The following is a 144,179-nucleotide window of genomic DNA, read 5'->3' on the forward strand; positions in this document are numbered from 1 at the left end:
GTAACATGGGACACACCAACCCATTTTCTCGAAAAAAAACATATAAGGAGAGCTCTCAGTTATGTCTCATCTACATTGTTGTTATCCCCAGTGATAAACCTGGCATTATCATCCACCATGGAGCTTAGACCTGTAGTAAACTTTCCTGGGACTCAGTTTTTAGGACAACCACATCTTGAGGGCCCCTCGCCAAGTCAACACTGGTGATGTCACATCACCACTCTTTCTTGAGCATGCACAAAATGACATTGGCCCTTATTATTTCATCACTTGTGTTACATAACACTACTTTGAATTGATCACCATATGCGATAAGCACTTCTACACCATAACCTTGTGTGAAATGTCATTATATACTCATCTCGGACCATGGCGACATTTTCCTTCTGCCAATATGTAGCTAAACTGATAAATGATTCAGAGCCAGAAACTCCTTTGACTTGCACAAACCCTGAGAACTAAATTTCCCACTCTTTCACTAATTTACTTTTTTCTTAGCATTTTCACATTTTGATATAAAAGAATTTTCTTTAAAGGGTATCTGGGAATCAAAGTTATTGTGACATATTATCATGTATGGCTATCACATCCATGATTAATACACTGGTGAGTAAATCTAAATATTATGTATCAGACTATACTGACAGATATAGATATTATATAGTTAAATATTTTAAAATTAATACAATATTAGTCACAACCACTTTTTGAATGTTTTAGTTACTTTTTCGCCTTACTTTAGATTCCTGTTCCAGCTACATGTCATAGACCATGGTCCATTTACATAAATCCAGTATATTTCTAGGACAGCACCTGTTGAAGTCATTCTTCAGATATCAAAGAATCCCAGAGATAGGGATTCCTAAAGCGAGCAGTGGAGTTTACAGTGACAAGCGTAGATATCTTTATAGCGTACCAGTTGTTCATCGAACACAGATTAGGAAGCTGCTGAAATAAGTGAGACACCGGGATTCAGAGAGCATCTGAATTTTTCTAAATGCTGTTGAGATATCTATCCAAGTTAAACTGAGCAAACAAGATACTGTAGCTTCTTTTACCCATATAACACATGCATTTAGAGTACCCTCTTGAGAAAAATTGATATCAAGTTGTTAACTGCAGATGTAAGCACTAGAGGGGATGATACAGGAGATGATTGTAACAAGCTCTAAAAATCTGACCAAACGTTAGCCTTATTGAATTTCATGCAAACACATATTTATTTACCCTGGTCACGCATGTATTTCATATTTTATTGCACAAAATCCCAACACCACATTTTTAAAGGGGTTTTCCACTGTATCTTCAGTTTAACAAATATGTTGAGGATGTGGTTTTGTGCTATGTGGGGGCCATCATACTATTTGAATGGATATTTGGGGGGCATCTTACTGTTTGGAGTGCTATGGGAGGTCATTATACTGTGTGGAGGATTGTGTTGGGGCCATTATACTGTCTGGAAGGCTATGTGGAGGCCATTATACTGTTTGGAGGGCTATGTGGAGGACTCCATGCTATTTGGAGTGCTATGGGAGGTCATTATACTGTTTGGAGGGTTGTGCAGAGGCCATTATACTGTGTGAAGCGTTGTTTTGGACCCATTATACTGTCCAAAAGGCTATGTGGGGGGGGGCATTATATTGTTTGGAGTGCTAGTGGAGACCATTATAGTGTGTGGGAACATTAAGGGGCAAATTACTTTGTAAGGGCCGCAAAATTGTAGTATATGATTTTCTGTGACTCTGACAAATATTTTTTTAGGACTTTTTCTATGGGGCTCCATGATTTTTATGTACGCCCCTGTCAGCAGCCATTTTGTAGACAGAAGGGCTGAGCAGTGTATCACTGGACTAACAAGAGCAGAAGGAGAACTTGTAATACTTATGTATGCATAATTTTGTCCCAAACACATCAGCTAAATTGAAATAGCTTGCAAAATCTTTAAAACCTTATTAATCTATGCATTTTAAGGAAAGTAAGTTGCAGGCCACCCTCCATTCAGTGTTATAGGGTAAGGCTCAAATGTCTGAATGGTCAGACCACCCTAGGGTCCCTTCAGCATCTTTCTAAAATTAAACTAATCAGCATTGCACATGTCTGGTCTAAGAAGTTTTAACGCAGAAAGTACTTGGAGGTCCTCAGACAGCCAGACCTTATTGTGTCTGTACGTTCTTAGCCCACCACATTCTGCTTTTTGGCCATGACAGCTGTACAAAAATCAGGTACTGACAAACAAGGGTCAGAGGGGACTCGCTGATGCTTTAGTTATTCTTTCCATGGTAGGTGTTAACAGACTGTACTAATAAGAAGACAAAGAAGAAAGTAATAGAGCCCCTATTAAGTGAACGATAGTCAGAGGTAAAATCACAAAAGGAAGATGAATCAGTGTTTGCTGTTTTAACTAATTCAAAACTATATTATGAGGGCATGTGCTGCACATTTATGGACCCAGTCGTAACACAACACTTATACTTTGTTTCAAGCACAATGACCCTTGGGTTTGATATGAAGGAGAATTACATGAGTTCAGCTTCTTAAATCAATTAGATCTTTGCTTCTTGCTGTGGCAGGAAATAAGCCTTCTTCTGTTTAACATGAACTTGCAAGTTATCAGGCAGGAGAACGAAGAGTTTTATAGACATAATTAGTCAGTCTAAAATGTTATTGTTTGATTTATCCTTTTAGATGATGTTGCCTACCAAGAAAATAAATCATTGGACATTCTATGTATGATTATTTTAAATCCATGATACACTTTTCAAAATTGTAATTCTCAACTTCCGTATTCAATTTTGTTATTAGATATTAAGGACCGTGAATTTTCAAAGGTGATTACTTATTACCTTATAATGGAAATATAATATTTCAAATCATATCATACTCACATAAGGTCCTCGTATTTATTACATAGAGGTGAGCAGATCAGTAAAATTCATATTTGCTTGATCTCTCATTTTTTTTCCTAGGACATTACATTTGCAGAGAATTACAGATCTGAAAATTTAATGTCATTAAGAACATAAATGTAATATGTAAAAATTTTTCAAAAAATCCTTATACTCACCTCACCACTTACCCTTCTGTTCCACATCGACACACATCCGGTCCTTGCAACTACTTCAGATTCACCCTGCTTGTGCTGAAATCCCCAGGCCTCTAACGCTGGGCCATGACTTCCAGCTTAGGCATGGCCCAGGAGGTTTCTGTGCATACACGTGCAAGATCACAGCACAAGCCGTAACGTTATGACACCATGACCTTTTGTCGGTTACGGACTGGGGCTGAAATTCATCCCTGGCATTTGAAATCACACAGGCCCAAGTTGTCCCCATCTCCAAGAACCAGATGGGATATATTACTAATATTACCCTGGATGGAGGAAAGAAAGATTTACTACAAGACCCATATTTCTAATGATAACCGTGACCTGCTGGGGTAAGTGACGGAGTCAGTGACTTGGGGCTCAGTCACAACTCTTAACAGTATGGGTGTCTTGAGAACACCTATTCTGTAAGCAACATAGCAGACAAGGCAGCCGACGTCCAGACAGGCCCTTCTGGCATTTGCCAGAATTGCCAGATGGCCAGTCCGGCCCTGCCTTTTGTGCACTTGTAGTGTGAGCAAAGGTCATCTGAAGATATGACGAGGACCAGATGGGTGTTGCGGAAGGGATGGAGAGGTGAGCGTTAAGGAAAGTATAATAATTTTTTCTTTTAACATTTTAAAGGCTGTCTTTTTCTGGCCTTATTTGATAGCTGCTAGTTGGAAAATTGTTTTGCAACTTATTCTAAACGTGTATGTTAATTATTTTAAGATATATGCTCCTTCTGTGAGTGGAGAAAGAAATTAATTTCCAACTATATCCAACAGTGGACACCGGAGGGAGTCTACCAGCACTCCTGCACAGTAGACCATCGGCATATCTTGTAAGTAATTGGATCATCTACATTTCATGTATATATGGCCTCTTATATTATTTTCTAACTCACTATATAAAGAAACAGCCAAAGTAAACATTGCACATTTAGTCCAATAGAAGACAACAAAAGATGTCTTATTATAAAGGAAAAGAAACTTTGAGTCTCAGCAAATGCAATACACCAGAAACAAAAAGTAGTTTTGTAAAAACAATGTACATCATTAATTTGAATCCATTGGAGAGCAAATGTCTGTGATACAGCACAAATTACCCTGAATATATCAATAGTTTATCATAAAAAAGAGAGGCAGAGCCAAGAAAATGGAGTGTGGGTCAGTGCAGATGTGCTGTCAAACAGTTGTACAGATGGTCCCACTGAGCGGAAAAACTAGGATGTACAGTACCTGTTTCAAAAATTAAAATGCTGCTAATGCGAGATCAGATTTCCTTTGAGATCTAAACAGCACGTAAGGAAATGCAAAGCTGCTAACAAGGAATTTTACAAAAATAACTGTGCAGAAACTAATCACGTTTTGAGATTAATCAGGTTGCTGAAGTAGCTTGTGTTTTTTTTGCCTATGGCATTAAAATATATTAACTTTAAATGGATGATTTTAAATATTATTTGTCTACTTCAGTAAAAACCAGCAGGAAAGCTATTGTAGCACCAATTGCTTATAAATGCAATGCTGGCTATTATAGAAAAGTGTCAGATTGCACTCTGCACGGCAGCTTTCTACTGATAGGCCTGAGTAGTAATCTCATGGATCAAATGGGTCCCTGTTTTGATCACATCCAATCACATTTGGATCTGACCTTCCTATAAATACAGGCTTTACCAAGGTATTAGCCAGAGGTAAGTGGTCACACTAGGCAGTTAGGTCAGGGACCCATTCTTCCTGTGCTTCCTGAGGTCTGATGTCTCCTGCTCTGTCCCTGCATGGTTAAGCTAAGTGGTTCATTTGCTATTCTGTTTGCATTTGATCTGGTTTTGTCTATCTCTGCTTTGTGCGGGTCAGCCAGCTCCGGCTGGGGCTGTGCTGAATCACCGTCCATATGTTACTGCTTGTGCCAGTTTGTTTCGTCCCCTGCTATATTGGTCTCTTTTTGCTTTGCTTTCAGAATATACCAGAGTGCTGATATAGTGGGGGCGAAGTCATGCGACTTCACTGTTTTTTGTGCATCAGACGTGTTGGACTTTTTGCAGGGTTTTTTGCTTGATTGCAGACAGTGTCTTTCCTTTCCTGTCCTGTCTAGTCAGTCCAGGGCCCCATCATTTGCTCAGTCTATTTTCCTGCCTGCGTTTGTGTTTTCATCTTGTCTCACCGACAATATATGTTTGGCGGCTATCTATTCCTTTGGGGTCTGCTCCGGGGCACTTTAGATTTCCCCTTTCTTGCTTTAGGCTTACTTAGCTCTCCAGCAGTGCCGAGGCATCTAGGATCATTGTTCCGCTCCAGGTACGCTCCACGGCTACTGCTTGTTGTGTGGATAGGATCAGGGGTCTGCAAACTGCTTATTTACCAACCTCTCTGGTTTTCTGTGGCTTAGCCTGGGCCTGCTATCCTCATAACAGAATCACCAGCTTTACTGTAGACTCTAGGGTACTCTAAAGAAGGAATGAATTAAAAAAAAGTGTCAGAATTTTTTTTTTATATATTTTTTCCTCTTTTTTTTCTATGGGGCTGTAGGAGGATATTTTTTGACTAAATGGAGACTAAGCAATTGTCTGATCGTGTTGAGCAGCTCATTGCTGAAGTGCGAGGAATTTCTGCCTATCTCGCTCAATCATCTGCTGTTGAACCAAAAATCCCTACTCCTGATGTGTTTTCTGGGGATTGGTCTAAATTTTTGAATTTTAAGAATAATTGTATCCTATTTTTTGCTCTGAAACCTAACTCATCGGGGAGCTCTGTGCAGCAGGTTAAAATTGTCATCTCCCTGCAGCGCGGCGATCCCCAGGATTGGGCCTTTTCTTTGATACCCGGAGATCCTATTCTGGCTAATGTGGACGTGTTTTTTCAAGCCTTGGGGTTGTTGTATGATGAATGTACTGCTATTGATGAAGCTGAGAAAACCATATTGGCATTGAACAAAGGTCAGGATTCTGCAGAGTTATATTGTCAAAAATTCCAAATGTGGGCGGTCCTTACTAAATGGAATGACAATGCCCTAGCAGCTCTCTTTCGGAAGGGTTTGGCAGAAACCGTAAAAGATGTTATGGTGGGATTTCCTGTTCCCTCTGATCTTGATGACTCTATGTCATTGGCCATTCAAATTGATCGGCGTTTACGTGAGCGTAAAACTACATGATAGGCGTTGCTGCCTTTTGAACGAACTTCTGAAACCATGCAATACGATAGGGTTTTGTCTAGGGCGCAACGTCAGGAGTTTAGAAGGCGTAATAAGTTGTGTTTTTTCTGTGGGGACGCCTCTCGTACTATTTCTGTCTGCCCTAAATGAGAAAAGTGTTTTGCTCACACATTTGCGGTGGGCAGTGTACAGCCTAAGTTCCTTTTGGCGATTACCCTGATCTGCTCCTTGTCTACATCTTCCGCTAAGGCTTTTGTTGATTCAGGAGCAGCTTTGAATCTGATGTTTTCCCATGATACCCCCGTGGACTCCTATCCCTTTGAGGGGTATTGATGCTACTCCTTTGGTGGAGAATAAACCCCAGTTTTGGACCCAGGTGATAATGCGGGTCACCCCAGACCACCAAGAAAACTGTACATTTTTGGTGTTGCACAATTTGCATGATACTATTGTTCTGGGTTTTCCTTGGTTGCAAACTCATAATCCTGTTTTGGATTGGAAATCTGCGTCTGTGGTGAGTTGGGGTTGTCAATGTGTTCTTAGTGACACTCCTGTTTTCTCCACCTCTCCCCAGTCTCATGATATTCCTGACTATTTGGCTGATTTTTCTGATGTATTTAGTGAGAGTAAGTCTGTGTCTTTGCCTCCTCATAGGAGTTATGACTGTGCAATTGAGTTAATGCCCGGGTGTAAATTTCCCAAGGGTCAGCTTTTCAACTTATCCGTACCTGAACATGATGCTATGCGATCTTATATCAAGGAGTCATTGGAGAAGAGTCATATTAGACCATCTTCTTCACCTTTAGGTGCTGTTTTTTTTGTGGCCAAGAAAGACGGTTCATTAAGGCCATGTATTGACTATCAATCCCTTAACAAAATCACTGTTAAATATCAGTCCCCGTTACCCCTGATTTCAAATTTATTTTCCAAAGTTAAAAGTGCCTGTTGGTTTACCAAGCTTGACCTTTTCGCATCAAGCACGGGGATGAATGGAAGACGGCGTTTAATACTCCGGAGGGACATTTTGAGTACCTGGTAATGCCTTTTGGGCTCACTAATGCCCCTTCTGTCTTCCAGTCCTTTATGAATGATATTTTCTGGGACTTTGTGGATAAGTTTTTGATCATTTATCTGGATGATATTTTGATCTTTTCCAGTGATTGGGATTCTCATGTGGAACATGTCCGGACTGTGTTCCAGATTTTGAGGGAAAATTCTCTGTATGTTAAGGGATTGAAGTGCCTCTTTGGTGTACAGAGGATTTCATTTTTGGGATTCATTTTGTCCCTGTCTGCTATAGAAATGGAACCCGCCAAGATACAGGCCATTTATGATTGGGTTCAGCCCACTTCTTTGAAGGCTCTCCAGAAGTTTTTGGGTTTTGCTAATTTCTACCGTAAATTTATAAGTAATTTTTCTGGTATTGTTAAACCACTGACTGATTTGACCAAAAAGGGCGCTGATGTGGTGAAATGGTCTCCAGAGGCAGTTTCGGCATTTCAGGAGCTTAAGCGGAGATTCACTTCGGCTCTGGTTCTACGGCAACCTGATGTCTCACTCCCATTTCAGGTGGAGGTAGATGCTTCTGAGATTGCTGCAGGAGCCGTTTTGTCCCAAAGAGATCTGGTGACTTCTAAGAGGAATCCCTGTGCCTTCTTTTCTCGAAAATTCTCCCCATCTGAACGTAACTATGATGTGGTGAATCGGAAATTGTTGGCCATGAAATGGGCATTTTGAAGAGTGGAGACATTGGTTGGAGTGAGCTAGACATCAAGTTGTGGTCCTCACTGACCACAAGAATTTGATTTATCTTGATTCAGCCAAACGCTTGAATCCTAGAGGGGCTAGGTGGGCCTTGTTTTTCACACGTTTTAATTTTGTGGTCTCTTTTCTTCCAGGCACTAAGAATGTTAAGGCGGACGCCCTTTCTAGGAGTTTCTTTGCGGATTCTCTTGATGTGACCGCGCCTACTACCATTCAGAATGAGGGTGTAGTTCTTTCTGCCATCTCACCCGATTTGAGATGTGCCCTGGAGGAATTTCAGGAGGGCAAACCTGAACGTTGCCCTATGGGAAAATTGTATGTCCCTGACCAGTGGAGGAAAAGAGTAATGTCTGAAATTCATTGCTCCACGTTGGCTGGTCATCCAGGTATTTTTGGTACCAGAGTTTTGGTGAGTCCGTCTTTTTGGTGGCCTGCCTTATCTCGTGATGTCAGGAATTTTGTGCAGTCCTGTGGGACTTGTTCTCGGTCCAAGCCCTGTTCTCATTCTAGTGGGTTGTTGATGCCCCTGCCGGTGCCCAGGAGACAATGGACCCATATTTCAATGGATTTTATTTCTGATCTTCCTGTCTCTCAGAGAATGACTGTTATCTGGGTGATCTGTGATAGATTTTCTAAGATGGTCCATCTTGTACCACTCCCAAAGTTGCCATCTTCTTCTGAGTTGGTGTCCTTGTTTTTACAACAGGTGGTTCGGTTGCACGGGATTCCTGAGAACATTGTGTCGGACAGAGGAGTCCAGTTTGTTTCCAGATTTTGGAGAGCTTTTTGTTCCAAACTGGGAATTCAGTTATCTTTCTCCTCTGCATTTCATTCTCAGACCAATGGGCAGACTGAGAGAACAAACCAGACTTTGGAGTCCTATTTGAGATGTTTCATATCTGCTGATCAGGATGACTAGGTCTCATTTTTGTCCTTGGTCGAATTCGCGCTAAGCAATAGGGCTAGTTCTGCCACTTTGATGTCGCCTTTTTTCTGTAACTTTGGGTTTCATCCTCGATTTTCTTCAGGGCAGGTGGAATCTTCATCCTCTCTGGTTTTCTGCGGCTTACCAATATAGCAAAAAACAGGTAGTTTCTAAAACTTAACCTTTATTCCTAAGTTTCTTTTTTTTAAAAAAATGGCTTTCACCATTATTCCAAGTGAACCAATACACCGGTGCAAAAAAAATCAAATAACATCATAAAACAATTTCTCATCCCTATCAAGGATGTTTTTCAAACACATCAGACCCCCTGTATGGGGAAATAATCTATATCAAAATTGTCTAAATTAAACTCAGTCCCACCATTATATACACATCATGTGGAACACACATACAGCCCAATAGACCCTTCAAAGAAAAATTAAAGGAACAGTCTCACCCATTTCTGGTAGTCTTAGTCGTCCACATCATGGAGTCGGGGTCCATCTATTGTCCCTACCAGTCCCTATTTTGGACTTATCCTGGCCCCCAAGACTCCTGCCCTTACAAGGACAGTCCACAGCTAGCCCTGCCAGTAGCCAGCCCTGGACTGACCCTGCCTGCCTCCCGACGCGTTTCCTTAGTGCCTCGATTCATCAGGGGAATGGCACATAGTCTTCCTCCTCTTAAGAGTAACGGGCAGCATGTCCCACCAGGAACAGCATAAATGGCAATGGCGATTTTACCCTCCCCTATTGCCTCTTTATATAATAGATTAGATCTCAAACACCTGCTTAAGCAGCACAGATTCTAATGAGAGGTATATCCCTTTTTCCAAAACCTCCCTAGTGCTCATTCACACACATGGAGCACTGACATGATAATTATTCAAAATCCCCCACAGGTGCATTACTCACAGGCTTGTGTAGCGACGGAGGGCACTTAGTTCCTGCTTCTCACCATATGTGCAGCTCCCCCATCCCATTTCCGTCTATGAGACGCTCTGAAAGCTTCTGGTACAGCCTGTGTTACATTCAGAATATCCCTGAAAATAGGAACCTTCAATTCCCTTTCCTGCTGTGGAACCATAATCACCTCCCCTGTTTGCCGGGGTGCTCACAGCAAGGCTCACATTTCTCTCGTCCTCATATACAGAGCATCATAGCCCTCTTTCAAAGTCTCCCCTCCCCCAATACAGGGAATATATCTCACTTCACCAAAATATCGCGGTATCTCCGTTCGCTCATATATGTATTTCATTTTTATACCGCATTGCGCTTATAGATATAAGTCGCACATTCCATCAGGTCACCTTTACTAATAGGTTGTAGTCTCATTATTCCCACATAACAACCCTTTCACTGCCTGATGTCTTACATAGCACCCAATTCTGTGCCCTGTAAATACACACAGCGTGCAAAATTCCGTGCCCTACAGAGTCACATAGCGTGCAAGATATATTTTTATATATTTTTATAAAGTCAAAAAATGGGGGGGGGAAATGCCCACACTTTTTTTACTTTTTTTCTTTCAAAATCAGCATATCCATCAAAGATTTTACATTTTATATAGCCTTTCATTAGGGGATTTTATCTCCCGATATATTCGGAGACCATCTTTTTATATCATGTCACAAAAAAAATCTTGTGTTTTTTTTAAAGGTACCGTATATACTCGTGTATAAGTCGACCCGTGTATAAGTCGACCCCCCTAATTTTACCTAAAAAAACTGGGAAAAATGTATTGACTCGCGTATAAGTCGAGGGTGCACAGTGAGTGGCCCCAGTTATGATGCACAGTGTGTGGCCCCAGTTATGATGCACAGTGAGTGGCCCCAGTTATGATGCACAGTGAGTGGCCCCAGTTATCTGCACAGTGAGTGGCCCCAGTTATGCTGCACAGTGTGTGGCCCCAGTTATGATGCACAGTGAGTGGCCCCAGCTTTTCTGCACAGTGAGTGGCCCCAGCTTTTCTGCACAGTGAGTGGCCCCAGTTATTTGCACAGTGAGTGGCCCCAGTTATTTGCACAGTGAGTGGTCCCAGTTATTTGCACAGTCAGTGGCCCCAGTTATCTGCACAGTGAGTGGCCCCAGCATTTCTGCACAGTGAGTGGCCCCAGCTTTTCTGCACAGTGTGTGGCCCCATCATGTTGCTGCTGCCGCTGCCTCCCTTACAAAAAAAAAAACCTGTATGCGCACCTCAGTCGCTGCCCCCTGCTCATCAGCGTTGCGCTCTGCAGTGACTGTGCAGGCAGAGAGCGACAGCGCTCTCTGACCTGAATGTCACTGCAGAGGACGCAAGACAGCAGAGCGCAGGGACAGGTGAATATGCCTCCCAACCCCCCACGTTCATACTCACCGGGTCCTGGCGCTTGTCTCTGCAGCTCCCCAGCTTCTTCCATGTTGTCGGCGCTGCTCTCTTCCTGGTTCAGCAGTCACGTGGTACCCGCTCATTAAATATGTGCATATTTAATGAGCGGGTACCGTTTGATAGCTGAAGAAGGAAGAGAGCAGCGCCGACAACATGTAACAAGCAGGGGAGCTGCAGAGAAGGGTGAGTATGATCTGACACCCCCGCTCCCCCTCCCCCGCCGATCCCCCCCGGTATATGACTCGTGTATAAATTGAGAGGGGGACTTTCAGCCCAAAAAAATGGGCTGAAAATCTCGACTTATACACGAGTATATACGGTATTTAACAAATATTCTTTTTTTCTACAGTAGAGCATCCTTAGATAAAACAAGCAAAAGTCAATTGCTCATTTAAACCCTAGGGAGAGACTGTATTAAGATGTAAAATCCATCTTGTTTCCCTTTGCAGGATTAGACGATCCCAGTCTCCCCCCCTTATCGGTTTCCTCACCTTTTCAATGCCAGTAAATTTTATCACTAATTTATTTCCTTCATGACACTCATTTACATGTCTTGCTATAGGAGTATCCCTCTTATGTTCAATATCTCCAAGATGCTCCCCTACTCGACGTCTCAGTTCCCTTTTGGTCTTTCCGATGTATTCCAGACCACATTGACACGTTCCTTTATAAATCACACCCTCCGTTTTGCAGGTTTCCTCTACAGCGGCTTTCAATCAAGTATGATAAACTACCTTTTGTAGCCACTGAAATGTCTTCTGTCCAAAGTGGGCCCCTCTTTCGTGGGCCTCCGTGGCCACCTTGTGGAGGAACATTTCGGGAAGCACCACCTGCCATGTGCTTCCCAGCTCTCGACTTAGCTGAACCTTTTGATATAACAGGCCATTCCGCAGTTGAAGTCTCTCCCACTGTTGAAGGATCTGCAGAGTTCCTGAAGACAGGGCATCTCTCTCTTCTTTATGAGGAAGGTGTTTCAAGGTCACCTACTGTCTTATTTGAGCGAGTTCTCCATCTTCCTGTTGAAGTTGTACCCATTCATCACCGGAGCGCCCCAGGGTACATTCTCGCAGTGCTGTTTGAATGTGTTTTTGCGTAGCCGCCAGGGATTTCTTCAGCCTCCAGTTCTTCATCCCGGTTGGGGCCAGGTCGCTCATGTTTCACCCTGGATAAGGTGTCTGCGTGAATTTTTGCAGATCATTTCCAATAGGCGATCTTATACCGATATTTCGGCATCCGGGCCACCCAACGCTGCTTCAGAGCCACTAGTTTGGCATTCTCCAGGTGGGCTAATGGATTGTTGTCAGTGCGCACCAGAACTTCGGACCCAGGCAGATATTCAGCAAACTTTTTAGTCATGGCCCACACCAACGCCAGCAATTCTAGTTTAAAAGAATTGTAATTGTCCGGGTCTCATTCACAGTCATGGAGAGACCAACTCGCGTAAGTGATCACTTTTCCTCCCTGTATTTGAGACAGAACAGCTCCTAGTCCTTGTAGACTTCCATCTAATATAGGTGCCTCAGTTAGCGCCATCTTTAAGGCTTGAAATGCCTCCTCCTGGCATTCTCCCCCCACAGAATGGTCCTGTTCTTGATACCCAACAGTATTCCTTTCAACAATTCTAATAGGTGATTGACAATGCGAATGAAATCTTTGACAAATCTTCGGTAATGTCTTGTGAGCCCCAATAAAGCCTTAACGTCTTTTACAGTCTTTGGAGAGGGCCAATCCTGTACTGCTGCAATATTTTTACGGGACGGCCTCACTCCTTCTGCGGAGATGACATGTCCTAGATATTCAATTTGAGTGCGGAAAAAATGACACTTTCGAGGCTTCACCTTCAGACCATGTTACTGTAGACGGCTCAATACCTGTTCCAGCCTCTGCAGATGTTCCTCAAACGTGGCTGCATACACAATGATATCGTCCAGATATACAAGAGTGGCTTTGAAGTTTAAATCTCACAGACATCTCTCCATCAATCTTTGGAAGGTCCTGGGGGCATTAGCCAGGCCGAACAGCATCCGGTTGAATTCAAACAACCCCATAGGCAATATGAAGGCTGTCTTTACTCGATATTGCTCAGACAAGGGAACTTGCTAGTATTCACTGGCTAAATCTAATGAGGAGAAGTCTTTTGCATTTCCTAGAGCAGACAATGATTCTTCAATTCTGGGTAGGGGATACGAATCTTGCACGGTACAGGCATTCAACTTCCGATAGTCTACACAGAAACTCAGAGTTCCGTCTTTCTTTCTTCCTCACAAGTACAATGGGGGCTGACCATTGACTTTGACTTTCTCTAATCACTTCACTCTGTAACATTTGGGTCAGCATTCCCTTCACTTCTTGATACATTTGTGGAGGAATCTGTCGGTAGCATTCTCGGATGGGGGTAGCATTCCCGGTAGGGATATCATGAGTAATTGCGGTGGTACACCTGAAATCATCATCATGGAGGGCAAAAATGTCCTGATATCGGCCGAGAAAAGCTTCCACCTGATGCACCTGTTGTGAGGTGAGTTCCGTGAGTTCAGCTCGCATCTGTTCTAAAATTCGATGTCTCTCAGGAGACACCTTTACGGCCACATTCTTACTGCACAAAGTGATCTGCATCCAGACTACCCCTGCGACTGCGATGGGCAACTGGTTAACATGGCCCAACCATCCATTTTGGCCCATACGAGAGGACACAAGGAAACTAAACTTGTGGGACTTCTGGCTATCTTTCCTGACTGTTCAGGCTCTGGGCATCGTCCCCCAGCCACGGAGCTCCCTAGTTTAATGGTTGACGTTGAAGGGGTCGCCCCCGCCGGACACATCCCCGGGCCAGATGTCCAGGTTCTCCATAATTGTAGCAAGTGAGTTGCTCCTCTCTGCAAGTAGATCTAGTTTCCCGCCGAGGCTCCAAACTAGTTCTCTCTTCAGGGGGTGCGGTGGTGCCGGGAACTCCGGTTTCCTCCCACATTCCAAAGACATACTGATAGGGTAATTAGATTGAGCCCCATCGGGGACAGTGATGATTATGAGTGCAAAACTGTAAAGCGCTGCGGAATATGTTAGCACTATATAAAAATAATTAAAATAATTAAAATATTATTAGATTATTATTACTTAACAGGGTAACAGGGTATTACTCCATGCAGGGAGATAGGGAAAACATGAGGTAAAATGCAGGCAATATAGGGAATACAGGGATGTAATAGGGAAAAATCAAATAACAAATAAAGTCATTCTCAATGAAGTCACTTATCAATCAGATGAATTTCTGACAGAAAAGTTCCCAGAGTTAATGATGGCGCCAACTGCCCCACCACAGGCAATGTCTCCTGCGACCTCTGACGAAAGCGGCGATCAATGCGTACTACAAGCACCATAGCAGCCTCCAGAGAGGCGGGAGTCTCATACATTAGCAGAGCTTGTTTAACCCTTCCAGAAACCTCATGCAAAAATTGACTCCTTAGTGCAGGGTCATTCCATTGAGTGTCCACAGCCCAGCGACGAAATTCCGTACAATAATCCTCCGCCAGTCACTCACTCTGGAGTAGAGAGCGTATTTTAGACTCTGCTAACACCAGTCTGTCAGGATCGTCATAGATTAAACCAAGAGCAGAAAAAAAAAGTCTACGGACTCAAATGCAGGTGAATCAGAAGGTAGTGAAAAGGCCCATGCTTGTGGATCACCACTCAGCAAGGAAATTACCAAGCCCACATGCTGAGCCTCATTTCCTGAGGAGAGTGGACGCATGCGAAAATACAAATTGCAGGATTCACGAAATACAACGAACTTACAGCGATCACCAGAAAATCGTTCAGGGAGAGGTAACTTGGGTTCAGCTGCCCTGACTGCTGCCTCAGTTTGCACAGCAGGAACTGACAGGCTTTGTTGCTGTACCGCCCCCTCAGTTCAGTGACCTGTATGGACAGAGCCTCCAGCTGCTTGGTTATGGAGACTATAGCGTCCATGGTAAATAAAATTTGGGCCGACTATAATGTTATGGGAAACCTAGGTAACTATAGGCTAAAACCCCGGGGCCCCTGCGGTGTCCCTCAGACTACGGGAAACCCTGTCTGTCCCTCAACCCAGGGTTTACACTGAAGGTGTGCCTGCCTGGGCCTCCATCCTCTCCTTGTCTCCTGTCCAGCCCTAAGTTGAACCCACCACCCTCCACCCAGTGAGGAGACCAAACACCAGACCCCACAACTAATTATGGACAGGGATAAAGGAAACGCACCACACCGCGTACACACAGGAGAATACAATAATATGCAAGGGCAACCAAAAAATACAACACAGGGAGGCAAAATGGCAACAACGGAATATACTACACCAGAAACAGTATGCTCCTTAGATCACCACTCCAGACCGGTATCGCTAGCACAAGGCAAGAGCTATAGTCGGCGACACCCAAAGTCACACAGGACAATTTAAAGATAGAGGGCGTGGCTAAGCCCTCAGCCAGAATGACAACCTGATTAACCCAATCCAAGCCAGATCAGAAGACCAACCAGCGCCCCTGAGAACAAAGTGGTAGGATGGGGTATTACCGCTGTCTGCCGGACACCCTGGTGCGAACAGTGTCCGACATGACAGCGCCAGTACAATTGAAGCTCTGACCGCCAGGTCAAAGCGACCCCAGCAGCGAGATCATGTCATGTTACCACGCTGCTGACGTCACTCACCGGCGCCCAGAAGGGGGAACACTGGTGGTAAGTGTGCTCCACTGTGGAGCTGAAGAAACCACCGAAGATAGGAGGTGGGAACATAATGTGTGGGGGGATTGCTTTTGTGTGTGGGGATTTGAAGTGGGGATGGGGGGCTTATTTTATGTGTGTGGGGATTTGGAGTGGGGATGGGGGGATTACTTTGTGTGTGGGGGATTTGGAGTGGGGATGGGGGTTATTTAATGTGTGTGTGGGAATTTGGAGTTGGGATGGGGCGTTACTTAATGTGTGTGGAGGGATTTGGAGTGGGGATGGGGGTTATTTAATGTGTGTGGGGAGATTTGGCATAAGGATGGGGGATTTAATTTGTGTAGGGAGATTTGAGGACACAAAATGAAGAGTATGGATGTATGAGGAAACAGTATGGGGGATGGGTGCAGACACAGTATGGTGAGTGGGGGGATGGGTGCAGACAGTATGTGGACACAATATGAGTAGCGATGGGAAAAATGTATGTGGACACAGTATGAAGAGTGAGGGTGATGGGATGTGTGCAGACACAGTATGGGGAGTCAGAGGTATGTGTGAGCAGACACTATAGAGAGTGATGGGGTAAATATATGAGGAGGCAGTATGGTGAACAGGTGGGATGTTAGAGGAGACTGTATGAGGAGGGAGGGGAATAGTGTGAGTTGACATTGTATTTTTATTTAGAGGAATTATAATGACACTTCTATCTTTAAGATCATTGTGTGGAGATTTGCTGCAAAAGACCGGAGAAGATGGAAGTCTGCAGAGACGAGATGTGGATGGGAAAACTCATCATGGAGTCTGGACAAGATGAAGAAAAGAAGGAAACGACTACAGAGATGATGTCATCTATAAGGTAGCTGGATGTAAATATTATTTGTGATACTGACTAATTCTCATGTTTTTATTTGTTAGGAGCATTAAAGGGGTTGTCCAGGTTTGTGCTGGGTCTGCAGTCATTCTAAGTGACTGCAGACTTCTGAATTCTCACAGTGCTCACTGAATGCTGTTAGGATTCTCTCATGCCGGTGATTTACATACATGCAGTCACATGCTGACTAGACATGTGTGGCCTCACTCAATGAAAATGAATCGAGCGAGGCCGGGCACACCTGGTCGGAATGTGGCCAGAAGTATATAAATCACATGCTTGTGCTTACATGACCGTGTACTCTTGCCACCAGTAAGGGAGAATCCTAAAAGTGTGCAGTGCATTCGTTGTGAGAATTCAGAAGCCTGCAATGTCAGGATTCAGCTCTGCAGGTTCCAGTAGTCATCACATGGACACTTCACTCATATGCGATTTTCATACTTATGGTCCTGTGACAATGAGCTTCTCTTCCTGCTTCTCTCAGTTTTTCACTGAACATTGAGAGCATTAGGGAGAGCAGCTCGTCGGTACATGACTAAGTGTGCAAATCGCATGTGTGCTTGGAGGGGGGGTGCCGAACCGAATTCTTGCCCCGGGTGCCAGAGAGCCTAGATACACCTCTGTATGTTATGTGTATGCACGTGTGCTGGATGTTTTGTGGCCCATGCTGACATTAAAAAACAGACATGTCAGCGTGTTTTGCCCACGGACACACGGTCTGTGGAAACACACTGACATGTGCGCAGACCCATTCACTTGAATAGGCAAATAGCACTCCGTTCCTCCCGAGTCTCCCCGCATGGCTAAGTAGCACGGTACAGCCACATATAGGGTATTGCCACCTTCAGTAGAAATTGTGGGACAAATTTTGTTGCCATTTTTACCCACTTCTTGTGTGAAAATGAAAATCTTTGACTAAAACAACATTTTGGTGGTAAAAATGTAGTTATTTTGTCCTCACTGCCCAATGGTATAAAATTCTGTGACACACCCATGGTGTTAATATGATCGCTGCACCCCTAGATGAATTCATTGAGAAGTGTAGTTCGTAAAATGGGGTCACTTATGGGGAGTTCGGCTGTTTTGGCACCTCATGGGCTCTCCCAGTGGGTCATGGCACCTGCAAACCATAACAGTAAAATCTGGCGCTCCTTCCATTCTGAGCTCTGCCATGTGCCCAAACAATGGTTTACCCCCACATTTGGGGTATCAGCGTACATAGGGCAAATTGCACAATAACTTTTGGGGTCCAATTTCTTCTGTCACACTTGGGAAAATAAAATATTGGTGGCAAATAGATCATTTTTGTGGAAAAAATATGATTTTTTATTTTTATGGCTCTACATTATAAGCTGCTGTGAAACACTTGGGAGTTCAAAGTGCTCACCACACATCTAGATAAGTTCCTTAGCGGCTCTAGTTTCCAAAATGGTGTCATTTGTGGGGGTTTCCATGGTTTAGGCACATCAGGGGCTCTCCAAACGAGACATGGCAACCGATCTTAAGTACAGACAATTTTGCTTTGAAAAAGTAAAATGGCACTCCTTCCCTTCCGAGTTCTACCATGCACCCAAACAGTGGTTTACCCCCACAAATGGGGTGTCAGCATACTGAAGACAAATTGGACAACAACTTTTGACGTCCAATGTCTCCTATTACCCTTGGGAAAATAAAAAATTGGGCAAAAACATCATTTTTGTGGAAAAAAAATATGATTTTTTATTTTTATGGCTCTACGTTATAAACTGCTGTGAAGCACATGGGGGTTCAAAGTGCTCACCACACATCTAGATAAGTTCCTTAGGGGGTCTAGTTTCCAAAATGGTGTCACTTGTGGGCGTTTCCACTGTTTAGGCATATTAGGGGCTCTCCAAACGCGATATGGCGTATGATCTCAATTCCAGCCAATTTTGCATTGAAAAGTCAAACGGCGCTCCTTCCCTTCCGAGCTCTGCCATGCGCCCAAACAGTGGTTTACCTGCATATATGGGGTATCAGCGTCCTCAAAAAAAATTGCACAACAACTTTTGCGGTCCAATTTCTCCTGTTACCCTTGGTAAAATAAAAAAAAATTAGATCTGAAGTAATTTTTTTGTGAAAAAAGTTAAATGTTTATTTTTTTAAATATTCCAAAAATTCCTGTGAAGCATGTGAAGGGTTAATAAACTTCTTGAATGTGGATTTGAGCACCTTCAGGGGTGAAGTTTTTAGAATGGTGTCTCTTTTGGGTATTTTCTATCATATAGACCACTCAAAGTGACTTCAAATGTGATGTGGTCCCTAAAAAAAATGGTGCAGTAAAAATGAGAAATCGCTGTTTAACTTTTAACCTTTATAACTTCCTAACAAAAAAATATTTTGGTTCCAAAATTGTGTTGATGTAAAGTAAACATGTGGGAAATGTTACTTATTAAATATTTTGTGTGACATATCTCTGTGATTTAAGGGCATGAAAATTTAAAGTTGGAAAATTGCAAAATTTTCAAAATCTTTGCCAAATTTCTGCTTTTTTCACAAATAAACGCAAGTCATATCAAATAAATTTTACCATTATCATGAAGTATAATATGTCACGAGAAAACAGTGTCAGAATTACCAGGATCCATGGAAGCGTTCCAGAGTTATTACCTTATAAAGGGACAGTGGTCAGAATTGTAAAAATTGGCCTGGTCATGAACATGCAAACCAACCCTGGGGGTAAAGGGGTTAATGAAAGCACCACTGGAGTTAGATGCATATTACAAGTGTTATACACCTCTGCCACTGTTACTCCAGTCAGTGACTCAAGTACATTTCCTTGGTACTGTATTACATATAATTAGCATAAATTTTGATGAATTTACTGGGTGGGCATCATCACCCCCCATCCCACCCCAGCTCCATCCACTTTGGCAAAGCTGGCCTGCTCTTCACTGCCAAAAGACACATAATGTTTTCGCAGTTTCAAGCCACAAAAATTTTTGGTGACATGCAAGGTGTTTTTAACCAGTATCCTGGAGAAAACACCTTGATTCGGGTCCTCTTATATTGGCTTAATGTGTACCTGTATAATGTGTGTTTATATTGTGTATGTGCATATTTTATTTTATATATGTTTGTGTACATCAATGTAACTTGTCAATGTCCATAATAAATCCATGCATGTGTACAATGTGAATATTCATGTCTTTCTACGTATGCTATATAGACATGTAATGTGTACATGCATATACAGTACATGTTTATGTGCTTATTTTATGTATGAATGTGTAATGTTGGCACAGTGTGTGTGTCTATCTTGCTGTTTATACATGTATGTGACTATGGGTATTTTATACATGAGTGTACATGCATGAGGGGGCTACAACGTATTTCCTCCACAGGGTCCCATTGCTGCTTGTGTCCACCCCTGCTCAGGTTATATGACTGACATCACCTGTTGGAAGTGTTGGACGCTGAGTGTGTGGCCAGAGCACCCCCCTGCTTCTTACTGGACTTTGGCATGCACTTTGTGCAGTGTATGAAGCAGCTTGAGGCTGGGGGAAGAAGGTAGGGGACATGGCCACTAACTTTTGCTTGTAACTTGCTTCTGTGGCTGCTTGCCTACAGCCTGTGGTTAGATTAGAGTTCACTGGTGGATACGCTACAATCGGGGCACCAAAGTATGTGTGCGCAACTGCGCATATTACTATCAAGACACTGCTATGTGCTTACGCATGCTACAGCAGTATACATGATGCCGGGTGGTTGACATCTGACTCTGAGTAGGGCAGCAGGGTGAGTTCGATTGGTAAAGACCAGCCCCATCGTTTGCTATCTGGTGTAGATACACCATCCTCAGTGTCTCCTATGTGATGCATATGTCCCACTGTCTGCTATCTGATGTATTAACAGCAGCTTAAAGGTCTCCTATGTGATGTGTATACACCAGCCCCAGCATCCCCTATGTATTTGGTATACAAAGGCATCAGCGTATCCTATGTGAGCTATATTCACCAGCCCTGGTGTCTCCTATGATATGTAAATAGTATAATTAAGTACCGTATATACTCGTGTATAAGCCGACACCTCCAATTTTGTCACAAAAACTGGGAAAACTTATTGACTCGCGTATAAGCCGAGGGTGCACAGTGAGTGGCCCCAGATAATGCTGCTAGTGAGTGGCCCCAGATAATGCTGCACAGTGAGTGGCCCCAGTTATGCTGCACAGTGAGTGGCCCCCAGATAATGCTGCACAGTGTGTGGCCCCAGATAATGCTGCACAGTGTGTGGCCCCAGTTATGCTGCACAGTGAGTGGCCCCAGTTATGCTGCACAGTGAGTGGCCCCAGTTATGCTGCACAGTGAGTGGCCCCCAGATAATGCTGCACAGTGTGTGGCCCCAGATAATGCTGCACAGTGTGTGGCCCCAGATAATGCTGCACAGTGAGTGGCCCCAGTTATGCTGCACAGTGAGTGAACCCCAGATAATGCTGCACAGTGTGTGGCCCCTGATAATGCTGCACAGTGTGTGGCCCCAGATAATGCTGCACAGTGAGTGGCCCCAGTTATGCTGCAGTGAGTGGCCCCAGTTATCTGCACAGTGAGTGGCCCCAGTTATGCTGCACAGTGTGTGGCCCCAGCTTTGCTGCACAGTGAGTGGCCCCAGCTTTGCTGCACGGTGTGTGGCCCCATCATATTGCTGCTGCTGCCGCGCACTCCGTTACCAAAAAAAACAACTGTATACTCAACTCCATTGCTGCCCCCTGCTTATCAGCGTTGCCGAATCTGCAGTGACTTTGCAGGCAGAGGGCACAATCGCGCCCTCTGACCTGAATGTCACTGAAGAGGACGCAAGACAGCAGAGCGCAGGGACAGGTGAATATGCCTCCCCCCTGTTCATACTCAACCGGTCCTGGAGCTTGTCTCTGCAGCACAGCCCCTGCTTGTTCCGTGTTGTCGGCGCTGCTCTTCCTTCCTGCTTCAGCGGTCACGTGGTACCGCTCATTAAATATGCGCATATTTAATGAGCGGCTACACTTGACAGCTAAAGCAGGAAGGAAGAGCAGCGCTGATAACATGGAACAAGCAGGGGGGCTGCAGAGGGTGAGTATGATCTCTGACACCCCCGCTCCCCCTCCCCCGCCGATCCCTCCGGTATATGATTCGTGTATAAGCCAAGAGGGGGACTTTTAGCCCAAAAAAATGGGCTGAAAATCTCGGCTTATACACGAGTATATACGGTATATAGTGTAGATGTCAGGATCCTGTCAGCGCCGGCGTGCAGCCTCCATTGAGCAGGGACTCACCCGCACTGTAGGGTGGCCCAGGGTCATGTACAGCCGGAAAGTACAGATACACGGGACCTGTGGACGCTGAAGTTTAGCAAGCAGTCACAGGACCTACGGTCCTGTGACTGCAAGGGGCGGGGCTTAGCGTCCTGCTTTCAGAGATGGCAGGACACTATACAGAAATACTCAGAGTCAGGCAAAACGGAGGTCATACACAGAGATATCAGTAAAGTACCAGGGATGAGACAGAACGGATAGTCAGGGCCAAGCAGAAGTCAAAACCAAACAGACATAGAAGGTACCAAGCAATATCCAGAGAACAGACCGAGTCATACACAGTGAATCAAGCAAACAGAACACAGCACAAACACACTCAGGGGTCACCACACAATGCCAAGGGCGAAAGTATAACTGACGGGGATGGGAGCGTCCTGAGGCTATAAGAAGCCTCTCCCAGAACCAGGGAGAGGCCACAATCATAGCCCTAGGTGTGCAGGTAAGCCTGCATTGGGATCACAGCCTTTAACCCCAGAAATGCCAGTCATCAGCACTGGTTCCAGACATTAACCCCACATGTGCGAGTCAAACCCGCACTGAGATCATGACAGTACCCCCTCTCAATGGGGGGCCTCTGGACCCCCAGGCTTGCTCGGGTACTTAGCATGGAAAGTTTGCACCAGGCGATCAGCATGCATCAACCGGGCCGGTACCCAGGACCTGTCTTCCGGTCCATAACCCTTCCAATGAACCAGGTACTGTACCAACCTGGAATCTACGATATGACCAACCTCATACTCCAACTGCCCCTCGACCAAAACAGGAGGAGCAGTGGACTCGGAGTCTCCCCGGACAGCTTCAAAAGGTTTCAGTAGAGATCTGTGGAAGACGTTAGGGATCTTGAAAGAGGGTGGAAGGCACAGCCTATACGCCACTGGATTGATTTTTTCCACAATCTTGTATGGGCCAATGAATTTGTGCCCCAACTTGGCTGAAGGAACCTTCAACTTAATGTTTCGCATGGAGAGCCAAACCTTGTCTCCAACCTGAAACGTGGGCCCTGGTGTTCATTTCCTGTCCGCAAAAAACTTATACCTGCCCTGAGACCTAGATATACTCCGCTTAACTTCTGCCCACGTATTCTGTAATCGCTGAACAGAGCCCTCAGCCCGGTGACACCCCGAGTCCAGACGAGAAAACTCACCAAAATGAGGACTGAACCCATAATTGATCAAAAAAGGAGTCATACCCGTGGATTGACTCACCCGACTATTGAAGGCAAATTCAGCCAACGGCAGTGCATCGCACAAGTCATTCTGTCTAGCAGAGGTTAGACACCTGAGGATCTGTTCCATGGACTGGTTAGTGCGCTCTGTCTGACCATTGCTCTCTGGATGGTATGCAGACAAAAAGGACAGAGACATCCCTAATTTTTTGCAGAAAGCACGCCAAAACTTAGCCACAAACTGCACACCACGATCAGACACCACATTCAGGGGTACCCCATACAACCGGATCACATGCTGCACAAACAACCTGGACAACGTCTCAGCTGACGGTAGTGCGGACAGGGGTACAAAATGAGCCTGCTTAGAAAACCTGTCCACCACTACCCATACCACTGTATTACCCTTAGATAGAGGGAGATTGGTAACAAAATCCATGGATAAGTGAGTCCATGGTCTTTCGGGCACTGCCAAGGGCATCAGCTCCCCTGCCGGCCGGCTATGAGAGCTTTTAGAACGAGCGCAGACCCCATAACCAGCAATGAATTTTTTTATGTCCGAACCAAGGGTAGGCCACCAAAAGATCCTAGCCACCACCAGACGCGTGGCTGAAATACCAGGGTGAGCACTCAGCTTGGATTCATGTAACTCCTGCAAGAGTTTCAGGCGAAGTTGCTCTGGGACAAACAACTTCCCCTCCGGCTTGGCCGCCGGGGCCCGCGACTGGGCCCCCTGAATCTCCAGTTCCAATTCAGACGAGACCTCTGCTATCACAACCCCAGGGTGAAGAATGGAGGACGGTGGCTCAAGGGGTGACACCGGCTGAAAACTACATGATAAGGCGTCAGCCTTGACATTCTTAGACCCTGGACGAAATGTAATCGTAAACTGAAAACGGGAAAAAAAGTGACCAACGGGCCTGTCTGGGCGTTAGTCTTTTAGCAGACTCAATGTATGACAAATTTTTGTGATCCGTGATCACCGTAACCGGGTGACTGGCCCCCTCCAAAAAGTGCCTCCATTCTTCAAGTGCCAATTTGACCGCAAGAAGCTCTCTATTGCCTACGTCGTAATTTCTTTCCACAGCAGAGAACTTCTTGGAAAAGAAAGCACATGGCCTGAGGTTGGTTAGAGTGGCAGGCCCTTGGGACAACACCGCCCCCACCCCCACCTCAGAGGCATCCACTTCCACGACGAATGGTTTGGACGGATCTGGTTGTACTAACACGGGAGCAGACATAAAGCTTCTTTTTAGGGTCGCAAAGGCCTCTTTTGCGAGTGAGGATCAGTTTCTCACATCCGCACCTTTACAAGTAAGATCTGAGTGGTTTGACCACCTGTGAAAACCCCCGAATAAATTTGCGGTAATAATTAGCGAACCCCAAGAAGCGCTGAAGACCCTTAAGGTCTCGGGATTGCACCCAATCCGCAATGGCCTGCACCTTCTGGGGTCCATGCAAAAACCCTCACAGGACACAATTAATCCCAAAAAAGACAATTCTTGAACAAAAAACACACATTTCTCCAATTTGGCATACAGATGATTTTCCCTCAGTCTTTGGAGAACGGTTCGTACATGATTCTGATGAGATTGACTGTCGGGAGGGTATATCAGAATATCGTCTAAGTAAATAACAACAAAACGACCAATGAGATCCGAGAATACCACGTTGATGAAATTCTGAAATATGGCTGGGGCATTGGTAAAACCAAACGGCATGACTAAATTTTCAAACAGTCCCTCGGTCGTGAGGAATGCGGTTTTCCATTCATCCCCCTCCCGGACCCTTATCAAATTATATGCCCACCGAAGATCCAGTTTGGAGAACCATTTTGCCCCTGAAAATTGGTTACACAAATCGGGAATCAATGGAAGGGGGTACGTATTTCGTACAGTAATCTTGTTGAGCTTACGAAAATCGAGGCAGGGACGTAAACCACCATCTTTTTTCTTTACAAAAAAACCCCCTGCCGCCACAGGTGAGACTGAGGGACGTATCTGTCCTTTGCGAAGACTCTCAGCAATGTAATCTTTCATGGCCAAGCGCTCAGGGCCAGATAAATTAAACAGACGGGCTTTAGGCAATTTAGCCCCGGGACTAACTCGATAGCGCAGTCAAAGGGTCTATGTGGCAGCAACGTCTCAGCCTCGCTTTCAGAGAACACATCTTTGAATTCTTTCAGGTACTCCGGAATACCTTCCAGCTCGACAGATGACACAGATACAGATTTAACAGGTTCAACCAATAGTGCAGACTTATCACATAACATCGAATCATTAAACCCCCACTGAACAATCTCTCCCATTTTCCAGTTAATGACTGGGTTATGGCGTTGTAACCAGGGCATGCCCAACACCAATCCTGCTGGTAGATTGTCCAGAACCAAGCAACTTAATTTTTCCACATGGGTAGCGCCCACTTTGAGCGAAAACAAGTCAGACATAAAGAGAATTCCCTCTTTAGTGAGGGGGGAGGAGTCAATGGCCACCACTTTGATCGGAACCTTAAATCTAACCGTCCCTATCTTACAGCGTGTGACCAATTGGGAGTCAATGAGATTGATGGATGATAAGCAGTCCACGAAAGCTGTAGAGGGAAATCAACAATCGTCCACTAACAGTTCCACATGAAGCAACACCTTAGAAAACGAGGAAAAGTGTACCTGAGGGTCTGAGTAGTCTCCCTGCTGACTACCCAGACCAAGTCATTTCCCGTCCACCGGGTTGAGGATGGACATTCAGGACACTCCCTTTTCCAATGTCCCATTTTACCACAGTAGAAGCATAACTGCTTTTCTCTCCGGCGTTGTCGCTCCTTTTCCTTCAGGGAGAGAGCCCCTACGTCCATGGGCACAGAAACAGTCTCTTTTCCACTAGGGAACAATGGAGTCTCTGCCTGCATCACCCCCCAGGCCCACAGCCTGCGGTCCATCCGGACAGCCTAGGTCATGGCGTCCTCGAGTGTGTTAGGTGGGGGATGTAATGCCAAGACATCCTGTAACCGCTCGGACAAGCCTCTGCGAAAGAGTCCTCGGAGTGCGGTGTCGTCCCAAGAGACCTCAGCGGCGGAATTCTGTACAAATCCACTCAGCCAAGTGTTTCCCCTGACAGACACTCATCACCATGTCCTCTGCCAATCGCACTCGGTCCGGCTCATCATATATGTGCCCGAGGGCCTCAAAAAACGCATTCACAGACACTCTCTCAGGGGCAGTGGGACGAAGGGAGAAAGCCCAAGCTTGTGGGGACCCTCTTAACAGAGACATAATGACCCCAACCTTCTGACTTTCGTCCCCAGAGGAACGTGGCCTCAAACTAAAGAAGAGTTTGCACCCCTCCATGAAGACTCTGAACTCCTTTTTGTTCCCAGAAAAGAAATCTGGCAGTTTAACAGGTTATTCTGGGGACACCAAAACAACATCACTCGCCCCAGCCCCCAGAGACCCAGCAGCTAAAGCCCCCCGCACTGTCTCAGAAACCTGCTGCTGAGAACGAGCCAGAGCTTGCTGCTCCAGAGATAAACCTGAAACATCTGACTCAGATTTTTCATTTGCTCAGCAAGAGATTGTATGGGATCCATATTTCTCAGCAGAGAAAAAAAAAGCCCAAAAACTTAACGGTCAGTTATAATGTCAGGATCCTGTCAGCGCCGGCGTGCAGCCTCCACTGAGCAGGGACTCACCCGCACTGTAGGGGGGCCCGGAGTCAGGTACAGCCGGAAAGTACAGATGCACAGGACCTTTGGACTTGGAAGTTTAGCAAGCAGTCACAGGACCTACGGTCATGTGACTGCAAGGGGCGGGGCTTAGCGTCCTGCTTTCAGAGATGGCAGGACACTATACAGAAATACTCAGCAGTCAGGCAAAACGGAGGTCATACACAGAGATATCAGTAAAGTACCAGGGATGAGACAGAACGGATAGTCAGGGCCAAGCAGAAGTCAAAACCAAACAGACATAGAAGGTACCAAGCAGAATCCAAAGCAATATCCAGAGAACAGACCGAGTCGTACACAGTGAATCAAGCAACCAGAACATAGCACAAACACACTCAGGGGTCACCACACAATGCCAAGGGCGAAAGTATAACTGACGGGGATGGGAGCGTCCTGAGGCTATAAGAAGCCTCTCCCAGAACCAGGGAGAAGCCACAATCATAGCGTGTGCAGGTAAGCCTGCACTGGGATCACATCCTCAACCCCAGAAATGCCAGTCATCAGCACTGGTTCCAGACATTAACCCCACGTGTGCGAGTCAAACCCGCACTGAGATCATGACAGTAGACCTGTGTATACAGTTTATAGTAAGGCGCTGTGTGTGCATGGTATATAGTATTGAATCAATACATACACAATATACACAGGCATATCTCTACACTATATAGTATATACATAGCTCTGTACTATATACTGTATATACACTGCAGACTACCACTTTTCCTGTCCTTTATACTCACTGTAATGCCGGGGTCACACTAGCGAGAAATACGGACAAGTGCGAGGCGCTAAAAGCACGCATTAGACACGGACCAATGATTCTCTATGGGGTACCTCGCACCAGCCGTATATTTCTCATCCGTATTCTACGGTCCGTGCCAATTGCAGCATGCTGCGATTGTCAGCGTACTACGGCCGTAGTATGCCAATGCAAGTCTATGGGTGCGCAAAAAATACGGATTACACACGGACCAAACGTGTGACCTGTGAGAAATACGCAGGTCTTTTGGCTGGTGACAGGAAATGGGCCAATCCATCATCAGGAAGCCTAGACATGCAAATGAGCTCAAAAAGCGCTCCAGACATCCAGGAAGTACACCTCCACAGAGTACAGCAGCATCATGGCGTCCACTTACCTTAATGTGGAAATGTTAATAGTCCTGGTGCAGGAGCGTCCCGAACTATGGGACCAATGTGATGTCCATTATGCCAACCGGGCAAGAAAGGAGGCGTCATGGAGGCGTATATGTAGGCAGATGTTCCATGACTTTGGTGATCGGCCACGTGAGGAGCAGCAGAAAATTAGTAAGTAGAAGCCAAAAAATGAGTAAAATTACGGCACAACAAAAAATGAATATAGAATCACCACCCCCCTTCCTGTGCTTGTACTTTTTTCCTCATGAGGCCGTTAGATTTTGATGTGACACATGGTTTCACACAGCCATAATTTGGGTTAGGCCACAAGCTCCTCATCCTCCTAGACAAACAAATTATTAAGTGTAGCTACTTGATACATCAACTAAAGAGACCCTGTGTATCTGCCCTGTATGCCCCAATTAGATATGCCACCATGGGTAGAAAGCACACCCCAGAAGGCCCCATGCCTAGACTACTGGTAGCAAATGTGACCTATCAAATATGTGAATTTGACAATATTTCCTGTCACATTGCAGTGGCTGATGTGATGAGACGCTGGCGAAGCATCCGGGACCAATACCGCCGGGAACGCCAGCAGCAGTCCAGGAGTGGGGATGCGGGATACGTAAAAAGAAAATATGTATATTATGACCGCCTCTCCTTCCTCGCCCCAATTCTTGATCTCAGACCATAAGTAGATACCTCACACCACATTACACAGATACTTTACAGGGCCAAAAATAGGTATTTATTTTTGGCTCTGTTCTATTTGTTCACAGAACTCAGTCCAACCTTACGGACAGAGGCACTGGCTCAGAAACCGACCCCATCATTGATCCTGGGTCTGCAGGGGAAGAGGTGGCTGGCCCATCTTCTCCCCCTACTAGGAGCAGGGGTGAGGAATCAAGTCAGGATGTTCCATTGCCTGCGCCCCAAAGCCCACCACCAGGACCATCTGGTGCTGCAGCTGCATCAGCAACAGCAGAGGATCAGGGCAATATCAGCAGCAGCCCAACTGGCCACATCCGGGGCTCCCCTCAGCCTGCTGCCACATCCCGGCGAGGAAGAAGCCGAAGACGGCAAATACCTGCCCCTGATACCCGCACTAATGTGGACACTGGGGTCCTCAATTATTTAGCCAGAGTAAACACTGATGATGGGGAGGAGGCATACTCTCGCAGCCTGGCCAATTATCTCCGTTCCCTTTCCCGTGAGGTCAGGCTCCGTATTAGAGGATGCTTTCAGATCCTGCTTGATGCCTGCACATACCCCAATACGCCCTACGAATTATTTGAATATATTGAGAGGTGGCAGCTTTCACCAAGAAATCTCATGCGCCTTAGGCACCCCCCACAAATGCAAGCTCAAGCAGGATCTGAGGATCCTCAAATACGTGGGCCTACACCTCACCCCCTTCCTCCCACTACCCAACCTTCAATTCAGCAGCCACAAATGTCATCCTCTAGCCAACCCACCAATATGGCCACTTGTTCCCACCCAGTGTTGGAGGCTGGTCCCAACCTGGTTGGGGACGATATGGCTATCTTGGTGGGTATGAGCCACGTGCCTACCACAGCCAACAAGATGCCCCTCCCCATTATTACTCTGGCCAGTACCCCCAACATTCCCAGGAGGCAGGACAATTCCCACATCATGGGCATCAGTATGGCCCCACACAGGGCGATGTTGGGCACAGTATCCAGCAGCAACCACAGGCTGCTCTTCCACGTTCTCCTTCCCCAATGTATGAGAATTTATAAGTATGTGGCCACAATCAGTCTGATGGCCGGAGATGTCCAGTGCGGTTTCACTGGTGCTCCAAATACAAATCCAAAGGAAAAAACAGGTGGTCTCCATCACCAAACGTTGTTTACAAATTGAACATTCACATTTTTTTCCAATGTTTTCCAATCATATTAATAATCCATCATGACAGGCAAGGCTACCTCACGCCTTTCAGACAGATATTACATGTCTGTACAAAAGAGAAAATTTAACCGCGCTATACTGTAAAGTCAAAGGATGAAAATACACTACTCACTTGCTAATGCCTAGGAAAGGCGTGCTGGCCTTAGTGAAGTAGTCACCTTTTTTGCAAGCTTTCTATAGTAACAAATCAAGGCGACCAGCCTTCATAATATCACGCTCTCTCTATGTCTTAACAAGTGAGTATTGTATTTTCATCCTTTCACTTGACCAGTATAGCATGGTTAAATATTCTCCGTTCTACAGACATCTAATATCTGTCTGAAAGGCGTGAGGTAGCCTTGCCTGTCATGGTGGAATATTAATATGATTGGAAAACATTCAGAAGAAATGTGAGTGTTATCTTTTAGCAATAATTATGGTGCTGGAGACCACCTCTTTTTTCCTTTCTATTGAAATATTCTCATGCAGCAATGTTATTGCCTAAAGTTTTTTTGTGTTATGTTTGATAATGTTACTTTGCAAAAAAGTATTATTATGCAAAAAGGGCAATTGGGACCATTGCCAAACTTTTCATATGGCAATATTATGTTTGCCTTTAAGAAAAAAAAAGCAAAAAGGCAAAACTAAAAATTTGTCTACTACAGTTAACGTCTCTGTGTGATTTCTCAAAAACCCTGTCAACATACTAACATACGCTAACCAATGCAATGAAACGGTCATAGATTCAGAAGGGGTAGTGATATATATATTTAGACACACTTAAAAAAAACAAATTATAACATAGACACAGCATGGTCTTGCCAAGAAGTTTCCCCCTCAGGTGAGATAAAGTAATTAGTGAAAATATCACGCACTTTGAGGCCAGAGAGCGGTCTACGTTGAGGGTTGATAGGTGGTCTCACCCTGCGCACATTGTCTGGCCTATGCACAACACCAGCAGAGGAGGAACAATCGTGTATCCTGGTGAAGTTATGAAGAACCACACAGGCTTTCACAACTTCATTAACATTTTGTTCACTCAACTGAAAGGCAGACTGGAGTACCCGCCATTTGGCACAAAGAATGCCAAAGGAACACTCCACCAGTCGCCTAGCACATGATAGGCGCAAGTTAAAAATTCTGTGCCAGTGGTCAAGGTTGCGCCGGGGATATGGCCTCATGACATTGCGCGATAACTGAAACGCCTCATCTTCCACAAGGACATAAGGGACTGATTCTTCAGTGGAGCCTGGTAGCTGGCGTGGTGGTGGTAGATCCAACTGGTTGGTGCGTAGCCACCGAGCCATTAGGAAGTATTGAAGACTCTAGAGTCTCCCGGCCTTCCATAGGCCCCAATGTCAACAATTATAAACTTGTATTGAGGGTCTGCCAGAGCCAACAATACAACAGAAAAGTATTGTTTATAATTGAAAAATTGGGAGCCAGAGTTCGGCGGCTTACGCACCCGGATATGTTTGCCATCCAGGGCCCCAATACAATTAGGTAACTGGCATTCCTCCTCAAAGTCCCTTGATATCCTCAACCAGTCTTCCATCCTGGGCTCGGGCATGACGACTTGATGGAGTCTTGTCCAGATTTCACTACATGTTGACCTCACTATGCCAGAAATGGTAGATCTTCCAATGAGAAACTCATGGTGGAGGGCGGCATAAGACAGGCCAGTGGACAGGAAGCTGAAGAACAACAGAAATGGATAATTTTAGAATGCATAAAGTCCAAAAACATCAGTTACATGCCGACCAAACTTGGTAGGAATTGAGATAGAATAACACACACATATTTGGTTGCACAATGACAAAGTGATATGCAGTACATATTAGACCTAACATTCTGGTGTGTAAGTTGAACCATATTTGGACTAAGATGAGGGCATTAAACTTAGTCCAAGAAGGCAAAAAAACATATTTTAGCCCACACATTATGAACATAGAGAATGTGGTTGTGTAGTACATACTGTATTGTGAGTAGAAGTCGCTCCTCTGCAGATATAGCTTTGCGCATCCTTGTGTCCTGAAAGGTTATCCCAGGGCGCACTGTCTCCAAGAGTCGATCAAATGTGGAAATGCTCATGTGACAGTATTGGTAATATTTCACTGGATGCTCCCGCAGAGAATAGAGGCGGTGAAAATGACCTCTTGTGAGTCGTTGCCTCAAAAGTGGATGTACCCACATGCGTCTCCTCCTCCGCGGATCCATTATCACTGGGTATGGTTGCCCAAAGCGCCGTGACAAAAGCCAGTTGAAGAGAACCTGCTCAGTTGTATTGAAACTCAGACCCTCTGCCATGTTGCACATACAACACCAACACACCTAGTGAAGGCAAGGTCACAAATGGACAGAATGGAGGCAGCCACCTGTTCCTGAGCCAATAAATAGGGTGCAGGCTAATGATTTAAATAGTTTGCAGGCCTCAAAACCGTTAAATGTCCATTTTGCAAGGCTGCGAGAAAATCTCGAGATATGGATTGCATACAGATGCCGTACGTACATATATATATATATATATATATATTCAGTAATATATTATAGAGTATATCCTAGTAGCAAAAAAGAAGTAATCCTAATGGGGAGGTCATAGACCTTTTTTGTGTTTGTTGTTGCCTTGAACAAAGTGCCAGCGTTCTGTTGATACCGGTATCTCTTCATCTCTTATTAAAGTAGAAAGTGAGATGTGAGATCAATGTGTGCAGGAATTTGAGTTTTTTTGAAATCCCAAACAAGGCATCATATTCTGGTTCACCCGGAAGGCAGGTACTATCCTGTTGCATGTTGTCCTGACCTTTGCACACTTTTCACAATATTCTTTTCTTGATTGAAATACAGACAGACAAATGGTGTAATTACAAAACATGTCGGAAATGGGCAGATGGTGTGTATGTATGAGCCAAATGTTTTCTAGAATGGAATCCATTTACGATTCTAGGCTGGGGTGTAAATGAAGGTAGCTGGGCTTATTCTCCTATTACTCTTGGAATGTGCTCCTGCCATCTGGTGTGTATGGACTCAGTTGGAACAATTATCCCTCTCAAGATCTATTGCAGTAAGCATGACCATGGTCCCTAGGATGCTGATTGTATTTTGCCTGTAGCAGCACTTATTCAATTTACTTATTGAGATATTGTAATACTGTATATTTATATGTCTTGTAAGTTTCATTAGTAAAATTAAGGGCTGTAGATGTAGATGGATGGAACAAAAGGATATAGGAATGAATATTTGAAATCACAGTTATGTTCAATAGTGCATTAATTTTTATTTTTACCCAAGGCCTAATTCAGGCATTCAATTTTCCATGTAAATGTTCTATTTTTGTTTTTCATGGATAGTACATGTACACATTATAATCTGTCGGACACTTTACATGTCCAGTTTTGTTAAAGAGGTTGTCCCACAAAGTACATTTTCATTAATAGATCTTGGAATAATAATAATTTCTGCATTTGAATATGTTAAATAATGTCCCTCTGCTGAGATAATCTTATAAATGTGCCCCTGCTGTGTACTGTGTCATGACTGTGTCTGACCGTGCAGGAACATTTTCTGAACATACCACAGCTCCTGGGCATGGGAGGAAGCAAGAGAGAGCATACAGCTAGCTTAGCATTAGATCGCAGCTGATTCTTTCTGTGAGTTAAAACATGTCTAAAAACAGGCAGTGAAATGTTTTACCTCATAGAAAGGGCTTGCACACCTGATTGTATTCTATTTCTGAGTGCAATCCAACAAAACATCAGATTGCATTTGGACCAATGTTATACTATGGGGCCATGCATACGTCTGGCTTAGTCCGAGAAAAAAATTGCAGCATGCCCAAGTTGGTTTCAGTTATCAGACCGCACTCAGCCATGCAAGTCAATCAGTCTGTTGGAAACATTGGACTGCACTCGGAAGACATCTGATCTGAGTGCAGTCAGATTTTCCCTGACTTACAGAATGGAGAAGATGGAGACATTTTTTTTTCTTTTCTCATCATTTTAGAAAATTGGAGCACACTATGAGCACACTCTGTCCGATTTTGGTTTGCAATTCAGATAAGTTTATGAGTTTATCATGCTGCTGCAATGCAGGTAGGTGTAGTCTCCACTAGATGACAGTAGAGTGGAAGCAGGACTGCATCTAAAGAGAGCTGGCCTGCAGTGCAGCATTGAGGCTACCACAGGTGGCAGCAGAATAGTAAAACAAGCTGGGTCAAATCCTAGACTGTAGCGATGTACCAAAGGAATAAGCAAACTCACGGTCAGAGACAAGCCAGGGAATCAGTAACGGTCAGGAGCAGATAAGCCAAAAGACAAAAGACAGAAGCAGGTTAGGATACAAGCCAAATTAAAACCAGGGAGTCAGCACACTAAAGGGAAACACTGAGTCAAAACGGAAATAGGGGAAACAGAGACACGGATTCAGAAGCAAATGCAGCAGGACAAATCAGAGCAATCAGAGTCAGCTACAGCAGCCCTAAGCAAAAACTATAACTGACATCGCCTGCAGGAAGAGGCAGTGATAAATAGCCAACCTGAACCGAGACTGAGGTTGGAAAGATTAACTCCTCACAAGACCAGACCAGGAAAAAGGGGAAAGAGGACTCAAAACCCGGTCTGGATCATGACAGGGTTCTTGAAAATCATGGGCAGCACATAGCTATGTGTGCTTAACATTGTAATGAATAAGTGAAGGTTTGCAGTTCATTTATTTATTTTTCATATGTGAAAACTATTGATAAAACACTGATGGAAAACACTAACACTGACCAGTGATGAAAAATACTGCTTTTTTGTCTATGTAAAAAAAATCACTGATGTCTGAATGAGACCTATAAAGGGATGTATTAATACATGCATACAGTGAAGGAAATAAGTATTTGATCCCTCTGATTGTGTAAGTTTGCCCACTGATAAAGAAATGAACAGTCTGTAATTTTAAGGGTAGGTTAATTTTAACATCGAAAGATAGAATATCAAAAATAAAATCCAGAAAATCACATTGTATAGATTATATAAATTTATTTGCCTTGTGCAGTGAGAAATAAGTATTTGATCCCCTACCAACCATTAAGAGTTGTGGCTCCTACAGACCAGTTAGACACTCCTAATCAATTCGTTGCCTGCATTAAAGACAGCTGCCTTACATAGTCTCCTTTGTAAAAGACTCCTGTCCACAGACTCAATTAATCAGTCAGACTATAACCTCTACAACATGGGCAAGACCAAAAAGCTTTATAAGGATGTCAGGGACAAGATCATAGACCTGCACAAAGCTGGAATGGCGTTATGAATGAGTCACCGTAGGAGGCAAAAACAGAAATACTAGCTAAGTCCAGAAAACCAGAGAAGTTGGCAGCTATCGGACTGCAGACCCCTGAACCTATCAACAACAACTAGCAGTAGCCGTGGGGGGTTCCTACGGTGCCCTAGACCCCTCGATCACAGCCGGAGAACTACATAGCCTAAAGACAGAAAGGGAAATCTAAACTGCCCCAGAGCAGACCCCAAAGCAATAGGCAGCCCCCAACATATAATGACGGTGAAGCAAGATGAAAAAACACTCACACAGATAGAAAGATAGGCTGAGCAAATGATGGGGCCCAAGCTAACTAGATAGGACAGGATAGAAAAGCTGCTGTCTGTAATCCGCCAAAACCCTATCAAAACAAGAGCCAACAGCTGATAGGGAAAAAAGCCCTGAAGACGCTAGGCTTCAAAAAGACTATATCAGTCCTCAGGTATTTTTCTGAAGACAGAGCAAAAAGGAATTCAGCTCACCCCAGCAGGGAATGGCAGAAATCAAGGAAAACAATGCAAAACAAAACCAAAACACAAATGCAAAAAGTAGAGCAGAAAACTTATCTTTTGAGGAGCAGGAATCAGACTGGTCTCCTAGAATCCCTCAGAGAGATCACCAGCAAGGCAGAAAGGCGTCGGCTGCCTTATATCCAGTCAGTAATTCCCGTTACCCAGTCATCATCATCCTGCCCAGGTGCTTGGTAATCAGCCTCACTACCTTCCTTCACCAGAAGAGGGAGTTCATCAGACCTCAATGGTGAAGGGGAAAATGAACTCACAACAGTACCTCCCCCATGAGGAGGGGTCACCGAACCCTCATCCATGCCACCAGGGCGATCAGGGTGAGCCCGATGAAAGGCACGCACCAATCTTTTGGCATGAATATCAGAGGCAGAGACCCAGGAATTATCCTCCTAACCATAACCCTTCCACTTAACCAAATACTGGAGTCTCCGTCTAGCCAGACGGGAATCCAGTATCTTCTCTACCTCATATTCCATGTTACCTTCAACCAATACAGGGTCCGGAGGTGCCACCCCAGGAACTACTGGTTCAACAAACCTCTTCAACAAGGACTTATGAAACACATTATGGATTTTAAATGTAACAGGAAGAGCCAAACGAAAAGAGACCGGATTAATAATCTCCAAAATCTTGTAAGGTCCAATAAATCTAGGCTTAAACTTAGGAGAAGCCACCTTCATAGCGATATTTTTTGATGATAACCAAACCATATCACCAACCTTAAACTTTACATGTCCAGTTTTGTTAAAGAGGTTGTCCCACAAAGTACATTTTCATTAATAGATCTTGGAATAATAATAATTTCTGCATTTGAATATGTTAAATAATGTCCCTCTGCTGAGATAATCTTATAAATGTGCCCCTGCTGTGTACTGTGTCATGACTGTGTCTGACCGTGCAGGAACATTTTCTGAACATACCACAGCTCCTGGGCATGGGAGGAAGCAAGAGAGAGCATACAGCTAGCTTAGCATTAGATCGCAGCTGATTCTTTCTGTGAGTTAAAACATGTCTAAAAACAGGCAGTGAAATGTTTTACCTCATAGAAAGGGCTTGCACACCTGATTGTATTCTATTTCTGAGTGCAATCCAACAAAACATCAGATTGCATTTGGACCAATGTTATACTATGGGGCCATGCATACGTCTGGCTTAGTCCGAGAAAAAAATTGCAGCATGCCCAAGTTGGTTTCAGTTATCAGACCGCACTCAGCCATGCAAGTCAATCAGTCTGTTGGAAACATTGGACTGCACTCGGAAGACATCTGATCTGAGTGCAGTCAGATTTTCCCTGACTTACAGAATGGAGAAGATGGAGACATTTTTTTTTCTTTTCTCATCATTTTAGAAAATTGGAGCACACTATGAGCACACTCTGTCCGATTTTGGTTTGCAATTCAGATAAGTTTATGAGTTTATCATGCTGCTGCAATGCAGGTAGGTGTAGTCTCCACTAGATGACAGTAGAGTGGAAGCAGGACTGCATCTAAAGAGAGCTGGCCTGCAGTGCAGCATTGAGGCTACCACAGGTGGCAGCAGAATAGTAAAACAAGCTGGGTCAAATCCTAGACTGTAGCGATGTACCAAAGGAATAAGCAAACTCACGGTCAGAGACAAGCCAGGGAATCAGTAACGGTCAGGAGCAGATAAGCCAAAAGACAAAAGACAGAAGCAGGTTAGGATACAAGCCAAATTAAAACCAGGGAGTCAGCACACTAAAGGGAAACACTGAGTCAAAACGGAAATAGGGGAAACAGAGACACGGATTCAGAAGCAAATGCAGCAGGACAAATCAGAGCAATCAGAGTCAGCTACAGCAGCCCTAAGCAAAAACTATAACTGACATCGCCTGCAGGAAGAGGCAGTGATAAATAGCCAACCAGACGGGAATCCAGTATCTTCTCTACCTCATATTCCATGTTACCTTCAACCAATACAGGGTCCGGAGGTGCCACCCCAGGAACTACTGGTTCAACAAACCTCTTCAACAAGGACTTATGAAACACATTATGGATTTTAAATGTAACAGGAAGAGCCAAACGAAAAGAGACCGGATTAATAATCTCCAAAATCTTGTAAGGTCCAATAAATCTAGGCTTAAACTTAGGAGAAGCCACCTTCATAGCGATATTTTTTGATGATAACCAAACCATATCACCAACCTTAAACTTGGGACCAATGGTCCTATGTCGGTTGGAAAACCGCTGGGCCTTTTCCTGGGAGAGAGATAACTTATCCACCACTTGGTCCCAGATCTGGTGCATTCTCTCCACCACAGTGTCAACACCTGGGCAGGCAGAAGGCTCCACCTGCCCTGAAGAAAATCGAGGATGAAACCCAAAGTTACAAAAAAAAGGTGACATCAAAGTGGCAGAACTAGCTCTATTATTTAAAGCAAATTCGGCCAAGGGCAAAAATGAAACCCAATCATCCTGATCAGCGGAAATAAAACATCTCAAATAAGACTCCAAGGTCTGGTTTGTTCTCTCCGTCTGCCCATTGGTCTGAGGGTGAAAAGCAGAGGAGAAGGACAACTGAATTCCCAGCTTGGAACAGAAAGTCCTCCAAAATCTAGACACAAACTGAACTCCTCTGTCAGATACAATGTTCTCAGGAATCCCGTGCAAGCGAACCACCTGTTGCAAAAACAGGGGCACCAACTCAGAGGAAGATGGCAACTTAGGGAGTGGTACAAGATGAACCATCTTAGAGAACCTATCACAAATCACCCAAATAACAGTCCTTCTCTGAGAGACAGGCATATCAGAGATGAAATCCATTGAAATATGGGTCCATGGCCTCCTGGGGACCGGCAAAGGCATCAACAACCCACCACCAGAGCGAGAACAAGGTTTAGACCGGGAGCAAGTCCCACAGGACTGCACAAAATTCCTGACATCACGAGACAAGGCGGGCCACCAAAAAGACCGACTCACCAGATCTCTAGTACCAAAAATACCTGGATGACCAGCCAATGCAGAGCAATGAACTTCAGACATCACTCACTTCTTCCACTGGTCAGGAACATACAACTTTCCACTGGGACAACGCTCAGGTTTGTCCTCCTGGAACTCTTCCAGAGCACGTCTCAAATAAGGCGAGATGGCAGAAAGAACTACCCCTTCGCCTAAGATGGTAGCAGGCTTGGTCACCACAGGAGAATCAGCAAAGAAACTCCTAGAGAGAGCATCAGCCTTGACATTCTTAGTGCCAGGAAGAAAAGAGACCACAAAATCAAAACGTGTAAAAAACAAGGCCCACCTAGCCTGTCTAGGGTTCAAGCGTTTGGCCGGCTCCAGGTAAATCAAATTCTTGTGGTCAGTGAGGACCATGACTTGGTGTTTAGCTCCCTCCAACCAATGTCTCCACTCCTCAAATGCCCATTTCAGGGTTAACAGTTCCCGATTCCCCACATCATAGTTACGTTCAGATGGAGAGAACTTTCAGGAAAAGAAAGCACAGGGATTCATTTTAGATGTTACAGGATCCTTTTGGGACAAAACAGCTCCTGCACCAATCTCAGAAGCGTCCACCTCTACCTGGAATGGGAGTGAGACATCAGGTTGCCACAAAACCGGGGAAGAAGTGAATCTTCGCTTCAGCTCCTGAAAGGAAGAAACAGCCTCCGGAGACCAATTCAACACATCAGCACCCTTCTTAGTCAGATCAGTCAATGGCTTGGCAATACTAGAAAATTTTGCTATAAATTTCCGATAAAAATTAGCAAAACCCAAAAACTTCTGGAGGGCCTTCAAAGAAGTGGGCTGAACCCAATCATAAATGGCCTGTACCTTGGCCGGGTCCATTTCAATAGTTGATGGAGACAAAATAAATCCCAAAAAAGAAATCCTCTGTACCCCAAAAAGGCATTTCGATCCTTTGACATACAGGGAATTCTCCCTCAAGATCCGGAACACAGTCCGAACATGTTCCATATGAGAATCCCAATCCTTGGAGAAGATCAAAATATCATCCAGATAGATAATCAAAAATGTATCCACAAAGTCTCGGAAAATATCGTTCATGAAGCACTGGAAGACAGAAGGGGCATTAGTGAGCCCAAAAGGCATCACCAGGTACTCAAAATGTCCCTCCGGAGTATTAAACGCCGTCTTCCATTCATCCCCATGCTTAATGCTTATAAGATTATACGCCCCCTGAGGTCAAGCTTGGGAAACCAGCAAGCACCTTTAACTCTGGAGAATAGATCCGAAATCAGGGGTAACGGATACTGATATTTAATAATAATTTTGTTGAGGGCACGATAATCAATACAAGGCCTTAATGAACCATCCTTTTTGGCCACGAAAAAAACCCCAGCACCTAAGGGTGAAGAGGATGGTCTAATATGACCCTTCTCCAACGCCTCCTTAATATAGGATCGCATAGCCTCGTGCTCGGGTACAGATAAATTGAAGAGCCGACCCTTGGGAAATTTACACCCCGGGCTCAGTTCTATTGCACAGTCATAACTCCTATGAGGAGGCAAAGACGCAGACTCATTCTCACTAAATACATCATAAAAATCCACCAAATAGTCAGGAACATCATGAGACTGAGGAGAGGTGGAAAAAAATGGAGCCTCACTAAGGGCACACCGACAACCCCAACTCACCACAGACACAGATTTCCAATCCAAAACTGGATTATGAATTTGCAACCAGGGAAACCCCAGAACAATGGTATCATGCAAATTATGCAACACCAAAAATCTGCAATTTTCTTGATGGTCTGGGGCGACCCGCATTACCACCTGGGACCAAAACTGAGGTTTATTTTTCGCCAAAGGAGTAGCATCAATCCCCCTCAAAGGGATAGGCATCCGCAGAGGTGTCATAGGAAATCCACAACGTTTAGCAAAATCCAAGTCCATTAGGTTCAGGGCTGCTCCCGAATCCACAAAAGCCTTGGCGGAAAATGTGGACAGGGAGCAGATCAGAGTAATTGCCAGAAGAAACTTAGGTTGAACACCACCCACAGAAAATGTGTGTGCAAAACGTTTCTCTCGTTTAGGACAGACAGAAATAATATGCGAGGCATCTCCACAAAAAAAACACAGCTTATTACGCCTTCTGAACTCCTGACGTTGCTCCCTGGACAAAACTCTATCACATTGCATAGGTTCAGACATTTGTTCAACAGGTGGCAACACCTCTTGTACAGTCCTGCGTTCACGTAAACGCCGATCAACCTGAATGGCTAATGACATAGAATCGTCAAGACCAGAGGGAACAGGAAATCCCACCATAGTATCTTTTACGGCTTCTGACAAACCCTTCCGAAAGAGAGCTGCCAAGGCATTATCATTCCAGGTAGTAAGGACCGCCCACTTTAGAAATTTTTGACAGTACAATTCTGCAGAATCTCGACCCTGGCTCAATGCCAACAGGGTCTTTTCAGCCTGATCAATAGCATTAGGTTCGTCATACAACAACCCCAAGGCTTGAAAAAATGCGTTCACATTAGTCAGAATGGGATCATCTGGTTTCAAAGAAAACGCCCAATCCTGGGGATCGCCACGCAGCAAAGAGATGACAATTTTAACCTGCTGCGCGGAGCTCCCTGACGAGTTAGGCTCCAAGGCAAAAAATAATTTACAATTATTTTTGAAATTCAAAAATTTAGACCGATCCCCAAAAAACACATCAGGAGTAGGGATCTTTGGTTCAGCAGCGTGTGAATGAGCAAGATAGGCGGAAATTCCCCGCACTTCCGCAGCGAGCTGCTCCACACGATCAGACAATTGTTTATCTCGATTGAGAGAAAAAAAAATTCCCCCTACGGCCTCAGAGATATAGAGGAAAAAATATACACACTTTTTTTTTTTTTCAATTCTTTCCTGCTATTGAGTACCCTAGGATCTGCGGTATGGCTGGTGATTCTGTTATGAATGAGTCACCGTAGGAGGCAAAAACAGAAATGCTAGCTAAGTCCAGAAAACCAGAGAAGTTGGCAGCTATCAGATTGCAGACCCCTGAACCTATCAAAAACAACTAGCAGTAGCCGTGGGGGGTTCCTACGGTGCCCTAGACCCCTCGATCACAGCCGGAGAACTACATAGCCTAAAGACAGAAAGGGAAATCTAAACTGCCCCAGAGCAGACCCCAAAGCAATAGGCAGCCCCCAACATATAATGACGGTGAAGCAAGATGAAAAAACACTCACACAGATAGAAAGATAGGCTGAGCAAATGATGGGGCCCAAGCTAACTAGATAGGACAGGATAGAAAAGCTGCTGTCTGTAATCCGCCAAAACCCTATCAAAACAAGAGCCAACAGCTGATAGGGAAAAAAGCCCTGAAGACGCTAGGCTTCAAAAAGACTATATCAGTACTCAGGTATTTTTCTGAAGACAGAGCAAAAAGGAATTCAGCTCACCCCAGCAGGGAATGGCAGAAATCAAGGAAAACAATGCAAAACAAAACCAAAACACAAATGCAAAAAGTAGAGCAGAAAACTTATCTTTTGAGGAGCAGGAATCAGACTGGTCTCCTAGAATCCCTCAGAGAGATCACCAGCAAGGCAGAAGGGCGTCGGCTGCCTTATATCCAGTCAGTAATTCCCGTCACCCAGTCATCATCATCCTGCCCAGGTGCTTGGTAATCAGCCTCACTACCTTCCTTCACCAGAAGAGGGAGTTCATCAGACCTCAATGGTGAAGGGGAAAATGAACTCACAACAGAATGGGTTACAAAACCATAAGTAAGATGCTTGGTGAGGAGACAACTGTTGGTGCAATAGTAAGAAAATGGAAGAAATACAAATTGACTGTCAATCGACATTGTTCTGGGGCACCATGCAAAATCTCACCTCGTGGGGTATCCTTGATCATGAGGAAGGTGAAAGATCAGCCTAAAACTACACGGGGAACTTATTAATGATCTCAAGGCAACTGAGACCACAGTCACCAAGAAAACCATTTGTAACACATTACGCCTTAAAGGTTTACAATCCTGCAGTGCCCGCAAGTTCCTCCTGCTCAAGAAGGCACATGTGGAGGCCCGTCTGAAGTTTCACAGTGAACAACTGGATGATTCTGTGAATGATTGGGAGATGGTGCTGTGGTCAGAGGAGACAAAAATTGAGCTCTTTGCCATTAACTCAACTGGCCATGTTTGGAGGATGAGAAATGCTACCTACGTCTCAAAGAACACCATCCCCACTGTCAAGCATGGAGGTGGAAACATTATGTTTTGGGGGTGTTTCTCTGCTAAAGGCCCAGGACTACTTCACCGCATCAATGGGAGAATGGATGGAGCCATGTACCATAAAATCCTGAGTGATAACCTCCTTCCCTCAGCCAGTACATTAAAAATGGGTCATGGCTGGGTCTTCCAGCAAGACTATGACCCAAAACATACAGCCAAGGCAACAAAAGAGTTGCTGAAACAGAAGCACATTGAGGTCATGGAGTGACCTAGCCAGTCTCCAGACCGTAAACACATAGAAAACTTATGGAGGGAGTTGAAGCCCTGAGTTGCCAAGTGACAGCCTCAAAATCTTAATGATATAGAGATGATCTGCAAAGAGGAGTGGACCAAAATTCCTCCTGACATGTGCAAACCTCATCATCAACTACAAAACTGACTGCTGTGCTTGCAGCAAGGGTTTTACCACCAAGTATTAAGTCTTGTTTGCCAGAGGGATCAAATACTTATTTCTCACTGCAAAATGCAAATAAATGTATTTAATTTATACAATGTGATTTTCTGGATTTTAGTTTTGATATTCTATCTCTGAATGTTAAAATTAGCCTACCTTTAAAATGATAGACTGTTCATGTCTTTGTCAGTGGGCAAACTTGCAAAATCAACAAGGGATGAAATACTAATTTCCTTCACTGTACATATTTTTCTTTTTTATGTTTTACTATCAGGAAGACATCTATAGCAGTTTCACAGACTTGATATGCTGTAGACATCTGGCTTGTGAAAGCTTAAAGCAAACCTGTCACCAGGTTTGGCCGATATAAGATACGGCCACTGCCTTTCAGGGCATGTCTTCAGCATACTATAATGCTGTAGATAAGCCCCCGATCCAACCTGAAAGATAAGAAAAATAACTTATTATACTCACCTGTGGAGCGGTCCGGACCGATGGGTGTCCCAGGTCCTGGTCCAGCACCTCCCATATTATGATCGCCGCCCTCCTGCTTGCTTCATGGTTCCCTGGCATCGTGCTCCTGCTCAGGCTTACTTACTTGCCCTGTTGAGGGTAGAGCAAAGTACTGCAGTGCGCAGGCGCCGGGAAAGGTCAGATAGGCTCAGCGCACTATAGAAAAAGGTTGTGGGCATGCTTTGCTACATGTGCAAAGGTCAATCTGCTGGAAAGGACAGCCATTGTAATGTCACCATTACCTATTGTATTGAAGTTGGAGTGCACACAAGAGAGAGTGGAAGTAGGACTTGCTGCTAGATCAGGGTGAAAACTTTATAAATCCAATAGAAAGAGTTCTCTGCCCACTTCAAATTACAAAAGCGAAGAAATTTTTTTAATTAAAATATAATCAGCAGAGATGTTCAGTAGTCAACATGTATATGTGCACATGGTGACATTATGATGCAATATTTTGATCACTCCTGAGTCCTGAATCTTTATCGAGACAGCTGAAACCTAGTCTACAAACTTAGGAAACATCTGTTTTACATACAGTATGTGCCAAATTTGGTGCAGATTTTTCCAGTCATTTAGCCATAAATTGATATTTGCTTCTGTGTTTTGTTCCTTGGAAATATCTCATGAATACTTTTGTATTTTTTTTGTTAGCATATCTGTCAATAACAGTAGGTTCCAAAGAGCTAAAAGCCGATGTGAAACATGTATGTATACTCTGACCTCTATCTCTACACTGTGTTAAATCATGCTACTTGGACGGCCCTCATTTTTTATTCTGCCTGTGGCAGCACACCTGATAGGCTGCACTAGACCATGTGATGTGATAGCTGCCTGACTTTATGGGGAAGCTCACATGGACAAAGTTTGATTTCGCATGGAACCACGAATTTCAGGAAATCGATACGCTCATCTCTAGTGGAAAACTTTCAGCAGATTGTTCCAGTAAATTAGTATTTGTTTTTGTGTTTGGAAAATATCTCAAGAATGGTAGGACCATGAGAGCTGAATCCCAGTCTAAGACCTTCAGGAGTGCCAGATTTACCTGTGTGCAAAATATGGTGCAGAATGGGCCAGTTGTTTGACTATGCATAGAGAGTAGACAACAAAAAATCATATTTGTCTGTTGTTTTTTATTTGTCTGCATAATAATAATAATTGTGCACAATATATATACATCTTATACTTACCTTGTAATGTCTTCACATCCTGTTCCATCCAGATGTGTCCGGATCCCAGAATTCCAAGCAGTGGACGTTCACTGACCGCCATATTAGGACACCCAAGTGATGGGTGTCTCAACATGGAAACTGCTGGTGGTACCAGCCTCTTGCGCAGTACCACCAGCGGAACACCGTCGCACCACACACACACACTCTATACATCGTACGCACCACACACACACAAACACACACTGTATATGCCGTACGCACCATACACACACACACACTCACACTGTATACGCCGTACGCACCACACAGACACACACACTGTAAATGCCGTACACAGCCTCTTGCGCGGTACCACCAGCAGAACACCATCACGAACACGCTGTCGCCGGGATCAACCGAATGATTCACTGACAGCCGACATCTTTGTACAGGAGGAGTGCATGCGTAGTTTTTTTGTGACCGCCGCTATCTGTCTGCACAAATATGGCGGCTGTAAAAGGTGCGCAGAGCAATCTCAGTTAAGTCACAGAGATGCAAAAACAAACACAAATACAAAGACTGAGCCTGTTGAGGTCACAGTGCTCAGTATAAACACACATGGTCACAGGAGTAACCCAAGACGGCGGCACTATGTCCGTCTAGAATCATGCATCCGTCCTCATACACACAGCAGCAAGTAAGTCTATACTAGCGCATGGCAGAACAGCCATGCATGCCATTTATAGCAGCCGGAACCTTCTGCAAGCCTCCAGATCTCTGAGATGGACCAATGAGATCAGGAGCGGGACCTGAGCACATGACTCTCGATCTCCAATGGGAGATCGTCCCATGAGCATGCTCAGTAGGAAGACAGAAGGACTTAGCCTCAGGAGGGATTTGCTGCAAGGCAATCTCCTCTGCAGTAGATAAAGAGCAGGAGACTGCAGAATGTTAAAGACTAAACTTCAGACAGAAAGACCCACAAACAAACAGCAACTGAAAACCACCGCAGTGAAGGCCTGGCAGAGCATCAAAAAGGAGGAAACACAGCGTCTAGTGATGTCCATGAGTTCAAGACTTCAGGCAGTCATTTCCAACAAAGGGTTTTCAACCAAGTACTAGAAATGAACATTTTATTTACAATTATTTAATCTGTCCAATTACTTTTGGTCCCTTTAAAAACAGGGTGGCACATGTTAAGGAGCTGAAACTCCTAAACCCTTCATCCAATTTTAATGTGGATACCCTCAAATGAAAGCTGAACTTCAACTGCATCTGAATTGTTTTGTTTAAAATTCATTGTGGTAATGTCTAGAACCAAAATTAGAAAAATGTTGTCTCTGTCCAAATATATATGGACCTAACTGTATAAAAAAGTCCCCATAGCCAGACCCTTATGTCCCCATAGCCAACCACTCTTAGCATGTCCCCATAGCCAGCTCCTCTTGGAATGTCCCCACAGGATCTTGGCATAAAAGCCTCTATTCATTAGGAAAATAATAGAATAAAAATAAAAAAGCTTAAACTGACCTAATCCAGACTCCTCGTTCAGCACAGCCTCAGTCTCCTCTAACAGACACAAATACAATTGAGTGCAGGGAATGAGCGATGGCCAGGGCGCATGCAGAGAGAGAGAGGTGATCAATGTCAGTGACTGCTCACCTGTGTGCCTACACCCCAGCAATCAGTGTGCTGAATGCCTGTGGCTGCAAGAAGGTTCTGGGCAGCCACAAGCATTCAGTAATGTTAGTTTTTCTTCTTTTCTAAATGTGGCCCCCTCAAGGAGGCAAGAAGTAGAGATAGCGCCCTAGACGGGTGCCTACCCTGCCTACGCCTTGTTCTGGCTCTGGTAAGACTTGTAGCAATTTTTTACTTTTCAGAGTCAGTTAAATCTCTATTTTGACCCATTTTGTATGATAAAAACAATCTGCCTAAAAATTCTGGACACCTTGATAAAAGGCATTGATTTCCTTAGGTCTTTCCTTCTCGCATTACATAAATACATATCACAAGATCTGCTTCATCCAATAAGCATTCAGTTTTATACATCTTGGAGTTGGAAAATGATGACATGGTCAAAATACTTATGTGCCTAATAATTGAGTACAAAGTGTATTAAAATATTAAAAGATATGTGTATATATACAACAAGTAGTATTCAACCCCCTGCAGATTTAGCAGGTTTGATAAGATGCAAATAAGTTAGAGCCTTCAAACTTCACACAAGAGCAGGATTTATTAACAGATGCATAAATCTTAAAACCAAAAAGTTATGTTGCTCAGTTAAATGCTAAAAAATTTTAAACATAAAAGTGTGGGTCAATTATTATTCAACCCCTAGGTTTAATATTTTGTGGAATAACCCTTGTTTGCAATTACAGCTAATAATCGTCTTTTATAAGACCTGATCAGGCCGGCACAGGTCTCTGGAGTTATCTTGGCCCACTCCTCCATGCAGATCTTCTCCAAGTTATCTAGGTTCTTTGGGTGTCTCATGTGGACTTTAATCTTGAGCTCCTTCCACAAGTTTTCAATTGGGTTAAGGTCAGGAGACTGACTAGGCCACTCCAACACCTTGATTTTTTGCCTCTTGAACCAGGCCTTGGTTTTCTTGGCTGTGTGCTTTGGGTCGTTGTCTTGTTGGAAGATGAAATGATGACCCATCTTAAGATCCTTATAATAATAATAATAATAATAATCTTTATTTTTATATAGCGCTTACATATTCCGCAGCGCTTTACAGTTTGCACACACATTATCATCACTGTCCCCGATGGGGCTCACAATCTAAATTCCCTATTAGTATGTCTTTAGTCTCCTTGATGGAGGAGCGGAGGTTCTTGGCCAAAATCTCCAGGTAGGCCATGCTATCCATCTTCCCATGGATGCGGACCAGATGGCCAGGCCCCTTGGCTGAGAAACAGCCCCACAGCATGATGCTGCCACCACCATGCTTGACTGTAGGGATGGTATTCTTGGGGTCGTATGCAGTGCCATCCAGTCTCCAAACGTCACATGTGTGGTTGGCACCAAAGATCTAGATCTTGGTCTCATCAGACCAGAGAACCTTGAACCAGTCTGTCTCAGAGTCCTCCAAGTGATCATGAGCAAACTGTAGACGAGCCTTGACATGACGCTTTGAAAGTAAAGGTACCTTACGGGCTCATCTGGAACGGAGACCATTGCGGTGAAGTACGTTACTTATGGTATTGACTGAAACCAATGTCCCCACTGCCATGAGATCTTCCCGGAGCTCCTTCCTTGTTGTCCTTGGGTTAGCCTTGACTCTTCGGACAAGCCTGGCCTCGGCACGGGAGGAAACTTTCAAAGGCTGTCCAGGCCGTGGAAGGCTAACAATAGTTCCATAAGCCTTCCACTTCCGGATGATGCTCCCAACAGTGGAGACAGGTAGGCCCAACTCCTTGGAAAGGGTTTTGTACCCCTTGCCAGCCTTGTGACCCTCCACGATCTTGTCTCTGATGACCTTGGAATGCTCCTTTGTCTTTCCCATGTTGACCATGTATGAGTGCTGTTCACAAGTTTGGGGAGGGTCTTAAATAGTCAGAAAAGGCTGGAAAAAGAGATAATTAATCCAAACATGTGAAGCTCATTGTTCTTTGTGCCTGAAATACTTCTTAATACTTTAGGGGAACCAAACAGAATTCTGGTGGTTTGAGGTGTTGAATAATAAATGACCCTCTGAATAAACTTTTCACAATTTAAAAAAAAATTAAACAAAGAAATAACATTCTTTTTTGCTGCAGTGCATTTCACACTTCCAGGCTGATCTACAGTCCAAATGTCACAATGCCAAGTTAATTCCGAATGTGTAAACCTGCTAAATCTGCAGGGGGTTGAATACTACTTGTAGGCACTGTATATATATATATATATATATATAGTGAGGTAGCGCTGTTATTCGAGTAGGGGATACTCGCTTGCAGCCACAAAAAATTAGATCCGGCACGGGTTTTCCACAAAACAGCAGCATAAACCAAAGCAAGCAACATAATGTTCACTTAAATGCATAGCGTCCATGACAGAGCTTCTCTCTGTCAGCAATGTCCAATACGCAGGCTTTTCAGCCTCACAGTTATATCTCACCCCGTCAGGGTTCTCTTATGGCTGCTTCTCCATACTGCAGACATTCATTCTCTCAAGGGAACTCTCAGGCACTTGCAGCCATTAAACACAGTATCCACATGTGCTGTCAGGAAGACAGACATCTCTTTGCACGAGACCTTCCATATGGACCAATCAGGTCCCTGCATTCACCCCATGTGACCTACCCTGGCCACATTATATGGTTCACAGCCACGCCCACTGGGTCACATGACTCTGACCTCATCACAGGTCCTTCAAGCACTTACACACTCTTTACAAGTGTTCTTGAAACACACCCCGTGGGTGGGTTTGTAGGTAACTGGCCCACCCATCTCCCTAGTTATCTGGAGACTTCTCCCTGTCACATTAAAGCAGCACCTCAACAGTATCACTGCTGATCAACACATAAGTCTCCATCTCAAAGCCACCCACTTTGAGATGCATAATGGCCATTCAGTATTCTGCCATTCATCCTTTCTCCTGGGACATCCACACAGCGCCCCCTAGCGGACACAGTGGTTACTACACCACAATATATAAAAGTATATAGAGAGAGAGAGAGAGAGAGAGAGAGAAAGAGTAAATGTAAATGCATGTACTGTATCTGCGTTACTATATACAATCTAAGAATAGAAGTATAACTTGGGATGGGACTGAATAATTTCAGTTTAATTATTGTATATAGATTGGATGCAGTAGGATTTATGATTAAACCAATGCATTGCTTGGGCATGGCATAAAAAAATAAACTTGAGGGAGGAGAAGGGGATGTGAAAAGCAACTTGTAAATTTAGGACTGGAATGCAAGATGACTATGACATAGGCATGTAAGAAATATAAGCCAGATGTCACGGTTTATTATCCTGGGTTAGAATGATAATAAAATGAACTGTACATATGTACTACGATAAGCTATTTACATGCCATACATACTACAAAACAGAATGCACTATTTGAATACCGCATAAAATATAATACAATATAATATAAGATGTTTACATGCTCACTTATATCACATATTCCCTGAAGAAAATTCATTTCAATCTAGAATAGTAGAGAAACTATGTACTCCATCAGAAACCGTAAATTGCCTTCTATGGTTCCACGGGGGGTTCCATCTGAATCCTGTTTCTGGGGATGATACCTACTACAGCATGTCATATGTTATTTACTTGCTGTACGTACATACTACAACATTTAATAATATATTTACATGCAAAATATACATACTACAACACAGCAAACAATATTTACATGACGGATATACATATTTCAACATAATATAAGCTATTTACATGCCCGTATATTCATATGTACAACATAGGATAAGATATTTACATGCCATATATAAACACTGCAGCACAGCATAAGATATCACTTGCAATATATACATATATTATTCATACATACAACACAGTATAAGATATTTACTTGCTCACTTCTATCACATATTCACAAAAGAAAATTAAACCCAAACGAGGATACTTAGAAAAAAAACTAAAATTGCCTTCTATTGTTCTATTGTAGGTTCCATCTGAATCCTGTTTCTGGGGATTTAGGCAGAAACCCCAAACAGAAGGCGCACAACAAACAACAATGTGAATAGCCCACATATATTTCCAGCAATGTTTCAGTCTAGGCTACTTTGCCCAAAGAACATTGTGTATACTAGACATTTGTATCCAAATCTCAGCTGAGTGCAGCAGTTGTATAGCAAGAGTTCAGGTAAAGAACAGGAACCAGCAGCAGTCATGCAAATCAGAGGTTGTTTAATAACCTGTTCAGACAAGCCGATCTGTCCTTCACATACACACCAATCTGGATTCACATACACACCGATCTGTCTTCACATACACACCGAACTAGCAATAACAGATTGTTCAGTGTGCATAGGTTGCCAATGTTTTCAGCAGTGCGAGTTCAGTTTAGACAGCATGATGAGCTGCCGAGAACGATGATCTTTTGTGCAGCATAAAATATCATTAGATCTATCAAACTAGCGTTTTCTTCACGATAATAGAGCAGTGTAAATGGGCTTTAAGGCTGTGTTCACGCATTGCTTTTTTGCCACGATTTTGCGGCGTTTTTTGTGGATTTGACACAAACTTGAAGGAATTCCCAAAGCCAGCAAAGTGAATGAAAATACTGAAGTCTCATGCACTCTTTTCTTATTTGTGACTTGCAGATTTTATGCAGATTCAAATCTGCAGCGTGCGAATTCTTTCAGCCTTTATTGCAGCGTTTTTTCACTAAAAATGCTATGAAAACTCAGATATAAACATTATTGCATATATATGTAATGTATATTTTGTGACAAAGTCACTGGTAAAGTGCTGGAGGGGAGACATGTTTCACTACACTTAATGGCGTCAATGATATAAAACCCAGAGTTTTACAGTATATCTAAGTGCTGTGTGAGGGGTTAAGCTAATTTATATGATAGGCTGGCTTTTATGTGGACATTCATAGAGCAGGTAGGAGGATGTCCACCTTATCTCCACATCAGGGAGTGTTCTGAGGCTTAAATAGCTGGACTCCAGAGGCAGTCTTGATTCAGAAGGACTGGAGAGAGGATCTCCAGTGGTTTATGTTCTGAGAAGGAAAGACTGAACCTGTGTTGCTCCAGAAGGGCAGCTCCTTGCAAATGCATGGACTACGTTACAGCATTTTTTTTTTTGTTGATTTCCTGTTTTTGCCTGAAGGGCTGTGTTTTACTTTTCCCTTCATGTTGTTTTATGCCTCTATATAATAAGCCAACAGAAGATTTAAAGAGACAGTGTTACTGTTTTCTACCTCTGTGCATCACTGATTGAGTTGAACTACCACAATATATATATATATATATATATATACACACCGGTATATATATATATATAGTGTGTGTATATTTGTATATATATATATATATATATATATATATATATATATAGTGTGTGTATATATATATAGTGTATGTATATATATATATATACTGCTCAAAAAATAAAGAGAACCCTAAGATACCATATCCTAGATACCACTGAATGAAATATTCCAGTCGCAAATCTTTATTCATTACATACCCCTTTATACGGGTTGTCTGTTCCATTTGCACAACATCAGGAGAGATCGATTCACAATTGGGACTGCTTCAGATTAATTTCACATAAGTGGTGTTTCCTTTATTTTTTCGAGCAGTATGTGTATATATATATAAAATATGTATATATTTATATATACACACACACACATTTGCTTTGGAAACACTTTTAAAAAATGATTGGTTCAGGGACAATCACATGTAATCCCCAGGGGAGAGTACATCCTGCTTGTAAAAGCGCTCCAAAAATGTTTATGGGCTATTGCATAGTATACAGTAATATATTTTACCCTCATTGCTAGTGCCCCTAAATAATCTATTGTGTCACACCCAAAACAATGCTTGCGTCTGTAAGACAATGTTGGTGACAGGAGCAAATGAGCTGTAATCAGCTCCCTGCTCTACCAGTAACTTCGGCGCATGCAGAGCACATCATACGTTGTGATGCAGTAGCGTCATTGAGCCATCCAGCGCCTACTGCTGCACCAGATGGAAGGAAGCAGAGCTTTGATAAAGAGCTTGGATTAGGTGAGTATAAGTTTTTTTCAATATTACTCCATTATTTTCTAATGAATTTAGGCCATTTTGCCAAGGGCCTATAGGGACATTAAAAGAGGGGCTGGCTATAGGGATATTCCAAGATGGACTGGCTACGAGGATATAAGGAGCTGGCTATTGGGACATTCTAAGAGTGGTTGGCTATGGGCACATAAAGGGCTGGCTTTGGAGACATTATAAGAGGGGCTGGCTATGGGGACATAAGGGGCTGGCTATGATTACATTACAAGAGGGGCTGGTTGTGGGGACATTACAAGAGAGGCTGGCTATGTGGACATCACAAGAGGGGCTGTGGGGACATAACAAAAGGGTGACCATACTATTTTGAGTACTGTTGGGGACCTTATATTGGGGACTGTGGTGACCATACTATAATAGGGGGCTGTGCGGGACATTATACTGTATATTGGGATGCTGTGGTGGTCATCATATTGCATGGGGGGCTGTGATGGACATCATAGTGTATATTGTGTTGTGGATATTATACTGCATATTGAGGGCTAGGATGGATATCATACTATGTGGGGTGCTGTGGGGGACATTATATTGCATGTAAGGGGACTGCATCAGTGACTGAGAGGGCCATAATACTGTATGAGGTGCTGTGGGGACCATCATACTATATAACGGGTGGCTGTAGTGGACAACAAACTGCATGAGGGGTTGTGATGGACACCATAGTGTATAATGGAGGCTATTGTGGATACTATACTGTATGAGCGGCTGTGGTGACCATCATACTGTGTAGGAGGACAGTGTGAGGAGGGGGTACAGTTTGGAGAGGACATTGTCACCATCACCATTGAATCTATATACACCTCCATCTGACATGCTGATGATCTCAAGGTGGCCCGTTTCTTCCTAGAGATGACCAACTGGGAAGGCCATTTCACTGAACTTAATTTGGTTTGAATTTATACTTGTACACAATTTTTTAGTGTTTAAGGACAGGTTCTTCTATCAAAATATAAAATAAATTAATCTGATAGGTAAACAGTGTAACAATAAATAAATTAAAACATCAAAATTACATTTTTTGGCCACCACATCATTACAAAAACATTCAACAAGCCCTCATACAGCTATATGGATAGAAAAAAATAAAAAAAATGTTATGGCTCTTGGAAGAAGAAAAGTAAAAACAAAAATGAAAAAACAGAAAATGGCCACGGTGTGAAGGGGTTAAATATTTGCTCACTAAGTTATGGAGCAGAGCTTCTTCAAGGGGGTCATTTGGGTCATATAAATTGAACAAGGAATTTACAGTACCTATTATGATGCTATGCCCAAGAACTGTTTATATTTTCAAGTTTGAAAGACATTAGACATTGTCAGGTGTCCTGTTTTTAACCCCTTCTCGACCTTTGACGCTACGTAGGCGTCATGAAAGTCGGTGCCAATCGGACCCATGACGCCTATGTGTCGTCATGAATTGATAGCCCCCTGCGGATCGGGTCACCTGACCCGCAGGTACAGGACCCTTTGTATTTCACGCCAGGGGGGTGCCTTAGCCTCCTTGTGGCTAAAATTGAAACAGACAATCAGAACGATTGTAATATTTCACCAATGAAATTTGGTGAAATATTACAATCCAGCCATGGCCAAAACTGCAATATCATCGGCCATGGCTGGAGACCTCGATCCGACCCCCCCACAACTGACAGGGGTGATCAGCCCCTGCCACCAACTGACAGCGGCGATCTGCCGCCGCCACTGACTGACGGTGGCGATCTGCTGCAGCCGTCAGCATCTGCTTCCTCCCCCTTCACTCCGCTCCCCTGCCTTCCGATCCCCCCTCACCCCTGGTACCTCCTATGTCCCTATGTCCGTCCCAGTGTCCCTCCCAGATCCTTCATGGGTGCCGCCATCTTGCAAAATGGCAGGCACATGCATAGTGCGCTCGCTGAATCTGCCGCTGAGAGATTCATTCATTCATTGCAGGTACATTTTGATCACTGTGATAAACTATCACAGTGATCAAAATAAAAAAGTAAATACACCCCCCTTTATCACCCCCATAGGTAGGGACAAATAATAAAATAAAAAAAATATATATTTTTCCATTAGGGTTAGGGTTAGAATTAGGGTAAGGGTTGGAATTAGGGTTAAGATTAGGGTTAGGGGTGGGTTGGGGTTAGGATTAGGGTTAGGCTTGTGGTTAGGGTTAGAGCTGGGATTAAGGTTAGGGATGTATTGGGTTTAGGGTTGTGGTAAGGGTTAGGGGTGTGTTGGAGTTAGGGTTGGGTTAGAATTGAGGGGTTTCCACTATTTATGCACACCAGGGGGTCTCCAGATGCGATGCCATTGATTCCAGCCAATTTTGCATTCAAAAAGTCAAACAGTGCTCCCTCCATTCCGAGCCGCGACGTGTGCCCAAACAGTGGTTTACCCCCACATATGGGGTATCAGCCTACTCAGGAAAAATTGCCCAACAACTTTGGGGTCTAACTTCTCCTGTTACCCTTGAAAAAAAATTGGGGGCTAAAAAAATTATTTTTGTGGAAAAAAAAAAGATTTTTTATTTTCACAGCTCTGCGTTATAAACTTCTGTGAAGCACTTGGGGACTCAAAGTGCTCACCACATATCTAGATGAGTTCCTTTGGGGGTCTAGTTTCCAAAACTTGTGGGGGGTTTCTACTGTTTAGGCACATCAGGGGCTCTGCAAATGTAGCATGACGCCCCAGACCAGTCCATCAAAGTCGGCATTTCAAAACATCGCTACTTCCCTTCTGAGCCCCGACATGTGCCCGAACAGTGGTACCCCCCACATATGGGGTACCAGAGTACTCAGGACAAACTGGACAACAACTTTTGGGGTCCAATTTCTCCTGTTACCTTTGTGAAAATAAAAAATTGCGGGCTAAAAAATCTTTTTTTGAGGAAAAAAAATGATTTTTTATTTTCACGTCTCTGCGTTATAAACTTCTGTGAAGCACTTCAAAGTGCTCACCACACATCTAGATAAGTTCCTTGGGAGGTCTAGTTTCTCCAAAATGGGGTCACTTGTGGGGGGTTTCTACTGTTAAGGCACACAGGTGTCCGCTAACAATTGTAGCTAATTTTCCATTCAAAAGTCAAATGGCGCTCCTTCCCTTTCGGGCCCTGCTGTGCGCCCAAATAGTGGTTTATAACCACATATGAGGTATCGGTGTACTCAGGAGAAATTGCCCAACAAATTTTAAGATCCATTTTATCCTGTTGCCCATGTGAAAATGAAAAAAAATTAGGCTAAAAGAAAATTTTTGTAAAAAAAAAGTACTTTTTTTTTACGGATCAATTTGTGAAGCACCTGGGGGTTCAAAGTGCTCACTATGCATCTAAATAAGTTCCTTGGGGGGTCTAGTTTCCAAAATGTGGTCACTTGTGGAGTAGCTCCAATGTTTAGGCACACAGGGGCTCTCCAAACGCGACATGGCAACCGCTAAATATTCCAGCATATTTTCCATTCAAAAAGTCATACGACGCTCCTTCCCTTCTGAGTCCTGCCGTGCGACCAAACAGTGGTTTATGACCACATATATGTGCTGATGTAAAGTAGACATGTGGGAAATGTTATTTATTAACTATTTTGTGTCACATAACTCTCTGGTTTAACAGAATAAAAATTCAAAATTTGAAAATTGCGAAATTTTCAAAATTTGTGCCAAATTTCCGTTTTTTTCACAAATAAATGCAAAAATTATTGACCTAAGTTTACCACTAACATGAAGCCCAATATGTCAGGAAAAAACAATCTCAGAATCGCTAGGATCCGTTGAAGCGTTCCTGAGTTATTACCTCATAAAGGGACACTGGTCAGAATTGCAAAAAATGGCCAGGTCATTAAGGTCAAAATAGGCTGGGTCATGAAGGGGTTTATCTTCCATATTGTTTGTGCATTATATTTTTAATGGATTAATAAAGCTCTTTTGTATCTGTAAATTTGAAGATTGAGTGCTGGACTAGATTACCATTTAAAAAAAAAAATGTTGAAGCATTACAGAATATCCATAACTACGTATGCTAGTAAAAATGGCACATAAAATAATGTATAGTATACGCATTAAAATAGGAAATACCATTGACAAGTTATTATAACAGAGACATGAATGTCTGCCGAGCATTGACACATTATGACCTCTTAGAGTCTTTGCTAGTAGAGATGATATTATCGAATGGCTCAAGAAAAACAGTATTTTCCCTCTGTGCTATAACTAATCTAGTAATATCGTTGGCTTGTGTGGTCTTAGCAGACAGTGGACACAGATGTCTGCTACTGATACCATCAAGATTTAGTAATGAGATTTGTCACTGGCACTAGTGAAGGGTGAAAATATAAGCTACTGAAGAGTGCTTCATAAGCTTTTAGGCTCCAATATCAAGTGCTAAGGCAAAGAAAACATGTATTGTGTACACTTTTAAAGTATACATTTCATTGTGCCCCTTAATGCATCTGTGCTCTAATCCAGGATGAGACTGGAAGAACTGGAATGAGTCAGCTTGTACTTATACATATAAATATAAAACTACTACAGTACCGAGAAATGTAGCACTTGTCAGAATCTGTTAAAGAAATGCAACCAAGCTGTGACCATATCACATATCCTACGCAGATGAGAAGAAAAAAAAATAACATATCCTAAGTGCCATTATTAATCATGCTATTATAAAGCAGCACTCCACTGGGCTATACTGAGCTCATGTGCCAACCGAGGACAAATATTAAATACATTCTGAACTTATAATTAGAGATGAGCCAAACTCTGAAAATTTGTCTTAACAGCGCTTAAGTGACAGACAAGTCTTCTATTGCTGGTCTTTCTTTGAAATTTTCAAGACAATAGAGGCTTATAATAGGAAAAATCGATCATCACTGAAATGCCGACAATGAGAATTTTTCACGGCTTAGGCTGGTTTCACATTTGCGTTTTTTTTCGCGGTAATTTAGCGCTAAATAGCGCATGCGTTTTTTTTCCCTATACTTTGCATGGGATGCGCTTATGTGCGCATACACATGCGTTTGTACGCGTTTTACCGCGCATGCGTTTTTTTGCGGTATGCGCTCGGGCGCACAAAATGCAACTTGTTGCATTTTTTGTGCGTCCGATTTGCCTCAAAAAAACGCATGCGCGCGCAATGCGTTTTTTTACAGCAAGACACCCATTATAAGTCTATGGTGAGCATATGTGCGCATTGGCATGCTTATGTATGCGTTTTTTTGCACATGCGTTTTTTTTTTACCATTAGTTTAGACAATGGAATTTAGGGGTTTGGGTAAAGTTAGGGTTAGTTAAGGGGGTTTAGGGTTAGGGTTAGGGTCAGGGTTAGGGTTAGGGTCAGGGTTAGGGTTAAGTATGGTTTGGTTAAGGGTTAGGGTCAGGGTTAGGGTTAGGGTTAGGGTCAGGGTTAGGGTCAGGGTTAGGGTTAAGTATGGTTTGGTTAAGGGTTAGGGTCAGGGTTAGGGTTAGGGTTAGGGTTAAGTATGGTTTGGTTAAGGGTTAGGGTCAGGGTTAGGGTTAGGGTTAGGGTTAAGTATGGTTTGGTTAAGGGTCAGGGTTAGGGTTAGGGTTAGGGTTAGGGTCAGGGTTAGGGTTAAGGTTAAGTATGGTTTGGTTAAGGGTTAGGGTCAGGGTTAGGGTTAGGGTTAGGGTCAGGGTTAGGGTTAAGTATGGTTTGGTTAAGGGTTAGGGTCAGGGTTAGGGTTAGGGTTAGGGTCAGGGTTAGGGTTAGGGTTAAGGTTAAGTATGGTTTGGTTAAGGGTTAGGGTCAGGGTTAGGGTTAGGGTCAGGGTAAGGGTTAGGGTCAGGGTTAGGGTTAGGGTTAGGGTCAGGGTTAGGGTTAAGTATGGTTTGGTTAAGGGTCAGGGTTAGGGTTAGGGTCAGGGTTAGGGTTAGGGTTAGGGTTAGGGTCAGGGTTAGGGTTAGTAAAGTCATGGTTTGGGTTAGTGTGAGTGGCCACCTAATGTTGGAAAAAAACGCAAACGCGGTAAAAACGCACTAAAAACGCATACAAACGCTTAAAAACGCTGCGTTTTTTTCATGCATGCTCATAAAAATGCTTGAAAAAAACGCAGCAGTTGTATGCTTTTGTATGCGTTTTTCAATGCGTTTTTTTGCGGGAAAAACGCGCTGCAAAAAAAAGCAAGTGTGAAACAGGCCTTACCAATATACTGTATACCTATATATATAATATCTCTATGCGTGCAAAAAAAAGACATACTGTTTACACTGGAATAATTGTATTTGTTACATTTATCAACATGCAAAGCTGCTCAGTCCTCGATGATGCAGTAGATCGACCACCCAACCTCCCAATCAGCAGGAAAATGTACCCATGCCTTACCTGGGATTTAGATACCATAGTCTATCCATGTGCTCTTCAAGAAGAACAATCACATTTGATCCCATTCCCGATGGAGCAAATTTCCATTTTTCCGCTTTCATTTTTTTCTCCCCTTATTCAAAGTGCCATAACTTTTTTAGTTTTCCTTCAATATAGCCATATGAGTCATTTCTTCCAGGACTAGTTGTACTCTTGAATGACTCCATCCATTTTATTATGTGATCTACTGGAAAGCGGTTAACATTTTCCAAGTGTGGCGAAATAGCAAAAAAAGCGCAATTTTGCCATTTTTTAAATTTATTTACTAGCTGAAGAGCCCTGCGTTGACAGTTCTAACTCTTGAACAGACCACGTAAAGTTGACCATGAGAAAAGCATGGAGATTGCAAATCGATCCCTACTACTTTCAAAGACTGTCCCTGAGCATTGTTAATGGACATTGCAAATAGCAGTTGAACTAGAAACTGGAGGCGTTTAAAATCAAAAAACAAAATCAGATGGAATGAGTGGAATTCTTCGAATGAAAATGTCCCCTCCTTTGGCACATCCTGTTTCTGAGCTGTGTATCTAACCCTATCCTGTATGATAATGTCTGCTGAGCTGTGTACCTAATCCTCTCCTGTGTCATACTTTCTGCTGAGCTGTGTATCTAATCCTATCATGTGTTACTGACTGCTCAGCTGTGTATCTAATCCTATCCTGTATGATAATGACTGCTCAGCAGTGCATCTAATCCTATCCTGTGTGATACCGTCTGCTGAGCCGTGTATCTAACCCTATCCAGTGTGATACTGACTGCTGGGCCGTGTACCTAATCCTATCATGTGTGTTACTGACTGCTCAGCCATGTATCTAATCCTTTTCTGTGTGATACTGACTGCTGAGCCGTGTATCTAATCCTATCCGGTGTGATACTGACTGCGGAGCTGTGTATCTAATCCTATTCTGTATGATATTGTCTGCTGAGCCGTGTATCTAATACTATTCTGTGTGATACTGTGTGCTGAGCTGTGTATCTAATCCTATCCTGTGTGATACTGACTGCTGAGCCATGTGTCTAATCCTATCCTGTGTGACACTGACTGCTGAGCTGTGTATCTAATCCTATCCTGTGTGATACTGTCTGCTGAGCCGTGTATCTATTCCTATCCTGTGTGATACTGACTGCTGAACCGTGTTTCTAATCCTATCCTGTGTGATACTGTCTGCTGAGCCGTGTATCTATTCCTATCTTGTGTGATACTATGTGATACTGACTGCTGAGCTGTGTATCTAATCCTATCCTGTGTGATACTGACTGCTGAGCTGTGTATCTAATCCTATCCTGTGTGATACTCACTGCTGAGCTGTGTATCTAATCCTATCCTGTGTGATACTGACTGCTGAGCTGTGTATCTAATCCTATCCTGTGTGATACTCACTGCTGAGCTGTGTATCTAATCCTATCCTGTGTGATACTGGCTGCTGAGCAGTGTATCTATTCCCATCCTGTGTGACACTGACTGCTGAGCTGTGTATCTAATCCTATCCTGTGTGATACTGTCTGCTGAGCCATGTATCTATTCCTATCCTGTGTGATACTGACTGCTGAGCTGTGTATCTGATCCTATCCTGTGTGATACTGACTGCAGAGCTGTGCATCTAATCCTATCCTGTGATATACTGACTGCTGAGCCATGTGTCTAATCCTCTCCTGTGTGATACTGACTGCTGAGCTGTGTATCTAATCCTATCCTGTGTGATACTGACTGCTGAGCCATGTATCTAATCCTATCCTGTGTGATACTGACTGCTGAGCCATGTATCTAATCCTATCCTGTGTGATACTGACTGCTGAGCAGTGTATCTAATCCTATCCTGTGTGATACCATCTGCTGAGCCGTGTATGTAACCCTATCCTGTGTGATACTGACTGCTGAGCTGTGCACCTAATCCTATCCTGTGTGATACTGACTGCTGAACCGTGTTTCTAATCCTATCCTGTGTGATACTGTCTGCTGAGCCATGTATCTATTCCTATCTTGTGTGATACTGTGTGATACTGACTGCTGAGCTGTGTATCTAATCCTATCCAGTGTGATACTGACTGCTGAACCGTGTTTCTAATCCTATCCTGTGTGATACTGTCTGCTGAGCCGTGTATCTATTCCTATCTTGTGTGATACTATGTGATACTGACTGCTGAGCTGTGTATCTAATCCTATCCTGTGTGATACTGACTGCTGAGCTGTGTATCTAATCCTATCCTGTGTGATACTCACTGCTGAGCTGTGTATCTAATCCTATCCTGTGTGATACTGACTGCTGAGCTGTGTATCTAATCCTATCCTGTGTGATACTCACTGCTGAGCTGTGTATCTAATCCTATCCTGTGTGATACTGGCTGCTGAGCAGTGTATCTATTCCCATCCTGTGTGACACTGACTGCTGAGCTGTGTATCTAATCCTATCCTGTGTGATACTGTCTGCTGAGCCATGTATCTATTCCTATCCTGTGTGATACTGACTGCTGAGCTGTGTATCTGATCCTATCCTGTGTGATACTGACTGCAGAGCTGTGCATCTAATCCTATCCTGTGATATACTGACTGCTGAGCCATGTGTCTAATCCTCTCCTGTGTGATACTGACTGCTGAGCTGTGTATCTAATCCTATCCTGTGTGATACTGACTGCTGAGCCATGTATCTAATCCTATCCTGTGTGATACTGACTGCTGAGCCATGTATCTAATCCTATCCTGTGTGATACTGACTGCTGAGAAGTGTATCTAATCCTATCCTGTGTGATACCATCTGCTGAGCCGTGTATGTAACCCTATCCTGTGTGATACTGACTGCTGAGCTGTGCACCTAATCCTATCCTGTGTGATACTGACTGCTGAACCGTGTTTCTAATCCTATCCTGTGTGATACTGTCTGCTGAGCCATGTATCTATTCCTATCTTGTGTGATACTGTGTGATACTGACTGCTGAGCTGTGTATCTAATCCTATCCAGTGTGATACTGACTGCTGAGCTGTGTATCTAATCCTATCCAGTGTGATATTGACTGCTGAGCCGTGTATCTAATCCTATCCTACGTGATACTGGGCTCCCCCTGCTGTCTGTGTCAGAGGGTGGTCTGTGTTGGCACGGTAATAAATTGTGTTATTTCCAGCTTTACAGAAGGACCATAACACCATAGAAATGATAAGAATAATAGGTCTCAGTTACCACAACTGTCTACAAAGAAAACTGTTTTTGATAGCAACCAATCACAGCTCATTTTTCATCTTTTAAACAGCTCTGGGACAGCGTGGCCAGTTTTGAGTGGTGACTTTTGTGTTTCGACTCTTATGTGGCGAGGTTGGTGTATGTGTGGTGAAATGTGTGCTGAGGGTGGTATGTACAGTATGTGTTGAAGCACATGGTAGTGTGTGGCGCATTTTGTGTGTGTGTTCATATCCCCGTGTGTGGTGAGTATCCCATGTCAGGGCCCCACCTTAGCAACTGTACGGTATATACTCTTTGGCGCCATCGCTCTCATTCTTTCAGTCCCCCTTGTTCACAGCTGGCAGCTGTCAATTTGCCTCCAACACTTTTCCTTTCACTTTTTCCCCAGTATGTAGATAGGAGCAAAATTGTTTGGTGAATTGGAACGCGCGGGGTTAAAATTTCACCTCACAACATAGCCTATGACGCTCTCGGGGTCCAGACGTGTGACTGTGCAAAATTTTGTGGCTGTAGCTGCGACGGTGCGGATGCCAATCCCGGACATACACACATACATACATATACACACACATTGAGCTTTATATATTAGATTTACAGTGTTCCTTTTATGTTAAAAACGATCTTGCATACGTCAGTATGATTATACAGATACCAAACATGTATAGTTTTTATATTATATTTATTTAAGTGCTGAATTTTTTTTTTTTAGAAACTTGTAAAAAAATTGGCTTGTGCCGCCATTTTCCGAGATTTGCCACATTTTAAATTATTAGGATATGAGGCTGTATGAGGGCTTCTTTTTTGCGCCCTGGGTCAATGTTTTTATTTATATCTTGTTTGGGATAGATATGATGTTTTAATGTGTTTTTGTGTTATGGTGGCCAAAAAACCCACAATTCTGGCATTTTTATATTTTTTATCGTTGCGCCATTTACTGATTGGATTAATTTATTTAATTTTTACATATCTGACTTTTCACAAACACAGAATATGTGCATTTTTTATTCTCTTTATTTTTACATTTTTAATGGTTGAAAAGGTTGTAAATTGAACTTTTATATATTTTTTCAGATTTTTTAAACATTTGTATTACTTTTCACTGTATTTGATAGTACTCTTAAAAGACTTGAGCCTGCGATCATCTGATCGCTTGTGCTATATACTTCAATGCCACAGCATTGCTGTATATAGCAAAAATCACGGTCTTCTATGAACCCCACCTACAAGCTGGTATTCACAGGAGTACCATCATTACAAGCACATGATTCTTCATCAGACAGCTGGTTATCATAGAATCATAGAATCATAGAATCGTAGAGTTGGAAGGGACCTCCTGGGCCATCTGGTCCAACCCCCTGCTCAAAGCAGGATTCGCTAAATCATCTCAGTCAGATGTCTGTCCAGCCTCTGTTTGAAGACTTCCATTGAAGGAGAACTCACCACTTCTCGTGGCAGCCTGTTCCACTCATTGATCACTCTAACTGTCAAAAAGTTTTTTCTAATATCTAATTTGTGTCTCCTCCCATTCAGTTTCATCCCATTGCTTCTAGTCTTTCCTTGTGCAAATGAGAATAAAGTTGATCCTTCTACAATGTGACAGCCCTTTAGATATTTGTAGACAGCTATTAAGTCTCCTCTCAGTCTTCTCTTTTGCAAACTAAACATTCCCAAATCCTGCAACCTTTCCTCATAAGACAGGGTTTGCAGACCGGTCACCATTCTGGTCGCTCTTTTCTGAACTTGCTCCAGTTTGTTGATGTCTTTTTTAAAATGTGGTGCCCAAAACTGGACACAATATTCCAGATGAGGTCTGACCAAAGAGGAGTAGAGGGAAATAATGACTTCACGTGATCTAGACTGTATGCTTCTGTTAATACATCCTAGAATTGCATTTGCCTTTTTTGCTGCTGCATTACACTGTTGACTCATATTCAGTCTGTGATCTATTAGTATACCCAAGTCTTTTTCACATGTGCTGTCACTTAGCCCTATTCCTCCCATTCTATATATGCTTTTTTCATTTTTATTGCCCAGATGTAGTACTTTGCATTTCTCCCTGTTAAAAACCATTCTGTTAGTTGCTGCCCACTTCTCCAGTTTATTTAAATCTTTTTTAATCCTCTCTCTCTTCTCTAGTATTAGCTATCCCTCCTAGCTTTGTGTCATCAGTAGAGTTGAGCGAAACGGGTCGAAAAAATTCAAAAGTCGCCGACTTTTGGCAAAGTCGGGTTTCATGAAACGAAACCCGACCCTAGGATGAGCTTGGCCACGAGGTCGGCGACTTACGCGCCAAAGTCGCGTTTCAAAAGTTTGTTTTGCGCTCTTTTTCAGCCAATCAGGATCCACGGACACTGTGGGCAACGTGATGACATAGGCACGGGTCACCACCATCTTTCAGAAGGGCATGCAAGTGATTGGCTTGCTTTGGTGGGCGTCACAGGGGGTATAAAAGGGCGTGCACGCCGACCGCCATTTTACTTCTGCCGATCTCAGTATAGGGAGAGGTTGCTGCTGATTCTGTAGGGAGAGCGTTAGGCAGGGAAGAAGACCAAAAAACTGCTTCTGCTGCTAGCGATTTGGCCTGCACAACACACCAGTCACTGTGTGTGCAGTGCAAGGGGAGGCTATATAGTGGTGTATCAGTGGTGTTGGTTGTTGGGCTGCCTTCTAAGGCTTCCTGACAGGCTGGCATTGCTGTTTACCCACTGCTCCGCAAACTGCTTTTTTAAAAGCAATCCAATCTCCCTTATCCTCTAGTCACTTTGGTCACAGCTGTGCCATCGAGCCTGTCACATAGTGCTCAGATATTCATTGGGCCTCAAACTGCTTTTTTAAAAGCAATCCCAATTTTTTTTTTTGTCCTGCTGAGAAGAAAAAAAAACTGCTTCTGCTGCTGATAGCAATTTGGCCTGCACAACACACCAGTCACTGTGTGTGCAGTGCAAGGGGAGGCTATATTGTGGTGTATCAGTGGTGTTGGTTGTTGGGCTGCCTTTTAAGGCTTCCTGACAGGCTGGCATTGCTGTTTACCCACTGCTCCGCAAACTGCTTTTTTAAAAGCAATCCAATCTCCCTTATCCTCTAGTCACTTAGGTCACAGCTGTGCCATCGAGCCTGTCACATAGCGCTCAGATATTCATTGGGCCTCACACAATCCAAAAGTGTCCAGTGTCCAAAAGTGTGTGCAGAGATTCAAAATCTCACTTATCCTCTAGTCACTTAGGTCACAGCTGTGCCATCGAGCCTGTCACATAGCGCTCAGATATCAGTCGGCCTCACACAATCCAAAAGTGTCCAGTGTCCAAAAGTGTGTGCAGAGATTCAAAATCTCACTTATCCTCTAGTCACTTAGGTCACAGCTGTGCCATCGAGCCTGTCACATAGCGCTCAGATATTCATTGGGCCTCACACAATCCAAAAGTGTCCAGTGTCCAAAAGTGTGTGCAGAGATTCAAAATCTCACTTATCCTCTGGTCACTTAGGTCACAGCTGTGCCATCAAGCCTGTCACATAGCGCTCAGATATCAGTGGGCCTCACACAATCCAAAAGTGTCCTGTGTCCAAAAGTGTGTGCAGAGATTCAAAATCTCACTTATCCTCTAGTCACTTAGGTCACAGCTGTGCCATCGAGCCTGTCACATAGCGCTCAGATATCAGTGGGCCTCACACAATCCAAAAGTGTCCAGTGTCCAAAAGTGTGTGCAGAGATTCAAAATCTCACTTATCCTCTAGTCACTTAGGTCACAGCTGTGCCATCGAGCCTGTCACATAGCGCTCAGATATTCATTGGGCCTCACACAATCCAAAAGTGTCCAGTGTCCAAAAGTGTGTGCAGAGATTCAAAATCTCACTTATCCTCTAGTCACTTAGGTCACAGCTGTGCCATCAAGCCTGTCACATAGCGCTCAGATATCAGTGGGCCTCACACAATCCAAAAATGTCCAGTGTCCAAAAGTGTGTGCAGAGATTCAAAATCTCACTTATCCTCTAGTCACTTAGGTCACAGCTGTGCCATCGAGCCTGTCATATAGCGCTCAGATATTCATTGGGCCTCACACAATCCAAAAGTGTCCAGTGTCCAAAAGTGTGTGCAGAGATTCAAAATCTCACTTATCCTCTAGTCACTTTGTTCACAGCTGTGCCATCAAGCCTGTCACATAGCGCTCAGATATCAGTGGGCCTCACACAATCCAAAAGTGTCCAGTGTCCAAAAGTGTGTGCAGAGATTCAAAATCTCACTTATCCTCTAGTCACTTAGGTCACAGCTGTGCCATCGAGCCTGTCACATAGCGCTCAGATATTCATTGGGCCTCACACAATCCAAGAGTGTCCAGTGTCCAAAAGTGTGTGCAGAGATTCAAAATCTCACTTATCCTCTAGTCACTTAGGTCACAGCTGTGCCATCGAGCCTGTCACATAGCGCTCAGATATTCATTGGGCCTCACACAATCCAAAAGTGTCCAGTGTCCAAAAGTGTGTGCAGAGATTCAAAATCTCACTTATCCTCTAGTCACTTAGGTCACAGCTGTGCCATCAAGCCTGTCACATAGCGCTCAGATATCAGTGGGCCTCACACAATCCAAAAGTGTCCAGTGTCCAAAAGTGTGTGCAGAGATTCAAAATCTCACTTATCCTCTAGTCACTTAGGTCACAGCTGTGCCATCGAGCCTGTCACATCGCGCTCAGATATCAGTGGGCCTCACACAATCCAAAAGTGTCCAGTGTCCAAAAGTGTGTGCAGAGATTCAAAATCTCACTTATCCTCTAGTCACTTAGGTCACAGCTGTGCCATCGAGCCTGTCACATAGCGCTCAGATATCAGTGGGCCTCACACAATCCAAAAGTGTCCAGTGTCCAAAAGTGTGTGCAGAGATTCAAAATCTCACTTATCCTCTAGTTACTTAGGTCACAGCTGTGCCATCGAGCCTGTCACATAGCGCTCAGATATTCATTGGGCCTCACACAATCCAAGAGTGTCCAGTGTCCAAAAGTGTGTGCAGAGATTCAAAATCTCACTTATCCTCTAGTCACTTAGGTCACAGCTGTGCCATCGAGCCTGTCACATAGCGCTCAGATATTCATTGGGCCTCACACAATCCAAAAGTGTCCAGTGTCCAAAAGTGTGTGCAGAGATTCAAAATCTCACTTATCCTCTAGTCACTTAGGTCACAGCTGTGCCATCAAGCCTGTCACATAGCGCTCAGATATCAGTGGGCCTCACACAATCCAAAAGTGTCCAGTGTCCAAAAGTGTGTGCAGAGATTCAAAATCTCACTTATCCTCTAGTCACTTAGGTCACAACTGTGCCATCGAGCCTGTCACATCGCGCTCAGATATCAGTGGGCCTCACACAATCCAAAAGTGTCCAGTGTCCAAAAGTGTGTGCAGAGATTCAAAATCTCACTTATCCTCTAGTCACTTAGGTCACAGCTGTGCCATCGAGCCTGTCACATAGCGCTCAGATATCAGTGGGCCTCACACAATCCAAAAGTGTCCAGTGTCCAAAAGTGTGTGCAGAAATTCAAAATCTCCCCTGTCCTATAGACACCTTGTACCTTGTTTTACATACTATATAATTTGTTGGATTTTGTCTACATTTCTACCAAAAATGAGGAAGGCTGGTGGAAGAGGCCGTGGAATTGGGCGGGGGTTGGCAGCTGGTAATGATGGTGTTGGTGGTGGATCTGATGCTAGTGGCAAGAGCAAAATAGGACCGAATGCAGGAGGTGTTGAGCCTGCGTCATCGTCTGGCTACATAAGGCCTCGAACGCTTAGTTTTCTAGGAGTTGGCAAACCGCTTTTAAAGCCAGAGCATCAGGAAAAAGTTTTGTCTTACATTGCTGACTCAGCCTCCAGCTCTATCGCCTCCTCTTCTTCAGTTGTAAAAAGTAAAAGCACTGAGTCGTCATTGGAGGCTCATGTTCATGAACCACACCTTTCCTTGTGTCCTTCACCCCAACCAAGATTGAAGGATGACGCAGGCCATACTACTGATTACTCCATGGAGCTGTTTTCACATACCATGCCTGGATTATCAAGTGAAATGGTGAATTACCCAGGCCAAGATGAATCTGACATGGAGTGCACTGATGCACAGCCGCTGATGGATGATTCTGCTGGTACATTCACTCAGAGCACTACATTGTCCTCGCAGTGTACAGAGCCAGATTCTGACCCTGATGAGACTCAGGTGCCCCTTCCCGCACACTATACCACCATACACGGTGACACAGAGGAAGGTGCACATGACATAGAAGAGGAGGTGATGGATGACCCAGTTGTTGACCCAGATTGGCATCCATTGGGGGGAAGAGGGTGCTGCTTCCAATAGCTCAGATGAGGAGCATCCACAGCAGACATCGACATCGCAACAGCTGTTATCTGGCAGGCCCGGAGCACTCCAAAGACAGGTTCCAAATATCAAAAGAGTTGCTGGACAGCTTGTCCAGAGGGTCAAAAGATCACAGCGTGCTAGGCCGCAAAATGTCTGCCAAAGTAGGAAGAGTGCAGTGTGGCACTTTTTTGAACAAAATCCTCATGATCAGGCCAAGGTTATCTGTAAGAAGTGCGCAAAGACCTTTAGCCGAGGGAAAAATCTGAAAAATTTGAATACCAGTTGCATGCTTAGACATTTAACCAGCATGCACTTGCAAGCGTGGACACAACACCAAACCTCAAGTGCCACATGTGCAACTGATCACAACGAAGGTAGTCATCAACGCTACATTGTTTCCCCCACTGTAAGCCCACCGGTTAGCACAGCAGCAAATGTTGAGGTGTCGTTGCAAGGCCACAGCAGTCAGGGAATCCCACTGATATATCAACGAAAGACTGATTCTAGGCCATCAGAAAGAACACCAACTCCATCACCATCATCAACCCTCTCTCAGTCCGCCCTGTCCACCGCTACTTCCACCATATGCAGCTCTCAAGTCCAGCTCACCCTCCCAGACACTATGAGTAGGTCAAGAAAGTACTCAGTCTCTCATCCGCGTACACTGGGTTTGAACGCCCACATTGCCAAACTAATCTCGTTTGAGATGATGCCCTTTCGGTTGGTGGAAAGCACAGCTTTCCGCGAACTCATGGCCTATGCAGTACCACGCTATGACCTACCCAGTCGCCACTTCTTCTCTCGCAAAGCCATCCCAGCCCTCCACCATCATGTGAAAGACCGCATTGTCCATGCACTCAAGCAGTCAGTGAGCGGAAAGGTGCACCTCACAACTGATGCATGGTCCAGTCGGCATGGCCAGGGCCGTTACGTGTCCATCACTGCGCACTGGGTTAATGTGGTGGATGCAGGGTCCACAGGGGACATCGGTGGTGGGACAGTGCTGCCTAGCCCACGGTATGGTAAACAGTTGGCTGTAGGCGTTCCACCCTCCTCCTCCTCCTCCTCCAGAAGCGAAAGCTCGTCCACAGAGCGCAGTCGTACGAGCACTCCATCTGCAGCTGCCACTGTTGCACACGAGGTGTCCCCCTATCGAGCAGCTAGTGGAAAGCGTCAGCAGGCTGTGTTGCAGATGATGTGTTTGGGCGACAGACATACCGCCGAGGTGCTGGCCGAGTACTTGAAGCGACAAACTGAGTCATGGCTGGGCAGTGTACATCTTGAGGCAGGCAAGGTAGTTAGTGATAACGGCCGTAAATTTGTGGCATTCATAGCCCTTTCAAAACTCAGCCACATACCTTGCTTGGCTCACACCTTGAACCTGGTGGTGCAGTGCTTCCTCAAAAATTATCCGGAGTTAACAGCCCTGCTCCAGAAGGTGCGAAGACTGTGCGCGCACATCCGCCGGTCGCCTGTACACTCCGTTCGTATGCAGAAGCTGCAGCGATTGCTCCACCTTCCCAACCACCGCCTCATTATCGACATTGCAACAAGGTGGAACTCCACCCTGCACATGGTGGAGCGGCTGTGCGAGCAGAGGCAGGCCATAATGCATTTGTGGGAGGATACACGGCCAGGCACTTTGAGAGCAGACATGGAGTTGACAGGTGTGCAGTGGTCGAAGCTGAAAGACCTCTGTAAAGTCCTTCAGTGTTTTGAGGAATGCACACGGCTGGTAAGCGCAGACGACGCCATCCTAAGCATGAGCATCCCACTTATGCGTCTGCTCATGCAAACTTTGACGCACCTTAAGGAGCAGGCGTCTGCAGCCAATGTTGATGAGGAGGAAGAGGAGGAGGGAATCCTTGATGACATTCAGCCATTGTCTGCTCAGGGACCTCTCCTGGACGAGGTGGAGGAAGAAGAGGAGGAGGAGGATGATGATGGGGATGATTACTTAGGGGAGGAGGATGCATCTCGTGGGGCAAGTGAAAATGTTGGCGTGGCAAGGTCTGGTACAGGGTTTGTGCGTGACTGGAGTGATGTGGATTTGCCAGAAAGTGCTCCTCCAACCAGCACTCGCAGTGCATCATTGACACCGGGAACATTGGCCCACATGTCAGATTATGCCTTGCGGATCCTAAAAAGGGACCCCCGCATTGCCAAAATGATGAACGATGACGACTACTGGTTGGCCAGCATCCTGGATCCACGCTATAAAGGCAAATTACAAAACATCATGCCACAGGAGAACCTTGACCTAATATTGGCTAATAAACAAGCAACTCTGGTAAATCGGTTGCTTGAGGCATTCCCAGCACACAGCAGCGGTGATGGTTCTCACACGAGCCGTACGGGCCGGGGGCAGCTTGGCAGAGGTGTTCATGGTGCACACAGCAGAAGTGGCGTTGGAGACAGGGGTTTCATGACAATGTTGTGGACTGATTTTTCAAGTACCGCTCACACAACTGGTAATACTGCATCGATGGAAAGTGACAGGAGACAGCAGTTGTCAACTATGGTTACAAACTACTTTTCCTCCCATATCGATGTTCTCCCACACAGGTCATTCCCCTCGTGGGGCAAGTGAAAATGTTGGCGTGGCAAGGTCTGGTACAGGGTTTGTGCGTGACTGGAGGGATGTGGATTTGCCAGAAAGTGCTCCTCCAACCAGCACTCGCAGTGCATCATTGACACCGGGAACATTGGCCCACATGTCAGATTATGCCTTGCGGATCCTAAAAAGGGACCCCCGCATTGCCAAAATGATGAACGATGACGACTACTGGTTGGCCAGCATCCTGGATCCACGCTATAAAGGCAAATTACAAAACATCATGCCACAGGAGAACCTTGACCTAATATTGGCTAATAAACAAGCAACTCTGGTAAATCGGTTGCTTGAGGCATTCCCAGCACACAGCAGCGGTGATGGTTCTCACACGAGCCGTACGGGCCGGGGGCAACTTGGCAGAGGTGTTCGTGGTGCACACAGCAGAAGTGGCGTTGGAGACAGGGGTTTCATGACAATGTTGTGGACTGATTTTTCAAATACCGCTCACACAACTGGTAATACTGCATCGATGGAAAGTGACAGGAGACAGCAGTTGTCAACTATGGTTACAAACTACTTTTCCTCCCATATCGATGTTCTCCCACACAGGTCATTCCCCTTTGACTATTGGGCCGCTAAACTGGACACCTGGCCTGAATTGGCACAATATGCCTTACAGGAGCTCGCTTGCCCAGCTGCAAGTGTGCTATCGGAAAGAGTCTTCAGTGCAGCTGGATCAATCCTGACAGAAAAAAGGACCCGTCTGTCAACCCAAAATGTGGATGATCTAACCTTCATTAAAATGAACCATGCATGGGTTTCCAAGGATTTTGTCCCACCTTCCCCTGATGACACATAGGGTGACAGAAAAATGGCTTGCTTTGGTCCACCTCTTCCTGGGACTTGACCTATTTCGCCTTTTGCATCAGCTGAATGTCCAACATCAACATATGCCACTTTCTAAAACTCCCTAACTGTGCTGCCTCCCCCCCATGGCCGGGGTCACCACCTAGCGCACGACACTGTGCGAGTGCCGTTGCCCTGGACAGGTGGGTAGGCCGACTCTTGGGCGCGGGCACTGGCACAGGGTCCCTCATAGTGCAATCAAGTGTCTCTGACGGTGGTGGTGCACACCCGCCGTCAGACACACCGCTGTACTATGAGGGGCCCAGTGCCAGTACCGACGCCCACGAGTGGGCCCCCCTTGCTTGGGCAGGGCCCCAGCATTTGCAATCTTTACCTCTCCCTGCTCCTCCGCTGTGTAATCTGGGCCGTCAAATCCATACTGTGCCTGACACCGTCTGAGCCTGCCTCCTGAGACATATATTTTGAATGTGTACGCTATCCATACATGTTATCCGGGGATACGGTACCCTTTCAAACCTTTGTGCAATCACGTGCAATCCATACTGGGCCTAACACCGTCTGAGCCTGCCTCCTGAGACATATATTTTGAATGTGTACGCTATCCATACATGTTATCCGGGGATACGGTACCCTTTCTAACCTTTGTGCAATCACGTGCAATCCATACTGGGCCTAACACCGTCTGAGCCTGCCTCCTGAGACATATATTTTGAATGTGTACGCTATCCATACATGTTATCCGGGGATACGGTACCCTTTCTAACCTTTGTGCAATCACGTGCAATCCATACTGGGCCTAACACCGTCTGAGCCTGCCTCCTGAGACATATATTTTGAATGTGTACGCTATCCATACATGTTATCTGGGGATACGGTACCCTTTCTAACCTTTGTGCAATCACGTGCAATCCATACTGGGCCTAACACCGTCTGAGCCTGCCTCCTGAGACATATATTTTGAATGTGTACGCTATCCATACATGTTATCCGGGGATACGGTACCCTTTCTAACCTTTGTGCAATCACGTGCAATCCATACTGGGCCTAACACCGTCTGAGCCTGCCTCCTGAGACATATATTTTGAATGTGTACGCTATCCATACATGTTATCTGGGGATACGGTACCCTTTCTAACCTTTGTGCAATCACGTGCAATCCATACTGGGCCTAACACCGTCTGAGCCTGCCTCCTGAGACATATATTTTGAATGTGTACGCTATCCATACATGTTATCCGGGGATACGGTACCCTTTCTAACCTTTGTGCAATCACGTGCAATCCATACTGGGCCTAACACCGTCTGAGCCTGCCTCCTGAGACATATATTTTGAATGTGTACGCTATCCATACATGTTATCTGGGGATACGGTACCCTTTCCAACCTTTGTGCAATCACGTGCAATCCATACTGGGCCTAACACCGTCTGAGCCTGCCTCCTGAGACATATATTTTGAATGTGTACGCTATCCATACATGTTATCCGGGGATACGGTACCCTTTCTAACCTTTGTGCAATCACGTGCAATCCATACTGGGCCTAACACCGTCTGAGCCTGCCTCTTGAGACATATATTTTGAATGTGTACGCTATCCATACATGTTATCCGGGGATACGGTACCCTTTCTAACCTTTGTGCAATCACGTGTAATCCATACTGGGCGTGAGAACGGCTGGCGAGCTGTTAAGCAAGCTACAGCACCTGTGGTTTGCACACGTAAGTTTTTCATTTTTTCAGGAATGACGGTTAGGCCTAATTCCGGAACTGCAGTTGACCTGCGCTTACTGGGAAATCATTGTTCGCGGGTAATAATTGTAATCAGTGATCCCCATCACTAACGTTGTTCAGCGGGTTATCTGCACCTGTAAGCGACAAACGCTGGCCTTTTCAGTGTAGCGCACATGCAGCCACGGACATGTAAGGGCATGACACACCAGTTATTGGCCAATCTCATGTTCTAGAGCCTCACGTGTCCCTCTAGTAAGCTGGACTCGGACCGCGGGGCATGACGGAGTCTCGTTCGTTAACGGAATTAAGCTTGCAATGTGTGCATCTGTTCTGTAGCTGGCATGGTTGAGGTTTCCCAGGTGGAGTCGAATTTAACCGTAGGCTCCACTCCTGGTGGTGCCCTTCTGGACATTCCTTTAAGGTTCAGCTTTGCAACCATACTGCCCACGTAAAACAAACACTTTGCCTTCATGAACGCTGTTTGGAGGGTCATGACTCGTGGGAATAACGCCGCCCAATCAGTTAACCTGCTAGAGAGATCGTTCGTTGCTCCCAAGCATGACATCACACTCCCTAGGAAGAAGGTAATGCCACTGTGGCGACCGTACTCCTGGGGGCGACACAAGTGCACTGATGCCCAGCCACTGCTCGATGAATCTGCTGGTACATTGACCCAGACCACTACATTCCCCTCACACGCTACACGGCCTGAATCTGACCCTGATGAAACTCAGGTTACCCTTCCCATATACAGTTCCATCTTACACGGTGACAAAGAGGAAGCTGCAGATGAAAGTGCAGGTTCGGCCCACCCGCCATCAGACACACCACCGTACTATCAGAGGCCCTGTGCCAGTGCCGTCGCCAACGAGTGTGCCCCCCCTGCTTGCTCAGGATCACAGCACTTGCAAGGTTGAAATACTGTGCAGTGAGATGGAAGATGGGGACGACGAGGAGTCCAGACTAGTACAGGGATTCCCTAGCGAGGAGACTTATTTGATTGTTTTCAATGTTGGGACAGCAATTTTTGGGGAGCACTATACTCTGGAGAATGATAGATGGGGCCCACCATACACTGGAACATTCCAAAGGTGGACATCAGACACTGGAGCAGCATTTACAGGGCCCATTATACACTAGAGCATTAGAAATGGGGCCCATTATGTTTGGAGCATTATTTGGGCCCATAAGACAGTGGAGCTTCATCCATGGGGACCAACATATACTGTAGCATTATGTGGAGCTCATCATATACTGTTTCAAACATTATATGGGACCAATGATTCTGTATGGAGAAATAGATGGGCCTTGTCATGAGATGTAAAAAGTGAAGTATTTTTCATTGTACTATACCGCTATTTCTCTGCCGTATCGGAGCATGATGAGTTGTGGTATGTGTTAAAGGGGCGCTCTTTCGCCCAGGGCACATGAAAACCTGGAGCCAGCCCCCCCCCACAACTTTAGCCAAATAACCCCCATTTTTCAGTGCGTAACTTGTATTATGAAGTTAATTAAGGTTGACAAGCTTAAGTAAGAAGAATTGATGCTTTTGGCATTCAAATGGGCACTGTAGGTGTGTTTCCTGTCCTCCTCTCACTGCCGACTTTTATTCCCCATTGACTTACATTGGGTTTCGTGTTTCGGGACGACCCCGACTTTTCCCTATAATCGGACGATCTTTCTCGACCCGACTTTTGGAAAAGTCGGGTTTCACGAAACGAAACGCGACCCTAAAAAACCAAAAGTCGCTCAACTCTAGTCATCAGCAAATGTAATCAGTTTACCCTCAATTCCTTCATCTAAATCGTTGATAAAGAGGTTGAACAATACAGGGCCCAGGACAGAGCCCTGTGGTACCCCACTTGAGACATTCTTCCAACTGGATGTGCAGCCATTTACGACCACTCTTTGGGTCCGATCACTAAGCCAGTTATAAATCCACCTAACAGTTGCCTTGTCCATTCCATACTTAGTCATTTTTTCAATAAGAATTGTATGAGAGACTTTGTCAAATGCTTTGCTGAAGTCAAGATATACTATATCTACAGCATTTCCTTGATCCACCCAATCAGTGATTCCGTCATAGAAGGAAATTAAGTTAGTCTGACATGACTTATTAGTTACAAACCCATGCTGACTCTGTTTAATCACTTCATTCTTATCCAGGTATTGACAGACATGTTGCTTAATAATTTGTTCAAAGATCTTTCCTGGTATAGAAGTCAGACTCACCGGCCTATAGTTGCCTGGGTCCACCTTCTTCCCCTTTTTGAAGATAGGAACAACATTTGCTCTTCTCCAGTCTTCTGGCACTTCTCCTGTTCTCCAAGAATTTTCAAAGATTATGGAGAGGGGTTCAAAAATTTCTTCTGCTATCTCCTTCAGTACTCTGGGGTGTAATTCATCTGGACCTGAGACTTGAATTCATTTAGGTTAGCTAAGTGTTTCCTCACTATCTTTCTGTTTATAGATATCCTGGATTCTTCTATTCCCTTAATAGGACAGTGAATAACAGTTGATGTTACATTTCCTTTCTGAGAGAAAACAGATGCAAAATAGGAATTTAAAAGTTCAGCCTTCTCAACATCCTGTCTTACCATTTCATCATTTTCATCCTGTAAAAATCCTATAGCATCTTTGACTTTTCTTTTACTTTTGACATATCCCCAAAATCCTTTATTATTGCTTTTGACATCTCTTGCAAGCCTCAATTCATTTTCAGCTTTAGATAATCTGATTTGTGCCCTGCAGGTTCTGCAGACAGCATTATATTCTTCTTTAGATATGCCTCCCTCTTTCCATTTTATAAACATTTTTTTCTTCCTTTTTAGCATGTGCTAAAGTTCTGTGTTCATCCATCCTGGTTTCCTTAAATGCTTCCTATTCTTCCCTCTTTTCGGAATTGTTAACAACTGTGCTTTGAGAATTTCATTTTTCAAGATTTCCCATCCTTCCTGGACATTTTTGTCTTTAAGGATATCCAGCCATTGGATCCCTCCAATTCTCTTTCTGAATCCCTTAAAATCTGCCTTTCTGAAATCTAACCTTGACGTCTGAGTCTTCACAGGTCTTCCCCCTCTAGTTATCCAAAATTCTAAAATAACATGGTCGCTACCTCCTAGGGTCCCAGCCACTTTTACCTCCTCAACCATTTCCTCCCTGTTTATAAGGATTAGATCCAAGGTAGCAGTTCCCCTTGTTTTCTCCCTTACCTTTTGGAAGATAAAGTTGTCAGCAAGAGAGGATAAGAATTTCCTTGACCTGCTAGTTTTGCCTGAGAGAGATTCCCAACAAATGTCTGGATAGTTGAAATCTCCTATGTCATATTTTTTTGGAGAACTTGGCCATTTGATGCATAAAGAGTTCATCCATATCTTCAGCTTGCACAGGCGGCCTGTAGTAAATGCCTACAATGGTGTCCTTTCCATTGTTCTGTCCTTGTATTCTTACCCAAACAGTTTCCACAGAACTCCCAGTCTCTGAAGCTTCAATCTCTGTGCAGATATACGCGTTTCTAACATACAATGCGACACCCCCTCCTCGTTTATCAAGTCTGTTTCTTGCAAATAAGTTGTATCCTTCTAGCCTTGTATTCCAATCATGTGTATCGTCCCACCAAGTTTCAGTGATTCCAATGACGTCATATTTCTTTTCCTGTGTTAGTAGTTCCAATTCTCCTTGTTTGTTGCCCATGCTTTGTGCATTAGTATAGAAACATTTTAGTTTGTGATTGGTTTCTCTTTCTCCAATATTTTTATTAATTAGATTCTTTCGTCTTTGTTCTTCCTTTCCACTTCTAATAGCAGAGTTCTCAATAGCATTTGTCAGGTGTATGGCTTTTTCTGGTCTTTTGCTTCCCTTCCCATGTTGTTCTAGTTTAAAGCTCTCCTTACAAGTGTAGCAAGGCGACTTCCAAATACATGTTTTCCAGTCTTCGTAAGGTGCACCCCATCTCTAGCAAGTAGTCCATCGTATAAGTAGTTCACTCCGTGATCCAGAAATCCAAATCGTTGCTGACGGCACCATCGACGTAGCCAGTTGTTCACCTGCAGAATCTTATTCCACCTCCTTGTTCCATGGCCATCCACTGGGAGGATGGAAGAGAAGACCACCTGCGCTCCAAGTTCTTTCACTTTCTTGCCTAAGTCTTCAAAGTCTCTGCAGATGGTTTCCAGGTCGTTTCTCGCGGTGTCATTTGTCCCCACATGTAGTAGCAGGAATGGGTAGTCATCTGTAGGTCTGAAGAGTCCTGATATCCTGTCAGACACATCTTTAATTTTTGCACCTGGAAGACAGCACATTTCTCTTGAAGTTATATCCGGTCTCCAGATAGCGGCCTCTGTTCCCCTCAACAGGGAATCCCCCATGACCACCACTCTCCGTTTCTTCTTCACAACATTTTTCTTTCTCCATCCAGGAGGACTCTGAAGGCGTACAAGGTTGCTGTTTGTTGGCAAAGTCTTATCCTGATGTATTTCTTCATCGTTTTCCTGCGTGAGAGCCTGGTACTGGTTTCTGAGCAGTATGGGTGCTGACTGCCTCCTGATCCTCTTGCTTCTCTGGGTCACATGTCTCCATTCCACTGTTTCTTCAGGTGCACTTCGAATTTCTTCTCTTTCTGTAACATGAAGAGATAATTCTGCTCTGTCCAAGAACTCTTCACCTTCCTTAATGATCTTCAACGTAGCTAACCTCTCTTCGAGATTTTGCAACTTTTCCTCCAACAGGGACACAAGCTTGCATTTGTGGCATGTGAAGTTTGGCTTTTCCACTGCTAAATCTGTGAACATGTAGCAAGAAATGCAGCTCACCAAATGGCTCCTGGCCTCTTCCATCTTGAGATTATTTAAAAACGATGAAAGTGTCGGCGCACGGTTTTTCCGATTTCCTCTTTTCAGCTGCAACGGCCAAAACCCAGTGATCGTTGAGCTCGCGGAGACTCTTCACTTATCCCAGAAGGCACTGGGAATATGCAAATGATCTCCTCAAGACTCTTCCCCTGGTTTTCCGATTTCCTCTTTTCAGCTGCAACGGCCAAAACCCAGTGATTGTTGAGCTCATGGCAACACATCTGTGAAAAGTGACCTACCGGCAGCTCCAGTGTATCATGGAGTATGTCGGAGGCCACTTTTCAATACATCTCTGTAAGACCCTAGTTCTGGCCTTGCTCTGGCTCTCATAGATTTGTATTGAGCTCTTGTGATGTAACTTCTGACACGGGCACGAGGTGGAATTGGAGCAGCATCAGTAAAAGGTGAAGCCGCCGGAAGGTGAGTATAAAAATGAGGGCAGGGGCTCATATTTAAAGCGCCACTCCAGGGCTGAAAAAAAACAAAACGCTGGAGCGGTGCTTTAATCCCTGACTTCATAGCCTGTAGGTCTGTAATTTATGTCTGATCTTAAGCAAGTCCAGGCCAATTTTTTTTTCATCATCCAAATTGTCCAATAATGAGAACATCTACCTGCATGACCCTTTCTCCCCTCTCAAGACTCTCTCTTTTTAAGTTCTCTTTGTAAAAGAAGAACAGACATTAATTGAACGTGCAAGATTTAATACTATATTTCCCCTGCAGTAGCCCTGGCGGACTTTGACTTCCCCTGGCAGAATCAGATGTTTCCTGGTGGATTTGTGAGCCAGACTCATGTTGATCAGCCGAATGCAACTGCAGATCCCATACGAAAGGGGTTGTTGATAAAAACCCCTTTATTGATTATTTATTGTGAGCACATTTCACATACTATACTGCTTGATGATTGTAGACAACCAAAAATGTGTAGAATCGTTTGTACGATAATGATGAGTTGTTTCATTTATGTTTCATTCTTTATTTTTTTATTAGGAAACAATGGTTGTTTTTTTTTCAGAATTCTCTTTTTCAGATTTTGTGAAAAATCCCCAAAGAAATAGGTCTATTTCTTTTCAGTAAAATGGCAGACATGATAGCAGAAACTGTACATGCTGCATTAAAGTTAATAGAGACTCTTATTTTCTGGCATGGAACGGCTTCGTCATAGCATCGAGTCCTATTTTTTTGTGCTTGTGATGGGACAGAATAGCAGAATTCTTAACTCAAATGTAAACCATGTAAATCTAGCCGAAAAACATCATAAAAAAAAGTGTGGAAAAATACCTGAAAGGCCTCACAATATGCCTTTCATACTCATACATTGGATATCAAGTACTGAATTTGAGGTCCACTATTAGGAGTCAAGAAACTTTGTGGAAACAAAGCTTTCGAGTGTATACATTTTGCCAGAGGCTGGCTGGCAAATTTTAGCCTGGGGGGCAAGCACAATGCAGTGGCCCACTGTGACGCGGGCCGCGGCCCTTCTATCACCCCTTTTTTCGAATATGAGCTGCCGGCACCGACATCAGGGGCTTATCTACAGCATTCTGTAATGCTACAGATAAGCCCCCGATGTAACCTGAAAGACAAGAAAAATGAGTTAGATTATACTCACCCAGGGGCGGTCCGTGTCCGGACTGATGGGTGTTGCGGTCCTGTCCAGTGCCTCCAATCTTCTAACGGTGACGTCCTCTTCTTTCCTTCCTATCGTGACTCCTGCGCAGGCGCACTGCTCTGCCCTGTTGAGGGCAGAGCAGAGTTCTGCACTGCGCAGGCGCTGGGAGAGGTCCGGTGCACCCTCAACAGGGCAGAGCAGTGCGCCTGCGCCGGAGCCACGACAAGAAGGAAAGAAGAGGACGGCATAGCATGAAGATGGGAGGCGTCGGACCGCAACACCCACCGGACCAAGACCAGACCAACCCCTGGTGAGTATAATCTAACGTGTTTTTCTTCTCTTTCAGGTTAAATCGGGGGCTTATCTACAGCATTACAGATAAGCCCCTGATGTCGGTGCCGACAGCTTATATTCCAAAAAAGGGGTGACAGATTCCCTTTAAGGCTTCGGTCTCCTGTAGTAGCCCTTGAGTATAGCACATGTGCGACAGAAGTACACCTTCTAACAACCCATTTCATAAAAATGGTTGAGGAACAATAAATACTTATCAATAGAAAAAAGGCTCTGTTAGTGTATCACCACCGAAAACATAAGTGCTCAATTAACAAATTTATTTCTCTCATTTGCTTCATATCAGCGTGTTAGCCAGGGGTCCGCAGCATACCATAACATTGATATCAGCACAAATCCTGCCATGCTGCAGGTCCAGCTCTCTGAACCCTCGGCACACTATACCATTACCATCAGTACATGGTAATACTACCGTAATTGTACTAAATTATTGGTAGTGGTTGTAGTAGTAGTGCCTATTCAACCAGCCGATAATTAAAAGACCACCACATCAAATCCCTGTCCTGGGCAGCCCATTCTCCAGACCTGAACCTCACTGAAAACCTCTGGAATGTAATCAAGAGGAAGACGGATAGTCACAAGCCATCAAACAAAGAAGAACTGCTTACATTTTTGTACCAGAAGAGGCATAAGTTCACCCAAAAACAGTGTGACAGACTGGTGGAAAGCAGCCAAGACGCATGAAAGCTGTGATTAAAAATCATGGTTATTCCACAAAATACTGATTTCTGAACTCTTCCTGAGTTAAAACATTAGTATTGTTATTTCTAAATGATTATGAACTTGTTTTCTTCGCATTATTTGAGGTCTGAAAGCACGCGAACCGGAGGCAGAAAGAGAAGCACAGTGACAGGGAACAGGACGAGGAGAGTATGTGGTGTTTTTTTCCTTATGTGTATGGGCCATTTGGGTGGGCATGGGGAGGCTATGGGGGTGACGACAAGGTGCTGCACACCTGGGGTGGGTGACAACTTGGTGCTGCACACCTGGGGTGACATGAAGGGGTGATATGGTGCTGCTGCTGTACATGGTGTATATAGGGAGGCTGTGTGGGGCTCATGCAGTATATGGGGAGGCTGTGTGGGTCTCATGCAGTATATGGGGAAGCTGTGTTGGGCTCATGCAGTATATGGAGAGGCTGTGTGGGGCTCATGCAGTATATGGGGAGGCTGTGTGGGGCTCATGCAGTATATGGGGAGGCTGTGTGGGGCTCATGCTGTATATAAAGGGAGGCTGTGTGGGTCTCATGCCGCATATAAGGGGCTGTTGGGGGAGCTCATACAATATACTGAAGGGGCTGTGCTCAGGTTCAAACGATATATGGGGGGTGTTGGCATTCTTAATTCTGCTCAATATACAATTCTGATACAATTAATATTAATAAAATTATCAATAATATAATAATTATAAAATATCAATATTGAGAAGAATTAATTTTGGCCTATTGGTTCGGCCCTCCACGACAGTCATGGTCTCTCATGTGGCCCCTCAGGAAAATTAATTGACCACCCCTGTTATAGAGGGTCACATCCACATTACAGAGGGTCACATCCACAACACAGAGGGTCACATCCACAATACAGAGGGTCACATCAACAATATGGAGTGTCACAAACATTATAGACGGTCACATCAACATTGTAGAGAGTCACATCCACATTGTAGAGAGTCACATCCACATTTTAGAGGGTCACATGATGTGACCCTCTAAAATGTGGATATGACTATCTAACATGTGGATTTGACCCTCTGAAATGTGGATGTGGTCCTCTAAAATGTGGATGTGGCCCTCTAAAATGTGGATGTGACCCTCTAAAATGTGGATGTGACCCTCTAAAATGTGGATGTGACCCTCTGTAATGGGGATGTGGCTCTCTAAAATGTGGAGAGAGAAAGAACAGAGAGAAAGAAAGAAAGAACAGGGAAAGAAAGAAAGAAAGAAAGAACAGAGAAAAAAGAAAGAAAGAGGGTAAAGAAAGAAAGAACAGAGCGAAAGAAAGAACAGAGAGAGAGAAAGGAAGAAGGGAAAGAAAGAGAGAACAGAGAGAAAGAAAGAACAGAGAGAGAAAGAAAAAAGAAAGATTAGAGAGAGAAAGATTAGAGAGAGAAAGAAAGAGGGGAAAGAAAGAAAGAAAGAACAGAGAGAGAGAAAGGAAGAGGGGAAATAAAGAAAGAACAGAGAGAAAGAAACAGAGAAAAAAAGAAAGATTAGGGAGAGAAAGAAAGAACTGAGAGAGAGAGAAAGAAACAGAAAGAAAATAAAGATTCTATAAAGATACTATAGCAGCCCGGCTCCCATTGTAATGCCCGCTTGAGCCTCCCAGTGCAGGACATATCATGGCCGACATCCCCGCTGTCCACGCTTTCGGAGGAGGACACAGTGATGGATCTGAAGCATTCCCTGAAGTGCCTCCATGGTTCCGTCACAATCTCCTCCCAAAATTACCTCATTTCTGGTCAGCTTCCGCCGTGTACTCCTGTGTCCGTGGGAAAAGCTCCCAGCCGGGGCAGATTGTCTCTCAAAATCGGGACTGTCCCGCTGGATCTGGGATGGTTGGGAGGTATAAATGCTCCCCACCATACATCTTGTACATGCATGGCTCCGCACTCCTCATACACAAACGGTTCCGCTTTCTATGATTTATACACACACGGCTCTGCTCCATACACCTCACACACACGGCTCCACTCAGTACACACATGGCTTCACTCTGTAAACCTCGTACACATGCGGCTCTGCTTCGTACACAGGCGGCTTCACTCCATACACACGCGGATCCACCCAGTACACACATGGCTCTACTCTGCTCCGTACACACATGGCTCAGCTCCGTACACACAGCGCTCCATTTCGTAAAAAAAGTACATATGCGGCTCCGCTCCGTACAACCCATACACAAGGCTCCCCTCCGTACACCCCGTACACACGCAGCTCCGCTCCGTACACACATAGCTCCCCTCCATACACATGCGGCTCCACTCTGCACACCCCATACACACACGGCTCAGCTCCGTACACCTCATATACACGCGGCTGTGCTCCGTACACCTTCTACACATATGGCTCCGTACACCTCGTACACAGATGGCTCCGCTCCGTACACACGCGGCTTTGCTCCGTACACCTTGTACACATATGGCTCTGCTCCGTACACTGTGTACACACAGGGCTCCGTTCAATACACTTCGTACAAACGCATCTCTGCTCCATACCCCTCGTACACACGGCACCACTCCGTACAGCTCGTACACATATGGCTCCGCACGCCTCGTACACACACGGCTCCGCTCCGTACACCTCGTACACATTTACCTCGCACACACGTGGCTCCACTCCGTACACAAGCGGCTCTGCTCCGTACACCCCGTACACATGCGGCTTCGCTCGGTACACCCCGTACACACGCGGATCCGCTCCGTACACCCCGTACACACGAGGCTCCGTACACACGTGGCTCCGCTCCGTACACCCCGTACACAGGCGGCTCCGCTCTGTACACACGCAGCTCTGCTCTGTACACCCTGTACACACGCTTCTCCGCTCATCCCGTACACACGCAGCTCCGCTCCGTACACCCTGTACACACGCGGCTTCGCTCCGTACACCCTGTACACACGCGGCTCCTCTCCATACACACACGGCTCTGCTACATCCACACTGTAAACCTCTCCTCACCCCACACATAAACTTTACCTCATTCAGCAGGATGACAAACAGCACAGCAGCGTCCTGCAGTCACTGAGGGCCCTCATCATGTGATCCCTGACTCCTCCCCTCCTGTGACCTCATCACAGGTCCTGTGCACACAGGAGAAGAGATTAGAGAGCTACACTACTGCTCCAATCCCAGCGTGCCGCCAGCTGCCACGGCAACGCGGTCTGAGTGCAGAAGGACTTTTTAGCCCTGCGGATTTTTCCGCGCAGAATGGAAGAAATCCGCAGGTCAAATGACCTGCATTTTTCCTGCGGATTTCTTTCATTTTTCCTGTGGTTTTATTGCGGTTTTTGTGCAGTTTTCCACTGCGGTTTTCCCCCTGCGGATTTGGTGACAGGGGAGATGGAAAACCGCACAAAAGAAGTAACATGCTGCGGATTTTGTACCGCAGGAAAACCGTGCGGAAAAATCCGCAGCGTCTGCACAGCGGGTTTTTTTTTCATTGATTTTAAGGCTACTGTACATCACAATGCAGATATGCAACGTTTCTGCGCGGTAAAATCCGCTGCGGATCCGCTGCAAATCTGCATCGTGTGCACACAGCCTCAGCCTGCAGTCAGTGCAGTGACTGAGTCCTGCCCCGCACTGTGTCTGCTCTGTGTGTGGCTGGCCGCTCACTCTTCTCTCCACTACCGCGGGCTGCGGTCATGTTTTTTCCAATCATGTATGTACACGCTGCGGCTGCTGGGCGGGCAAGTGGAGCGGCCCTGTCTGATGCTAATTAACTGGCCCGGGGGGCAAATGCCTCTCTGCCACCCGGCCCAGCCCGCCCCTGCATTTTGCTTACATATGTTTATTCTGACTCTCATTACACAAACCTGCGGAGCCCTCCATGCGCTTAGGTCTCTTTGTGACATTTTGCAAAATCTGTTTGTTTTCTCCTTGACGTGATGGACACATGCAGCTGTTATTGATTTCTGGAATAGAGGTGAGAGCATGGAGAAACTAGAAAGGGAGTTTAGAAAATGAAAACACTGGGAATGTAATTACATCCATCTGACAGGATGGCTAAGTGGGGGAGGCATGCCTGAAGGGAGAGGATCGGGGAAAAGAGCTGAAAATGCTTGGGCATTGTTTAATCTTTTCCTTCTGGTCGGGGCCACACATAATTGTAGTCAGCTTCTACACTTAAGGATAACAAACTTTTATACAACTACATAGAGTATTTTCTTTGTTGTAAGATTTTTGGGCCACTTTATATCTCATAAGGTAACACTTTGATTTTGAATACAATCTAAAAGTTGTCATTTCCAGGTTCAAGAATGTTATGTGTAAAAAGTCAAGATGAATTTATTATGTGCTAAGAAGGTAGGTGGAAAAACTAAAGGCGTTAGACTACACCCTATTCTGAGGTTTCTCCAAGTTCATTCCCAGACCACCATTAGCTGAAGCTGAAACCACCTACTGTAGCTTGTAATGCAACTCTAGAGAAGGCTGAAAGCGATATATGTTTTTGTAGTACACCCTATTTTGAGGTGTCCCCGCCAAGTTCACTTTTAATCCACCATTGCCGGAAGCTAAAACCACTTATCCTATGTTCAGAATAATATTATGCCTTAATTTCAGGCTTTGACATTAGGCTTTATTACTTCTTGCCACGACACAGAATGGAAACAGGATCAAAAGTTTTGTGTTATCAATCAAAAACTTTAAGAAGACAGTCCCTACTTCCCAACAGACAGCCGTTATAATTTACATGTGTCATATAAATATATATAAAAGTTAAGATTAACATGGCATGGAAAAACAGAGGCGAAATATGTTATTGTTACATTGGGAAAGTACATTTTGACTCGGGAGAAAAAATGGTGGAGGAAGTGGAGGAAGGTTTTAGCGATTGAATGCTCACCTTGTTTGATTGTGCTGCATAGACACAACTATATTGAGTAGCATATATCAATGGAAGAATGCTGCTGGAACTCCGATCCCTCTCAGAAAATGGTGCCAACCTCAAGGAAGAAAATGGAGATTGTTGAGGTAAGCAGATGATGATCACCAGTAGAAACTATGGGTACAATGTTTGGCCAGCACAAAGCCACACTTGGTATCCACTTCTCAATGAAGAAGACCCAGTTCCATGAAACACATTGTTTTTAAGAAGAAACCAAGTAGAATCTTACGCTACCTGTGTTGTGGAAGTTCTGAGCTGACTACACATGGTACGCACTGTTTCTCTTGGTGACCATCACCTGACAATACAATTTCCATTATTATATTAAATAGCTATTGAATGTAGTGAAAAACGTATTTACATATTAAAGATTTTTCCACTACAACTATTATTTTGAAGATATCCGTCACTTCCACAAATCTGTTGTGACCAACTCTGACAAGATGTTAGCAGCGCACCGAGCAGAACTCCACAGTATGCTATTTTACTGTGTAGTGGCTGATGTTGGGCACTGCAGATCAATTCCTATTATTTGTAGTGCTGCTGATCTGCAGTACTCAGCAGCACCCACTGAGCAGTGCACAAGTTGTGGTCTTTTTCTCTTTTCACTGATTTCATCTGGTTGCTGGAACTTGTAACAGTTAATAGGTGCTGAACCATTGTAGAACTGATATTGATGATCTGTTCTGAGGGTCACTCATCAATATCATAGCAGTGAACAACCCCTTTAAGCACAACTGCTTAGCAGCTCTAAAACAAAGAGTTTGCATTATGTTCTGATATCAAAGCAAGAATCTTACAGGACGCCAAAATTCTTACCATGCTTTGCTTTGGTAAAGTTTGCATGTGCAAAATTTGAGGATTTTTAAATAAAAATGTATTTTACTATATGAATGTTATTATTTGCTTCTATATATTGCTACAAATAAATAGTGACTCTTGTTGACATTTTCCTTTCTTCATTTCCAATTGAGCAATGAGAATCCACCCTTTTGTGATAGTCATAGGAAAGTGTTATATAATGTTTAAAAAAACTATTTTTAATGTTGTTTTTGTGCTTATGTGTCATAGAAGTTTAAGTACACGCCTTATTAACTGCTTAGTAAATTCCATGTATTATAATGTTTATTTAGATTTTTAGAATTCAAAGCCATTTCACAAGTTTAAATATATCACAAAAAAATCTCTGTTTATTTCACGTTTCTGTTTATTTTTAATCTCTTATAAAGTCACCTTTATGTTGCAATTTTTCTTTTTGACTTTGTCGACTTAGCATTGCCTGGAAATTGAAGCATGAAAAGTTATATAAATTTAACTTCAATCCGTCTCAATGTTTCACTTCACTTTGTCTCTACTTTGGTTAATTCTGAGAGGGACTTTGCATATGCACATGGCAACAATTATTTGAAATAATAAACCTACCCTGAGAACCTGAGCATTCATGGGCCAACAGATGTGTCAACCTACTTAACAATATAGCAAAGTCATTTATTTCAATCAAGGTGATGCAGCACATGAAAATAAATAATTGAAGCTTTAAGTACAAACAGCGCTGTAACGTGTTGGAAGCAGTGTTGTAGCATTACACACCTGTTTGTCCAAAAATTAGAACTAGCAAAATGGTAATGTTATCGTAATGGTAATAAGTTCGTCTACAGATTTAGTACACACTTCCGTGATCTCTTCCACATTCTCACTTGTTTTTTTTAAACACAAGATGAAAAGTAAATGATTTCAATAAGGAGATGTGATTGGGAGGTGCTGAAGTACCTTTTAACACAAGGGTGTGGCTATGATAGACCACCTACTTAGAAGTTCTCCTACCTAGGATTGGTAGTCTACCATAGCTATACCCTTGACCTACCATAGCCATACCCTTGAGTTAAATGATACTTTTGGTACTGTTTAGGTGTTTTTAATCATATTTTTGTATGCCTATGATGATTTAAAAAAATGTATTTGTACTTTTGGTACCCTCTTGTTATGTGCACTTTCTTTGCTCTTTTGATATTTTTGAGTTGTTCCGGTAGCTACAGCAATTAACATGCTATGAAATTTTGGCATAATTTATTTATCAACAAAACACTAAAACCATAGAAAAAGCTCTAAAATCTACTGGCCTAATACATGGATTTTCTATTAAGGGGGTTAAACAAAGTAAAAAAAAATGATAGTGGCTTGCAAAAGTATTCACCACATTGGCTTTTCATCTATTTTGTTACATTACAGCCTGTGTTTAAATATTTTTGTAACCCGATTTGTGTGTGATGCATCAGCACGAAATAGTCTAAGTTGGTGAAGTGAAGTGAGAAAAATATAGGCATAATTTAAATTTATGGGATCAAATAACTAAAAATTGGCATGTGCATAAGTATTTGCCCCTTTTGCTAGGAAACCCTTAAAATTTTCTGGTACAAGCAATTATCTTCATAAGTCACCTGCTTAGTGAAAGGAAGTCCACCTGTGTCCAATCTAGGTGTCACATGTCTGTCAATATATACACATCTTTTCTGAAAGGCCACAGAGGCTGCAACACCATTAATGAAGAGGCATCACTAACCGAACACCATGAAGACCAAGGAGAACTCCAAACAAGTCAGGGACAAAGTTATTGAGAAATATAAGTCAGGGTTGAGTTATAAAATAATATCGCAATCTCTGACGATCACCTGGAACACCATCAAATCCCTTACCTTCAAACCTGCCAAGAGAGGGCCGCCCATCAAAACTTTCAGGCCAGTCAAGGAGAGCATGAATTAGAGAGGCAAGACAGAGACCAGCGATATGAAGGAGCTGCAGAGTGCCCAAGCACAGACTGGAGTAGCTTTCCATACAACCACAATAAACTGTACTTATCAAAGAGGTGGCCTTCATGGAAGAATAGGCAGAAAAAAGTCTTTACTTACACACAAAAATTTTAAGACTCTTTGTTAGTTTGCCAACAGATATGTGAGAGACTCCCCAAATGTCTGGATGAATGTGCTGTGGTCAGATGAGATCAAAATTTTACTTTTTGGCCACCAAGGTAAACGCTATGTGTGACACCAAACCAACACATCTCATCACCCCAAAACACTATTCCCAAAGGGAAACCTGGTGGTGGCAGCATCATGATGTGGGATGGTTCAAGTCAAGGGGAAGATGGATGGTGTGAAAAACAGGGATATTCTTGAGCAAAATCTGTTTGAGTTTGTCAGTGATTTGAGACTGGGACAGAGGTTCACCTTCCAAGAAGACAATGACCCAAAGCATACTGCTAAAGCAATGATCGAGTGGTTTAAGGGGAAACATGTAAATGTTTTAGAGTGGCCTAGTGAAAGCCTTGACTTTAATCCAGTAGAGAATCTGTAGTCAAACCTGAAGATTGCTGTTCATCAGAAGAAACCATAAACCTTGAAGGAGGTGGAGCAGTTTTGCCATGAGGAATGGGCAAAAATCCCAGCAGCAAGATGCGGAAAGCTCATAGAGACTTATACAAAGCAACTTGCAGCTATAATTGCCACAAAAGGAAACTCTAAAAAGTGCTGACTTTAGGGGTGAATAGTCATGCAGACTGAGTTTTTCCGTTATTTTGTTCTTTGTGTTGTTTACTTCACAATAAAAAGAAAATCAAATGTTGACAATTGTAGGAATGTTGCATGTTCTTTACATGAACTGATGCAAATCTGCAAAACATACAGGAAATTCCAGGTTGGGAGGTATCAAAACACAAAAAATGCCAACGGGGTGAATACTTTTGAAAGCCACTGTATACTCACCTATCCCCTAACATTTCCCAACCACCACAGGCTACTGGCGGTCCTCCATTAACTTCCTAGGGTTATGCTCCACCCTAATACTTGTCTCCTCTTCAAATTTTGTCAGCACTTCTGATGCCAGCTGTATCTCAGAACATGTTCTGATGTTATACTGGTGGCCCTCATTGTGGTTTTGTGTGGTAGCTCACATCATAATGTTATAACATGCATTGCTGCCTAAATGGGGCTAGAAGTTGCTTGAAGAGTGAGTAATAGACCAGTGGAGTGAAGAGTCCATCTATGTACCCCCATGGGGAGCTGCAGTGGCATGGACAGGTTAAGGAATAGGTGAGCCAGCAGTCTGCAATGTAAGCAAAGAGTATTCCCCAAAAAATATATTCAATTCTGATGTAAAATTTTATTAAAATCGCAGGTCCTGGGAAATTCAAACAATTTGTGATTTGATTTCCTCCAATAACCAAATTCCCTTCAATATTTTACACATTGCAGAAGATTGCATCAGTCACAGAAGGCTTGGGTGTAAACATGACAGACTTCTCTATATATTAGAGAAGAACACACTTTTGCGCCTGAAGTCAATTTAACAACAGTGCATGTCACATCTAAACTACATCCTGCTCCACATTTTGACTTTTGTATGTGTGTCAACCTACCTAGCATTTCTTATTCCATCCTATTACGGAAGGATTGAAAAACTGGGGTTGAAAAGATTGTCAACAGTGAATTATAGTGTTATGCAAAATGTATGGTAAAAGAAAAAGTGACAAATGAAATGGACAGGGTAGAATAAAAGAAAAAAACACACACCATGACTAGGATTGTTGGAGCCGCTAGCAGCAGCAGAAGAACCAAGACATCACTGGCACCAGCCATCTGGGCAATAACACTATTGGTATCAGGTCACAATTGGCCTCTTTTGCCTCCATCAAATGTATTAGTGGGTAAGAAGTGAAGTGTATGATGAAATATATGGCACATTGCTTGTCTTATTCACAGCAGGATAACGTTATCTCTGACAGCAATACTATCAGTCAGTGATCTGCACAGAATGGTCTGCCTGATCAAAATGACAAAAAGGGATGGTATGTGGACCATTTTTTTATACAAAAAATGTCTCAGTGCATTGCGTTAGGCTGGTTTCATATTTGCGCTCAGAAGGGCTGCGGATGGCTGCCTACTTCCTCCTTTCTTCCTCCCTGAATCTCTGCCTACACTCCGCCTACTTCTGTATGCATCCTGCGTTTCCCTGCATACCTATCTTTAACATTAGGAAAGGAGGAAGTAGGCAGCCATCCGCAGCCCTCCTGAACGCAAATATGAAACCAGCCTTAGTGAATGAACTGTTGGTTACTACTAGAGTTGAGAGAATTTGTTCGGATTCCCTCTTATTCGGCAAGCTATACCGAACAAACAGGCTCTGCATGCATGTTCTGTGACTGTGATACAGCCGCGACACATGCAGCTGCGACGACGATCAGCTGTTCAGCCTGAGCGCTCCAGGAAGCCAGGTTCCCTCTGCAGCTTATTCGGTAAGAGCTATAGCTTGCCAAATAAGAGGGAACCCGAACAAATTCGCTCAACTCTAGTTACTACCAGGTTGCGATCCGTTTCTACGGTAAGTATGCTTTGACATTACTTAAGGCTGTTATCTCATTAACGTTATTGAAAAGGGTAAGACACGGTACTAGAAAATCTCAGAGTGTTATACATTACCTTTCAAGTCAATTTGAGCACCTGTGATAAATTTGCTGCAACTTGATTTTTTGGGGAAAAAAATTGCTGATTCTGGCAAATTCATCATTCAAAATATTCCACCATTTCTAGAGGTCAATTCTTCAAGATGTTTGGATAAACCTCCCTACTGAGTTCCTTCAAAAACAGCATGCAAGTGTACCCAGAAAAATTGATGATTTGATGCAGTTTTGAAGGCAATGAGGGGTGACATCAAATATTGATTTGGTTTACATTTTTTTATTCACTTTGCATTTTGTTAGTTGCTAAAAATAAACTGTCAACATTTCTAGTTTTGAAAAACATTCTTATTTCACATATATTTTTTCCACACCAAAGTTTTGCACAGTGCTGTATATACAGTCATTAATTCTTATTGCTCAAAGCCTTTGAATGGTCAGTCACAGCAGATGTACTAGAATGTACTGATCAAGCGTCGGAATATCATTGCCCTTTAGGCTTTTGCCCTATGGTATTAGTATAAGGGAGGAAATAATAATTATTTCTACTTTACAAAAACAGTCTTTCAATTTTACGTCAATCTGTTGATCTCGAAGTTCTTCCAGCTTGGCTAATTAATTGCATGTCTGGGGAAATAATTCAGAGTTTAATGCTTAGACAGTAATCACAGGCAAACACCCAATCTTGTTTTTATCCCATTATCGTCCCTGCACTGCTCAGTAATTTTCCAAATGGGGTAAAGAGTCTGCCAGAACAAAATCAAGTGATGCTTCTGTCCCTTTTACCAACCATTAAATCTGAGTTTTAGCTCTGATGTTATAGATTGCAATATTCTGAAGGGACTGCAAAAGAATGGACAGAGAACAGTTATGATTAGTATGAAAAATGCACTTCTTAGACGCAATTATGTTATCACAACAAAGCCATCAATAATAATAAAATAAGAAATGAGACCTTATAATGGGAAAAAATATGTTCCTGTTTATTGAGCTGTCCTCGATATGTATATACATACCTACACAAACCTATATCCAAATTGTAACCTCTCATTGATAAAGCTTGAGCACAATTGGGATCATGTATCCATACAAAGATGCTAGGATGTGCTAATGTTTGAAAGATAATAGTTTCGTCATTTCAACTGACAAGGTTGAACAAAAACACAAGTCCAACCTATAACCCAATATGTTGATTAACTCTTCAGCGGCCTATGACTTCCATTTTCATCATTTATCATTAAAGAAGTTATGAGGATTGTAATGACCGGAGGTCTGAATAAGATCCAGTAGGTCACAAACCGAGACTGAGTCAGAAATCCCAAAAGAGTCTTTACTCAAACAGCAGACAAAATAGAACTCAGTATATGGAAGAAACAAATTGAATACCCTTATACAGTACACTCACTCAGCCGGAGCTGAAATCACTGTGCCAATCCAAGGTTCCCTGAAGAATGTATTAAGCCCCCGTTACACACTGCGATATCGCTAGCGATATCGCTAGCAATATCGCTGTAAAGTCACCGATTTTGTGACGTAGTAGCGATATTGCTAGCGATATCGCTGCATATGATACTTACCTCCGACCGGCTCCCCCGCTGGTTATCGCTGATCGCGCGAGAAGCTGCTGGACCATTCCTCGTCGGTCACTTCCTGCGGCGCTGACGAGCGACGCGTGGAGCCGGGCGGGAGGACATAGGATCGCCGCGCCTGACAGGTAAGTAGCGATCCCCGTCCCCAGCAATGTCGCTGGTGAGATCTGCCTGTGTGGCAGCTCACTAGCGACCACCTAGCGATGCACCAGCGATCCTGACCGCGTCATATCGCTGGTCGGGATCGCTGGTGCATCGCTAGGTGTAACGGTACCCTTACACAGGGATTTGAAATAAATTTACCTATCAGCAAGGTCAATTCAGGTACTCAGGGAAAAGGTGTAAATGGAATGTAGTGATATCAAAGGACCCCCTGGAATGGCACACTGAGTATAACCTACCCAAAGCTACAATAGCAATACATATAAATATAATACAAAGGTCCTTAAGTGCTTCAACTAGGGATACCTGGGTATCTATGACTATGGTACCTTTAACCTGAAGTGAGTGTCCTCTCAGGCATATAGATTGCATAGGCTGCAGCCAGTCCCAAATCTTTGGCGCCAATCAGTTGCAGCAACACAAGGTTCCTCGTCTTGTCGGCCGGTACCGAGCCCAAACGCTGGAGACTTAAAGTTCTGTAGCCTCAAGATGCTGTCTCTCCTCATGTAGTCCTCACGAATTCTCCTAGAAGCAATTCGCCTGTTTCTGCATAAAATATCTGTCCAATATTGCTTCTCAGCTCATCAAAACAGTGACTCTACAGTCACACAGCTCTCAGGAACGCTCAATCTTTGATCCACAGCAAGGTCTCAGGCTCCCAAAATGAAGGGTTGCAGTACACAGTCTTTACAGAGTTCAATGTCTTTGCTTATCACAAGCTGCTCCACACACACCATGTCTCTCAGGGCAGGGCAGTCTCTCTTCCTCTTCTGGAAACTTCCCTTACAGCTCTAGACAGCCGACAATATGCCCCACCCCCTAGCACACACAGATTCCTGGGCACTCGCAGCACCTGCTCTTAGCTGCAGCAGGCAAACACCACAGGGTCCTAGTGCTCTCCTGGTGTAATCTCTCTCTCTCTCTCTCTCTCTCTCCAGCACAGGAATCGCTGCAAAACTCGCATCCCCATTCTCCTCCTCCCCAGCACAGGAATCCCCCAGCACAGGAATCGCTGCAAAACTCGCATCCCCATTCATTAACATTGGACTCGCTAGACTTGCAACGAATAGCGAGTTTCCAAGTCGGACTCGTTACAGCCTAGCGATTCCGAATATTTCAGGATTCGCCCATCCCTAATACAGAACACAAATTTTTATTTGAATAAAGACTCCCCCACACTATCCCTCGTTCACCAATTTATAAAAAAAATATCATCTATCTCTCTATTCTGATGGTTCTAGCTTTGAATTTACTGTACTTGGCAGATAAAATGTCGGGTTTCCTTTGAGATATGTGCATAAAAATCGGGCGGCATACACATGTTTGTGTGCCATCTGATTTTTTTCTCACTCCCATAGACTTGCATTGGCAAGCATGATACAATTTTTTGTTCAGTCCAATCACTACTCTCTAGTGATGAGCGAAGCTGTGGATGTTCTCGCCGGGTTCGGGCGGACTTTTTAAAGATCCAAACTTGACCACGGACGCCAAACCCCATTCAAGTCAATAGGGACCTGAATGTCAGTGCTGTAAAATGGCTGTAAAATGGTCGTAGTAAGGACTAAAGACTGCAAAAGAAAGCAAAATGGGGGTAAGAGCAGGACAGTTACCCTGCAAACAAATGTGGATAGGAAAGCAATGTAAAAGAATTTTGTCATCATAGCAATCATAGTAAATTAGGGTGAAAATGAACAACATAACATTTTTAAAAGTGCCCTCACAGATCAGCTTGCTACCGCTAGTCCAGTTAAAAATCTCGCCCACATAGCATGGAGCAATATCTTCATAAATAAATGGAAATATACCATAGTTACATCCTTAGGACTATTTAATTAGGGTCCAAAGTAATACAACAATACAACAATAAAACATTGTTTTTCAACTTAGATGTTGAAATTTCAAAGAAGAAACATAATAAACAGCATGTGCAACAATAAAAGCACCCCAAATTAATATTGGTTGCACACCTTTTGGCATTGGTGACAGCCTCCAAACATTTCTTGTAGCCATCAATAAGCTTCTTGCACTTCTCAGATGGTATTTTCTCCCATTCTACCTTTGCAGTTTGTTCAAGCTCTTGAATGTTGGCACTTTTTTTTCCCAATGGCAGATTTCAGCTCACCTCCAAGATTTTCAATGGGATTGAGGTCAGGGCTCATTGCTGGCCATTTTAGAACAGCCCATTTTTTGTTTTCAACCATTCCTGTGTACTTTTGGATGTGTGCTTTGAGTTATTGTCTTGCTGGAGGACCCTTGATTTTCTACTCAAATCAAGTTTTCTTACACTGGGTAAAAGATTTCGCTCTAAAATCTTGATAATTCTCTGATTTCATGATTCCTGTCATACTGTCAAGGCCCCCAGTACCAGAAGCTGCAAAGCAACCCCACAGCATTATGTATCTTCCACCATGCTTAATTGTTGGTAGAGTGTTCTTTTTCTTTTAAGTTTCATTGCACTGACTGTAAACAAACTGTTGCTTTGCATTGTCAAAAAGCTTTATTTTGTTTCATCTGTCCAAAGAACATTTTCCCAGAAGGATTGTGGTTTGTCAAAGTATTCTTTGGCAAAGATCAAGTGTTCCTTTTTATGTGTTTTGTTCAGCAATAAAATAAATAAGGCAGCACTCTGTAGCACCATAGCTTGCAAACATGAAACATGAAAGTTGTACTGCATTACTGCATTAGAAATATGAAAAATTGAGAATGCTTAGCGCATAAATTGGCGAATTCATGTGTACCTGGAAGCCACATTAAGGCGATTCTCATTTTCCAGGACCTAACACCGCCAAACCTCTCTTAGACTAAAGTCTTTATGTGTATGGGAACCTATGAATCCTCTCTTGGACTGAAATCTATATCTTTGTATAGGGTTAAGGTCCTGCTATGATTGAAAATGCCTGAGGCTAAAAGGCGGAGTGCTCAGTCAGAAGGCTAATGTATACAAATTTCAAAAAACTGACCTTCACATCCAAACATAGACTAGGTGTGAACAGGTGCTTGCCTAGAGTTACCAGTTCTTACTGTGACTGGATGAGGAGGCAGTAAAGGAAGCAGAGGCAACCATAACATATAAACATCTAGCAATCCTTGGTGGTGGTAGGACATGGGCAACCATGCCTTCCACCTCTGTCCCAGCTTCCACTAGATTTACCCTGTGGGCAGTTTGGGAAACGTAACATCAAAAGCTGTGCTTCATGGTTCATGAAATGGTGGTCATGTGTACCTTGCCACTGATTGCGTTGCACAGTGCACATTTGATTTGGTCCGCAACATGTTAGTGCAGGGCATGGATGACCCACCTGGAAAAGTAGTAGCGACTGGGAACAGGATACTGCGGGACAGCCACCGCCATCAGTTTTTTTAAACTGTCCCTCTCCACCAGCCGGAATGGCAGCATTTCATAGGCCAGTAATTTGGAAATGCTGTCATTCAGGACCATGGCTCGTGGGTGGCTAGGAGGGGTATCTCTTCTCCATGGTTTGGGGGATAGAAAGTTGAACACTTCCATGGGACAGTGTGGAGATGCTCGGTGACACTGATGGTGGTGGTAATGCTGTCATATCCTCTCTTTGCGGGGAGCCAGGTGGCCCTGTTGATCGTGAGCAGGAGGAAGAGGGCCAATACCACAGTAGAAGAAGGAGCAGAAACTTTTTTAGGTGTGTACTCCACTGCGCCTCATGCTTGTAATTCAGATGTTTTGTCATACAGGTGGTGCTCAGGTTCAGAATATTTATGCTTCACTTCAGGGTCTGGTGGCACAGCATGCATACCACCTGTCGCTTGTCGGCAGTAGAGTCCCTGAAGAAATGCCACATCAGGGAGATCTTTTGAGCTGGCTTTGGTGGGCTAATTTTAGTGGTGCAGTGGGTAGTAGCAGAGAATGTACTGGCTTGGGGTAGCCCACTGCACATTTGCATCCTGCTCCATCCTTTGCTGTGCTGCTGGGGCAACATGGCCACCACCTATTCCACTGAACTGCCACATAAATAGGATGGCCTCTGCTCCATGTGAGGTCTGGGACCTCATCATCCCCTCTTCCATCTTCCACCAACTGCCCTCCTTGCCGATCTGCACACTGCAGAAAGACGCTGCAGTTGGAAACTGATTTTTGTCATCATTTGACATGTTCTGCTGTGGTCCACTGACTGTGTGCACTAGCCCTTCCACGTACTCATCCTCAAACATAACAAGTAGTCGGGCATCAGTGCACTCAGTCTCTTCCACTTCTGGGGCAAGGGCAGGTGGCTGGGCCTCGCCACAGAACCACAGCCAGCGAAGTAATCAAACTGCTTGGCTGATTTGCAAGGGGGTCAGGTGGAAACCCAATGACCATGGTCCTCCGGTGCCAACTGCGCATTTTCTGCAGTGGACCAGATGAAAGATAATGTGAAGGAACTGGAAAAACTATTAGAAATCCAGTCTAACACTTTTTCAACATCTTGTGGTCTCACCATTCGTACAGCAGTATTTGAGCCTACGAAAGGATATATAGCGTCCTGTCACCTGCGTGCATCAGAAGAAGGTCTTATATTTGGGCACGTAGCAGGTAATGAATAACCACGTCCTCTCCCTGCATCAGATACACCATCACCAGCTACACCAGTATCACCATGGCCACGGCCACAAGTCCACGTTCCTTATTTGATGCTCTCCTCATTTTTGGAAGTGGTTTTTCTAAACACTTTTCGTAAAGAGAGATGGTGGAATAGTAGATTTATTTATTTGCCACACCACTAGAAAACACACAACGGTCCTGAAAAATTATTTCTCTGGCCTATAAATGGCAACAAGCTGGCTGATGCCGTTATCTATTTCAACACCACTAGAAAACACACACCAGTCCTGAAAAAATATTTCTTTGACCTATTAATGGCAATGAGCTGGATGATGCCAATTATTTATTTGCCAGACAACTATAAAACACATACCGGTTTAGTGAAATTATTTCTTTGCCCTATAAATGGCAATGAGGTGGCTGATGCAAATTATTTATTTGTCACACTACTATAGAACTCACAGCGGTCCTGAAAAACTATTTCCTTGGCCTATAAATGGCAATGAGATGGCTGATGCCAATTATTTATTTGCAACGATACCAGAAAAAAACACAGTGATCCTGAAATTTCTTTTCTTTGGTCTATAAATGGTAATGATATGGCTTACACCAATTATTTATTTGCAATATTCAAAGAAAAAAAAAAAATAAAATAAATACAAAAAAATTACCTGCACATCATGTTTTAGCCATAATCCCAAGGAACGGATTAAAGGACTTTATTACACTAATTGGAACTGGTGAGTGCCGCATCTTGTTTTCTTCAATTTTGCCAATTATTTATTGGCAACATTACTATGAAACACACAGCGGTCCTGAAAAATTGTTTCTTTGCCCTATAAATGGTAACGAGATGGCTGATGCCAATACTTTATTGCCCAGACTACTATAAAACATACACTGGTTTAGGAAAGTTATTTCTTTGGATTAGAAATAGCACCGAGATGGCTGATGTTAATGATTTATTTCCCATACTACTAAAAAACACACAGTCCTGAAACATTATTTATTTAGCCTATTGTAACGTTCCACCATGCGAGTGGACGGGGATTACTCACTTTGCAGGTCTTTGAGGTAAACACTGGCATGCTCAGGGTTTAAAATGAAACCACTCAGTTTCTTACAGACAGTTCCAGCAGCCATTTGCACTGTCTGTTAAACATTCAGCTTTAGCACATGAAAACAGATACAGTCTCTCACTGAAAATACTTCTCACTGACCCCGGTCAGTATAACACGGACACCTGTCCGTTACCTGCTGGTGTCGGCCATACAGGTTCCCGGGTGCCTCTTATCCACAGAGGCATCCTATAGCCACTTCTCACACAGTCTTCCACTGACCCCGGTAAGTATAACTCACGGTTGTCAAGACCTTTACCTGTTGGATCACCACACAGGTTCTCGGATTCTTTTTATCCTCAGAGGCATCCGATAGATATCAGTTCACACACAGTCTCTTTCTGACCCTGGTCAGTATCACACGGTTTTCAAGACCGATACCTGTTGGCCACACAGGTTCCCGGATCCCTCTTACCGCAGAGGCATCCTGTACACATTTCTCTCTGACCCCGGTCAGTATCACACGGTTTTCAAGACCGTCTGCTCCTTTTGGCTCGGACTCGCCGGCACGGCTTCCCCAGGCTATGCGACGTCCGAGCCTGGAACATGGGAGCTCTGTCTGGGCTGACAGTCTCCAACACTCTCTCACACCTGTGCAACACACCTTCATTAGATTGGTATCTGGGAGTGGTTACAGGCTATCACATGGCTAGTCACATGTTCATGACCTCATCACAGGTCCTGCAGATTCACAACCACACACATATCTTCAGCCAAAACAGGGTACAGCGAGCCCCCTCACCACAGTGTGGGGTACATGGGTAGCCCGACCTGCCCAACTCTTAAAGCTACCCATAGCCCAGACTCAAATGTGAACAACAACTACTTAAGAAAACACTCCGGGCTACATCACAGGGAGCTGCCATCCCAGTGACACATACCTTCCATTAGCCACGTGACCACCAGTCACACCACCCTATATAAATCACAACGAGATGGTTGATGCCAATTATTTATTACCCAGACTGCTAAAAACACACAGTGGTCATGTAAAGTTATTTATTTGGCCTATAAATGGCAATGAGATATCTGATGCCAATTATTTGTTTACCAGGCTACTAAAAATCACATAGTTGTCCTGACAAATTATTTATTTGTCTTAGAAATGATAACTAGATGGCTAATTCGAATTATGTATTTCCCAGACTGCTAGAAATCACACAATGGCTTAAAGGCATAATATTCCCACGGGTGGAGTGTGCAGAAAGTACACAGCAGCTTTTTGGCATAGTACTGCCAAAGGTGGTGGGGCAGAGTACACACAGCGGATTAAAGGCGTTGTACTCAGAGGCAGAAAGTAAAGATTACACACAGGGGCTTTCATCAACAGTACTCGCACAGGCGGAGAGGCGTGCAGAGTATACACAGCAGCAAAAAGGAATAGTACTCCCACTGGTGGGGGGTGTAGAGTACACATAGCGAATTTTGGCAAAATACTCCCACAGATATGGGTTGCATAATACTCACAGAGGCTTTTTTTGCAGAGTGCACAGTTCTAACCAGTCCTTTAGTCCAGCTGTGTCAAATATCTACACTAATGAGAACATACTGGCGGTGGCACATGTGACATGGCTGTGATGACTGTAGAAGTGCTTACAGTCCAAAAGCTTGTTGACTATCTGCGCTGGTGAACCCAAACAGGAAACGGGACGAGAGCGAGAGAGAGAGAGAGAAGGAGAGAGGAAGAGAAAGAAATACATGAAAGATAGGGAATAGGTTCATTTTGGGGAATAACCCTTTAAAGTAACCAAATTTACCATAAATGAATAACAAAACCATTTTTTACATGGACTAGATGTAGGTCAACAACAGGTTTATTAGAAAAGCAATCAGAGAAAATGTTTTAACCACACTGAAAACATTGGAAGGCATCAATAAATCATTGGTCAACCCAACAGCTATATGGAAAACAAAGTTGCAGGGATCGATAGGTCAGTATGTGCTGTTTTGATAGCACACCCGAAGCATACGTTGAAAAGAGTGAGACCCCTTTAAAAAAAAAAATGAAATGCAAATTAGGTTTGTTAGGTTGCCCCATATACAAAATAAATTAAAGAACATTAGTATGACATAAAATGGGAGAAAGCAAAAAAAAAAAAAAAATCAAATAGTTGACTGGTTTCCTTCTGCTGATTAACAGGGGGTAAAGGCATGTTAAACAAAAGCAGAAAGGGTGGTCAAACAAGTTTGTAAAAAACCAAGAGAAAGTTTTGATTTACATTTCATCTGCCAAAAATGAATTAAAAGAATATGCTCTTCTGGATCAAAAGTTGCCTAATTATAGTATGATGAACAAACAATAGGAAGGAGATTTTGCAGAAGATCATTTACTATCTAAGTAAAGGCATTTTGGGTAAATGAACTGTTTCATACCACTCAGCAGATGGCCCATAACTGATAACAATTAAGATCATTGATGATGTGATAAAACAGTGCAACAGTGGTAAGGTAATGTCTATCACAAAGAAGATGAATTACTGTCAGTAAAGAAGTGCAGAGATTCAATAAAGCCAAGTTAAAAGATATGAAGAAAATGTACCAAGGAACATTATTGAAGCAGCTTTCTTTTTAACCCCTTTACCACCTATGATGTATAGGTATGTTATAGGTTGTGTATTCCCCTTTGATGTAGGTTCCAGCACTGAGCCCACATCTCTTCAGGCACATGACAGCTGATCTCATCATATTAACATACTAAATGCCACTTTCAATTTTCAGCATTTAACGTACATGTTACTAACCCTTCCTAACGGCATTCCTGTCACATGATCGCTGGGTGTTAATGGGTTGGTATGATATACAGGGGTCTACATGAGACCCCCACACTTGTCATTGCCAATCTGCTATGAGCCCCACCCAGTGCCTGGTGTTCATGCAGATGATCATTTCTGCTACACATAGCAGGGCTGAAGCGGATTTACCTGTATGTCATCTCCCCTATACATAGTATATATCTATATGTCATCTCCCCCTATATGTAGCATATACCTGTATGTCATCTCCCCTGTATATAGTATATACCTGTATGTCTTTTCCCCCTGTATATAGTATATCCCTGTATGTCATCTCCAGGTTCCCTCCCATCTGTACACGGTGGAGGCACAATGTCTCCGCAGCACAGAGCATTTCAATGCAGCGGCTCCTCCCCCTGAGTTTAACACCATTTAGTTAGAAATTGTAAAGAAGGATTAATTTAGAGTGGCATTAGTTGTAGCTGTATAAATAAGTTTAAAGCGAACTAGGAATTGTCAGGTTGGCGCTGTTACACCGATTAAAATGATACCTGGGTTCGAGAAATCCGTCTTGTGTTTATTTGTTTAATCTGTATTTGAATTTTTAAGTTAATGAGAGAAGTTCCTGATTCTGAGCTCCTCCTGCAGTCTGTGTTAGAGGGTGGTCTGTGTCGGCACGGTAATAAATTGTGTTATTTCCAGCTTTACAGAAGGACGATAACACCATAGAAATGATAAGATTAATAGGCCTCAGTTAACACAACTGTTTACAAGGAAAACTGTTGCTCATAGCCACCAATCACAGCTCAGCTTTCATCTTTTAAACAGCTCTGGTGAAATGAAACATGCTTAGATATTGGTTGCTATGGGCAATACAGGCAGTGTAACCTTTTGTGGTCAAGAAGATGTGCCTTTGAAATATATATACTGCTCAAATAAAAAAAGGGAACACAAACAGCCTGTTGCAAATGTAAGAGTGTTCTCTTTATTTTTTTGACCAGTAAATCTTAGATATTTATTATACTGTATATATATATTAGATATTTATTTCATGTATATATATTAGATTAGATATTGATTATATGGGGCTTGGCGTGTGGAGTGGGCGAGGCTATGTGGAGTGGGCATGGCTTGTTACACACACACACACACATACATACACACACTAAGTTTTATATATATAGATTAAAAAAATATAAATTTTCAAATCAACCCCCTTTTGCCCCATTCAAAATAAAACAATACAAAAAATAAAAAATACACATATTTGGTATCCGTGGTTCAGAAACACCTGATCTGTCAAAATATGAAAAGAATTAATCCAATTGATAAACAGCGTAACAAGAAAAAATCAAAAGGACAGAATTACGTTTTTCTTTGGTCGTCCCAACAATACATTAAAATGCAATAATGGGCGATCAAAAGATTGTATCTACCTCAAAATATTATCAATAAAAATGTCAACTTGGCTCCTAAAAAATAAACCCTCACCCAGTTTCATATCCAAAAAAATGGAGACACTAAGAGTCTTGGAAAATGGCGCCACTTTTTTTTTTTTTTTTTAACAAACTAACATGTTTGGTATCTGCAAACTGGTATTGTTCAAAAGTACAACTAGTCCTACAAAAAACAAGCCCTCACATGGCCATATTAATGGAAAAATAAAAAAAGTTATGACTCTGGGAAGAAGGGGAGCAAAAAACTAAAACTCAAAAACGTAACATCCCAATGTGATGAAGGGGTTAATACAATTTTAATACTCTTGTAACATGCATGTACATGGTTTATAACACATTATACTGAAATCTAAATTTTATGCATAACTAATAAATTAATTAACAATAATAGGCAGCCCCTGTAAAAACTAAGGTTACAGGAGCCACACTGCAACTGAAAACAGCAGCAACTATGTATCACCGCTGCCTTTCCATTGTTTCCCTGCAGAATCACTTAGGGTATGTTCCCAAGGTCAGTAATTGGCAGCGCTTTGGACGCAGCACATGTCCGCTCCGTCCAAAGCGCTGCCGTCTTTAGAACGCAGGTGATTCTGCATGTGTTCATTGAACCGTGCAGAATCACCGCGTCCTATTGCATTATATGGGTGACTTTATGTTGCGGAGACTGAGCATATCCGCAAGATAAATAGACATGCTGCAGTCTGGAAAGATGTGCTGCATGTGTGTGTAGGCAGGGATGCCGGAGGTGTCCCTGCACACATAGTGGACATGGGAATCCTATCCACTATGCTGTAGCATCTGGACGCTGCGGATGTACACAGCGTCCAACCAGCAGCGCTTACTGACTGTGGGAGTATACCATTAATCTTTTATGGAAACAGCTGCTTCACCTGCGAGACCGCACAGTCGATTATGCTGACTCCATAGTTTTTCGGTCTAAACAACTGTTTTGCTGCAGAATTAAGTAACTATGCAGGGAAACATTTATAAGACTGTGGCGGCACAGGGCTGGTGATGTTTTCAGCTGCAGTGTGTGAACACTAGATAAGAACAAGATAAATAGAATTGTAACTTTAGGAATTGGGGTTTTACAGGGTTGTCTCATTAAAACAACCACTTGGTAAAAAGAAACTGGCTCAATTTTCATCTGATCGTCATAAGGCAGATTATAAAATCCCAATAGATCAGGATATATCCTCAGGGATGTCAAAATCGCGATTTCAATTAATATATGCTATGACATGACAGTAAATCAAGAGAATACCTCACCATGTTGTATGCAGAGAAGTTAGGACTGTCAACACAAAAACTGCTCTTTTTAAGTGTCTGTACTCTGTGACTCATTTAGTGAGGGAAACACTTACTAGAAAGCAGTATGAAGCACTTATACTGAGCAGTATAGCTGCCCCATTGTCCTGCTGCTGTGCAGCGCAAACGTGTGCTTAAGCCATGTCCATCCCTAAATGCAAAGCATTAAAATTCCACCATATTGTACAAGCTGCCAGAGCTGATCTGTGAACGCTTTATTTTAATTTCCAGAATTCTGTGTTTTTAGACGTTATTAATGCTGCTTAACATAGTATAATTTACACATATATGGTAATAATCAAAAATAGATCATGTGAACAGAAGGATCTAAGCCATCCACCAGGGAATCGGGAGCACAACATAACTAGTCCAGTTGGGAAAGTGGGCCATTATTTTACATTGATAGATGGCTGTTTTGCTGGGAGAGCAGTAAACTGTAATACTGTATTATGTAACCCTTATGTATTGATATGTGGTTATCATTAGACTCATTCTTTGCTATCTGTGTCAAGCAGAGACCTTCCATGTAGATGTGTGATGCTCAGGCTGGTTTCCTTGTTTTTAAGTTGATTAAATGGGAACTGAATCACGTTTGCATTGTTAAGATTTATGACTTACCATTTGATACCTTTTCTTTGACAGATGAAATGCTTTTTTTAATTAAATTGTTAATATATATGATAAGCTTAATTTTCATATTGTCTGAGAATATGCAAGAACATGTATTTCCAAGGTGTCTAAACTATGGCCAAGTACCATTGCTAATTACATTCCAAAATACAGGTGCATCTCACAAAATTAGAATATCGTCAAAAAATTTATTTATTTCAGTTCTTCAATACAAAAAGTGAAACTCCTATATTATATAGAGTCATTACAAACAGATTGATCTATTTCAAGTGTTTATTTCTGTTATTGATGATTATGGCTTACAGCCAATGAATACCTAAACGCCATGATCTCAGCAGAATAGAATACTTTATAACACCAGCTTGAAAAAATGATTTTAGAATCCAAAACGTTGGCCTACTGAAATGTATGTTCAGTAAATGCGCTCAATACTTGGTCGAGGCTCCTTTGGCATCATTTACTGCATCAATGCGGCGTGGCATGGAGTCGATCAGCCTGTGGCACTGCTGAGGTGTTATGGAAGCCCAGGTTGCTTTGATAGCAACCTTCAGCTCACCTGCATTGTTGGGTCTGGTGTCTCTCATCTTCCTCTTGACAATACCCCATATATTCTCCATGGGGTTAAGGTCAGGCGAGTTTGCTGGCCAATCAAGCACAGTGATACTGTTGTTTGGACAGTGTGGTCAGTTGTAGCGTGGACAGGTGACAAGTCCGGCTGGAGAATGAAATTTCCATCACCAAAAATCTTGTCGGCAGAGGGAAGCATGAAGTGCTCTAAAATATCCTGGTAGATGGCTGTGCTGACTGATCTTGATAAAACACAGTGGACCTACACCAGCAGATGACATGGCCCTCAAACCATCACTGATTGTGGATATGTCACACCTTATATGCACCTTCCGTACGTGGCTGCTTCTGAAAATAAATATTTTCTCATTAAAGTATGTGCTTTTATAGTACTGTCAGTCAGGGTCAGACTGGGGTGTCTGGGGCCTACCAGGGGAATGGACTCTAGGGGCCCACCCTACAGCTATATACAAATATCTGTCAGTCGTTATCCCCATTATAGTGGAGCATCGGCTGTAAAATACAGGCGACTCCTGTACATCTACTGTGCGCCACCACAAATGGGATGTATAATTACAGTAGTTTACATTAATGGGGTTCTTTGGTTAGAACAAGTTATCACCGATCCATGGGCTCCACAGGATAGGTGATCGCTTAGGTCCGACCATTAGAAACTGCACCGATCGGAAGAATGAAAAAGTTTTGTCGTTGATAGGACACTTATGCTTATGTTAAAATGGAGCCGCAGGTGGGATATCTGACCGAAGCTCCATTCATTCTCTTTGGAGCATCTACAAAAAAAACAAAGTGGAGCCACTGAGGGAAGGAATGGATCAGTTGTCAAGTCGGACATGCCACTCCAGTCTAATGGGGATAAAAAGTTCCACATTTTGCTGAATGGGTCCAAGTAGTCAGACCCCCACCAATCAATTACGTTATCATTTATCCTGTGGAGAGATGATTACTTTTTTCCACAGGAAACCCCCTGTAAGTGCATCTCTGCCACTGTGTACACAGTATTTAATCTCTAGTTGAAATAAAGAATCTTCTCCTAAATAATATCAGAGAGAACAAATGACTGCCATACAAAACACAATCCACTATACCAAGACCAATACCACCACATACAGGAAGAAATACCAAAACACCATGATCAGACCACATGGAGACCGAATACTACTACATACAAGGGACAAATACCGCCACACCATGACCAGACCACATATTACCACCACATAGTGACCGAATAATATGACATACTAGCTGAAAAGCCCGGCACTGCCTGGGCATAGTAACTAACTGTGGTTAGTTATAGCAAATTATAATTATCCTCCATCCCATAGTCCCGTGCCCATATACCCATCATACATATCCACGATCCCATAGGCCCATGCCCATATACCCATTAAACATATCCTCCATCCCATAGTCCCGTGCCCATATATCCATCATACATATCCGCCATCGCATAGTCCCGTGCCCATATACCCGTCATACATATCCTCCATCCCATTGTCCAGTGCCTATATACCCATCACACATCCTCCATCCCATAGCAAATTATAATTATCCTCCATCCCATAGTCCCGTGCCCATTTACCCATCATACATATCCACGATCCCATAGGCCCGTGCCCATATACTCATCATACATATCCTCCATCCCATAGTCCTGTGCCCATATACCCATCATACATATCTGCCATCCCATAGTCCCGTGCCCATATACCCATAATACATATCCTCCTTCCCATAGTCCCATGCCCATATACCCGTCATACATATTCTCCATCCCATAGTCCAGTGCCCATATACCCATCACACATCGTCCATCCCATAGTCAACCATTATGACATTATAGTGAGCGGTGGGGCTTGCAACCTATGATGAAATCAGTGTCGCCATGGCAACCAATATGACATCATAATGAGGGGCGGGGCTTGATACACACACACTTTTTCCCCATTATGTAGATAGGTGCAAAATTGTTTGGTGAATTGGAACGCGTGGGGTTAAAATTTTGCCTCACAACATAGCCTAAGACGCTCTCGGGTCCAGACGTGTGACTGTGCCAAATTTTGTGGCTGTAGCTGCGATGGTGCGGATGCCAATCCCGGACATACACACGCATACAGACATGCATACATACATACACACACTTGAGCTTTATATATTAGACTAGCTGAAGAGCCTTGCGCTGCCCGGGCATAGTAACTAACTGTGGTTAGTTATAGCAAGTTATAATTATCCTCCATCCCATAGTCCCGTGCCCATATACTTGTGCCCATATACCCATCATACATATCGTCCATCCCATAGTCAAGTGCCCATATACCCATCACACATCCTCCATCCCATAGTCCCATGCCCATATACCCATCATACATATTCTCCATCCCATAGTCCCATGCCCATATACCCATCATATATTCGCCATCCCATAGTCGAATGCCCATATACCCATCACACATCCTTCATCTCATAGTCCCATGCCCATATACCCACCATACATATCCTCCATCCCATAGCCCCGTGCCCATATACCCATCATACATATCGGCCATCCCATAGTCCCGTGCCCATATACCCGTCATACATATCCTCCATCCCATAGTCAAGTGCCCATATACCCATCACACATCCTCCATCCCATAGTCCCGTGTCCATATACCCATCATACATATCCTCCATCCCATAGCCAAGTGCCCATATACCCATCACACATCCTTCAACCCATAGTCAACCATTATGACATCATAATGAGCATCGAGGCTTGCAACCTATGATGACATCATCGTCGCCATGGCAACCATTATGACATCATAATGAGGGGCGGGGCATGATACACACACAGACACACACAGGATCAAAATTGTTTGGTGAATTGGAATGCGTGGGGTTAAAATTTCGCCTCACAACATAGCTTAGGACACTCTCGGGGTCCAGACGTGTGACTGTGCCAAATTTTGTGGCTGTAGCTGTGATGGTGCGGATGCCAATCCCGGACATACACACACACATACACACATACTTACATACACAAACTTGAGCTTTATATATTAAACTAGCTGAAGAGCCCGGCGCTGCCCGGGCATAGTAACTAACTGTAGTTAGTTATAGCAAATTATAATTATCCTCCATTCCATAGTCCCGTGCCCATATACCCATCATACATATCCACGATCCCATAGGCCCGTGCCCATATACCCATCATACATATCCTCGATCCCATAGTCGAGTGCCCATATACCCATCACACATCCTCCATCCCATAGTCCCATGCCCATATACCCATCACACATCCTCCATCCTATAGTCCTGTGCCCATATACCCATCATACATATCCACCATCCCATAGGCCCGTGCCCATATACCCATCATACATATCCTCCATCCCATAGTCGAGTGCCCATATACCCATCACACATCCTCCATCCCATAGTCCCATGCCCATATACCCATCACACATATTCTCCATCCCATAGTCCCATGCCCATATACCCATCATACATATTCGCCATCCCATAGTAGAGTGCCCATATGCCCATCACACATCCTTCATCTCATAGTCCCAAGCCCATATACCCATCATACATATCCTCCATCCCATAGTCCCATGTGTTATGAATGGGTCACCGAGGAGAAAAAAACAAAACAAGCTAAGTCACAGAAAACCAGAGAGGTTGGTAACTATGCAGATTGCAGATCCCTGATCTTACCACACAACTAGCAGTAGCCGTGGAGCGTGCCTACGATTTTCCTAGACGCCTCATCACGGCCGGAGGACTAAATAAGCCTAAAGCAAAGAAAAGGGAAAACTAACTGCCCCAGAGCAGACCCCAAAGGAATAGATAGCCCCCACACATGTATTGACGGTGAAACAAGATGAAGGCACAAAACAGGCAGGAAAATAGGCTGAGAAAATGATGGGGCCCAAACTAACTAGACAGGAAAGGAAAGACACTGTCTGCAACCTGCAAAAAACCCTACAAAAATCATGTCCAACACTTCTGATAGCAAAATTAACCCTGAAGTCACTAGACTTCTCCCACTATATCAGCACTCTGAAATATTCTGAGACAGAGCAAAAAGAGACCAAACTAGTAAGGGACAAAAAGCCAATTGGCAAAATACTGATAAATAAGAGTGGAAATTCAGCACAGCCCCCAGCAGGGGCAGGCTGACCACACCAAAAAACTGAATAGACCAACAAAATCAAGTGTGAACATTAGCAGAAAAACTTAGCTTTAGATTACTGGGACAGAGCTGAAAACCAAGAGCTGACAAGCCAGAAGGAATCACCAGCAACTGAATAGGGCGTTGGCTGTCTTAAATCCAATCTGAGACTCCTGAGATTCCATCGTCATCCTCATTCTCAGGTGGCAGATCTCAACCGATCAAATCAGCCTCTCTACCTTCTGTTACCACCAGAGGGATTCTGGAAGGAGAACTCACAACTGGTGAACCAGAGAATGAACTCACAACACCCGTGCCGATATACCCGTCATACATATCCTCCATCCCATAGTCCAGTACCCATATACCCATCACACATCCTCCATCCCATAGTCAACCATTATGACATCATAATGAGCGGCGGGGCTTGCAACCTATGATGACATCAGCATCGCCATGGCAACCATTATGACATTATAATGAGGGGCGGGGCTTGATACACACAATTTTTCCCCATTATGTAGATAGGGACAAAATTGTTTGGTAAATTGGAACACGCGGGGTTAAAATTTCACCTCACATCATAACCTAGGACGCTCTTGGGGTCCAGACGTGTGACTGTGCCAAATTTTGTGGCTGTAGCTGCGACGGTGCGGATGCCAATCCCGGACATACACACACATACACACACACATACTTACATACACATACTTGAGCTTTATATATTAGAGTACCAGCATATAGGGACCAAATAATACCACATACAAGGAGAAATACTGCCACACCGTGATCAGACCACAAATTGCCACCACATAGTGACCGAATACAATACTGATTATGAATGCAAACCACAATACTAACAACACTTATTACCACCAGTGACATTATACACAGTATCTCTGTATAAAGTGTCAGCGTACAGGTAATACAGTGATCACCAGTGACATTATACACAGGAACTCTATATATAGTATCAGTGTACAGGTAATACCAGTCACATTACACACAGGAGCTCTGTATATAGTGTGTCATGATCCAGGACGGGATTTCGCTTTGGCCCATCCTGGTTAGATTATGGGTTAATTGTGCTGCCTCTCTCTGGCAGAAGGAGGCTATTTAATGCTCACTGAACCTAGATCCGGTGTCAGTTATACTCCTGCCCTCGGCTGAGTTAAGTGACCTCTTGTATACGTGTGCCTTGTGCCTGATAACTTGTTTCTTGTAGGGTTGTGATCTGGTGTTCTGTCCCTGTTACGAGTTCTGCCTGACCCCCTTGTACCGCACTGTCCTCTTGTGTATGACTCTCTGCTTGTGACTCGACTGCTCTCTGCTCGTCCCTTTGGTACCGCACCGCCTTCTTGTGTATGACCTTTGGCTTCGTCTGACCTCCCATCTGCTTGTCCCTCCTGTACCTTGTTCGCCTGTATTGTGTATGACCTCTGGTTTGCCCGAATCTGAGTGCTCTTGCATTTCAGTAAGCAGAACGCTAAGCCCCGCCCCCTTGTGGTCACATGACCGTAGGTCCCGTGCCTGCTTGCTAATACTTCAGCGTGCAGGTCCTGTGCGTCTGTACTCTCCAGCTGTTACTGTTCCCGTGACCCCTACAGCACTGGTGAGTCCCTGCTCAGCGGAGGCTGCATGCCGACGCTGTCAGGAACCTGATATTATAACTGACCCATACCATTTTTTTTCTCTGCTCCCATTCACCTGTGTGTGTGATGGATCCTATGCACGCTCTTTCTGAGCAGGTTAAGCACCTGACGCAGATGTCTCAGAAACTCCTGGGAGAACAACAAGTCCTGGCTCAGTCTCAGCAGCTGATCGCTGACACTGTGCAGGGGGCTTTTTTTATCGGGGGCTCGGGATGTTACATTAATTTCCCCAGAGTCTCCGGTTAAATTACAGGATACCTTTTCTGGAGATAAAAATGAATTCAGAGTTTTCAAGGAGGGATGTAAGCTTTTTTTTTCCTCAAGACCACACTCTTCTGGGGATGAAAGTCAGAGAGTGGGGGTCATTATGTCTCTGTTAAGGGGAGTCCCCCAAGCTTGGGCTTTCTCCCTTCCTACCACGGCCCCTGAGCGTATGACTGTGGATGCATATTTTGAGGCCCTGGGGCATATTTATGATGAGCCTGATCGGATGCGTATGGCTGAGGACATGCTGATGAGTGTTTGCCAGGGGAAGCACTCAGTCGAGTGGTTTTGCTCCGAGTTCAGACTCTGGGCTGCTGAGGTCTGCTGGAATGATGCCGCCCTCCGGGGGTTGTTCCGTAGAGGCCTGTCTGAGCATCTGAAAGACGCCTTGGCTCTCCACCCCCTGCCTGATTCCCTGGAGGAGGCTATGACACAGGCCGTCCAAATGGATCACAGGTTACGGGCGAGGGGAGTGATGCAAACAGAGACATCATTATTCTCCCAAGGAAGGGGAGCCAGTCCTACATTGGAAACCATGGAGATGGGAACCATCGACCTCAAGGAGAATGAAAGGAGACAACGGCGCGTGGGAAAATGCTGTTGTCACAGTGGTGATTCTGGACATTGGAAAAAGGATTGCCCCTCCCGTCCACTAACCAACAAGCGACTGAGCCCGGGTGATTATCGTGGAGGTCACCCAGGCTCTCAGGTACCCTCTTCTGCCTTCTCTAAAATGTTGTTGCAAGTGGAACTTTGTTGTAGGAGTGTCTCTACATCCACTTCTGCCTTCATGGATTGCGGATCGCCATTGAACTTTATTGACTCTTAATTAGTGTCCAGGTGTAAGTTAGGGACAGTTAGGTTGGAGACTCCTATTCACATTGTTGCCATGGACAAAACACCACTGGTTAAGAATGACATTATGTTTCGCACTGAAGAGTTTCTCCTTAAAGTGAGTTCCTTGCACCAGGAACGTATTTCATGTTTTGTAATGAACAACCTGCCTGTGGGACTGGTGTTGGGGTTCCCCTGGTTACATTTGCATAATCCTGTGATTAATTGGGAATCTCGGGACATTGTTAAATGGGGTCCCTATTGCTCTGAGAAATGTCTTGTTTCTGTGTCTGTGTCGTCCGTGGGTCTGGAAGGTATTCCGGAGTGCTTGATAGACTATATGGACGTTTTCTCCGAAAAAGAGGCTGAGGTTTTACCACCACACCGCCCATTTGTGCCATTGACCTAGTTCCTGATGTTAAATTTCCCAAAGCCCGCTTGTATAACCTCTCGGGTCCAGAATGGGCTGCGATGAAGGAATATATTTCCGAGAGTCTCCGTAAGGGACATAGTCATCCTTCTGTTTCTCCTGTGGCGGCGGGGTTCTTTTTTGAAAAGAAAAAAGACTGTGGTTTACGCCCATGCCTCGATTTTCGTGAGTTAAATAAAATAACTGTGAGGAATACGTATCCCCTTCCACTTATTCCTGATTTATACAATCAGTTGTACGGAGCTAAGTGGTTTTCGAAATTAGATCTATGGGGAGCGTATAACCTTATCCGAGTCCGGGACGGAGATGAGTGGAAAACCGCTTTTCTCACTACTGATGGGTTGTTTGAAAATTTGGTCATGCCTTTCGGCCTGACCAATGCTCCAGCGGTCTTCCAAAATTTCATAAATCATGTGTTCTCTGATTTGATTTGGACATTTTATGGTGGTGTATTTGGATGACATTTTAATCTACTCTCCTGATAAACAGGCTCACATTGGTCATGTTCGGGCAGTTCTCCAAAAGCTCCGGGAGAACTGTCTTTTTGCTAAACTTGAAAAATATTTATTTTTTGTTCAGGAACTGTCCTTTCTGGGGTTCATTATGTCTGCTGAAGGGTATCGCATGGATCCTAATAAGGTGCAGGCCATTGTCGAGTGGGTTCAACCTTGTGATTTGAAAGCCCTGCAGCGTTTCCTAGGATTCGCCAATTACTATCGTAAATTTATAAGGGGGTTCTCACAGGTGGTTAAACCCCTCACAGACATGACTCAAAAGGGGGCTGATATCAAGAATTGGTCAACCTCAGCGGTAGCGGCATTTCAGTTTTTGAAAAAATGTTTCATGTCTGCCCCGGTTCTTATTCAACCGGACCCGTCTGAACCATTCATTGTTGAGGTAGATGCCTCAGAGGTGGGGGTGGGGGCGGTATTGTCCCAGGGACCCGCCACTTTGACTAATTTAAGACCTTGCGAATTTTTCTCAAAGAAATTCTCCCCTGCGGAGAGAAACTGTGATGTGGGGAATCGGGAACTTCTGGCCGTAAAATTGGCCTTTGAAGAATGGAGGCATTTTTTGGAGGGGGCTGTCCATCTTATAACTGTAATCACGGACCACAAAAACCTAGCTTACATTGAGTCAGCTAAAAGGTTGACTCCCAGACAGGCTAGATGGTCACTTTTTTTTTTCCCGATTCAACTTCTCGATCACTTTTCGGCCAGGATCCAAGAATGTCAGAGCGGATGCGTTGTCACGCAGTCTAGATCCGGTGTCCCCCCCGGAACCTCCATTCTCCATTCTTCAGCCTGGGGTGGTGGTGGCAGGTGTTTCTAATATGTTGGAATGGGAGATTCGGGAAGCCCAGTCTCTTGCACCTCCAGCTAAGCCGGTGGATAAACTTTTTGTGCCAGCTCAATTTCGTCTCAAGGTCCTCCTGGAGTTCCATGACTCAGTTCTGGGTGGACATCCAGGGATCTCGGCCACCCAGAAGGCCATTGCTAGAATATTCTGGTGGTCTTCTTTAGCCTCTGATGTTGGGGAGTATGTGTCTGCGTGTGAGGTTTGTGCCCGTGCTAAAACTCCCCATAACCAGCCGGCCAGGGAATTGGTACCACTGCCAATTCCTGAGAGACCATGGACTCATCTGTCCATGGATTTCATTACCAACCTTCCCCCTTCCAAGGGTAATACCGTTGTCTGGGTTGTAGTGGACAGGTTTAGTAAGCAGGCACATTTTGTACCTTTGGCAGCTCTACCTAATGCGGAAACATTGTCCAGATTGTTTGTGGAGCATGTGGTGCGGTTGCATGTGGTACCCTTGAATGTGGTGTCTGATAGGGGAGTGCAATTTGTTTCCAGATTTTGGAGAGCTTTTTGTAAGAGGTTGGGTATTGGTCTGTCCTTTTCATCTGCCTACCATCCAGAGACTAATGGGCAGACTGAGCGGACCAATCAGTCTCTGGAGCAAATTCTGCGTTGCTTGACCTCAGCCCGACAGGATGATTGGTGTTCTGTGTAACCGTTGGCTGAGTTTGCATTTAACAATCGCATTAACCAGTCTACGGGTACATCTCCATTTTTCTGCAATTATGGGTTTCATCCTCATTTTGGACAATTTTCCCGTTTGAATTCTGGGTGTCCTGGGGTGGATGAGACGATCCAGCGGTTGGGGGAGGTATGGCGGGAGGTCCAGAATAACATTACGAAGGCCCAGGACAGATTTAAATTTTTTGCGGACAAAAAACGATCCGTGGATCCAGTGTTTCAGATCGGGGATAAGGTATGGTTATCCACCAAGAATATAAGGCTCAAGGTCCCCTCTGCGAAGCTTGGACCCAAGTTTATAGGTCTCTATGAAATTACCGAAGCAATTAACCTGGTGGCTTTTTGGTTGAGTCTCCCGCCATCTCTACGGATCCCTAATGTTTTCCATAAGGCCCTTTTGAAACCTGTGAGGTCCGGTGGGGAGGGATCATCAGCTTCCCCACCACCGGTTTTGGTAGACGGGCAGTCGGAGTACGAGGTGGAACGAATTGTCGACTCCAGGTTGGTCCGTCGTGCCCTTCAATATCTGATACATTGGAGAGGCTATGGTCCTGAAGAACGCTCGTGGGTTCCTGCTCGATCAGTTCATGTGGATCGGTTGATCCGAGCCTTTCTATCAAGTACCCTGATAGACCTGGGGGTCCAGTGGCCCCCCATTGAGAGGAGGGTACTGTCATGATCCAGGACGGGATTTCACTTTGGCCCGTCCTGGTTAGATTATGGGTTAATTGTGCTGCCTCTCTCTGGCAGAAGGAGGCTATTTAATGCTCACTGAACCTAGATCCGGTGTCAGTTATACTCCTGCTCTCGGCTGAGTTAAGTGACCTCTTGTATACATGTGCCTTGTGCCTGATAGCTTGTTTCTTGTTTGGTTGTGATCTGGTGTTCTGTCCCTGTTACGAGTTCTGCCTGACCCCCTTGTACCGCACTGTCCTCTCGTGTGTGACTCTCTGCTTGTGACTCGACTGCTCTCTGCTTGTCCCTTTGGTACTGCACCGCCCTCTTGTGTATGACCTTTGGCTTCGTCTGACCTCCCATCTGCTTGTCCCTCCTGTACCTTGTTCGCCTGTATTGTGTATGACCTCTGGTTAACCCGACTCTGAGTGCTCTTGCATTTCAGTAAGCAGAACGCTAAGCCCCGTCCCCTTGTGGTCACGCGACCGTAGGTCCCGTGCCTGCTGGCTAATACTTCAGTGTGCAGGTCCTGTGCGTCTGTACTCTCCAGCTGTTACTGTTTCCGGGACCCCTACAGCACTGGTGAGTCCCTGCTCAGCGGAGGCTGCATGCCGGCGCTGTCAGGAACCTGATATAGTGTCAGTGTGCAGCTAATAGTGTACACCAGTGACATTATACACAGGACCTCTGAATATAGCATATAGTGTACAGGTAATACAGTGATCACCAGTGACATTATACACAGGAGCTCTGTATATATTGTCAGTGTACAGGTAATAAAGGGATCACCAGTGACATTATACACAGGACCTCTGTATATAGCATATAATGTGCAGGTAATACAGTGATCACCAGTAACATTATACAAAGGAGCTCTGTACACAGTATATAGTGTATAGTGTGTGTGTGCATGTAATACACTGACTCACCAGTGACATCTGTAGTTGAAGTCCTTCATCTTTTCTTTTCTTCAACCAGCACAGACCGCCGTCACTTCTTCCAGCCAGGACTCGTCTCTGCAAAAAATAACACAGTCATCAATAGCTGATCGCTTCCAGAGCATTTTCCTTACTTTTTCCCTGACTTCTACACTAAAGTATGTCAGGTGAAGAAGAAAAGCAACGTAGTACCACCCTGCACAGTACCAAGATCCCCTTTTGTTCCCTCCATGGAAAACCATTTCCTAAAAAGTAAATTATATTACAGTAGTAATAATGTCCCTAATTGGACCCTAAAGAAATTATGTTCCCCACTTGTCACCATAAACTAATATAGCATGTTCCTCATTCTGGCCCCCAAGCAGTAATAAAGTCCCTCGTCCTGGCCCCCTTTATTTAATAATCTCACCCAGCCTGAACCCCTATGTCCCTTGTCCTGACTGGCCCCCAGATATCCATCCCGCTTCCCCAGGTATACATACTGGCCCTCATATGTCCCTTGTTCTGCCTCACCATATATCTCTCCTGGACCTGCATATATCCTTGCTGGTCCCTTGTCCTGCCCCCCATTTAGCCATCCTGGCCCCACATATATGCAACCTGCCCCCCCATATATATCCACCCTGGCCCCTCCCCATATATCTGCATCTTGGTCCCTTGCCCTGCCCCCCTCACCCATAAATCTATCTTGAGCCCCCATATATTTGCATCCTTGTCCTGGTCCCTTCCCCCCATAAATGAATTCTTGCCCACTCATATATATCCATCCTGCCCCCCTCCATATATTCATCCTGGCCACCACCTCCCCCATATATCCATCGTGGCTGCCCCATAAATTAATTCTGGCCTGCCATTTATAAGCATCCAGACCCCCTATATATATATGCATACTGGTCCCTTGTCCTGCTCCTCCCCCATATTTCCATCCTGGCCCCCTCCCCCATATATATGCATCCAGGCCCCCCCATATGTATGCATCCAGGCCCCCCCATATATATGCATTCTGGTCCCTTGTCCTGCCCCTTCCCCATATATCCATCCTAGCCGCTCCATATATGCAATCTGACCCACCATATATATGCATCCTGGTCCCTTGTCCTGTCCCTCATAAATCCATCCTGGCCCCCCACATATATACATCCTGGCTCCCTCATATATCCATCCTCCTCTCTTATCCTGCCCCCCATATACTGTATCTATCCTGGCCCCCCATATGTATCCATCTGGGCCCCCCACATGTATCCATCCTGCCCCCCCGAATGGGTATCCATCCAGGCCCCTTGTCCTGCCCCTCCCCCGTGTGTGTATCCATCCTGGCCCCTTGTCCTACCCCTGGCCCCCATGTGTATCCATCCTAGCTCCTTCCCGTACGTGTATCCATCCTGGCCTCCCCCGTACATTCATCCATTCTGGCCCCCCTGTATGTGCATCCATCCAGGGCTCCCCCCTTCCCTGTATGTGCCTGCATCCAGGCCCCCCTCCCCTGTATGAGCATACATCCAGACCCCCCTCCCCTGTATGTGCATCCTTCCATCCCCTCTCCATCCCCTGTTATGTGCATCCTTCCAGCCCCCCTCCATCCCCCGTATGTGCATACTTCCAGCCCCCCCTCCCCTGTATGTGCATTCTTCCAGCCCCCCTCCATCCCCTTTATGTGTATCCTTCCAGGGCCCCCCATCCCCTGTATGTGCATCCTTCCAGCCGCCCTCCATCCCCTGTATATGCATCCTTCCAGCCGCCCTCCATCCCCTGTATGTGCATCCTTCCAGGGCACCCCATCCCCTGTATGTGCATCCATCCAGGGCCCCCCATCCCCTGTATGTGCATCCTTCCAGGGCCCCCCATCCCCTGTATGTGCATCCTTCCAGCCGCCCTCCATCCCCTGTATATGCATCCTTCCAGGGCACCCCATCCCCTGTATGTGCATCCATCCAGGGCCCCCCATCCCCTGTATGTGCATCCTTCCAGGGCCCCCCATCCCCTGTATGTGCATCCTTCCAGCCGCCCTCCATCCCCTGTATATGCATCCTTCCAGCCGCCCTCCATCCCCTGTATGTGCATCCTTCCAGGGCACCCCATCCCCTGTATGTGCATCCTTCCAGCCGCCCTCCATCCCCTGTATGTGCATCCTTCCAGCCCCCCTCCATCCCCTGTATGTGCATCCTTCCAGGGCACCCCATCCCCTGTATGTGCATCCATCCAGGGCCCCCCATCCCCTGTATGTGCATCCTTCCAGGGCCCCCCATCCCCTGTATGTGCATCCTTCCAGCCGCCCTCCATCCCCTGTATATGCATCCTTCCAGCCGCCCTCCATCCCCTGTATGTGCATCCTTCCAGGGCACCCCATCCCCTGTATGTGCATCCTTCCAGCCGCCCTCCATCCCCTGTATGTGCATCCTTCCAGCCCCCCTCCATCCCCTGTATGTGCATCCTTCCAGGGCACCCCATCTCCTGTATGTGCATCCATCCAGGGCCCCCCATCCCCTGTATGCGCATCCTTCCAGGGCCCCCCATCCCCTGTATGTGCATCCTTCCAGCCGCCCTCCATCCCCTTTATATGCATCCTTCCAGCTGCCCTCCATCCCCTGTATGTGCATCCTTCCAGCCCCCCATCCCCTGTATGTGCATCCCTCCAAGGCCCCCCATCCCCTGTATGTACATCCTTCTAGGCTCTCCCCTGTGTGGGCATCCATCCAGCCCCCCCATCCCCTGTATGGGCATCCAGCCAGGCCCCCCTGTATGTGCATCCATCCACTCCCCCATCCCCTGTATGTGCATCCATCCAGGCCCCCTGTCATGTGCATCCATCCAGGACCCCCCCGTTATGTGCATCCACCCAGGCCCCCCTGTTATTTGCATACATCCAGGCCCCCCCGTTATGTGCATCCATCCAGCCCCCCTTTATGTGCATCTATCCAGGCCCCCCCGTTATGTGCATCCTTCCAGGCCCCCCCCATTATGTGCATCCTTCTAGGACCCCCATTATGTGCATCCTTCCAGACCCTCCCGTTATGTGCATCCTTCCAAGCACCCCCCAGGGCCCCCCCCGTTATGTGCATCCTTCCAGGCCCCCCCTGTTATGTGCATCCTACCAGGGCCCCCCTCCTCTGTTATTTGCATCCGTGCAGGCCCCCCCGTTATGTGCATCCTTCTAGGCCCCCCCGTTATGTGCATCCTTCCAGGGCCCCCCCGTTATTTGCATCCATGCAGGCCCCCCTTATGTGCATCCTTCCAGGCCCCCCCCCCCCCGAGAGAGAGAGGGAGAAAAAAAAATAATCCTTCACTCTTACCTGTCTGTGCTCCCAGCTGTGGCACTGGCGTTCTCCTCCTCTGCAGGTTGGCGGCCGGCGCGCTCATTGCAAAATGGCCGCCGACATAGCAGAGGCCAGCGGTGGATGTGTGCGCCCGTCGCATGAAACTGACGTCATACGCCGGGCGCACACATGCCACTATTAATCGGGACGCGCGCCGCAGCGGTTCAGGTAATGAATGCTGCGTGCGTGCCTCCCTGCTCTTTTAAAGGGCCCGGGCCATTTTTTTCTCTTCTCCTCCTGGCTGGCTCCTTCCCACAGCCAAGGGGAGGGCCTACTGGGGGATTTCCCGGTACCCCCCCAGGCCAGACCGAGCCTGCTGTCAGTTGTAATAGAACAAAACTTCTTAAATCATCCAAAATTGCACTCTGTGTTCTTTTCTTAACAAAGATTATTCTCAGTGCTATTGTTTCAGATAATACCTGAATGATGATTGTGAAGCATTAACTTTAACTCTAGGACATTCACAAAGGCAGTCAAATTATTATTTCTCATGAGAGATATCATTTGTACTCCAGCTGGTTCTTAAAATTGTAATATAATTCACCCTGATCTAAGTAGACTAATGGCTGGAAACAAATCAGTTGGGTATTTCCACATCAAAATTATTAACAAAGAATCAAATGTACTAATACTAATCTTTCTTTTTTTTTTTTAGAAGTAAAGCTTGACAGGACAGATGATGGGGCTTTTTCTTGCTGGTCATTTGATTCCAGTTATGATATGGATGAACTAGCTTAAAATGGCTGGAGCTAGATTTCATGTTTCAGTCATCCACAACCATCCAAAAAGGTGACATCTAATCAACATTAAAGAATACAATCCAAGTAAACTTATAAGGGATAAGGATCTGGGTCTCTCTCCTTAGTATGTATGCAATGTACCAACCCTTTAATGCCTTAGACTGCTTTTAAATTACATTTTGTTTTGTTTTTTGCTGTTCCCGTCAGGCGTTAAAGATAACCTCTCATGTAAAAAAAAAATGCTATTAATCTACAGATATGGGGATAATTTGCATGTTAATAGCAATCTTCAGCTGCCTGGCAATAGAACTGAGAGCCCCACCGCTGCAAGGAAATTAACTTTATTCCTCCTGACTAGAGATGAGCGAACCTGAATTGCAAAGTTCAGGGTTCATACCGGACACCTAGTCTCCGGTGCTCTACTCTGAACATGGATTTCTCTTGAAAGTCCGTTTTACAGTTTGGAAGTTTTGGGAGGAGAGAGATTCTTCAAAATTCAGGTTCCCATTGATTTCTATGGTGTTCAGGTTCAGGTTCAAGTTCAGGTACAGTTCTGGTGCCCGAACCCAACTTTGAACTAAGGTCGGTCCAACCCGAACATTCATGGGTCTGCTCATCCGTACTCCTGACAGCCTTGAACTTTCAGTTATAGAGGTGCAGCTGGCATGGCTTCAGTGCACAGTAAGCAGCGTCTGTAACCATGACCCGGCACTGACTGACAGCCAGCTCATCAGTAGACCCCGAGCCTGGTTAAAGCCGCCATTCACTATGCACAGAGTGATGACTGAAGCTGTGCCAGCTGCACCCCTGTGACTGAAAGCCCAATAAAGTTCCTAAATCAAATGAGGTGAAAATTGCCTTGTTCTCACTTATAAGAGTTATCTTATGAGTGTATTGACTTATAGCAGTACTTGAAACAGACAGCAAATAAACTGATGTCACCCAAGTCTACTATTTACAACAATTACATTTAATCCGTCTAGAACAGACAATATGAAACATATGAAACAAAGACAAGAGTTTTTTCAAGCAACAGTAAGGTGAGCAGGGTGGTAGTCAGGGGCAGACATACCGCCGGTGCAGCCGGTGCAACTGCACTGGGGCCGAAGGTGGAGGGGACTCCCTGCAGGACGGGGCGTACTGTGCTTAGAGTATGCAGCCGCTATTGGGCCACTGAGTCAAGATTACAGGCAGGAGTGAGAGGGCCAGGTGACATGTATCATTGGGTCCCTCTCACTCCCATAATCATGTGACTACCCAGAGCTGGGAAGAGAGCGGCATGCAGAGTGCAGGAGTTTAAAAAGGGCGTGTCATGCAGGGAGAGACGCTGATCAATTAACGCTTTCCTCACCAGACTGATGAGAGCTCTCACTGGCTGCAGTCTGCCCTCCTGCACGGCACGCCCCAAGAATGAGCATTCACCTGTAGTCATAGGACCCGGGCTGCACAGCATCGGGGACAACAGAGGAGGAAGAACAGAATTTACAGGGGGCCTTCCGCTCCCTCCACTTTTCCATTTCCAGCAGCATCTCGTCACAGAGAAAAGGTCGGGGGAGAAGGCTCACTGCACAAGACAGCAATGCATCAGCATGGGGCTGATATCAGTCCTCTCTGCTGTGTCACCATCCCCCACAGTGGGTTCTGCAGCTCTCTCCAGTTGAATTATGAGGCTGACCTCCTCCAGGGCTCATCTGAACACTTAAGGTCATAAACTAGTATGTGTGTGTTTGTATATGTACATATGTGTAGGTGAGTTTGTACAATATACTGTATGTGTGTATGTACTGTATATGTGTATGTATGTATGTACAGTATATGTGTGTATTGGGGGTATGTATATGTGTGCATCTATGGATGTGTGAGTACATCTATGTATGTGTGTATCTATATGTGTGTATGTATGTACAATATATGTATATGTGTATATATGTGTGTTTGCATCTGTGTATGTATGTGTTTGTATGTACAGTATATGTGTGTATCTGTGTGTATGTATATGTGTGTATCTGTATGTGTGAGTACATCTATAAATGTATGTGTGTATCTATGTGTGTATGTATAGTATATGTGTATCTATGTGTGCATGTATGTATAGTATATGTGTATCTGTGTGTGTATCTATGTACAGTATATGTGTATCTGTGTGTATGTCTGTGTCTGTACATCTGTGTATGTGTGTATATATGGTATATGTTTATGTGTACGGTATGTGTATACTATATGTGTATAAGGGTGTGTTTATGTATGTATGGTATGTGGGTGTATTGTGATGCAGTGACCCCTGTGACAGCTAGGGGGTGCTGTATGGGCTTCCCAGGACATGCATGCAGGCATTTCCTTAGGGGCGGCACGGTGGCTCAGTGGTTAGCGCTGCAGCCTTGCAGCGCTGGGGTCCTGGGTTCGAATCCCACCAAGGACAACATCTGCAAGGAGTTTGTATGTTCTCCCCGTGTTTGCGTGGGTTTCCTCCGGGCACTCCGGTTTCCTCCCACATTCCAAAGACATACTGATAGGGAATTTAGATTGTGAGCCCCATCGGGGACAGTGACGATGATGTGTGCAAACTGTAAAGCGCTGCGGAATTTGTTAGCGCTATATAAAAATAAAGATTATTATTATTATTATTATTATTGTGATGGGGAAATGGTGAGCAGCAGGATTGTGAATGGACACAATGGATCACAAGGGTGGGTGCCTTGTGATGGAAGCTGGAACACGTGTTGATCAGCAGAGGTACTGCTGAGGGTTTGCTGCAGTGTAACAGGGAGAGCTTCCAGGTGGCTGGTGAGAGGCTGGGACCAGTCACCTACAAACCCACCTAGGGGCGTGTGTCTGAACGCCTATAGTAAAAGCTGTATATGTGTGTGCATGGCTGCGTGTTTGAATAGGACCTGCGATGAGGTCATAGCCATGTGATCCAGTGGGCGTGGCTATGGACCATATAAGGTGACCAGGGTAGGTCACATGGGGAGAGAGTGTGTACCTGAATGGTTCAGGGTGAAAGGTCCTGGAGGGTCTAGGTGTTGGACCTGCACCTGCTGCGACCTTGGACCTGGTGAGGCCGGTGTGTTGGGAGTCTCTGGGAGTAGGGACGGATCCCTGAATAGCACCCAGTGAAGCGTGAGTGTTGGACGGTCTCAGGAGGGGATGGACGTTCTGAATAGCACCCGCTGAGGCCCTGGATCTGGAGAGGCCGGTGTGTTGGGAGACCCAGGGAGTAGGGTCGGATCCCTGAATAGCACCTGGACAGGCCACTTGTGTGAGCAGTGTCACAGCCTGCATTTGGGGAAGCCTAGTGAATAAGGCACTGTCCGGATCGGTGAGCCCAGTGTGTCCGCTTCCCCGAAAGAAAGGACCAACCAAGAGTCGGCGTCTGGAGCAGGAGCTCCTCAAAGGTAACCCCCAAAAGGGGGAAATAACTGTTGAGGCTATAGAGCCTGTTACTGGACATGGCACAGCCTGTGTGGCCTCCAAACTGAGAGAGCGGAGCTCTAATGTGAACACTGATCTTTCTGATACAAGACTGTTTTCTTTGTGCTGCCTTATATGGTTTATGCCGTTCAATAAACCACATAGACTGTTTAACGGAAAGTGTTCCTGTGTTACAGGAATGCGATGCCAAGTGAGTGTCTCCCAATACACTCGGTGAGCGCTACCTTACAGTATGTAATGGTATGTGAGTGTCTGTGTATTGTAGGGATTCGCTCTGGTAGGTAATAGCAGGGCTGCAGTAACGAGGCAACACACAGGCTTAAAGTCTAATTTCAGTGGTTTAATGTCACTTTGCAAACAGCAGGTTAACAGAAAATCAGGAAAAACATAAATGTACTCCAACTTGAAGAACCACTGGTCCCAGACTCACCGCTTGCATGGGACAGGCTTAACTAAGTGTCTGCCAGGTCCTGCGGCATCCACCAGGTGCCATTCCTAGGGTTGTTGAGAGTCTTGCTGCTATAGTTCTGCAACATGGGGATCCTGTATACAAGTTCAGGCTAAGTCCAGCCAAGTTCCTGTAACTTCCAGACACACACCATCTGCCAAATACCAACCTCCATTACATAGCCCATAAACCCTCCCACCGGTGAGGTAGACATCACATGGGCTGATCACGTGACCTTGACATCATCGCAGGTCCTGTCTTTAGGGAAAAACCCGGCCAAACATTAATCTGCTGGGAGACATATATCTCCCATCCAGTAAAAAACCCTTTACTGTTATGAATGGGTCACCGAGGAGGAAAACTAAACAAGCTAAGTCACAGAAAACCAGAGAGGTTGGTAACTATGCAGATTGCAGACCCCTGATCCAACCACACAACTAGCAGCAGCCGTGGAGCGTTCCTACGATGAATCTAGACGCCTCGTCACAGCCAGAGGACTAAATAAGCCTAAAGCAAGAAAAGGGGAAAACTGACTGCCCCAGAGCAGACCTCAAAGGAATAGACAGCCCCCACACATGTATTGACGGTGAGACAAGATGAAAATACAAACACAGATAGAAAAATAGGCTGAGCAAACGACGGGGTCCAAACTAACTAGAAAGGACAGGAAAGGAAAGACACTGTCTGCAATCTGCCCAAAAAACCCTACAAAAATAATGTCCAACACGTCTGATAACAAAATTAACCCTGAAGTCACTAGACTTCTCCCACTATATCAGCACTCTGAAATATTCTGAGACAGAGCAAAAAAGAGGCCAATCTAATAAGGGACTAAAAGCACATTGGCAAATACAGATAAATAAGAGTGGAAATTCAGCACAGCCCCAGCCGGGGCTGGCTGACCACACAAAAAACTGAATAGACCAACAAAATCAAGTGTGAACATTAGCAGAAACACTTAGCTTGAGATGACTGGAACAGAGCTAAAAACCAAGACCTGAAAAGCCAGAAGGAATCACCAGCACCAGAATAGGGCGTCGGCTGTCTTAAATACAGTCTGAGATTCCAGAGATCCAATCGTTATCCTCATCATCAGGTGGCAGATCTCTACTAATTAAATCAACCTCACTACCTCCTGTTACCACCAGAGAGAGCCCGGAAGGAGAACTCACAACTGGTAGACCAGAAAATGAGTTCACAACACTTTACTGTACCACAGTATGTACGGTATATGTGTGTGTATCTGTGTGTGTATGTACGGTATATGTGTGTATGTACAGTATGTATGTACATGGAAAAAAGAGAAAATAATTTAGCTCACCCCTTTTCCTGTCGTCCTCTTGGATATTGGATTCTCTCCTTGCACACGGATTTGCCTTTGGCGCCAGGCAGATAGAAAGTAATGTAGAAAATGTTGTGAAGTTAATCCAGCGACTGTGGGCAGTAGAATTTAAAAAAAAAATCAGTTTAGTCGAGATGTACGCTCATGCTTGCAGGGCAGTAATAATGAGGGCAATCTGGCTTGTTTCTCAGAGCTCGAGGCTCCAGGGGTCCCATTGCCAGATTACCCTTGTCATAAGCAATGAATCGGGCAGGGAGGTGAGCCCCAACACATCTCTTGTACAGGGGCCCTAAGCTGTCAGTGTCCACCCCTGGCAGTAATGTTTTAAAGGAGAAATTTATGGATTAACGTGCGCTGCTTGACAGATCACTCATTCCGGGTTGCATTAATTGTACTTTAATTTCCCAATGCGTTTCGAAGTGCACGTTAATCCATAAATTTCTCCTTTAAAAAATTGTTAATTTGTGGCCACGGCGTGGACCCTTGGATGTGCAGCACGCTGACCTATTGATCCTATACGCTTGAATCTTTCCTGCATATGGTGAGTATAACAAATTGAATTTATACCAAATTTTACTCGGGTAAGACCCTATTGCGCTCTCTCTCCTTTAGTTTCTTGATCACCCCTGGCAGTAGTCATGGGCTGGTGTGTTCCCACACCCTGTCATCCTACAAATAAACAGTGTCCCCATTCTTCAGTGCTATGCATGTGGTGCTCCCTTTTGGTCGCAGGACTCTGATGTCTCCGCTTCTTCAACTTCAGGAACACACATTAGGGAACATAAAATTCATTTTATAATAAAGAAGTGTACTCAACTGTCCATTTTCATCATATTGAAACACCCAGTATTGGGCACAAACTTTGCCATTTTCAAAGTCCATATCATAGCACTTTCTGATGTCCGTTGTTCGCTCACCCCGAGCTATCCCTTTCCTCTGTGGCACCTCTAACCACTGGTATACTCTGGCTCTGCAGCTTCCATGAATCCTATCCCAACTCCTTTATGTGATTCCTCGTCCAACTTCCTATCCTCAGAAGATATTGAGGAACACTTCTCAGTGCCTCAGAAAAATTCATAGCAAAGTTGTCATCACAATGCATTGTGCAATACTGACCCAGACAGCATGATATAAAAGACACATCATTTGAGTCAAATTTCTATTGATGATTGATGTCGTTTCATATTTCCATTTTTAAGTAAACTAATAGTAGCAAGAAAGTGTTTTGAAATAATAATAACAAAGAGTTAGACTATTGCAATGACACCAATAACCAATAGGAAATTTATATTTGGCCGGTTCATCCATGTGATGTTGTTTCCACTTTTAATTGTTAAATGTGTGCAAATTATATCTCAGTTTGATAAAATCAGCCAAATAATGTAACACATACCTAGTTACAATGATCCTGTGATTGCCATTGTCAATCTGTGATCCCATAAATGCTACAGCAATTTTTTTTCCTCTAACAAAATGACATCGGCCGTGGCGCCTGCGCAGTAGCATCTATCGCATTTAGGATTATGCAGCTGTGCAGGTGCAACCATCACCATTTTAAGAAAGAAATTATTTTTTCTCAAGCAATTTATATCACTAAATACGATAAAAATATGGAGCTTATAGATGTGATTATGCTACAGCACAGACGCTGGCGCCGGCGCCTGCATGATGAATGTAATTTTCTTTTTAAATCATAACATATACAGTATGTAAACTAGTGGGCTTGTCAGTGAGGGATCAGTGACCTGTCAGAAGCCATACTGATAAATACCTGCTCAGAGCACCACATGCAGATGCCCCCTACAGGCCGCCCCATACAATGAGCATATCATTAACTCAAAACTGAAAATAAAGATTAAACAACAACCACAAGAAGGATTTCATCACCCAAGGTATAATTTTAATCAGTATAACGGCGTCGACCTATCACTGTCTGTAGTTTATTGTGCACGATCCTACTGACAAGTTCCCTTTAGGCTATGTGCCCACGTAGCATTTTAAAATGCACACAGAAAACTGGACTCCTTCCCAGAAATCGCGCGTTTTTTTCTGCGCGATTTCACCGCGATTTTACCGCAATTCTGTTTGCGATTTTGCCGCGATTTTCTCAAGCACTTTCCAAGCGATTTGAAGCATCGCTTGGAAAGTGATTGACAGGTTGGTCACACTCGTCAAACATAGTGTTTGACAAGTGTGACCAGGTTTTTACTATTGAGGCCGCCTATGCGGCATCAATAGTAAAAGATAGAATGTGAAAAATGATAAAAAAATAAAAAATCGGGGTATATTTACCTTCCGGCGTCCCGCGCTGCATTCCCGACCTAAGCGTTCCCGGTAATGCCTTGCGAGACCTGTGATGACGTTGGTCTTGCGTTACTGTAGCGATCTTGCGAGACTGCTAGAGTCACGCAAGACTACGTCATCACAGGACCTTGCCGCAAGGCATTACTGGGAACGCTTAGGCCGGGAATGCAGCGCGGGACGTCGGAAGGTAAATATACCCCGATTTTTTATTTTTTATTCTTTTTTTTACAGGGGTATGGTACCCAGGGCCTGGAGGACATTCTCCTTTCCTCCGCACCGTGGGTACCAACCGCACATGAGACGCTTAACTTCCTGCATGGTGGACATAGCCACATGCGGGAAGTAAGCGATTCTCATGCATTCCTATGGATGCGGAATCGTGGCAATTTTTTGCGATTCCGCACAAAAGATTGAGCATGCTGCGATTTTTTCCGCGATGCGTTTCCGCCGCGGAAAAAAGCGCAGCATTAGCACAGCATGTGCGGAATGCCATAGGAATGCATGGGGGGCGTTCTGTACACGATTTTTAAACGTTTTCGCAGCGTTTTTGCCCCGAAAATCGCAGCAAAAACGCTTAAAAATCGCATCGTGGGCACACAGCCTTAAAGAGATTCTCCCATCTCATACAGATCCAAGGCGCCGTTTCTTTTTGCGCTTTTTTCCTCAGTATCTTCCAAAAGCCATAACTTTTTTAAATTTTCCTTGAACATATATGTAAAAGCAGGCTTTTTTTTGCTAGAAAAGCTGTAGTTTTGAAAAACTCTTCATTTAACCATGCAATCTATTGAAAAAAAATCCAAGTGGATAAAAATCAAGAAAAAAAATGGAATTTTAACATTGTTTTTGGGGGTTTTGGTTTAAGAGCAGTAAAAATAATCTAGAAACATGACTGTCCAGATTTTTTAAATATTCTAAAAAAATTTGCTTTGTTTCTTCGTTTTCCAAGACTCATTACATTCTTCATTTTCCGCTGATGGGTTTCACTGAGAGCTATTTTTACCAATTATGTGTAGGCATGATGCTTTTAATTAAGTTGAAGTGACCAAAAATATGCAATTCTGCCATTTTTCCCCCCTTCCTTTATGGTGTTTACCATATGGGTTACGGTAATTAATTTAATATTTTGATTGATCAGACTTTTATAAACACAGCTATACCAAATATATGTATTTTTTTAACGTTTTTTCTTCTCGTTATGTTTAACAGTGGAAAAAGGTGGGATTTGAATTTTTATAGATTTTTTACATTTTAATTTTTTTAAACATTTTTTGTTAGTCGGTTTAGAGGGCTTCACCCGCTGATCATTTGGTCATCTGTAAGGCCTAAGGCTGAACCTCACAGTAGCATTCTATTACATTATTTCTTAGAAGTAAGGTTAATAGAAAAAAAAAATCACTAACTAACCTAAAGGGTCATTCCTATCTTTTGCATCTTTTTCATAACTTTTGCAAGTCTCACCTCTAAGACCCTCTCTTGTCTAGAGAGCAAGAACATTGTGACTTTCGTTCATCGATTCTTGACCAACACATTCTTCATATACTTTAATGCAGAGATATCCTCTTTTATTTTTGTGCTTCTTCAAGTCAATAGAAGTTATAAAAAGAGCTGAGTGAATAAATGCAGAACTGATGACTTTTCGTTTGGGCTTATGAAGGAAACAAAAATATAATTAGTGGGCATTAAACCTTTAATGTTCTCAATCTGTTTCCTAAAAACAAAACGTCATCCGTAAAATACTCAAACACTTACATTTATTTGCCAAGTTTGCACATAAAACCTTGTTAACTGATAACTTAGCAGACTCAAATGAACCACTTAACAGTTTCACTTGTTAAGCTCTTAAAAATACACTTATAAAAGATACTTTATTAAAGCAAAAAAAGCCCATTTCAATTTTTCTTCCCCCTTTTACAATTTTCGCATGTAGTATTTCATAACAATATTCCATCACAATGATGTCATTATTTTTTTACTTTGCTTTCTTAAGCCTGTGCAATATAATTTTGACTTTTTCACAAAATTGAAGGCAAACATTAGTGTTTGATGAAAGCTCAATCGTTTCACTCCTCCCCTGGTAGCTGTTTGTTAAAAAGTCTGCCATGCAGAAGCAGTCAAACTAAGAAAGTGATGTTATTTCAGCAAAGCCAGAGACCGTCTTTTCCTGTAAATATTAGTACATCCTGCTAGCACTGTTAAGAATTGCCAGCCATCCTGTCATCTGAACAGAGCCAGCTCTTACTGTAGCCAACATTCTGTCAGGTGCTCGATGCATTACATCAGAAGCCTGCTCAGGCTTAAGCACGGGGTTTAACTTTTCATTTTTTTCTAACCATCTCCCTTTGTGTCAACATATTTTATGGGCACTGGCTTCTGTCACACTCCAAAATAATTAGGGACTAAACAAACACTTAATTTAATGTTTTAGAGAAATTTGTATTTGTAACTAGGTGCCATCGAAGAGGAAAACAGTTTTCAAGCTGACATCACTGAAATTGTCGCAGAGCAACAGCACAGTAACATATGGGTGGGCAACAGAAAATATTCATCACAGCCTCGAAAATCTGGGCAAGCTTCAGTCTGGAAATATGTTTTAGACAGGAGTTCCCAAAGCTCCTTTCAGAGAAACCAGGTAATGGTGAAATCATGCAAGGCACTTGTCACTTTACCAATTACTCATGTTCAATGACATACATTTGGACTCGAGTGTGAATAATCATAACATGGCTTTGCATAAAACAAAAACAAACGTGTAAGAATTATGTTTTGCGTTGTAATAAGCACTAACATGTAAGAGTTTGTCTGCTACAAATTGTTCACTGATGATGATGATCAAATAATACTTATGATGATCTACCATATCAGTGGAAGTCAAGTAATCGATTATTATTCTATTAGATTGCACCTTTGCACTTGTGGATTTTCACTTTCTTGCACTACAATTACTTTTTTATACCTTTGATATAAGAAATAGGGATTCTCCTTTCTTTTCCTCAAAACAAGACCACTCTATTTCATGGATATTCTATGGCATTGAAATGTCTTGATTACAGTACCCTATATACCCCATAGACAGCCTTTTTAATGTTATAAAGGTAAAAGGCCTAAAAAATTTTAATATTTTACCTTGACCTAAATAGTAAATTAAAACTTTGGTCCGTAACAAAACAAATATCATGTACATTTTTAGCTAAATCTTTTAATTTCTTTCCTATTTTTGGAATATTTAAAAGTTCATAATATGTATTTTTGAATAAATATCATACAATTTTCTATCGAAAACAACAAAAAAGTTGCTCACATTCTTTTGCTATGTAACAGCTGTAGAGTTTCTTAATAGTTTTTATTTTTGAAGCTGTGACATGCATAAAGTAAACTGCCAAGTTAATTCTGTCATATGCTCTGCTTCTTCAGCGTTTCAATTTTTTTTGTGAAGCTGACAGAGTGTACTACCAATTAGTTTACTAATATTTGGTACTTTTTGCATGCAGCATTCAAAATAACATAAAAGATGTTTGTGTATGTGGAGCCATATTAGACCCCATTACTGTACCACTACACTACAAATATAAATGATAATTGAAAAGGAACTTTTTTTGGGGATTGATACATTTCTGCAATACCATTTGTTTACAAAGACAATAATCCATAATGGCCTATATAAATTTAGCCACCAGCAACCAGCTCACCATAGCTTACATCTACATGCCCAACTATTTACAGATAAGAGGTGGTGTTTTCTGTATCCCTGTGTTTTTTAAATTCACCCTCTCTCCAAGCCTAGCAATAACCAAAATAGATGATCAGTTATACTATAAGTGATCTTTATTAGTTCGAGCCACAGAGTGCCTTTTTAAAGGAATATTTCTATGGGTCACATTTATGGCTTATTTACAAGACTTAAACAGAAAGGTTATGTAAACTGGAGAATGGGCTACACATGTGTGGAGCAATCACCTTTTAAGTTCATAAGAACTGCAAAAATCATATCTTTTTTTAAACTCTAATAAATTACAGTTAAGATAGCTGCATGTTTGTGATCAAAAATTCTACTTGTTTATGGAGAGTCACATAAAGGAACAGAAAAGTATTATTTGGACATGCAGCACCCACCTATCAGATATCTAACCCCTTAACGACCACAGGTATTTTTGGTTTTGCATTTTCATTTTTTACTCCCCTTCTTCCCAGAGCCATAACTTTTTATTTTTTTGTCAAAATGGCCATGTGAGGAATTGTTTTTTGTGGGACGAGTTGCACTTTTGAACGTGAAAAAAATTACACACTTGTTTTTTTTTCACCATGTTCATTACTGACCTGCCGTTATGATTCTCTAGATCATTACGAGTTCATAGACACCAAACATATCTAGGATCTTTTCTATCTAAGTGGTGAAAAAAATTGCACAATTTTCCTTTACCCGAAGCGTCTCCATTTTTCCTGATCTAGGGTTGGATGAGGGCTTATTTTTTGCATGCTGAGCTGATGTTTTTAATGATACCATTTGGTGCAGATACGATTTTCGATCGCCCTTTATTGCATTTTTAATGCAATATTGCGGCAACCAAAAAAAGTAATTCTGGCGTTATTACTTTTTTCTCACTACTCCATTTAGCAATCAGGTTAATCCTTTTTTTGATAGATCGGGTGATTCTGAATGTGGCGATTCCAAAAATGTATATGTTTGATTTTTTCATTGCTTCATTTTCAATGGGGCATAAGGGGGGTGATTTTAACTTTTATGTATATATATTTTTTTATATTTTTCAAATTTTTTTCACTTTTGGCATGCTTCAATAGTCTCCGTGGGAGACTAGAAGCTGCCATAACTCAATCGTCTCTGCCACATACAGGCGATGATCAGATTACTTGTATGTAGCAGATTTGCTTACATGCTACAAGCGCCGACCACCGGGTGGCACTCATAGCAATCCGGCAGTGACAACCATAGAGGTCTCCTGGGGACGGGGGTCACTGATGGGTGGATTTCCGGCCTAAAGGCCGGAAGCACACATTGAATGCCACTATCAGAGTTTGACAGTGGCATTTAGTGGGTTAATAGCCATGGGTGGATCGAGATTCCACCCATGGCTGTTCAGAGCACATGTCAGCTGTTAAAACAACTGACATGTGCTGGGAAAGATGTGGGTTTACCGTCAGAGCCCACATCAAAGGGAGGGAGTCCAACATCGGAGTAAATGTGTGCCCGATGTCGTAAAGGGGTTGAGGCATAGATTGTCGTTATGCTGTAATTGGCTCAGATGTAAATAATATGCTTTCTTGTAGCCTTTAGAAGTGGTAGGGTAAGACAATGTGGTTCTTCAAACAGAAAAGGTTGTAGATACATTCTCTTCTCTATGTCATATACTGTAGGTGTAAATTTAGAATATCATTTTAATGCAAGTCTGTAAGAACAATTCAGGTAATGATGGATGTCCTAATGGATTAGTGGAAAAGCAGTGCATTATCAATTAAGATCATCACTAAATTATTTTTATATTGAAATTAAATATTTTGATTATCTGGCACTGATTAACCGGACACAGTGTTATGAAACATTAATCATCCCCCTTCTTAACATATTTACTGCTTTGTGTCAATATAGTTTGATATTAAAATACATTTTTGGGTGTTGGCACCATATGATTTACTTAACATACCTACCAACTTGAAGGCACAAGATATATATTTTGTATGTAGCACAAACAAAAATTAAGCGTAAAAACAGGGAAATTTAATGTGCCTCTGGTATGTTGCTATCAAGATATTGGGATATTTGCCCATTATTCCTAACAAAACTGCTGTAACTCTGTCAAGTTAGATACACTGCGTTGTTGTATAACAGAATTCATGTCATGCCATAGATTTTAATTTTCAGCAGATTGAGATCTTGAGTAGGGGTGGGCAAACCCGTGGCTGTTAGAGTCCGGCGGATACCCAAACTTGAACCCGGATCCCATTCAGATGAATGAGGGTACCGGATATTCATTGTTTGCCACTCTGTCATCTGCATGACAGCATGGTAAGCTTAGGTTCTGATCATCAGTAAGATTATTAAAGCCAGTCAATGAGCTGCGGTTCCCACGCTGTCAGATGACAGCGTGAGCCATCAGCTGTGACCGATAGTAAAAAGGTTTTCTCCGGTCACAAGCGTTGGCTGTTGAGAGAGAGTAGGCGCCACTGATGGGAGTACTTATCAGCCGGTGCCTGTGCTAAAAATAAATTAAAAAACATGATGTAGGGTCTCTTTTATTTTTGATAACCAGCGCAAGCAAAACTGACAGCCCTCAGCTGTTAGCTTTATCATGACTGGTTATCAAGAATGGATAATTAAAAAAAATGGTATGGGGTCCCCCATTTATGCAAAGCTAAAGCAGATAGCTGTGGGCAGGTATTCTCAGGCTAGTAAGGGGCCATGGATATTGCCCCCAGCCTAAAAATAGCAGCTTGCAGCCACCCCAGAAAACTGCATCTATTAGATGTGCCAATTCTGATGCTTTGTCGGGCCCTTCCCAATTGCCCTGGTGTGATAGCATGTGGAGTAATGCGGGGTTGATGTCAGCTGTTTTATGGCCGCTGACATCGAGCCCACAGGTTAGTAATGGAGAGGCATCTATAAGATGTCTATCCATTACTTATCTTAGGCCTATTAAATTGAAGTCCTTGTCCCCTGTAAAAATCAGAAAATAATAAACAACCAAATCCCTCACCTGTCCAAAGTGAAGATTAGCAATACTGTCCTGCGACGTAATCCATGTCTACAATAGTTTGTTTACAACCTGAACGATGCCATGATGCAACTGTCCAGGCTGAAAACCGTGGGAGAAAGAGGTGCTGCGAGCACAGCTTCAGTGACTAGCGCTGACGTCATCGAGGTTATCGCATATCACTGAGGCTGATTTCCCACCGGCACTTCATTGTGAGCCAGGATGATGAACTGCTGTGATGAATGAGATCACCATGAGCACTGTGAGAATTTCCACCAGTAGTTTTCATAAGCAGCAGAGGAAAATTCGACAGCTGAGGAATGATGGTAATATTCTGGGAAGGAGGGCAATATCCCTTAATGGATCCCAGGCTATTAATATCAGCTCACAGCTGTATGGTTAGATTTTACTGATTATTTTATGGGGAGGACCCCAGAAGAAAATGTCTTAGCATCCCACCATAATTTCAAACCAGCAAAGGCTAAACAGACACCTGTGGAATGATATTAATAACCAGCGAAGGGAAGAGGGAAATTGGCCCTCCTCCCAGGCTATGAACATCAGCTCTCAGCCACCCCAGAAATGATGTATCAATAGGATGCACCAAATCTGGCACTTATTCTTGCTCTTCCTACTTGCCTTGTGGCAGTAGCTAGTGGGGTAATATTTTTTCGGGTTGATGTCAGCTTTTTATTGTCAGGTAACATCAAGCTTAAGGGTTCGTTGTGGAGAAGCGTCTATAAGATGTCCCTATTACTAACCCCATAGTAAGTTTGGGAATAAATACACAGTCAAATCCTTTATTTGAAATAAAAATCAACATCCAGTTTTATACATTTATTTAAAAATTAAAAACAAGTTATACTCACCTTATGTCTAATCCATTGATGCCCTTGTCACCTGTAAAAAAACAGAAAATAATAAACCATGATACAAACCTTATGCCCTCTCAATTGAAGCTCTTGTCCCCGTAAGAAAATAAAAATAATAAGCAACCACATCCCTGTCTGACGTGATGATACTCCATACTGTCCCACAATGATTCAGATGATTTGGTGAGCAGTCACATTAGTAATTGTGCTGCCCATCTGCTCAAGCACACTGACTGGCACAAAATCGCTCCTGCAATGTCTAGTGCTGAGCTCCTGTGAGGAAATTCCCCAGAGTTCATAGCTGAATCCAGGTGAACTCACAGAACCACTCACTGAATGAGAACTTTCTCATGCAGAGAGCGATAGCGTAAGTAAGTTCACTGGGGTTAATCAGGTTTGAACTCTGGTGAACTTTATCATCGTCCTGTTGGAAGGTGACTCTATGTCCTGGTTTCAAGAAATGTCTTATACAGTGGGGAAAAAAGTATTTAGTCAGCCACCAATTTTGCAAGTTCTCCCACTTAAAAGATGAGAGGTCTGTAATTGACATCATAGGTAGACCACAACTATGAGAGTCAAAATGAGAAAACAAATCCAGATAATCACCTTGTCTGATTTGGCAAGATTTATTTTTCAAGTTATGGTGGAAAATAAGTGGTTGGTCATTAACAAAAGTTTACCTCAAAATTTTGTTATATATCTTTTGTTAGCAGTGACAGGTCAAATGTTTTCTATATGTCTTCACAAGGTTGGCACACACTGTTGGTGGTATTTTGGCCCATTCCTCCATGCACATCTCTTCTAGAGCAGTGATATTTTGGGCCTGTCACTGGGCAACATGGACTTTCAAATCCCTCCAAAGGTTTTCTATGGGGTTGAGATCTGGAGACTGGCTAGGCCACACCAGGACCTTCATATGCTTCTTACGAAGCCACGCCTTCGTTGCCCTGGCAGTGTGCTTGGGATCATTATCATGCTGAAAGACCCATCCATGTTTCATTTTCAATGCCCTTGCTGATGGAAGGAGGTTTGCACTCAAAATCTCATAATACATGGCCCCATTCATTCTTTCATGCACATAGATCAGTCGTCCTGGTCCCTTTGCAGAGAAACAGCCCCAAAGCATGATGTTGCCACCCCCATTCTTCACAGTAGGTATGATGTTCTTTGGATACAACTCAGCATTCTGTCTTTCCAACACAGCGAGTTTTGTTTCTACCAAACAGTTCTACTTTGGTTTCAACAGACCATATGACATTTTCCCAATACTCTTCTGGATAATCCAAATGCTCTCTAGCAAACTTCAGATGGGCCTGGACATGTACTGGCTTATGCAGGGGGACACGTCTGGCACTGTAGGATCTGAGTCCCTGGCGGCGTGGTGTGTTACTGATGGTAGCCCCGTAATCCGAACCTCGCACCTCCGCCTCCAAGACTTCTCTCGTGCTGCTCCAGCTCTCTGGAATGCACTTCCCCAGGCGATCAGACTGATACCTAGCCCTGACCTATTCAAGCGCGCTTTGAAAACCCATCTCTTCAAACAAGCCTACCACATCAACTACCCAGCAAGCTAACTTTGCCCTGTTCCCTCCTTCCAAATATTATTCTGAATCTGCACCCTACTATTCATCTGTCTCCACACCCTTCATGCACATGATAACTGCACTTGATACTTGTCTATTGCACTTAAACACACGGGCTGATGACCGGATCATGCAGCTTTATATGAAAATCCCTATTATAATTGCCAGACCTGAATTAACAAGCATTTTTCACCTACTGTGTCCCCCCATTTCCTTGTAGATTGTAAGCTTGCGAGCAGGGACCTCACTCCTAATGTCACTGTTTGAATTGTCTTAACTTGTATTGAATTTATTGTCTGTACATGTCCCCGCTTAATTGTAAAGTGCTGCGGAATATGTTGGCGCTATATAAATAAAAATTATTATTATTATTATTATTTGTTACGGTGATCCCAGCTCTATGCAGGTCATTCATTAGGCTCCCCATGTGGTTCTTGGTCTTTTGCTCACCGTTCTTGTGATCATTTTGACCCCACAGGGTGAGATCTTGCGTGGAGCCCCAGATCGAGGGAGATTATCAGTGGTCTTGTATGTCTTCCAGTTTGTTATTATTGCACCCACAGTTGATTTCATCACACAAAGCTGCTTGCCTATTGTAGATTCAGCCTTCCCAGCCTGGTGCAGGGCTACAATTTTGTTTCTGGTGTCCTTCGACAGCTCTTTGGTCTTCACCATAGTGGAGCTTGGAGTGTGACTGTTTGAGGTTGTGGACAGGTATCTTTTATACTGATAATGAGTGGAGGAAATAGGAGCCTCTTAAAGATAAAGTTACAGGTCTGTGAGAGCCAGAAATCTTGCATCCACCATAATTTGAAAAATAAATCTTGCCAAATCAGTCATTGTGATTTTCTGGATTTGTTTTCTCATTTTTACTCTCATAGTTGTGGTCTACCTATTATGTCAATTACAGGCCTTTTCATCTTTTTAAGTGGGAGAATTTGCACAATTGGTGGCTGACTAAATACTTTTTCCCCCACTGTATTCCCTGCTATCCATGTTTCCTGACTAGTTCTTCAGTCCATGACAATGAAAAGCTGACACCTGCCATTTTAACAGTGGAAATAGTGTACTTAGGGTCACATGATGGCATTTCCACTGTGAGTTAAAAAGTTAAATTTTAGCTCCCACCTACAATATGCAAAACAGCACAGAGACAAGCCTCAAAGCTTCTGGAACAAGTAACTTGGAGGGATGAGACCAAAATTGAACTATAAATGTTACATTTAGAGAGAGGTCAACAAGGTCTATGATAAAAGTAACACCATTCCTACTGTAAACCACAGAGGTGGATCACTGATGTTATGGGGATGTGTGAGCTACAAAGGCACAGGAAACTTGGTCAAAATTGAATGAAGGATAAATGCAGCACGTTATCAGCAAATACTGGAGGCAAATTTGCAATCATCAGCAAGAAGCTGTGCATGGGACGTAATTGGACGTTCCAACATGACAACGATCCAAACCGCAATGCCAAGTCTACCTGTCATTGGTTACAGCAGAGCAAAGTGAAGGTTCTGGAGTGGCCATCTCAGTCTCCCGACCTCAATATCATTGAGCCACTCTGAGGAGATCTGAAGCATGCAGTTCATGCTAGACAGCCCAGGAATTTACAAGAACTGGAGGCTTTTTGCCAAGAAGCCGTATTGCTATTCATATTTCATATATTTCACATTGACATGCTTTGGTATGATAGAGTGCAACCTTTTTTTTTGTATATTGTGTATGGAGGTAGTTCCTCCTGGTATGCACCTATTCACACTAGTCTGGATGTACCAGTCAGTTTTTTGTCATTTGTATGTTAGCTTACTGACCGAGCACTGCGCCCTTCAACATGTGGTGATTTTAATTACAGCAGGCTCCTACTTACCCATAATTGCAGGCATTGCTGAGAGAGGCGTCCACATTCACCCAGGAATTCAGACATCAGCCTTAGAGAGGTATTCACACATGTAGGGACACATCAGTTTTTGAGCCCACCTTGACGATGGTTGATGAGAAGATATAATTTGGCCTAATTTTATGCTTAGTGTCTCAAATTTTTTTCCTAATATTCAAAAGCTGTATTGCTATTCATATTTAATATATTTCACATTGACATGCTTTAGCACGATAGAGTCCAACTTTTTTTGTATATTGTATGACGAATGAGGTGGTGGCTCATGAGGAAGAGGAGCAGGGCCAATTGTACCATCTTGCGCTGCTTTGAATGTTCCACCAATACAGCTAGCACTGATAATACCATCATCAATGTTACTATACCATTTATATGGTGGCAGGGAAAAACAATTCAGACCATGATGGATGAGGTGCTTGCACTGGAGGGAGAGAAGCAGAAACAATTCACACCGTTATCAGGTCTATCATCCACACATGGCTCGGAGGGTGAGTTACTGTCACAACAGTGGCCAGGTACCCAACTGTACAGACCGAGGACAGATTGGGAGGATGAAGAGGAGGACAAGGAGGAAAAACCATGTTCACAGCAAGGTGGTGTTTACAGCAGCTCTCAGTCATTACTGGAGCGTGGCTGGGGGATCCAAAGTACTCACTTAACCAGACTAGCTTATCGATGGCTCTGGACAGCTTGGCACACATGAGCTAATGCATGTTGCTGTGCCTGCGCAACAAACGCCTAGTTGCTCATATTATTACCAGTGTAGATTACTAGGTGGCCACCCTACTGGATTCCCGCTACAAGGTCAACGTACCATCATTACTTTCATCAGTGGATTGGGATCGCAAAATGCGTCAATACAAGCACACGCTGGTTGAGAAACTATTGATGGCATCCCCACCTGTTAGCAGGGACCCAGTGGAAGAACATAGTGGAGGAAGTCACCAACACAGCTGAGGTGCCGCCACCACCTAAGAAGGCAAGCTTAGCATGGCTGAGATATGGCAAAACTTTATGAGCAGTCCACAACATCTGGTACCACCATCTGATACAGTCCATATTAGCAGGAGGCAGCATTACAATGACATGGTGGAAGAGTACGTGCCCACATGTCTCCACGTACTAACTGATGAGTCTTCACCATTTAATGTCTGCATCTCCAAATTGGAGACATAGCCTGAGCCTGCCCTTTATGCCTTAGCAGTGCTGTCCTGCCCTGCAGCAACTGTACTGCTGAAAACTGTGTTTAACGCAGCAGAGGATGTGATCAGACAGGTGTATCCAATGTGGGGAAGCAAACATTCCTTAAAATGAGCCAGGCATGGATCACACATGACTTGTCCATACCTTTGGATGACTAGATAACTATGCCAGCCGTACCCAGCCAGTCTTCAACTCTATTTGCCATTCGCTTCATTTGGGTGCTTCTTCCAAAAATAAAAAACCCAAGAAATTGTGATGGCAACCTCCTCCACCTCATCCAATTGGAGGTCTGCACCCTGGTTGTAGCTTGTTAGTTTATTTTGGGTTCATTCTATTTTCTTTTAAGACAGTTCCCTACAAAAAAAAAGAAAAAAAAAAAGCAAATAAAACAGAAAAGACATAAACAGTATTTGATTACTCCTCTCTTGGCTCTTCCACCTATACCGCTATGTCCATCTCTTCCTCCACATGGGACCTATGCCTCCTGATTCTAGATTGCTAGTTTTATTTTTGTAAATTGTAGGTTGTTTTAAGTCAGTTCCTTAAAAAACACTGAACAAATAACAGAAAAAAAAGAAAAAAACAGTGTTGAATTACTCCTTCCTTGCCGCTTCCAGCTATACTGCCACGTCCATCTCTTCCTCAACTTGGACCTACAGTGGGTATGGAAAGTATTCAGACCCATTTAATTTTTTCACTTTTTGTTTCATTGCAGCCATTTAGTAAATTCAAAAAAGTTATTTTTTTTTCTCATTAATGTACACTCTGCACCCCATCTTGACTGAAAAAAACAGAAATGTAGAAATTTTTGCAAATTTATTAAAAAAGAAAAACTGAAATATCACATGGTCATAAGTATTCAGACCCTTTGCTCAGACACTCATATTTAAGCTACATGCTGTCCATTTCCTGGTGATCCACCTTGAGATGGTTTTACTTCTTAAGGAGTCCAGCTGTGTTTAATTAAACTGATAGAACTTGATTTGTAAAGGCACACACCTGTCTATATAAGACCTCACAGCTCACATTGCATGTCAGACCAAATGAGAATCATGAGGTCAAAGGAACTGGCCAAGGAGCTCAGAGACAGAATTGTGGCAAGGTACACATCTGGCCAAGGTTACAAAAGAATTTCTGCTGCACTCAAGGTTCCTAAGAGCACAGTGGCCTCCATAATCCTTAAATGGAAGAAGTTTGGGATCACCAGGAGTCTTCCTAGACCTGGCAGTCCAGCCAAACTGAGCAATCGTGGGAGAAGAGATTTGGTGAGCGAGGTACAGAAGAACCCCAAGATCACTGTAGCTAAGCTCCACAGATGCAGTAGGGAGATGGGAGAAAGTTCCACAAAGTCAACTATCACTGCAGCCCTCCACCAGTCAGGTTTTTATGGCAGAGTGGCGCAACGGAAGCCTCTCCTCAGTGCCAGACATGAAATCCCGCATAGAGTTTGCTAAAAAACACATGAAGGACTCCCAGACTTTGAGAAATAAAATTCTCTGGTCTGAGGAGGCAAAGATAGACCTTTTTGGTGATAATTCTAAGCGGTATATGTGGAGAAAACCATGCACTGCTCATCACTTGCCTAATGCAATCCCAACAGTGAAACATGGTGGTGGCAACATTGTAATATGAGGATGTTTTTCAGCTGCAGGGACAGGATGACTGATTGCAATTGAAGGAAACATGAATGCGGCCAAGTACAGAGATATCCTGGATGAAAACCTCTTCCAGAGTGCTCTGGACCTCAGACTTGGCCGAAGGTTCACCTTACAACAAGACAATGACCCTAAGCACACAGCTACAATAACAATGGAGTGCCTCCAGAACAACTCTATGACCATTCTTGACTGGCCCAGCCAGAGCCCTGACCTAAACTCAATTGAGCATCTCTGAAAATGGCTGTCCACCAACGTTCACCATCCAACCTGACGGAACTGGAGAGAATCTGCAAGGAAGAATGGCAGAGGATCCCCAAATCCAGGTGTGAAAAAGTTGTTGCATCATTCCCAAAAAGACTCATGGGTGTACTAGCTCAAAAGGGTGCTTGTGCTTAATACTGAGCAAAGGGTCTGAATACTTATGACCATGTGATATTTCAGTTTTTCGTTTTTAATAAATTTGCAAAAATTTCTACATTTCTGTTTTTTTTCAGTTAAGAAGGGGGGCAGAGTGAACATTATTAAAAATGAACTTTTTTTGAATTTACCAAATGGATGCAATGAAACAAAGGGTGAAAAATTTAAAGGGGTCTGAATACTTTCTGTACCCACTGTATGCCTTCATGCTTTAGATTGTTGTTTTATTTTTGTTAAATTTAGGCTAGGTTTTAAGTCAGTTCCATAAAAAATAAAAAACAAATAAGCGGAAAAAAAACTGAAAAAAATAAAAAAATAAAAAACCCCTAAAAAAACAAAAAAAACAAAAAAAAACAGTGTTGGATTACATCACGACTAAGGGTGCGTTGTCACCGGAAACGGGTTGAGAACGCAAGCAATTACCTGCATTATGCTGGCATTTTAACCTCGTCTGTATCACACGAATTGGAGTGAATAAAAGAATAGCATATTTTCACCACAACGTAGAGCTGGACAATTCTTTCATTTCTGCAGTTCAAGCGCCCCGACACGGTGGCTCCATGCTCCGATGGTCAAGATGCTTTCTCTGGTGAGCTGGAATCTTTGATTTATTGAGATACAAGACTCCATCTTGAATAAGGGCAAACAAGAACAAAGGAAATTCCGATATCCTTACAATCTCTTCCAATTGTTAGCCAAGGTCAGGTGGCTGACCCACGGAACCACAGTCATCAGAGTCATGAAAAAGCAGAAGTGATTGCTACATTACTTGGCTCTTGGACTCTCAGACTGCTTGCCTCATTTGTAAGAGGTGAGGTGGAAAACAGATGCCCAAGGGCCGCAGGTGCAAAATCTGCACTTTCAGCAGGGGACTGAATGGAAGGCAACGAAGGCACTGTAGGCACTCTCAGGCAAACAATCTAAAACCACCTCTACTTGTTATGGCCTCACCATTTATCCAGCGGTACTCGGGTCTATGAAATTACAAAGAATGTCCTGTTGCCTGCTTGCACCAGACGAAGATGTTTCATTATAGCACATAGCAGGCACAAATCGATCATGACCTATCTCTCCCTGCAGCACCACCACCAGCAACAGAGCCATGTCCCCTCTTTGATGCTCTCCTTATTGTTTTCAACCAAACAAAAGTGCAGAGTATTACACATCCTGTATACAGAGAGAGAGAATGGCCTGCAGATTATTACACTACTTGTTTTTAGTGTACCCACAAGAAATCAATAAAAGAAGCAAAACACAAAAACAGTGTTGGATACCTCCTCCTCCTATGCCTCTTCCACCTACACCATCACCTCCACCTTCTCCATTTGGACCTCCGCC

This window comes from Dendrobates tinctorius, unplaced genomic scaffold (genome assembly GCF_039654945.1).
Source record: "Dendrobates tinctorius isolate UK_male_01 unplaced genomic scaffold, ASM3965494v1 ptg000070l, whole genome shotgun sequence".
NCBI lineage: Eukaryota > Metazoa > Chordata > Amphibia > Anura > Dendrobatidae > Dendrobates > Dendrobates tinctorius.